General features: G+C 40.6%; 1 protein-coding gene, 1 long non-coding RNA gene and 1 other non-coding gene across 3 annotated transcripts; 1 reads left to right on the top strand and 2 right to left on the bottom strand.

Moving 5' to 3' along the window:
- Positions 1-21,337: 21,337 nt before the first annotated feature.
- Positions 21,338-21,410, bottom strand: Trnaf-gaa. The gene has a single exon. It is a non-coding gene; the product is annotated as a tRNA-Phe (tRNA).
- A 19,700-nt stretch (positions 21,411-41,110) lies between these two features.
- Positions 41,111-143,492, top strand: LOC124277431 (glypican-6-like). Its single transcript, XM_046713133.1, has 9 exons — positions 41,111-41,615; positions 62,854-63,012; positions 95,932-96,323; positions 108,918-109,083; positions 124,651-124,781; positions 131,761-132,035; positions 134,240-134,415; positions 138,098-140,602; positions 140,684-143,492. The coding sequence occupies exons 1-8, from the start codon at positions 41,444-41,446 to the stop codon at positions 138,418-138,420; spliced, it is 1,794 nt and encodes a 597-aa protein (XP_046569089.1). The 5' UTR covers positions 41,111-41,443; the 3' UTR covers positions 138,421-140,602; positions 140,684-143,492.
- On the bottom strand, positions 90,147-106,309 carry LOC124277442. The gene is made up of 3 exons (XR_006898823.1): positions 106,204-106,309; positions 99,025-99,042; positions 90,147-90,158 (listed from the first exon to the last, which is right to left on the bottom strand). It is a non-coding gene; the product is annotated as an uncharacterized LOC124277442 (long non-coding RNA).
- Positions 143,493-144,179: the final 687 nt, after the last annotated feature.

Below are 144,179 nucleotides of genomic sequence, written 5' to 3'. Positions count from 1 at the left end.
GTCCACAGTCACTGGCCCGACTGGTAGTGTGCGAAATACCCATTGGCCCACTAGTCCACAGTCACTGGCCCGACTGGTAGTGTGCGAAATACCCATTGGCCCACTAGTCCACAGTCACTGGCCTGACTGGTAGTGTGCGAAATACCCACTGGCCCGTAGTCCACAGTCACTAGCCCGACTGGTAGTGTGCGAAATACCCATTGGCCCGCTAGTCCACAGTCACTGGCCCGACTGGTAGTGTGCGAAATACCCATTGGCCCGTAGTCCACAGTCACTGGCCTGACTGGTAGTGTGCGAAATATCCACTGGCCCGCTAGTCCACAGTCACTGGCCTGACTAGTAGTGTGCGAAATACCCACTGGCCCATAGTCCACAGTCACTTGCCCGACTGGTAGTGTGCGAAATACCCACTGGCCCACTAGTCCACAGTCACTGGCCCGACTGGTAGTGTGCGAAATACCCATTGGCCCACTAGTCCACAGTCACTGGCCTGACTGGTAGTGTGCGAAATATCCACTGGCCCGTAGTCCACAGTCACTAGCCCGACTGGTAGTGTGCGAAATACCCATTGGCCCACTAGTCCACAGTCACTGGCCCGACTGGTAGTGTGCGAAATACCCATTGGCCCGTAGTCCACAGTCACTGGCCTGACTGGTAGTGTGCGAAATATCCACTGGCCCGCTAGTCCACAGTCACTGGCCTGACTGGTAGTGTGCGAAATACCCACTGGCCCACTAGTCCACAGTCACTGGCCTGACTGGTAGTGTGCGAAATACCCATTGGCCCACTAGTCCACAGCCACTGGCCTGACTGGTAGTGTGCGAAATATCCACTGGCCCACTAGTCCACAGTCACTGGCCCGACTGGTAGTGTGCGAAATACCCATTGGCCCATAGTCCACAGTCACTGGCCTGACTGGTAGTGTGCGAAATACCCATTGGCCCACTAGTCCACAGTCACTGGCCTGACTGGTAGTGTGCGAAATATCCACTGGCCCGTAGTCCACAGTCACTCGCCCGACTGGTAGTGTGCGAAATACCCATTGGCCCACTAGTCCACAGTCACTGGCCCGACTGGTAGTGTGCGAAATACCCATTGGCCCACTAGTCCACAGTCACTGGCCCGACTGGTAGTGTGCGAAATACCCATTGGCCCGCTAGTCCACAGTCACTGGCCCGACTGGTAGTGTGCGAAATACCCATTGGCCCGCTAGTCCACAGTCACTGGCCTGACTGGTAGTGTGCGAAATACCCATTGGCCCACTAGTCCACAGTCACTGGCCTGACTGGTAGTGTGCGAAATATCCACTGGCCCACTAGTCCACAGTCACTGCCCGACTGGTAGTGTGCGAAATACCCATTGGCCCGTAGTCCACAGTCACTCGCCCGACTGGTAGTGTGCGAAATACCCATTGGCCCGCTAGTCCACAGTCACTCGCCTGACTGGTAGTGTGCGAAATACCCATTGGCCCACTAGTCCACAGTCACTGGCCCGACTGGTAGTGTGCGAAATACCCATTGGCCCACTAGTCCACAGTCACTGGCCCGACTGGTAGTGTGCGAAATACCCATTGGCCCACTAGTCCACAGTCACTGGCCCGACTGGTAGTGTGCGAAATATCCACTGGCCCGTAGTCCACAGTCACTGGCCCGACTGGTAGTGTGCGAAATACCCATTGGCCCACTAGTCCACAGTCACTGGCCCGACTGGTAGTGTGCGAAATATCCCACTGGCCCGTAGTCCACAGTCACTGGCCCGACTGGTAGTGTGCGAAATACCCACTGGCCCGTAGTCCACAGTCACTCGCCCGACTGGTAGTGTGCGAAATACCCATTGGCCCACTAGTCCACAGTCACTGGCCCGACTGGTAGTGTGCGAAATACCCATTGGCCCACTAGTCCACAGTCACTGGCCCGACTGGTAGTGTGTGAAATACCCATTGGCCCACTAGTCCACAGTCACTGGCCCGACTGGTAGTGTGCGAAATACCCATTGGCCCGCTAGTCCACAGTCACTGGCCTGACTGGTAGTGTGCGAAATATCCACTGGCCCGCTAGTCCACAGTCACTGGCCTGACTGGTAGTGTGCGAAATACCCATTGGCCCACTAGTCCACAGTCACTGGCCTGACTGGTAGTGTGCGAAATATCCACTGGCCCGTAGTCCACAGTCACTGGCCTGACTGGTAGTGTGCGAAATACCCATTGGCCCGTAGTCCACAGTCACTGGCCTGACTGGTAGTGTGCGAAATACCCATTGGCCCGTAGTCCACAGTCACTGGCCTGACTGGTAGTGTGCGAAATACCCATTGGCCCACTAGTCCACAGTCACTGGCCCGACTGGTAGTGTGCGAAATACCCATTGGCCCACTAGTCCACAGTCACTGGCCCGACTGGTAGTGTGCGAAATACCCATTGGCCCACTAGTCCACAGCCACTGGCCTGACTGGTAGTGTGCGAAATATCCACTGGCCCGTAGTCCACAGTCACTCGCCCGACTGGTAGTGTGCGAAATACCCATTGGCCCACTAGTCCACAGTCACTGGCCCGACTGGTAGTGTGCGAAATACCCATTGGCCCGTAGTCCACAGTCACTGGCCTGACTGGTAGTGTGCGAAATATCCACTGGCCCACTAGTCCACAGTCACTGGCCCGACTGGTAGTGTGCGAAATACCCACTGGCCCACTAGTCCACAGTCACTGCCCGACTGGTAGTGTGCGAAATACCCATTGGCCCACTAGTCCACAGTCACTGGCCCGACTGGTAGTGTGCGAAATACCCATTGGCCCACTAGTCCACAGTCACTGGCCCGACTGGTAGTGTGCGAAATACCCATTGGCCCGTAGTCCACAGTCACTGGCCCGACTGGTAGTGTGCGAAATACCCATTCGCCCGCTAGTCCACAGTCACTCGCCCGACTGGTAGTGTGCGAAATACCCATTGGCCCACTAGTCCACAGTCACTGGCCTGACTGGTAGTGTGCGAAATACCCATTGGCCCGCTAGTCCACAGTCACTGGCCTGACTGGTAGTGTGCGAAATACCCATTGGCCCACTAGTCCACAGTCCACTGGCCTGACTGGTAGTGTGCGAAATATCCACTGGCCCACTAGTCCACAGTCACTGGCCCGACTGGTAGTGTGCGAAATACCCATTGGCCCACTAGTCCACAGTCACTGGCCCGACTGGTAGTGTGCGAAATACCCATTGGCCCACTAGTCCACAGCCACTGGCCTGACTGGTAGTGTGCGAAATATCCACTGGCCCACTAGTCCACAGTCACTCGCCCGACTGGTAGTGTGCGAAATACCCATTGGCCCACTAGTCCACAGTCACTGGCCCGACTGGTAGTGTGCGAAATACCCATTGGCCCGTAGTCCACAGTCACTGGCCCGACTGGTAGTGTGCGAAATACCCATTGGCCACTAGTCCACAGTCACTGGCCCGACTGGTAGTGTGCGAAATACCCATTGGCCACTAGTCCACAGTCACTGGCCTGACTGGTAGTGTGCGAAATACCCATTCGCCCGCTAGTCCACAGTCACTGGCCTGACTGGTAGTGTGCGAAATACCCATTGGCCCACTAGTCCACAGCCACTGGCCTGACTGGTAGTGTGCGAAATATCCACTGGCCCGTAGTCCACAGTCACTCGCCCGACTGGTAGTGTGCGAAATACCCATTGGCCCGTAGTCCACAGTCACTGGCCCGACTGGTAGTGTGCGAAATACCCATTGGCCCACTAGTCCACAGTCACTGGCCTGACTGGTAGTGTGCGAAATACCCATTGGCCCACTAGTCCACAGTCACTGGCCAGACTGGTAGTGTGCGAAATACCCACTGGCCCACTAGTCCACAGTCACTGGCCCGACTGGTAGTGTGCGAAATACCCATTGGCCCACTAGTCCACAGCCACTGGCCTGACTGGTAGTGTGCGAAATATCCACTGGCCCTAGTCCACAGTCACTCGCCCGACTGGTAGTGTGCGAAATACCCATTGGCCCACTAGTCCACAGTCACTGGCCCGACTGGTAGTGTGCGAAATATCCATTGGCCCACTAGTCCACAGTCACTGGCCCGACTGGTAGTGTGCGAAATACCCATTGGCCCACTAGTCCACAGTCACTGGCCCGACTGGTAGTGTGCGAAATACCCATTGGCCCACTAGTCCACAGTCACTGGCCCGACTGGTAGTGTGCGAAATACCCATTGGCCCACTAGTCCACAGTCACTGGCCTGACTGGTAGTGTGCGAAATACCCATTGGCCCACTAGTCCACAGTCACTGGCCCAACTGGTAGTGTGCGAAATACCCATTGGCCCGCTAGTCCACAGCCACTGGCCTGACTGGTAGTGTGCGAAATATCCACTGGCCCGCTAGTCCACAGTCACTGGCCTGACTGGTAGTGTGCGAAATATCCACTTGGCCCGTAGTCCACAGTCACTGGCCCGACTGGTAGTGTGCGAAATACCCATTGGCCCGTAGTCCACAGTCACTGGCCCGACTGGTAGTGTGCGAAATACCCATTGGCCCGTAGTCCACAGTCACTGGCCTGACTGGTAGTGTGCGAAATACCCATTGGCCCACTAGTCCACAGTCACTGGCCCGACTGGTAGTGTGCGAAATACCCATTGGCCCACTAGTCCACAGTCACTGGCCCGACTGGTAGTGTGCGAAATACCCATTGGCCCACTAGTCCACAGCCACTGGCCTGACTGGTAGTGTGCGAAATATCCACTGGCCCGTAGTCCACAGTCACTCGCCCGACTGGTAGTGTGCGAAATACCCATTGGCCCGCTAGTCCACAGTCACTGGCCCGACTGGTAGTGTGCGAAATACCCATTGGCCCACTAGTCCACAGTCACTGGCCTGACTGGTAGTGTGCGAAATATCCACTGGCCCGCTAGTCCACAGTCACTGGCCTGACTGGTAGTGTGCGAAATACCCACTGGCCCACTAGTCCACAGTCACTGGCCCGACTGGTAGTGTGCGAAATACCCACTGGCCCGTAGTCCACAGTCACTGGCCCGACTGGTAGTGTGCGAAATACCCATTGGCCCACTAGTCCACAGTCACTGGCCCGACTGGTAGTGTGCGAAATACCCATTGGCCCACTAGTCCACAGTCACTGCCCGACTGGTAGTGTGCGAAATACCCATTGGCCCGTAGTCCACAGTCACTGGCCCGACTGGTAGTGTGCGAAATACCCATTGGCCCGCTAGTCCACAGTCACTGGCCCGACTGGTAGTGTGCGAAATACCCATTGGCCCACTAGTCCACAGTCACTGGCCTGACTGGTAGTGTGCGAAATACCCATTGGCCCGCTAGTCCACAGTCACTGGCCTGACTGGTAGTGTGCGAAATACCCATTGGCCCACTAGTCCACAGCCACTGGCCTGACTGGTAGTGTGCGAAATATCCACTGGCCCACTAGTCCACAGTCACTCGCCCGACTGGTAGTGTGCGAAATACCCATTGGCCCACTAGTCCACAGTCACTGGCCCGACTGGTAGTGTGCGAAATACCCATTGGCCCGCTAGTCCACAGTCACTGGCCTGACTGGTAGTGTGCGAAATATCCACTGGCCCACTAGTCCACAGTCACTCGCCCGACTGGTAGTGTGCGAAATACCCATTGGCCCACTAGTCCACAGTCACTGGCCCGACTGGTATTGTGCGAAATGCCCATTGGCCCGTAGTCCACAGTCACTGGCCCGACTGGTAGTGTGCGAAATACCCATTGGCCCACTAGTCCACAGTCACTGGCCCGACTGGTAGTGTGCGAAATACCCATTGGCCCGTAGTCCACAGTCACTCGCCCGACTGGTAGTGTGCGAAATACCCATTGGCCCGCTAGTCCACAGTCACTGGCCTGACTGGTAGTGTGCGAAATACCCATTGGCCCACTAGTCCACAGTCACTGGCCTGACTGGTAGTGTGCGAAATACCCACTGGCCCGTAGTCCACAGTCACTCGCCCGACTGGTAGTGTGCGAAATACCCATTGGCCCGTAGTCCACAGTCACTGGCCCGACTGGTAGTGTGCGAAATACCCATTCGCCCGCTAGTCCACAGTCACTCGCCTGACTGGTAGTGTGCGAAATACCCATTGGCCCACTAGTCCACAGTCACTGGCCCGACTGGTAGTGTGCGAAATACCCATTGGCCCACTAGTCCACAGTCACTGGCCCGACTGGTAGTGTGCGAAATACCCATTGGCCCACTAGTCCACAGCCACTGGCCTGACTGGTAGTGTGCGAAATATCCACTGGCCCGTAGTCCACAGTCACTCGCCCGACTGGTAGTGTGCGAAATACCCATTGGCCCACTAATCCACAGTCACTGGCTTGACTGGTAGTGTGCGAAATATCGCCTGGCCCCCTAGTCCACAGTCACTCGCCCGACTGGTAGTGTGTGAAATACCCACTGGCCTGTAGTCCACAGTCACTGGCCCGACTGGTAGTGTGTGAAATACCCATTGGCCCACTAGTTCACAGTCACTAGCCCGACTGGTAGTGTGCGAAATACCCATTGGCACACTAGTCCACAGTCACTGGCTTGACTGGTAGTGTGTGAAATACCCATTGGCCCACTAGTTCACACTCACTGGCCCAACTGGTAGTGTGCGAAATACCCATTGGCCCGCTAGTCCACAGCCACTGGCCTGACTGGTAGTGTGCGAAATATCCACTGGCCCGCTACTCCACAGTCACTGGCCTGACTGGTAGTGTGCGAAATACCCATTGGCCCACTAGTCCACAGCCACTGGCCTGACCCGTAGTGTGCGAAATATCCACTGGCCCGTAGTCCACAGTCACTCGCCCGACTGGTAGTGTGCGAAATACCCATTGGCCCGTAGTCCACAGTCACTGGCCCAACTGGTAGTGTGCAAATACCCATTGGCCCGTAGTCCACAGCCACTGGCCTGACTGGTAGTGTGCGAAATACCCATTGGCCCACTAGTCCACAGTCACTGGCCCGACTGGTTGTGTGCGAAATACCCATTGGCCCACTAGTCCACAGTCACTGGCCCGACTGGTAGTGTGCGAAATACCCATTGGCCCACTAGTCCACAGCCACTGGCCTGACTGGTAGTGTGCGAAATATCCACTGGCCCGTAGTCCACAGTCACTAGCCCGACTGGTAGTGTGCGAAATACCCATTGGCCCGCTAGTCCACAGTCACTGGCCCGACTGGTAGTGTGCGAAATACCCATTGGTCCACTAGTCCACAGTCACTGGCCTGACTGGTAGTGTGCGAAATATCCACTGGCCCGCTAGTCCACAGTCACTGGCCTGACTGGTAGTGTGCGAAATACCCACTGGCCCATAGTCCACAGTCACTCGTCCGACTGGTAGTGTGCGAAATACCCACTGGCACGTAGTCCACAGTCACTCGCCCGACTGGTAGTGTGCGAAATACCCATTGGCCCACTAGTCCACAGTCACTGGCCCGACTGGTAGTGTGCGAAATACCCATTGGCCCACTAGTCCACAGTCACTCGCCCGACTGGTAGTGTGCGAAATACCCATTGGCCCGTAGTCCACAGTCACTGGCCCGACTGGTAGTGTGCGAAATACCCATTGGCCCACTAGTCCACAGTCACTCGCCTGACTGGTAGTGTGCGAAATACCCATTGGCACACTAGTCCACAGTCACTGGCCTGACTGGTAGTGTGCGAAATACCCATTGGCCCACTAGTCCACAGTCACTCGCCCGACTGGTAGTGTGCGAAATACCCATTGGCCCACTAGTCCACAGTCACTGGCCTGACTGGTAGTGTGCGAAATATCCACTGGCCCACTAGTCCACAGTCACTCGCCCGACTGGTAGTGTGCGAAATACCCATTGGCCCACTAGTCCACAGTCACTGGCCCGACTGGTAGTGTGCGAAATACCCATTGGCCCACTAGTCCACAGTCACTGGCCTGACTGGTAGTGTGCGAAATATCCACTGGCCCACTAGTCCACAGTCACTCGCCCGACTGGTAGTGTGCGAAATACCCATTGGCCCACTAGTCCACAGTCACTGGCCCGACTGGTATTGTGCGAAATGCCCATTGGCCCGTAGTCCACAGCCACTGGCCTGACTGGTAGTGTGCGAAATATCCACTGGCCCGCTAGTCCACAGTCACTCGCCTGACTGGTAGTGTGCGAAATACCCATTGGCACACTAGTCCACAGTCACTGGCCTGACTGGTAGTGTGCGAAATACCCATTCGCCCGCTAGTCCACAGTCACTCGCCTGACTGGTAGTGTGCGAAATACCCATTGGCCCACTAGTCCACAGCCACTGGCCTGACTGGTAGTGTGCGAAATATCCACTGGCCCACTAGTCCACAGTCACTCGCCCGACTGGTAGTGTGCGAAATACCCATTGGCCCACTAGTCCACAGTCACTGGCCCGACTGGTAGTGTGCGAAATACCCATTGGCCCACTAGTCCACAGCCACTGGCCTGACTGGTAGTGTGCGAAATATCCACTGGCCCACTAGTCCACAGTCACTGGCCCGACTGGTAGTGTGCGAAATACCCATTGGCCCACTAGTCCACAGTCACTGGCCCGACTGGTAGTGTGCGAAATACCCATTGGCCCGTAGTCCACAGTCACTGGCCTGACTGGTAGTGTGCGAAATATCCACTGGCCCGCTAGTCCACAGTCACTGGCCCGACTGGTAGTGTGCGAAATACCCATTGGCCCACTAATCCACAGTCACTGGCTTGACTGGTAGTGTGCGAAATACCGACTGGCCCGCTAGTCCACAGTCACTCGCCCGACTGGTAGTGTGCGAAATACCTATTGGCCCGTAGTCCACAGTCACTGGCCCAACTGGTAGTGTGCAAATACCCATTGGCGCGTAGTCAGCAGCCACTGGCCTGACTGGTAGTGTGCGAAATACCCATTGGCCCACTAGTCCACAGTCACTGGCCCGACTGGTTGTGTGCGAAATACCTATTGGCCCACTAGTCCACAGTCACTGGCCCGACTGGTAGTGTGCGAAATACTCATTGGCCCACTAGTCCACAGCCACTGACTTGACTGGTAGTGTGCGAAATACCGACTGGCCCGCTAGTCCACAGTCACTCGTCCGACTGGTAGTGTGTGAAATACCCACAGGCCTGTAGTCCACAGTCACTAGCCCGACTGATAATGTGTGAAATATCCACTGGCCCGCTAGTCCACAGTCACTGGCCCGACAGGTAGTGTGCGAAATACCCATTGGCCCACTAATCCACAGTCACTGGCTTGACTGGTAGTGTGCGAAATACCGACTGGCCCGCTAGTCCACAGTCACTCGTCCGACTGGTAGTGTGTGAAATACCCACAGGCCTGTAGTCCACAGTCACTAGCCCGACTGATAATGTGTGAAATACCCATTGGTCCACTAGTCCACAGTCACTGGCTTGACTGGTAGTGTGTGAAATACCCATTGGCCCACTAGTTCACACTCACTGGCCCAACTGGTAGTGTGCGAAATACCCATTGGCCCGCTAGTCCACAGCCACTGGCCTGACTGGTAGTGTGCGAAATATCCACTGGCCCGCTAGTCCACAGTCACTGGCCTGACTGGTAGTGTGCGAAATACCCATTGGCCCACTAGTCCACAGCCACTGGCCTGACCGGTAGTGTGCGAAATATCCACTGGCCCGTAGTCCACAGTCACTCGCCCGACTGGTAGTGTGCGAAATACCTATTGGCCCGTAGTCCACAGTCACTGGCCCAACTGGTAGTGTGCAAATACCCATTGGCCCGTAGTCCACAGCCACTGGCCTGACTGGTAGTGTGCGAAATACCCATTGGCCCACTAGTCCACAGTCACTGGCCCGACTGGTTGTGTGCGAAATACCTATTGGCCCACTAGTCCACAGTCACTGGCCCGACTGGTAGTGTGCGAAATACTCATTGGCCCACTAGTCCACAGCCACTGACTTGACTGGTAGTGTGCGAAATATCCACTGGTCCGTAGTCCACAGTCACTAGCCAGACTGGTAGTGTGCGAAATACCCATTGGCCCGCTAGTCCACAGTCACTGGTCTGACTGGTAGTGTGCGAAAATATCCACTGGCCCGCTAGTCCACAGTCACTGGCCTGACTCGTAGTGTGCGAAATACCCACTGGCCCACTAGTCCACAGTCACTCGTCCGACTGGTAGTGTGCGAAATACCCACTGGCCCACTAGTCCACAGTCACTGGCCCGACTGGTAGTGTGCGAAATACCCATTGGCCCACTAGTCCACAGCCACTGGCCTGACTGGTAGTGTGCGAAATATTCACTGGCCCACTAGTCCACAGTCACTCGCCCGACTGGTAGTGTGCGAAATACCCATTGGCCCACTAATCCACAGTCACTGGCTTGACTGGTAGTGTGCGAAATACCGACTGGCCCGCTAGTCCACACTCACTCGTCCGGCTGGTAGTGTGCGAAATACCCATTGGTCCACTAGTCCACAGTCACTGCCCCGACTGGTAGTGTGCGAAATACCCATTTGCCCACTAGTCCACAGTCACTGGCCCGACTGGTAGTGTGCGAAATACCCATTGGCACACTAGTCCACAGTCACTGGCCTGACTGGTAGTGTGCGAAATACCCATTGGCCTACTAGTCCACAGCCACTGGCCTGACTGGTAGTGTGCGAAATATCCACTGGCCCACTAGTCCACAGTCACTCGCCCGACTGGTAGTGTGCGAAATACCCATTGGCCCACTAGTCCACAGTCACTGGCCCGACTGGTATTGTGCGAAATGCCCATTGGCCCGTAGTCCACAGCCACTGGCCTGACTGGTAGTGTGCGAAATATCCACTGGCCCGCTAGTCCACAGTCACTGGCCCGACAGGTAGTGTGCGAAATACCCATTGGCCCACTAATCCACAGTCACTGGCTTGACTGGTAGTGTGCGAAATACCGACTGGCCCGCTAGTCCACAGTCACTCGCCCGACTGGTAGTGTGTGAAATACCCACTGGCCTGTAGTCCACAGTCACTAGCCCGACTGATAATGTGTGAAATACCCATTGGCCCACTAGTCCACAGTCACTGGCTTGACTGGTACTGTGTGAAATACCCATTGGCCCACTAGTTCACACTCACTGGCCCAACTGGTAGTGTGCGAAATACCTATTGGCCCGCTAGTCCACAGCCACTGGCCTGACTGGTAGTGTGCGAAATATCCACTGGCCCGCTAGTCCACAGTCACTGGCCTGACTGGTAGTGTGCGAAATACCCATTGGCCCACTAGTCCACAGCCACTGGCCTGACCGGTAGTGTGCGAAATATCCACTGGCCCGTAGTCCACAGTCACTCGCCCGACTGGTAGTGTGCGAAATACCTATTGGCCCGTAGTCCACAGTCACTGGCCCAACTGGTAGTGTGCAAATACCCATTGGCCCGTAGTCAGCAGCCACTGGCCTGACTGGTAGTGTGCGAAATACCCATTGGCCCACTAGTCCACAGTCACTGGCCCGACTGGTTGTGTGTGAAATACCTATTGGCCCACTAGTCCACAGTCACTGGCCCGACTGGTAGTGTGCGAAATACTCATTGGCCGACTAGTCCACAGCCACTGACTTGACTGGTAGTGTGCGAAATATCCACTGGTCCGTAGTCCACAGTCACTAGCCAGACTGGTAGTGTGCGAAATACCCATTGGCCCGCTAGTCCACAGTCACTGGCCCGACTGGTAGTGTGCGAAATACCCATTGGTCCGTAGTCCACAGTCACTGGTCTGACTGGTAGTGTGCGAAATATCCACTGGCCCGCTAGTCCACAGTCACTGGCCTCACTCGTAGTGTGCGAAATACCCACTGGCCCACTAGTCCACAGTCACTCGTCCGACTGGTAGTGTGCGAAATACCCACTGGCCCACTAGTCCACAGTCACTGGCCCGACTGGTAGTGTGCGAAATACCCATTGGCCCACTAGTCCACAGCCACTGGCCTGACTGGTATTGTGCGAAATATTCACTGGCCCGCTAGTCCACAGTCACTCGCCCGACTGGTAGTGTGCGAAATACCCATTGGCCCACTAATCCACAGTCACTGGCTTGACTGGTAGTGTGCGAAATACCGACTGGCCTGCTAGTCCACAGTCACTCGTCCGGCTGGTAGTGTGCGAAATACCCATTGGTCCACTAGTCCACAGTCACTGGCCCGACTGGTAGTGTGCGAAATACCCATTTGCCCACTAGTCAACAGTCACTGGCCCGACTGGTAGTGTGCGAAATACCCATTGGCACACTAGTCCACAGTCACTGGCCTGACTGGTAGTGTGCGAAATACCCATTGGCCCACTAGTCCACAGCCACTGGTCTGACTGGTAGTGTGCGAAATATCCACTGGTCCGCTAGTCCAGAGTCAATGGCCTGACTGGTAGTGTGCGAAATACTCATTGGCCCACTAATCCACAGTCACTGGTTTCACTGGTAGTGTGTGAAATATCCACTGTCCCGCTAGTCCACAGTCACTGGCCTGACTGGTAGTGTGCGAAATATCCACTGGCCCGCTAGTCCACAGTCACTGGCCTGACTGGTAGTGTGCGAAATACCCATTGGCCCGTAGTCCACAGTCACTCGCCCGACTGGTAGTGTGCGAAATACCCATTCGCCCGCTAGTCCACAGTCACTCGCCTGACTGGTAGTGTGCGAAATACCCATTGGCACACTAGTCCACAGTCACTGCCTTGACTGGTAGTGTGCGAAATACCCGTTTGCCCACTAGTCCACAGTCACTGGCCCGACTGGTAGTGTGCGAAATACTCATTGGCCCGTAGTCCACAGTCACTCGCCCGACTGGTAGTGTGCGAAATACCCATTGGCCCACTAGTCCACAGTCACTGGCCCGACTGGTATTGTGCGAAATGCCCATTGGCCCGTAGTCCACAGCCACTGGCCTGACTGGTAGTGTGCGAAATACTCACTGGCCCATAGTCCACAGTCACTTGTCCGACTGGTAGTGTGCGAAATACCGATTGACCCACTAGTTCACAGTCACTGGCCCGACTGGTAGTGTGTGAAATACCCATTGGCCCACTAGTCCACAGCCACTGGCCTGACTGGTAGTGTGCGAAATATCCACTGGCCCGCTAGTCCACAGTCACTCGCCCGACTGGTAGTGTGCGAAATACCCATTGGCCCACTAATCCACAGTCACTGGCTTGACTGGTAGTGTGCGAAATACCCACTGGCCCGTAGTCCACAGTCACTCGTCCGACTGGTAGTGTGCGAAATACCGACTGGCCTGTAGTCCACAGTCACTAGCCCGACTGGTAGTGTGCGAAATACCCATTGGCCCACTGGTCCACAGTCACTAGCCTGACTGGTAGTGTGCGAAATACCCATTGGCACACTAGTCCACAGTCACTGGCTTGACTGGTAGTGTGTGAAATACCCATTGGCCCACTAGTTCACACTCACTGGCCCAACTGGTATTGTGCGAAATACCGATTGGCCCGCTAGTCCACAGTCACTGGCCTGACTGGTAGTGTGCGAAATACCCATTGGCCCGCTAGTCCACAGTCACTGGCCCGACTGGTAGTGTGTGAAATACCCACTGGCCTGTAGTCCACAGTCACTAGCCCGACTGGTAGTGTGCGAAATACCCATTGGCCCGCTAGTCCACAGTCACTCGCCCGACTGGTAGTGTGTGAAATACCCACTGGCCTGTAGTCCACAGTCACTAGCCCGACTGGTAGTGTGCGAAATACCCATTGGCCCACTAGTCCACAGTCACTAGCCTGACTGGTAGTGTGCGAAATACCCATTGGCACACTAGTCCACAGTCACTGGCCTGACTGGTAGTGTGCGAAATATCCACTGGCCCGCTAGTCCACAGTCACTGGCCTGACTGGTAGTGTGCGAAATACCCATTGGACCACTAGTCCACAGCCACTGGCCTGACTGGTAGTGTGCGAAATATCCACTGGCCCGTAGTCCACAGTCACTCGCCCGACTGGTAGTGTGCGAAATACCCATTGGCCCGTAGTCCACAGTCACCGGCCTGACTGGTAGTGTGAAAATACCCATTGGCCCACTAGTCCACAGTCACTGGCCTGACTGGTAGTGTGCGAAATACCCATTGGCCCACTAGTCCACAGTCACTGGCCCGACTGGTAGTGTGCGAAATACCTATTGGCCCACTAGTCCACAGTCACTGGCCTGACTGGTAGTGTGCGAAATACCCATTGGCCCGCTAGTCCACAGCCACTGGCCTGACTGGTAGTGTGCGAAATATCCACTGGCCCGTAGTCCACAGTCACTCGCCCGACTGGTATTGTGTGAAATACCCATTGGCCCGCTAGTCCACAGTCACTCGCCCGACTGGTAGTGTGCGAAATACCCATTGGCCCGTAGTCCACAGCCACTGGCCTGACTGGTAGTGTGTGAAATATCCACTGGCCGCTGGTCCACAGTCCCTGGCCTGACTGGTAGTGTGCGAAATACCCACTGGCCCGTAGTCCACAGTCACTCGCCCGACTGGTTGTGTGCGAAATACCCATTGGCCCACTAGTCCACAGTCACTGGCCCGACTGGTAGTGTGCGAAATATCCACTGGCCCGCTAGTCCACAGTCACTCGCCCGACTGGTAGTGTGCGAAATACCCATTGGCCCACTAATCCACAGTCACTGGCTTGACTGGTAGTGTGCGAAATACCGACTGGCCCGCTAGTCCACAGTCACTCGTCCGGCTGGTAGTGTGCGAAATACCCATTGGTCCACTAGTCCACAGTCACTGGCCCAACTGGTAGTGTGCGAAATACCCATTTGCCCACTAGTCCACAGTCACTGGCCTGACTGGTAGTGTGCGAAATACCCATTGGCACACTAGTCCACAGTCACTGGCCTGACTGGTAGTGTGCGAAATACCCATTGGCCCACTAGTCCACAGCCACTGGTCTGACTGGTAGTGTGCGAAATATCCACTGGTCCGCTAGTCCACAGTCACTGGCCTGACTGGTAGTGTGCGAAATACTCATTGGCCCACTAATCCACAGTCACTGGTTTCACTGGTAGTGTGTGAAATATCCACTGTCCCGCTAGTCCACAGTTACTGGCCTGACTGGTAGTGTGCGAAATATCCACTGGCCCGCTAGTCCACAGTCACTGGCCTGACTGGTAGTGTGCGAAATACCCATTGGCCCGTAGTCCACAGTCACTCGCCCGACTGGTAGTGTGCGAAATACCCATTCGCCCGCTAGTCCACAGTCACTCGCCTGACTGGTAGTGTGCGAAATACCCATTGGCACACTAGTCCACAGTCACTGGCTTGACTGGCAGTGTGCGAAATACCTGTTTGCCCACTAGTCCACAGTCACTGGCCCGACTGGTAGTGTGCGAAATACTCATTGGCCCGTAGTCCACAGTCACTCGCCCGACTGGTAGTGTGCGAAATACCCATTGGCCCACTAGTCCACAGTCACTGGCCCGACTGGTAGTGTGCGAAATACCGACTGGCCTGTAGTCCACAGTCACTAGCCCGACTGGTAGTGTGCGAAATACCCATTGGCCCACTGGTCCACAGTCACTAGCCTGACTGGTAGTGTGCGAAATACCCATTGGCACACTAGTCCACAGTCACTGGCTTGACTGGTAGTGTGTGAAATACCCATTTGCCCACTAGTTCACACTCACTGGCCCAACTGGTAGTGTGCGAAATACCGATTGGCCCGCTAGTCCACAGTCACTGGCCTGACTGGTAGTGTGCGAAATACCCATTGGCCCGCTAGTCCACAGTCACTGGCCCGACTGGTAGTGTGTGAAATACCCACTGGCCTGTAGTCCACAGTCACTAGCCCGACTGGTAGTGTGCGAAATACCATTGGCCCACTAGTCCACAGTCACTAGCCTGACTGGTAGTGTGCGAAATACCCATTGGCACACTAGTCCACAGTCACTGGCCTGACTGGTAGTGTGCGAAATATCCACTGGCCTGTAGTCCACAGTCACTGGCTTGACTGGTAGTGTGTGAAATACCCATTGGCCCACTAGTTCACACTCACTGGCCCAACTGGTAGTGTGCGAAATACCGATTGGCCCGCTAGTCCACAGTCACTGGCCTGACTGGTAGTGTGCGAAATACCCATTGGCCCACTAGTTCACACTCACTGGCCCAACTGGTAGCGTGCGAAATACCGATTGGCCCGCTAGTCCACAGTCACTGGCCTGACTAGCTAGTGAATTTTCATGGAGTAATTTTGTAAATATATCACTCTCTCCGACTTGTTAAGTTTAAACACACTTTTAAATCATGCAAGATTATCGCCTGATAAAATGTTCATCATATTAGCAGCTTAATGATGAAATCCGTGTCTACATTCAAATTATGGGCTAGTAACATTCAGGCATAGCTATCCCGACTGGCTAACAAAATGTGTAAACTGTTTCGCGCACTGTGAACACGAGCACTCTTTTTTTACTTTTTGTCCTGGTCAAGTTCGTATAGCAACATCTTCTTTGCCTGTGAAGTCATCCATTATTTAGGACATAAACCTTTGTTTAGGCTCTCGGCTACTAATTGGCATAAGAGGAATCAACTCTACAAAGCAAATACAGATTTCAAAGCAACTCGATGTTGTGCCCGTTCTACCATGGTGACAAGAGTGCTCTGAAAAAGGTCTTCAATTGACGCTATCTTCGCACGTTTTCACTGCTTTCACAAAGCGCCTTTAGAGCCATTGTAAGGTATATTTACCTATACCCGTCCATAGAACTACGTTCGAACTATTTTTCAGAGGAGATACCCTATGGTTCCCTCAGAGTATTTTCCCTTGCCGCTTGGTGCACGTGCTCCCTCGGATAATCGTGCAGACGACAGAAGTGGTTATAAAATGGCTACGAGTAAGACCAAACGTGTAGGGAACAGTTTGAAGTAATGAATTAGTGTTCATTGCAGATAAAGTTCATCACAGTAAAGGTTTCTTTTCTCAGCTTTTTTCAAACACAGTGACGAACAACGACAAAAAGAGGTCGATGGCAACAATTGCTGAAAAGTAAGTAGAACTAAAGATTTTATCAACCTTGATACAAATTTTAGGGAGAAGCGAATGTAAAATCTTTGTCACCGAATATAACCTCGAGCTCCCACAGAAAACGTAAAGCCACAACAATTGGTAAAATAAGAACGATGCATTGAATAGACACCAAACCAAAACTGGAGATAATAATGGAGTATACGCAACATGCGCTAGTGCAATGACCACAGAAGAAGAGACAGGAGTCACAAGACTACAGGTATGATGTGCTTGACTTTACATTTCATTCAATAAATATAGTTGATTTATCATATCGGAATAATCTTCAATATAATAATTTGCATAAAGGTCAAATGGTGCGTTTAAGGCATTTTACGGCAACATGAACGTATGTAGATCTAGTCTAGTTAGTTTTTAAGATGAGGAATGTAGTCTGAAGATATTGAAAACGTATTGTTATTTTATCACAAAATAGATGAAAAGAATAGCAATTACATAAGGAGAGGACCGCCTCCGTGGTGTAGTGGTTAGAGCGTCCGCCCGAAGAGCGGAAGGTCGCGGGTTCGATCCCCGAACGCGTCATACCAAAAGACGTTAAAATATGGTACTTGTTGGTCCCTGCCTGGCGCTCGGCATTAATGGGTACAACAAGGACTGGTCGGCTCGGAGTCAGTATAATGTGTCTGACTGAGTGGGGTATTCATGCTTCACTGCGGCATGATATCTCAGTGGGCTAGCACTATAAAACCAGCTTAAGTCTTGGCTTAAGCCGCACATACACACGCATGCACGTCGTCATTTGAGCGAAATATTCTCAAGCACGACGTTAAACCCAATTTCACCTCACCTCACCTCACCTCACCTCACCTCACATAAGGAGAGAAGCCAGAAAAAAAGGAGACAGACCTGCCCCAGTGCCTCTGTCTAAACTTGAAAGAGAAGGTATTTTCCCGTATTTGTAAGTTAACATCATAGAAAACATGTAGCCGTAATTTTGTAAAATATACAGGACCTCGCTGGTAATTATGAAAACAAAACAAGAATTGCAATAATACACATATGCTGAATATACATATTGAATAAAATTAAAAGACAATACCACTAAAACCTCAAAATAGGTAAGATTGTCGTAGATTTGATCATATTGTTATTTCAAGGTGGTGTCAACAATACCAGACTGCCAAATTATTGGCATTGAGCAGGGCTTTCAGACCGGCCTTTATGGTGGTAAGAAAAGATATGGCCAATCAATTTTTTATCATAAAAAAGGGAATTAATGTAGATGTGCTACAAAATGGAGAATACACCTAACTATATTTTACTGATATCAGTTTGTAACTTTTTACTTGCATCTGTCCTAAGTAGAAAAAGAAATATTGGAAGGTGGGTTCAAGAAAGAAAGAAATTCTATTTGTTTACATGCAATTTTTACAGTCTCAATCCAATGTCCCTTTCAAAGAGGAGGTAACGTGGTGGGGAAACTGTTCTGTTAGAAGACAAGACATCCCCACCTGCACCATCCCAATGGCTCTTTCTCTCTCTTCAGCTGTTAATCGTGGCATATCTCTCGTACTTGTGTATCATATCATGCATTTTAGTCTCTCTTAATACCCTATAAAATCATTCTACACGCGAAATCGATGCAAATACTGCTTGAATATTGCTATGTGTAAACATAAAATGGAAAAATGTTACTTTAGAAACAAAAATGTTAACAACGATAATTTTAGATGTTCCTAAACACTTTTTCATAATATCAAAGACACGTTGTACTTGTTTTCACTAATGCAAATCAGCAGAAAATGTATTAACTATATATATATATATATATATATAGTTGGAATATTGCTAAACCAAGGTTGAACCAACCAACTGTTATTTGTCATAGAAGCGTACATAAAATACGCTTTCGTTGTTGATTCTGTCTACGCCGCCTGTTCTGTATACTTTTGTTTAAAAAATCGCAGTCGGTGAAATATTTGATTGAAATGTATATTTCAGATATATTGCATACATAGGCTATGACATTCGATACCAAATAGTGTCATTCCGGGACAAGACGAATGGCGACTCGTGCTTTTCTAGAAAGATTTCATCTTGGCGTCTAAACAGCAGCGCTACTTCAGACATGGACGATTTTGTGATTCTTATAATGATTGAATTTTAGTTTCTCAAAGCCGCACTAAACAATAGTCCAGGTATGCGAAGAGGATCTGTAAATAAACCACTCTGGACCAGACAATCCAGTGATTGACAACATGCGCATCGATCTACGCCAATGAAAGACGACGACATGTGTCACACATATAAGCGAGCCTGACCACCCGATAACGTCCTTCTCCTCTTCCGACAAGGATGGGTTGCGGAAGACCAATGCTAAACTCGAACTTTGAAGAAACACCGAGTGGTGTTGATCACTACCCGGTTACACGGCGAACGAAAAACATGCCCGAATTTCACAAAATATTGGAAACACGTAAGGCCGACCGTGATTTCCTTTGCGTTGTCCTTCTCCTGCCAGCTTTGAATCTTCATTCGGACGGTAAATAATCAAACATATACTTTTCCAAGTTTTCCCTCCCGCTGTGGAAATGTATACCCTTGTGTGATTTAAAAAGATCTACTAAAAGCCTTGAAAAAAACCCAGGTCTGACTTATTCATTATCCATCTACACTTTTTACACAACTGTGGAACTCTCTTCCAAAGGAAATCAGGAACACTCCATCGAAAGAAACTTTTAAATCTCTGCTAAAGACCCAACTGTTCACTGCTGCCTGTAATACCCATATATTTCCTTCCCAATATTATCACAGCGCCACTTAGCATCTCTACGGTGGATAAGGGATCGTTCATAATTTAGGGGTTGGGGGTGGGGTGGTGTGACGATCATTTTTATGCAGAAGCATGTACAATGTGAATGACCCCCCTAAAATTTACAAAGTAACTGAACCACACACACCCTTCCACCCGCCCCCTTGCATATCATGTACAAAATCAATGACACCCATCCCACCCCGCCCATGATATTTAACATAGTTGCTTAATACGTTCATGTACACACACACACACATCCCCAGACCAAAATGGGCGCCCCCCCCCCATTAAGTGATATTATATATATAACTAACACCACCCCTACCCCTAGCCATTAATTTTGTACATTATTATTAATTATTCACTAGTATGTATTTTGGGTTTAAATAGATGAGCAAGAGAACTTTTCATAGTTTCAGCAGAAAAATAGCTTAGTATGCCGCCAAAATCTGTACATTAGCGACTCAAATGCATATGAATAAATTCATTTAATTGCCAAATTGTAAATGGTGTAAGTCCTTCAAAACAATTTTAAGGATATACGAGTCCCCCCAAAATAGTCCCTGAAAACGAATTGTCTCTTTTTACTTCGATAAGTCTTGACTGAGATTGTCATTATCAAGATAACAGATCTATATGTTGTTATGAATTGTATTGTTATGAATATATCTTTTTATAATCATTCACATTTTTCATTGTAAAGAGGCTGATGTCGAATTTCAGTGTCTGTTTTCAACGAATCGTTTTATATGTATCCTTGACTATCTAAGCATACGGTATTTTAAAAACATTCGGGTCAGCAATCATTTCGCACACTGACTGAAAAGAACTCTGGGTAGGAACGTTGCCATTATTTATGACGTCATATCTGCGCGCTATTTTGCTCCATGGTTTGGTAGATCTAGCGTTCGGAGTTTTGTGTTTTGAGCAACACCACAAGTAAGACGAGCAAATATAGCAGTAAATACGAAAAATAAAAGACGACGAAATGGAACAGCATTTGTTATTTCAGAGAGCGAGTTTAGAGCCACATTGAACAGCTTCCAAATTATGTAGTGGTAGAATCTATGTCAGCTTTTTTTTTCAGTTGTAATCCGTTCAAAATGGGGGTCAGACCTGCCTTTCAGTGATTCCATAACGTGATTGAAAATGACGATAAAGGGTGTAAAGACTGAACGAAACTTATTACTTTTGATTATTTGGAGGTTAAGGCTGTTCATCTATTATTTACAAATGTATATTTCTTTATGTGATATCAATTAGTAAAAATTAGTTTACAGTGTAAAGGTTTCTAATGTTTTTTCAAGGTGGTTTTGTTTCCTACATGGGGCAGTTAGAATATTTGGCTGACATTTTACAAAAATACTATATATTTGGTGTTCGTCCCTGCTGTTGTAGATGGAGGTGCTGTTGAAATATTTTGCACAAATATTATAATTTACATTTTCTTTGTAAAAATATCGTCCAAATAATATTTCACATTGTTGTTCGTTCGACAGGGGGTGGTAAAAACAAAGCAAAAATTCGTAAAAATATGGTCAGCCGCCAGAGTCCTGCACTCTGTGCCGGAACCCGGGATTGAACCGGGGGCCTTTAGATCTTCAGTCTAACGCTCTCCCAACTGAGCTATTCCGGCCGACAAGTACAAGTGAGAAGGTTTGTGAAGTCATGGATGCAACAATAACTGTAGTATAGATGTACGGAGTACACGTCTGTTTGTTTGCATGTATATTTATATCATTAAATATTGCGATAAGTTTGGTGAAAAGAAAAACACAAAAGATTTACGGACGGTCTCCATCAACGATAGTCCATCGCTTCGTCAAACAAAATATTTTCGACTTGCGAAGACGGGATTTTCCCGCAGCTATGACAGTTTTACCTTTGTCAGAATATCGAAATGACGACAAAGACACGCGACAATTGGAAAGATACAAACGTGCGCGGCAATATTAACAAGGAAAATACACGTCTTCGCTCGTCACAGTGTTTTCATATAAAATGGCGGCCGATTTGGCGCTAAATTCAAAATCCTTACAGGACCCAATTCGCCCACGTGGTGTAGGGGAGTTTCTGCTCGCATATCTATGGGCTTTTTCGCCTCCGAATTTTAAGGCGAGAAAGCGATGGCACTTATCAGCCACCATACATATCCCCTTTACATCAGATGCGCGTTGCTTAATTTGCTATAACAAATTGACAATATATTGTCTGGACACATCGGATTTTTCTGAATAACAGGCACTATGTACCATGTAGAATTGCGATTAGGACAATGTTAATTAAATTCCTTCTTGCCAAAACTCCTTTATATCAGCACAAGATCGTTCAAAGGCTCTTCACGTGTACAATGAAAGCTTTAATGAAATACAATGAAAATACATATTTTTTCAAAATACCTTTATAACAGTGTATTTCATTTTTGTGTATTTTTTTCTCAGCAGTCTGAAGCGTTAATACAACATTTTCCGGGACAATATACAATTTCTAGTTTTCGATAAAAAAATACAGTAAAATATTATAAACGAAAACAAAGTTCTATGCATAGTCAGCTCTCTCTCTCTCTCTCTCTCTCACTCTCTGCACTGTGGGCAGTTTTTTTCGTTTTTCTTGTTATGTCAGCTGTGCATCTAACCATTGTCCAAATCTTTGGATCTGGGAAAGACACATTTATACGTACATAATGATATTAAAATTTCTGATTACGTCAAATGGTATTAATAACGACTTTACATCATACATAAAATAAATCAGGGGAAATAAACAAGAAATAAAACACTCTTTTAACCCGAACACGTGAAGGCTTGGTTAAACTAAATCTAATATAAACAAAATTTCAGACTTTAAATATTTTGCATTTAAAAAATCCAAATGGTTGAATATCATAAAGAATAAATGTAATCAAACAAACAAAGCGTCAGGCTCCTGGTATAAGACAATGCGTTGAGGGTGACAACCCCATTTTTGGGATACCGATATAAGACAATGCGTTGAGGGTGACAACCCCATTTTTGGGATACCGAACCCTGTAAAAGTGGATGCCAACATTGCCCTTTATCCCCCTGTCACAAGTCAATAAAGTATTTAAACTTAAGCTTATGAAACGCAGTCTAATTTGTCTAATCGGCTTTGTGGACTGATTTCACTCACGATTTCTACAGGAGTGTTGTCTAGCCTGAAACAGAATGACTAGAAGGCTGGAGTATTAATGCTGCTGAACCACAAAGTGACTATTTTTAATTTTTTTATAGTCGTATGCTTCATTGCTGTTCCGAACCTTATACAGCGTTTTTACCTGTTGTGGAAAAAGTATGACCCAGCGCTAAACGGCCATGTGACATGGAACCCAGCCGTCGTTCGCCAGTAGACAAATGGAGTCCGGCTGTATCGTCTTTGTGGCTGGAACCATGATCGAATCACTCGTAAAATCTGGCGTTTGGACTTGCCTCACGGCAGCATGAGGAACGACAAATTTACTTTCGTGACCTTTGTTAACTGGTATATCTTGGTGCGGAACATTTTATTCCCCCACGCGTGTTCGCTCCGGTTTTGATGTGAGAAAAAAATGAAAACGTCGTTTTTTCATTTAAATATTATTGAATAGAAGAACGCAGTTACATTTCCCGTTGGTCAGTTGTGCAGGGGACGTAACAAAATTTGTTTCGGCCAAGTTTAGTTGTCGCGCTCAGGTTTAGTCTAGTCTGTCTCACAGTCCCTGGACCATTTTATTTGCCGTTCAACCTAGCCTTACTGTAAATTTGTACTGTAATGCGGACGCCCAAAATAAAGCAAGTACAGTTTTTCTTCGCGTTCTGAATCTCCCATCTCACTAGGGCATCTGTTTAATTTAAATCGAAAGGAATTAAACGTGAATTAATGCGTTTTATGGTTTTACGCCGTTTTTAGCAATGTTCCAGCAAATTCAAAATCACAAAAATTCGGTTTACACATTGTACCTATTTGGTAAGCCGAACCCTTGTCTTCAGTGTGACCAGTGACCCACTAGGTTACCCCCACCGCCCCAAGTCGTCGCTCTGTTGATTAATTATATATAGATGGTTTATTTACATATATATTCATCTCCATTGAAAGCCCGGAGTGATGTGACTTCAGTGTTACACAATGATTAAACAAGTAGGTCGTTATCAAAGCTACCGCCAGCAGTTAAACTTCTCTGTAGCTTAACCCGTAGTGGTTCAAGGCATTGCCGCAAAGCCACCGGTACAAATCCGCCCACATCGACTAAAGTAAATATCTCGAGGCTAAACTCTTTTAACCTTTGAATTATCGACTGAATTAATTGTTATGAATACTGTGGAACAGTATAAGATGCCCGAGGCAATGCGTATGTTTCCAAAGTGACTTGATGTTGAAACAGATTTATAGGGACGAATACTGGGGACAAAATAGATAAAATACTTAATGGCGGATACAGGTTTGTGAGAAAAGAAGGCCGTGTTTTATCGAATTGAAATTTTTATCAACCCTGTATTGTTTATGGAAATAATTACCAAAAGTGTCAGTTCTAAATTAAAGCTACCATATATTTTGGATTACACTTTCTTAGTAAAGTACAAATTCTGGTACGTTTTTCGGTTCTTCTTAATGTGGGATTCGAACCCACACGCTTCGAGTGTTGCATCTAATCGCCAGCACACAAAGTCGACATTCTTAAGTAAACCTTCCCAATGCATAGTTATATATTTTAATGTTTATAAAACATGATGGGTGCCTCAATCGTGACTCAATCCTCACTCTCACCGAATTTTCTGGTCCAGATTCGAATATGCCCAGGCCGCTGTCATATAACTGGAATATTGCTGAGTGCAGCGTTAAACTGCCAACAACGTAGATTCAATAGTTGGTTAACGATTGAACAAACTAGGGACCTTCATGATCATCTTTGATGATCTTTCTGATTATTCTCAGAAACTGTTTTAATTGGATACAAAATGTTCCTCCAACCCGGGTGTATTTTGGGTGTAATTAGAAATGGAAATATCGAAATTATCATGTTTTATTTTACATCAACCGGAATATGACAACTACAATGCTTTATCTGTCTACAAAATAGCCAGATTCATATGTACAAAAGAAAGATCTGAGCCCCATTGTCTTTACAGTCATAATTATATGGTATGTCTATTTCTATATGCATGTAACGTACAGTCCGTTTGAGACAAAATGATACCGATGAATTGCAATCTAACACAAAAACAAATAGACATAAAAGAATCAAACCAACGCGGACTGCAATATAAAAACAACAGACCAACTCTAGAAAAAAATTGCATCATTTGTATCACAAAAATAAAAAAGTTGTTTAAGAAACTGTCATCATTTATTTGTGCGTTTTCCCAGTTTGTTACAAGGGCACATTGGCACCTAAAGGATTGCAATTCGTGTTAGACTGCAATTCATCGGTATCATTTTGTCTCAAACGGTCTGTAATGTGAACACTGTTATCTAGTGCAATTTGACAGCTTTATTTACATTTTAACCTATGAACTGTTTATTATATATACATGTGTCTCATAAGCCATTTATTGGCTGGACCCACACTCTTAATTGCATCATGTTTTAATATTGTATGTACTTGTAGAGTTGTTAGGTGTGACACAAAGGTAAACATTTCTCCTTCTTCATCTGTACAGTGTTCACACGGGCTTGAAACTCCTGAAATCTGGACATTTTACCCTAGTAAGCCCCTAAATTCGTTTTAGCCTTGAAAAGACCCTTATCGCCAGTGATTTGCCCTAAAAAGGCCCTATATTTTACAGGAAATTAATACACATTGATATGATACGAAAATACCTTGCAATGACTGTGGGTGTTAATTATTTGTCCATCTGATAGTCGGTCGCACAACCTTGTGTGTGTTCAACTACTTATGTATATAATATGTGTTTTTTAAAATTGTTGATTGGCCAAAAAAAGGGCCCTAAATGTGATGGCTGATAATCTTGTCGAACCCAGGTGAACTAGTATCTTGTACCCAAATTTTGCTCAGTTATCAAACACTGAACAAGCTACATTCCTCTTACAAACAGAAATTATTGTTAATCCACTGGCCGCTTTAGTTAGCCGTATATATCGGCGTAAGTTATCATCCCTATAAATTTCTTTCTTTTTCCTTAGGTCTTTCATATGAGTGATACTCCTTAATGTTTTAATCTTATATTTTATACATTTTATGCACATATTGTCTAGTGTGTCTCATTGGCCATCTGGCCTGGTGTCTGTATTTTACTATGTCTTTTTACCGTTGCCATTTTTGACATGTACATTCACGTGACACAAAAATAAACTATTTTGTCTGTCTGTCTGTCTGTCTGTACTACTCCGACTGACAGATTAACTACAGATAAAACATGGCATAGTCCCTAACATTTTTAGTGTTGTGCTTGCAATTATTAGAAATGGAAAATATGAACTTGGATAAAACTTTCAACGATTTGAGATTAAGCCGTTCACGTTTAACAATAAAGTATTTATGCAGTGCCACACATGTTTATAAAGACGAAGTGCTGTCTGAATGAACCGAAGCTAACTTGTTATCACTGGTCATTTGTGATGATTTCAGTGGACATTTAGTTAGTGAGTGAGTGGATAAGTGATCAAATTGTGCACTTTGTGTTACAAGCATGAAACTTGGCATGATTGTAGCTTATACCATTCTAACTGAATAAAGATCGAGAGGCCTCGCAGATTTTTTATATTTTCCATAATTTTGGGGGAAAAGTGAAAAAATATAATTTTTTATACTATTTTCGTTATAACCTTTTACAAAATTCTCCAATTCTCATAAGACATATATCAAATTGTAGGAAATCCATAGCTGGTCATTTTCCATCTATACATGTCTTTTTATCTTTAACGGTTAGGTCTACGGAAGTCAATTTATATCATGACTACCCGAAAATGCGAAAATTGGTGGCCATTTTGAAAAATGGCCGCCAATTTTCGCACACCATTTTGCAAAATGGCCGCCATATAGAGTACATCAGTAAAATAAGTATGAGATCATCCCATGATCTAAAATATTTTTATCATTTCTTTGCAAATTCAATACGAGAAGCCTCACAGATTGTTGTAATTTTATATATTTGGGGGGAAAAAGTGGGGAAAAAATTGAATTTTCCAAAAAATGTTCCTTTAACTCAATTTTAAATCCTCATAAATTATCTTACTAGAATATTGTGAGAACAGACCAAAGTTTATTTTAAGGAATATATCATTAGATTTACTTACATGTATAATGTATGAGCTTGATTGGCTATAGAACACCTATAAAAACATATCAAAATCAAGACAACATCAATGTCAAAGTAGCTATCTCATCACTCTATGGAATGTGTAATTGTATCTAGCTTGACTGAATGAGAAAAGTGCATAGCACTTGAGAGATGCTTTAACGCACTTGGACCGGTTTGAACATTTTATACACATGCATTTCAGCAATTCCCGGCAGCTCTTTCATGCCTTCGTGAGAGTTGTCCATAGTTACTAGTATGTTGGATCAAAGTTGATTCTGTTGGGGGAATGATTCTGTTGGGGGAATATTGTCCAGTGTTCTCCCCTTTGTGGCAAACAAATGTTTTCTTGCTCATTCACTTTCATGAGGTTGCTTGCACTGTCATACAGCAGTACAACAACTCTCTCATGCTGATTAATTTTGTGCATTAGGATTTCAAGTGGTGGACAAGCGAGGGAAATAAAGGTGCCTGTAAGTTCAGGAAAAGTATTCCATGTATTCCGCGAGGCCTTCTTTTCAATTCCACCTAAGGATGACATACTGTCATGGCCTGTGAAGCTGTGAAACACTGAGAATGCTTGATGCAGCAATGGCCAACACAACCACATCTGTGTCAACAATACGGATGTAGAACTTCTTCCATGAAGACAAGATATACACAGACGAGTCAAGGGATGGAAACCTGGATGAGTTTGTCAGACATAAAAATCAGTCTTGCTACCCAACTATATCTCATCAAGGTTCTCTACGTCCATGCGCAAAATCAGTTCTTCTCAATTGCTTTGAAGAAAATTTCACCACCAACTGACTCAACACCAAATGTTGACGTATCAATCCTTGATGGATCTGCAGTAATAAACATGCTAAAACCAGCAGCTCCAATAGCATTTGATGAATACTAGTATGCTGATAATGTGTTCTTGAAGTACTTGCAGTCTCTTCTGGACACTAATCAGAGAGTGGATATTGTCTGAGACGAATACAAAACGGACAGCGTAAAAATCCAGTGTAAGAACAAAAAGAGGAAGTGGAAAAAGACGACGAGTGGAAGCCAGTTCTGAGGAACTGGCAAGAATTCCCGAGGTGTGATACCAGCAAGAAATATCTTTTTTGCTTTCCTTGTACAGAAAATAGCCTTGATAGAATCAAACAAGTCATCAGCCCTATTGGCGAATATGTGGTGTCCAATCAACCAAAAGACCTTTTGGAATTGGCACCCTGTAACTATGAAGAGATAAAAGGATAAAAGAAAGTTGCTTCACTGATGCTTCACATAAAGGATGGAAGAAGTTTTACAGCCGTAATGTTGACACTGATGTGGTTGTGTTGGCCATAGCTGCAACAGGCATTCTCGATCTTGAAGAAGTATGGGTGGGGTTTGGTACCGGAAAACTCTTCCGCTATATTGTAATTCATGAACTTGCATCAGGTCTGGGTCCTGAGAAAAGTAGATCCCTTCCAATGTTTCACAGCTTCACATTCTGTGACATTGTGTCATCCTTTGATATGAAAAGACCTCGTGGAATGCATGGATTGCTTTTCCTGAACTTACAGGCACCTCTATTTCCCTCACCTGTCCACCACTTGAAATCACTAATCACTAATGCTGATTCATCAGCTTGAGAGATTTGTTGTACTGCTGTATGACAGAGCAAGCAACCTCATGAAAGTGAATGAAGCAAGAAAGCATTTGTTCACCACGATGGGGAGAACTTTGGACAATATTCCCCCAACAGAATCAGCTTTGATCCAACATATAAAGAGAGCTGTAAATCAGGGGAGTTATGTTTGAGAGCAATCCCTGATGAAATCACAGGAGTTACCAAGCCCTCTGCATAGGGTTGGCAATAACTCTAGGGAGAGCTTGGACCTGTATGGACAACTCTTCTATTGGCATGAAAGGGCTGCCAGGAATTGCTGAAATGCATGTGTATAAAATGTTCAAACTGGTCCAAGTGTTTAAAAGCAGCTCTTAAGTGCACTGCACTTTTCTGATCCAGTCAAGCTAGATACAATTACACATGATTGAGTAACCTTCCATAGATTAATGAGATAGCTACTTTGACATTGATGTTGAAATGAAATATGTTTGCGTTGATTTTGATAAGTTTTCATAGGTGATCTATAGCCAATCAAGCTCATATATTATAAATGTAAGTAAATCTAATGATATATTCCTTAAAATAAACTTTGGTCTGTTCTCACAATATTCTAGTTAGATAATTTATGAGGATTTAAAATTGAGTTAAAGGAACATTTTTTGGAAAATTCAATTTTTTCCCCACTTTTTCCCCCCAAATATATAAAATTACAACAATCTGTGAGGCTTCTCGTATTGAATTTGCAAAGAAATGATAAAAATATTTTAGATCATGGGATGATCTCATACTTATTTTACTTATTTTACTGAGATTCTAATTCAACTTAGTATGTAACACGATTGGTCAATGGCATTGTGTATTTCACGATTGGTCAATGCTATATATTTCCGACCATAATTACAATCAGCATATACGATCGCATTTTGAAAACCTATTCACCAAAACCTTTGGATGTATCCCTACACTATTGGGGTAACGCTGTTTTTCAGGGCATTGGCAATTGCAGAGGACCTAGGTCAGTTAACTCCCCTATTTAGCTAAAATGGATGGAATTTGTGTTAAAAAAAACAAAACAGTAACATAAATTTAATTGTAAGTTCAAACAACTTACTCGCAACGGGCTGTTGACCCTACACTGTTAGATCATGAAACAGGATTTATGACGTCATTATGGAGCGTGACCTCACCTGCTGTGACGTCATTTGACAACAGAACTTATCAGCGGGACATTAATATTTGCATCGGCCCGCTCAATTCTGATAACTAGAAGGCGGTTTCACGCTAATTCCATTCATTTTAGCTATAACACTATGATTTATTCATCAATCAGTGTCCGATTTAGTCTGTGTGCACATAATAAACGTGTTGAAATTTGAAACGGGAACTACTTTTTCTGTCGTTGGTGTATGTTCAAAGAGTGATATGATTGACCTTTGACCTAGAGGAACTTTGACCTGGTTTAAATAATGAATTTCTTCACGAAAATTCTCTCCTCAGGCGAGAAATATGTTTCAATACACCTTTAAAGGAACGCATTCTCTGCATGGAGCTGAGAATAAAAAGCTACTGGGACGCCCCAAATGTATAGAGGCAACAATCATAACCATTGTTGTTATAGTTGGCGATGTCGTCATCGTTGTGAGTGAGTGAGTGAGTATGCTTTTACGCCGTTTTAGCAATATTCCAGCAACATCACGGCGGGGGACACCAGAAATAGGCTTCACACATTGTACCCATGTGGGGAATCGAACCCGGGTCTTCGGCGTGACGAGCAAACGCTTTAACCACTAGGCTACCCCACCGCCCCGTCATCGTTGTTGTTAAACAAACAAGTAAATCTAACCAGAGCCCAAATCACATTAAACAGACAATTCATAACTCCTTCTATTCATGCATATTTGTGACGTTGACAACAAGGTGTTCACACAGGATAATACTTAAGAAAGGTACGATGTCAATCAAACAGAAGATAATACTTGGCTTAACAGGATCAGTATGTATTGACACAGCGTCTGTCCAGTAAATATATCGTAGAAACAACAACTCAGATTTATCACAATCAAAATCAGTGAAGTAAATGAAGGTTGTTTTAGCAATTAACAACAGTTGTGTTGTCACGATATGGCAGCCACGTGTCAATCACAATTATCTCAATCCGTGTCGTTAGCTATACCGTGCCTCAACACGCGTGAGTTGACGACAAACTGCTGTATAAACACCGTCTAGACATTGGATTTATTCCCCTGAAGATAGCACGTGTCACGTGATTTGTATGTCTATATGACTTGACATCGATACATCTAATTTGAAAAATAAAAATAAGTCGTTATCTTTGTTAGGATTAACAGAAAAAAAAATTGGATTTATTCCCCTGAAGATAGCACGTGTCACGTGATTTGTATGTCTATATGACTTGACATCGATACATCTAATTTGAAAAATAAAAATAAGTCGTTATCTTTGTTAGGATTAACAGAAAAAACGTTATCACGAATGTACAGCAGTCTGAGGTTACACGTATTCTGTCCTGTTTGTGTCGCTTTGCAATGCAAGGATCCGCTGATCATTGGCCATGATGGGGTTTCATGATCCAGTAGCAATAAGTTCGTGGTTTCCTCAAACGTGGTAATTACTGTTGGCGCTGTCCCAGACTTTGTGTGCACAAAGCTGACACGCTGTTACTGAAGTGAAATATAGCTGAATGTGGAGTTAAACCAAACTCACAGTGTCGCTCATCGTGTATTTCCATAGTTATTCTGCATTATGCAGAATAGAGTTCAACATTAATGGGAGATAACTCTTACGTCTCTATTGGTCACCGTTTGCCATTGCAACTCATTTCGGTATCAATGAATTTTCTTTGAATATTCGCGTGGTTATTCGACATTAACATCAGCAGAAATACACAAATGGATTTATTTTTTTTTAAAAGCGTGTTCGAGCATAATAACTTTTCCAGATCATTCGATTTTTTTTTTTAATTATTTGTTTTGTAATGGTTTGATCTTTGAGGGGCCAACTTTGAAAGATAAATGCATACAGTTAAAATGAACCGGATATATATCACAAATGTTATAATACAAAGAAACTATATAATGTTAAATGTGAACAATTATTAACGAACTGTCTGTAGTAACCTACCTTCGTGATTCAATTATTTATGAACAATATTTTTGTGACATACATATACATATATGAGAGAGAAAGAGAGCGGAGAGAGTTTATAAAAGTGTAACAAATATACACAATTGAGACACAGATTATGTGTTAAACGTTACAATTGCTATATGTATTCATAACTGGATTAAGATTTTAAAGAAACGGCCATCTCTAAGGCTTCAGAGACACTATAAGATATCAGTATTTTATATATTATACATGTATATACATAAGAATGCTACTCTTTGCACCCTGTGGAAAAAGTATTGTATTTTTTTTTAAATCAGTCAGAATTTAAAAGACTATAACACACGATAATCAATCATTTCATCCTAAATCTTCATAAAATGAACATCATATTGGAAAACATTAATTCATTCTAAATAATTCTGTTATACCACGGTTTTCAAGCATGGTATATCTGACTAGCTATAGCTTTTCAACACAGTCACCCATGCATAGTTCACCATAAACGTGCGATCAAGGTTTATTATAGTTTGATCATGTATGTTTTTCATAGAACAGATTTGCTTTCTTAACCGTCTGACCTCGAGAGCCGTGCCTCTGATAGTTATACCCTATAGAATATACGTGATACCTGAATCGGGGTCTGTTTGTGGACACTATGATCGATCCGAGAGCAGGACATTTTAATTAAACTCTGGAATGTCTTCAAAGAGTATGTTTTATTCACCACACGTTTTGCGTGTCTATATTGCTGGATCTCCATGCAGGGCACATTCCATAACAAATGTAGTGACGCGCGTCGTGAACGGAGATATCGCGGTGTGGTGAGCTTGACGATAACGCCATTCCGACTGCATTGCCGTTACATGACAGCAGTCGATGACTGTATATCCAGTGTCTATAAATATACATTTTGAAATGTTCGAACCATTTAATGCAGTCTCGGTTCTTCCTTGTACTCTTTCACTTAAAACACCATTGAGGTCCTTTGGTAAATTTGTTTTTTTACATTAATGGCAGTAATAGCAAATATATGATTTAATCGGTTCCGAAAATATATGAACAATCAACTTTAATGCATGAAAATTGAAGAAAAAGATAAAACTGGGGGAAAGCATAAAGTCACTTTTCGAAATATATACTGACGTACATAAAAGTACACACCGGGTGTTTTGGGACTATTCCCATTGAAACCATGAATATTTTGCTAGCAATGTTGTAATTGGGTACAATATCTGTGGTGTTTTGGAAACACTTGCACAATCAAAACACTTTTTAAATATTAATGCTGTTTTAAAGAAAATATTTTACCAAAGAATCAGGTGTGTACTTTCTTTTGAACGTCAGTATAGTAATCAATGCCCGTGCATATTCAAACATAAATTATTTGAAACTTTCCTGAAAGTAAGGCTTTTGTCAAGACGATAAAGGACACCCGTTGTGGTAGGTTTATGGTTAGCCTCCGCTAGTCTCCCCCGAAGACCAAGGTTGTTTCCCGAATGGGTGCAGGATGGGAATCACATTTCTCATGTCCCCGTCGTGATAGTGCTGGAATATTGATAAAAGCTGTGCAAAACCTCACAAGGCAAACATACTCACTCCATAATGGCAAATATAGAAAACCAGATAAATACATGCTAGAAGAATACTTTGTGAATACGTTGCTAGTTTAATGACAAAAAACAACATAACTTTTCATTATCCAAGAGCGCATTGTCACCCATCCATCAGACGGGTGTCGCATATTTCGAGGTCAGTTCGTTTAGCCCATTGTAGAAATAAAAGGATAAAGATATGCTCGAACAATCTTTTGTGAATGCCTTGATATACTGAAGAAGACAAAATTAGACAACAACTCTCATTATCTGCTAAAACCAATCTGTTCCCTGCTGCCATATGAACTATTTCCTTCCCCAATATTATCACAGCGCCACTGAGCATCTCTGCGGTGGATATTAGGCGCTTTATAAATAAATTATTATTATTGTCCAGAAAGAGCACATCGTCACCCATCCATCGTACAGGTGTCGCCTAATTTCGACGACAGTTCCTATAACCCACTGTGTTATCAAACAAAGCTATGGACCAGTGATCAGCCGATAGAACAGTCCGGTGAGATGAAATAACACAAGGTTAGGTATCTCGGTATCTCCTACCCCACCTAGAATATTGATCTCCAGATTCAGATTCTTTATTCTCCATAGGACCACCAAAGGTGGTATAAGAGTGAATTACAAGGTATAATAATACAGTATGATGTGCAAGATAGCAGTACATATAATGGGTACAACAAACATGATAGTGAGAGGTTATGACACTCGTGTTGCAATAATATTTATAAATGTTGCAAGGGATTTCAGTTCCTTTCTTTTACTGGATGAAAAGAGTAATTTGAAAGAATGGAGGCTGGCATTATTGGTATATTTAATTGGTATAAGATTTTTCAAGTGATGTACATCGAAAAATGTAATGAAATTCGTCTGCTATGGCTGATGAATTACAAAGGTTGCAGGTGCTATTTTCTTTTGGTGTAATGGTCCAGCAACCTTTTTCAATTGGTAGTTTATGATTTCAGTAACCCATGCTTGTCGTACGAGGCGACTAACGGGATCGGATGGTTAGGCTCGCTGACTTGATTGACACATGTCATCGGTTCCCAGTTGCGCAGATCGATGCTCATTGGGTTGTTTGGTCCAGACTCGATTAGTTACTGACCACATGGCTGGAATATTGCTGAGTGCGGCGTAAAACTCACTCACTCACTCACAACAATTTCTGTAGTCAAAGAAATTGTGGGCGAATAAGACCTACACGTAAATACGTTAACCATTTTGTGCAGAGAACAGAGCGGGGAAAATATTTATTTGACCAACACCAATATGACATGATTTTCAACCAGATATCCGTATATCAATGTTGTCATTTTTAAAGAAACACAAAAAGTGTTAATCATATTTGTACAACCAAGCTATTGTTTGCAAAGGGCTACTGAAGATCCATATATTTATCTGCATTGGTTTGAGAACAGTTGGTCTAAGCAACAATATTTCGTCATGTACGGTATATAGTCATTAACATATTTTGGTCATACAAGTACGATTTGATGCTCATCGTTTAATATATGACATTTTCTTACATTTAGCATTAATAGAAATTTCGCAATTCTAATTTTGTAATTGTAGTGCGTAGAAGCTGTTTGACTTCAATAATTAATTTCTAACCAAAAGACACCCTAAAACAATAGCTACATCTATACATATCTCAAAACAAAATATTAAACTATGTATTTTGCGTTAACATAAAATATGATATTAAATGAGAAGAAACATGTAATATAGGCGTGTTACGTGATGCATCATATAAAACACACAGTCAAAACAAGAACACACAACACCTGAAGAACCGTGAGTAATACATTTTGGCACTTTACCTTATACAAACACCGGGCCAGTTCTGGCCTAAATGACACCAGATAAATACATATTGTTTTCAGTAGAATTGAATAAAAAGTATTATAAAAAATATTCATATATATATATATATACATATACATTGATATACCCTGTGTATTTATCATTTTGCATATACATGTATGTCATTTAATCCTAATTAAAGCAGCTGTCCCAGCTGATATAAACGTGAGGACATAGGTGGCATGCGATTGTTCACTGTAATCGTCCCCAATGACAATCTTTGTAGGGCTAGCTAAAAAGATCGAAATCGGAAATGTCGATTGGGAACAACTACTAATTAGTATCGATAAAAAACTTATGTGGTCCAGAATGATCGTACATAAATTGCTATGATTAAATATAGTTTTCATTTACACAGACAACACATTAGGCTGGGTTTCTATTTATGGTCTGCTCCTGAATTATTTTCAACACGGCGTTTTGTTCGTAATCCAGGTGATGTGAAACATTGTGATTTTTTAACAATTTCTTTTCAGGCATTAAAGCTCAAATTTACCTCTCCAATATTTTATCATTAATCAATCGATATTGAGTTAACCAGTATCGATCTGTGTGATTGATATCGATAACCAGCCCTAAGGTGGAACAGGGAAACTTGGTGTTACCTTTAGTAAGTGAAGCACACAAAGTTTCAGCCATGTTTTGACCTCTGTCCGTACTTAATACTATCGTTAAAGTTAAACCAGGATATTGCACTGACAATGCATTATTATCCGAAAAGGGAATTCTTTGTACACGTGGAATTGGTAACAGATTAAGAACATATATTTAGCATACACTACATAAATACAAACATTTCAATAATCACAGAGAATCGGTGTTTAAATCAGATACCAAAATTTCACATAAGTATAAAAAAATCCAAGACGATTAAAAAAAGAAGTACGTTTTAATAGTCGTTTAAATGACGAGAGCTAGCCGGGGTAAAAGATTTATGAGAGTTAAATTTGTTATAAACTGTGGCTAAAGACAGCTCCTCCAGACAGTAGGAGCGTACATCCATTGCTTCAAACGTCGTCTGGGACAGTTCTATTTTAATGGGATACCTTCACGACAGGATTTTCATGTAACATAGTCCTTTGTTATACTCATGTACCACTGATGGTGGATTATTTTTAGTACTGACTGACTGACTGAGTTTGGTTTTACGCCGCTTTTAGCAATATTCCAGCAACATCACTGCGGGGGACACCAGAAATGGGCTTCACACATTGTACCCATGTGGGGATTCGAACCCGGGTCTTTGGCGTGACGAGCCAACGCTTTAACCACTAGGCTACCCCACCGCCCCTTATTTTTAGTAATAAACGTGTGATGATGATGATGATGATATCAAATGTTACATGTATAACGTATTCCGGACTATTCCCCTAAACCATACAACAAGTCCCAATAAATCTTACAGCTATTATTCAAATGAACATAGTGAATTTTCTGGGTTCATCTTCTTTTTATTCTACCTGATGATGAGGCCAGAACAAGCCCTGAAACGTTGTACCAAACAATAAAAAGATGAAACCCAGAAAATTCTCTATGTTTATCAAAAAGCATTATCAAACATCTATTATTCAAATATTTGATATTTATTAAATATATTACAAATATGACATAACATATTCATAACGCCAGAACATATTCAGGCAGTAATCAGTAATCGGCAAAATAGTGATGAACAATATGTGAATACATCTCTACGCACAATGCTTTTGTTTACTGTTTTTATACATAGAAAGACGTATGACCTTCAGATTAAAGCAATTTTCAAAATCATTAATGATGCAGACATCAGCGTGAATACGATAAATAGAGAAGGAAGGGGGCCTTTCGTAGTGTTGGTCGTTTTTACCCAATGATCGATGGATGTGAAGTTTATAATTTGAGGAAAGGCTTTCTAAAGAATCCCACACGGCTTGAGGACGTTACCAAAGCCTCGAAATATTTTTTGGAAAATATAGCTTCATTTCGTCCCGGGTTTGAAAATACCAAGTGCCACCATTTGTCAAGCAGGGCGTAGAATGATTTATGAGAAGGCGAGTGTTATTGTCATTAGCTCGACTGGATCTTGGGGCTGGAGTATGCTGGATTTCGTATACATGTCAGAGGTCAAATTTTACGCAGTATTGCCAGTGTTATACGTCAGAGATCACGTGATATTACAGCGCGAGGGGGAGATAAAGTTGGGCAAGAGACTGAAATCTTTGAGGGTGTGCAGAAGGAGATATTTTCGATGTATAGCTGAACTCAGGTGCTTAGTGATATAGTCAGTTGCCAAAAGCTCCCATTTTTCTTTGTGATGCGTGTCGACAAAACGGTTTATTTGTTGCTAATAATTTGAATGTGTTTAAACTTAGCATATACACTCAAAAAAATGGGTACAATACACGTTTTATTCCCCAGAACCGCTTTTACAATTTAGGAACATTGTGAAAGAGTGTTTCAGTATGAAATAAGCGCATAACATCCCACCTTCAGTATTGTACAATGTGTCACACATCCGCTTGTTATATTCAGTATATACTAAATATAACATAGTAGACCGTTTAGATGAGGTTGTGTGTATTCAAAGACAGGCACATCATAGCTGACGCCGTTGACAGACAGACAGACAGTTTATTCTCAAGAGAACCCACCAACGGTGGTACATGAGAAAAGTACAATATAAATTCGCATATGATAATATAATCAATCAAGATGACAGCAATATAAGGTAAATACATATATATAGTGAAATTTTCAATGAAATATGACAAAGTAAGTTAGCAATATTCACATGCAGCTGCAACTAGTCTGAAGATGATGTTGATGAATTTAGACAGGTCTTTCACATTTTTTACTCTGGTTAATGTAGACACGACAGCGATATCCGTGTAGATTCATTGAGTAGACCCCCAAATCTTGGGCCATGACAGTGGAATAGATGTACTTGTATGAAGACATAATCCAGCATGATCTATAAAAAAAACCAAAATGACAATAATATAAAAAACAAATAAAAAAAGAAAAATACTATTCCAGGTCACGCCAACATAAAAAGATTTACAGGTGGCGATTTTGCTGTATCGTATATATTTTCATGGACCGTGTGTTAGTAAAAAGATCAAATTCAATGACGACATACTAAAAAGAGTAAACTGAAGTTTGTGAACAGTGGCTGAATGTTGGTACTGGTCGCTTAGGCTATCCACCACATATGTCTTCGATTATTTATGCTGTAACTGGAATATTGCGGAGTGTCTATTCTATTCTATTCATTAATTCTAAATTGGAAAATACATGTACATACATTCCTGTTCGAAGATAAATGAAATACTCTCATTTAATCCTCTTGATTAAACATGAAATAAAACATAATTAACACATTTTCATTTGATTAAACAATATATGGATTAAACGCAGTATGTGTCCCTAATTAAGATACATGTCGTGTTCTGAGCACGACACATTGCTTCTGTTCCCTAATGAAGCCTTATTCATTGGTGCTATTAAACATCCCCACAATAGCACAGCTAATTTCTTACCCGTATATTGACAAATCCATACCGACGGGCTGGTATTCGCGAGCTGTCACCTGGCGACACGAACTCGTTGTTGGCACTGATAGCCATTAACAATGGTCACTAATTGCTAATGTTGCCGATATGCATTACACTGATGTCAAGTTTATTAGTCAGTAAGGGAGATGTCTCCTGATATTAGTTGACTGAATTAAGTCCAAATGTACCTTGATTTAAATGGAGCAAAGCATTTATTTATTTATTTATTTATTTATTTATTTATTTATTTATTTATTTATTTAATTTTGTTTTGTTTGTTTGTTTGTTTGTTTGTTTGTTTGTCGAAAAGGGATTGTGCAGGAAATGGGAACTAGGAGGAAACCTCTTCTTATGATTAATACAATCCTTGTCGATTTCATCGTGAGGTGGGCGTGGTGTGATGCAAGTGCAACTGAACCTTTATTTTCGTCACAGCGGAAAGAAACGTACGCTGTAAGAAATATACACGTCTCGTGTTTTATAATAAACAACGTCCCTCGTCGAGTTTTGATTTGAAGGCAAATGAACAGCTTATGTGACAGTCGTGCACAAGTTCTCTCACACATGCTCAGTTATAGCCGATTTTAGAGACATTCTATGATCAATGTAAATATTTCTTGTATTTGTGTTTCAAATATATTTAACTGACCATGTACATTTATATTTAGATAAACTGACCATTTTTCGAAAAATATACATATATTCATTACAACAATGTTTTTCATAGATAGATAGATAGATAGATAGATAGATAGATAGATAGATAGATAGATAGATAGATAGATAGATAGATAGATAGATAGATAGATAGATGTAACACAATAAGTCACCGATGGAGTGACGGGTATAATGTAAACGTAATTTTCTCTCGTCACGTTAATACTAACAATGCGACAATAAGTTTTAACTCACTAACTTAAGCTGTATAAGAACTGTATATTTAGCTAACACTCAGATTCATTAAATTGATAAAAGATCTTAGTGACGGATTATTGTAGTACCCGAGGTCAATACCCTGTTTCCGTCAAATTCTCTCAAAGCTTTACATAGAATTAAAACTAAATAAATGGATAATGTTTGTTCATGTATGTCTAGCTTTTCACGAGTAAAGCAGTGTACGTTGTTTATAATTGAAAAAATAGATATGTAGTATTGTGTCGATTAAGGTTGTATTATCTATATCCATCCATTTGTTCATTTACAATATGTTTTTAAAATTCAAAATTTTTAAAAGGCTTGTATAACACTCAGTGACTTCTACTATATTGGATATTATAGTTCATGTATATGTAAAATCGCTGTTACAATTTTCCACACCTAAAATTTTACAACCAAGCTTTTAGCACTCGGCAAGAATCGGGTAGTCATGGCTGCGGCTCGCGACTCGTGTTCGGGGCAGGGGGCGTGGCAGTGCTGAGTAATTTCCGCCCTGTGAGAAATGCTTCTCACACATGTGAGAAAACATCGTCAGTCGGAAATAGAATCTGACGTTCGTAACTTCAGGCTACGCGGGCAACAGTGACTATACTCCAAGAAAGGTTGCTGTATTCAATAACGAAATATATTGATATGACGCATGGGTGGATTGGGGATGGATTTCAATTCGCCGTTCTTTCTCAAATCACCATTATTGCTGTGTGTAAAAGTTAGTACTTAACGACTAGTTTCGAAAAAGGCCTCGGGGCTTAGACTCAGTACATATCGACGGACACGGATCGTCCGATTTTTGTTGTGCACATGCAGAGATTTCAAAATTATCCCGGTTGACAAGTCACCTAAAGACACGAATGGGTCCCACATGATATCAGCTTTGATTCCTGCATTGTATCTATACTGATACCAATATTAAGTGTTAACTGAAAGTAATTAAATTACTTGCGCATCAACCTGATATGGTAGCCTGAGGTTGTTGTTATCGGTTTAGATAGATACGAGGCACAATAGCTCTCCCTCGTTCTTAGAGATCTTAGACAGTCTAGCGATAAACTATCACTCTCCAAACAATAGATAAGATTATAAAATTATCGACCGTCCCAGTCTGATAGTGAGATTGTGAATGGGATGTGGAAACGGTATGTGTTTTGTCGCGGGCCTCAGCTTGAACAATGAACCTATTGGTCTGATTGTGTGAATGGCCGCATACCTCTATAAAAGTAATCCAATGGCTGAACGCTTTGCTTAACCACCGACCAATGAAAGGGGGTTTTGCATGACCGCTTGGCAAGGGTTGTTCGGCCGGTGCGTTTACCTCCCTGATTGTGCTTTCAGTGGCATTTTCTAACATTGTCACTTAGTGTAATTACAGTCGAAGCCTATGTAGGTACATGAAACATGAACAAGTATTCATGATGCATATACGGCCCTGTTCTATTGTAAAATAGACCAAGTACCTTTCATTGCATCTCTTTATTGCAATAGGTTATTGTCGTAGGAGGAAAAAGGAACAGCTGAACACAAACATTGTTACAAAGCTGGAGCTTTGTACGACAGGGAGATTGTGTACGAGTTTCTTGGATTTCGGAGAACCTGTGACAAGATCTTCTTGAATATGTCGTGTGTTTATACGGATTCTAGTGGGATGTGGTCATGATCAATACGATTTCGCTGATTAGGAGGTAGCAAAGTCGAAACATAAGATTCCACGGCCCTTCAATTCCCCGGCACACATTTGGAAGTAAAAAATGGCCGCCGAAGGACATCAGGCGTTGAGTGTTTCGTGGTGTATTCGTGCCATTGCACTATGGCTTCTACTCAGTTATGGACACTGCTTCGAAATGGCTTGTATAGAAGTAAAGAGAGCGTTTACGGAAAAGGGCTTGGATGGAGATCAAGTTCCCTTGCGTCCCGTTACAGGTAAGACAGTGGAGGTAGTGACTATAGTCGATATTATCTGACCGAGGCAGCAGCCAGTTTCGTCTGCTAGGCTGGTCTTGGAGCACGATAGCAGGAGGATTCCTGGCCGTGTCAAGTAAAAATTGAGAAAATCGACAAGTGTTTCCCCTCACTATGTTCTGCTGATGCCTCATACCAGATCCGTAATATATTTCTTTATACCTGTATATACTGAAATATAATCACAAGCCAAATTATTAAATTAGTAAAGTAAGTGTTTCCCTGTTATTAACGCCAACAGCGTAGTGAAAACATCGGATGTATGTCATTTTACTTTTCAAGAAGGGATCAGTCGTTTGGCCATAAGTCAACAAAGCCTAATATTAGAAACATTGCTTTTCAGATCCAGTAGTAGTGACAGGAAATGTATAATTGACATTCCACTTATTCCTGAAAGCGCATACTTTTAAGCCATGAGTTATATAAATAAATATTTTCTTACACGTGATCGTTGTTAAATGCGATATAAAGTACAATCCTCTTTAGTCCAAAAGGTGCTTGTAAAGGCGCTAAAGTAGACAATTATTAAAAAAACGTAATCCATAATGGCTCCCCCACCCACCATAATCTTTGTTCAGGGTGAATCACATCAGACCAACTCCATAACCTAGTTATTTTGTGAATAAAACACCTACAATATTCAGTGCAGGTTGAGATTGCCGTAGCATTTAAAGTTCCTTAAACCATTCTGATATCTGTTGTAGTTGTCTCAAGGGGTAATTGAGCTTGGATTTTATGAGAGTGTAAAGAATTTGGTTACAGCTTATGATCCTCTGCCACACATAAGCTCGGTCTTGCCCACCTTATCGGGTTCTCTCTCACTGACTCTCCCTGCCATCGTTGTTTCACATACAGGAACAAAGTGACTCAGTTTTGTGAAATATGGAAACATTCAACCCACAGATAACCTGAATTTGATCAAGTTAAGTTTGGTTGGAATTTTATCTGTTACCATCCTTCCTAAAAATCCACTTTTCTTCTTTGTTCAGCTCACCCAAACAGAGTCCTCCACTCAAGACTTGTGTTTTTGGAAGTCCAGCCCAGTTTGTCGTTAGGGACATATTTGGTTTCATTTGAAAATGTTTACTGTTTATGTAATTTCATGACACAGTTGTCAGATTCAAGTTACTCCATTTTGTCAGTCTTTTTTCTTCGTCTTTGGCTTGCATGAAGAGTTTCCAGTTCTCATCTAGATATACAAAGTGTATGACATTTAAATAAATACTTGAATCCATGTGCTACTCCTTGCATAAGAGCATTTTTAAGATGTTGATGGGCCCTGTTACTGATCTGATAAAGATAAAGGGAACCCAAGATTAAAATGTGCCAGGGAACTTTGACCACAAAATTCTCGTTAATTCCTAAGTTTGTTTTCCCGGTACTGATAATATTTTGTATTTTCATATTTCTGGGGTGACATTTTTATTTTCTGAACTAAACTATACTTTTTAAATAAAATTATATATATGAGCATTGTGAAGACAATATGTATTTTTATAAACAATATTAAAGAAAGAAAGCCATCTTCTGAAAGATGTGTTTTATGTCATCCATGTCTTATAACATTAGTAAATGTTGGTTTATGTTTTTTGTGCAGAATGCTTGGCTTTAGAAATGGCAGCTTGGTAAGGTGTTGACATTTGGTATTGAAAGAAGTGCTTGTCATTGAAAATGTTGTGGTCAAACAAGATATCCAAATTATTCTTGTCTTCCATGAAATCAGGGCGGTGGGGTAGCCTAATGGTTAAAGCACTGGCTCCTCACTCCGAAGACCCTGGTTCGAATCCCCACATGGGCACAATGTGTGAAGCCCATTTCTGGTGTTCCCCTGCCGTGATGTTGCTGGAATATTGCTAAAAGCGGCGTAAAACCAAACTCAGTCAGTCATTCCATGAAATCAGATTGTTCCAGCATTTATGCGTACAAGATGTCTAAAATGTATAAACTAGTACACAACAGTTAGACCCAAATGTATGTTTGGTTTGAGAATCGATTTGCCTGTTAGTGTTTGCAAATTGCCTGTTTTCTGCTGTATTCTGTTGCTGGGGATTAAGCCATGTTCGAAGTTGATCTATTACTGTCCCTTTTGAAAAGTGAAGTGCTCGGCTACTAGAAGGTAGATTGTTGGCCAGTACCAAGCCTTATCATCAATCTTCTTATTAGCTAACAGTTGTTAGCCCAACATTGTACTCCTTCCAGTTGATTGTTTTCTCCTTGTGGAACCCTTAGCTTCCCTGTGCACCGTTGTGCATGTTTTGTACGGTAATTTATTGCTTGGCGATTACAAAGAGTGAGCTTTGATTCCTTCTGTCACGTGCCAATGTTGCAGAATTTACGAGGGTGGACTATATATAAAGGGTTAATCGAGTGTGTGTTTTCTGCTGTAGAGAAGAATTACCTACAGTCTGTGTTGTCAGTTGTTACATCTCAGCTGTTGTATTGTTGCATGATTGAAAAATGAGAGTTTGATGAGGAGTTCTGTTGTTACAACGTATCAGTCAGGATGGGTAAGGCATTGCCTGCTTGCAGTGCCAATGTTCTCAAAGATGTCAGACTTTCTGTATTGTCCTCTGTGCAGATAGCGGCCTTCCGTCTATGGTGTTGTATGTCGTGGTGTAGACTAAGGCTTAGTCTCTTAATATATATAATTTTGATAGTAACAAACAAGCCCATTTAAATTGAAAAGGAGACCAGAGATCCTGAACCTGAGGAAATCTAGACTTACTTTATTTAGGGCTTTAGCACTGCAGATTGGCAGTAGGGACAATAATGTGGTTCAGGGAATGTGAGACAGACTGGTCGTGGTGTAGCTGACTCCATGGGTTTATCCTGGAAGCAAGACTAATGACCATTGACAGGAAAATTGGGATTATGAATTGTTTATTCTAAACTATTATTTTATACAAAACCCCAACTTTTTTCTTCTTAAATTCAGAGGTATCATAATGTATACGTGTTTCGGTAAAATTGAACCACTTCTTTATTGTTTGAAGTCAAGTGTATGTCACTTTGACCAAGACATTGCATATGTTATAAGTAGAAACTATAATCCAGAATTCTAATTCCCATTTGGGAATTTTCAGTCACATTTGCTACGGACTTAGGGCCATATATTGGCTCCTGAGCAGGTCGTGATAACACTTTGGCTAAAAAAAGGTACACTGTGTTAGGTATCATAAGTCCTTTGTTTTGGGAAAGTATCTTATTAGCAATTTTTTTAAAACATGATTGTGATGTAGTAATGTACAATTATGTTCAGATTAATCCAAATAGAGGATCATGTAAGTCCTACATTTTGATGGGACAGTATTTCCAGAGCATATGTGTGGGTGTTATGCAGCTAAATATGTCTGGCTATCCAAATTAAAAGATCCATGATTCCGATTGACAAAATAGTGTTAATTTCTTCAATCCAAATTCACAATGATGGTCATGTCTGATCAAAAAGACACAGCAATAAAAATACGAAACAGCTAATCTGTAATCTGACAGCTAATCTTTATACTGTGTCTCATTCTTATTACTGTAATCGTAGTTATTTTCGCGTGGGATCAATTTTTGCGTTTTTAGCGCAAAAAGATTGTGCGTCAATAATCACACCAAGTGAAATATTCATGGTCAATTTATGACAAAGTTCAGACAAATACACAAGTAGGAACAACATGCAATTTGTTTAATGCAGCCAAGCAGTGATTTGACCATGTGAACAACACGTGTTCATAAACAACAAACACTACTTTATTATTTCTATGTTTAATTATTGTAAGTACTGGTATACACTCTTCCTTACTTTGTTGTCAGTTAATCTCGCATATGGGACCGGTGTTGTCATGTTGACACAAGTATCATCCCACCTCTCTATCTGATTGTTTTAGTAAACACAATTCAATTATGGCGGCTAGCTTTGATCATTGCATATCTATTGGTTGTGAAAACTTTGTAATGGATACCATCACTCAGGTGTTTGAAATGCGTGAAAAAACAACTGCTCTAACATGGTTTTGGTGAACTTTCTAGAAAATTGCACCCCATGAAAATATATACGATTACGGTATATTAAATATGTGCTTTTGCTTATATGTATCTCCTATTTTCTCCTTGTTTGGGTTGCAACACCTAGGAAGATACTCTGTGTCTCCTTGAATCAGTGATGATATAATGTTTGTAAGTTGGAGTGAGCGAACAGGTGCTTGTCGGGATGGGCAGCCGGTGGGGAATTATGGGTTTGGGATGGGGCTGTAGTAGACTAACAACTAGTCTCTGAAATGAACATATTTACAAAAAAAAGCTCATAGTAGAAAAATATGAAATAAAATGAAAAGGAGCCCAGAGACCTTCTTAAATTTCAGAAGCTGTGGCAGTCTAGACTTGCTACATTTTCTAGACTTATGTGGGCTTTCTTTGATATATTTGCTTCAGGGTCTGTATGACAGACTAAGGCTGTAGTTGGAAAGTGAAAACTTTGGAATGGGATTGACAAGCATGTTTGGCAACATTACAAACTGCAGTAAGATATAGCTATTGTGTTATGAGTTATATCACATCCTTGGAAGTTGCATAATAACAGTCAAATCCCATTATTATCACAGTGGCTTCTAGACAATGACAGCTGGAATTGTCTCACATAGACGCTTCAGTCACAGGGAAACTACCTTCTGTTGGAAGAGAATACTACATTCAGGATAAACACAAACACACTACATACTGGATAGACATTATTTCATCATGTTCATATTGCTACAGTTTTTATTTTAATTGGCAGAGCTTCTATGGGAAAAGAAAAAAATCATTTTTAAATTGTCTTTCTTTGTGGTCCCCCTTGTATTCTTTGGAAACCATGTATACTTTTATTACCAAATCCAGCCTGCATGCTTGCCGTAGTGGAAGCTAGTTCCAATACAGTTGTATTTCTTGGCAGCGTAGTTCCAATACAGTTGTATTTCTTGGCAGGGTAGCTGCAATACAGTTGTATTTCTTAGAAGAGTAGCTCAAATATAGTTTTATTTCTTGGAAGTGTAGCACAAATACAGTTGTTTCATAGAAGACTAGCCAGTACATAGTTGTGTTTTTTGGAAGGTAGCTGCAATACAGTGTTTTTGGAAGGGTAGCCTCAAATACAGTTGTTTCATAGAAGACTAGCCAGTACATAGTTGTGTTTTTTGGAAGGCGTCTCAAATACAGTTGTTTCATAGAAGACTAGCTAGTACATAGTTGTGATTTTTGGAAGTGTAGCACAAATACAGTTGTTTCATAGAAGACTAGCCAGTACATAGTTGTGTTTTTTGGAAGGCGTCTCAAATACAGTTGTTTCATAGAAGACTAGCTAGTACATAGTTGTGATTTTGGAAGGTATCTCAAATACAGTTGTATTTCTTGGAAGGGTGGCTCATGTACAGTTGTGTTTCTTAGAAGAGTAATACAGTTATGTAACTTAGAGGGGTTCACTTTTCCCACAGTAGTTTTATTTTTGAAAGTGTTCACAAGTTGATCATTCAAGGATGTATCATATTTTGACATCATATGCTTTTTACCTCACCTCCATGGAAATGACGAAAAGTTGAAGTAAGCCGATAATGTCCCAGTTGGTGGACAGGATCATCATGGCAATCTAAACAAGTGTAAATATAAGCTGAAGGAATATTGGAATATTTCAGCAGAGCTAAATAGATGTTGTCAGTATTTGTGCATTTAGTAAAAACTTGTCAGTTTGTCACACTTTTGGGGAGTAATTGAACCTTGCATAATATTTACTGTTAATTTGAGTCTTTAATGCCACATTTTAGAATGCACAGTATTTTACTGTTACAGACAGTAACTTAAAGCAAGTAGGCTGTCATTCTCTACAAATAAGCTGTGTAATATGAATAAAATTTGAGCAAAAATCTCTTCTGATATACCGGTAACCATCACAAGTAGTTTGGCCATGGTACATTGGAAGCATTCAAGGTTTTCCTTTATATAAACATAAAATGTTTGAAGTTCTTTCTGAATGAAGTCATAAGTATTCCAAAGATCTGTTTTCCGTTTTAATTGCATATAAACATAGTAGGGGGCAGCACTTTTGTGAGTCACGGATGTTCTTTGCAGTGATACTTCAAAGCTTTGGGTATGGCTGGTCTCTTCCGATTCACTTGCTTCGTTCTTCGGAAAAAATATTCACTCCCGTGGTTGTGTGATTGCAAGGCCCAATGCCCACGTTTACTCTTCAAATATTGCTTCTTGGAAATTATAGAATGTTTATGATGTTGACTGTATATTTATGTAATCAATGACCCAACTAGCTACAAATTCCTTACAGAATCTCCCAGCGATAAAAAGCCAATCGTTTTCAAGTTTATGAAATGCTAATGGGATGATTAGGACATAAAATGGCAATGAAAATGTTACGAACATGTTTTGATTATGCTGTTTAGTGTGAATGCTTGACTAAGTCTGAGTGTATGCATCCCTTCATGCTGTAGAGAGTCTTACAAGGTGATTTGTTTTTACATTAACAGAAACATATAACTTGATACATCTTTGACTTTTGGGGAAAGTCCAGGGCATGGCCTGACATTGCTTCGTCAATTTGTTAAAAAAGATGGACTCATTTATGTTCAGACCCACGAAGGTCTGGGTTAGAATATTGATCTTCAGTAACCCATGCTTGTCGTAAGAGACGAACTAACGGGATTGGGTGGTCAAGCTTGCTGATTTGGCTGACACATGTTATCGGTTCCCAATTGCGCAGATCGATGCTTATGATGTTGATCACTGGATTGTCTGGTCCAGACTCGATTATTTGCAGACCGCCGCCATATACCTGGAATACTGCTGAGTGTGGCGTTTAACTAAACTCACTAACTTACTCATTTATGTTCACATTTTTGTCAGTCCTGAATTTCGGGTGAGTACAGTGATGACCTGAAAACATTGGTTTGTTGTTAAGTTTATCATAACACACAGCAATATTTCAGCTACCTGAAGGTGGCATGTTAATATTTGACCCTGGATCAGACAAACCAGTGATTGATATAATCCGCAACATCCCAAAGACACAGCAACCAAATTACAAAGTTTGATCATATGATCAAACATCATAGCGCTGCTCAGGTCACAATCAGTTGAAGTTAAGCAACGTATGGCTCGGACAGTCCTTGGATGGGTGACCGTGTTTGGAAGCTTAACTCCTGAGAGTTTCTAGGACTTCAGTCCTGCCGCACAAAGAAGTACATGTGATACATGTGGTCTCACCTTTGGCAAGTGAGTTTGTTCAAAATTGCCTCTGTTCACCCAGCAGAAAATGGGTACCCAGTGAAATATGTCGTGAGACTATTAAACTTCTAGCACCTAACAGGCAGCTTGGGTTATCTGGGGTAATAATGATCAGATTGTGCACTTTGAGCAGGATATCTAGCCTGGAAAAGGCGCGTTATAAATATTCTCATTATTATTATTAAATCATCACTTGTACAGAAACAAGTGCTGGGAGAGGGAAAGCCTGACAGGTAGTGAAACTGTAGTTGAGTTAGTGGAGAAAGTTTGTTAGAGGATCCACTAGTGTGGATGACATTCATTCCCGAAGTATACAAGTGTATTGGAGAAGAAGGGCCTGATTTTTATTTTCTGAAGATTAAGGAATTGGGAAATGCAGTATACTTCAACAAATGACAACTAACTGCCCATGACAGGTAAACTAGGAAATAATTATTTTGTACAAAATTCACATTATTTAAAGTTACTTTTTTTCTAAATTCAAATGTGTTTTAACTTTTTGACATTGCATTCACATCGGTTAACTTTGAGTAAACCATAAAGCCACTTACTCTATAATTTTCGCTGAAGGGGTCGTTGTTGGCACAGGTACAGATACTAGATATGTACCCCAGGTATGTTTCTGTATACAGACATGTACCCTAAACAAAGACAAACTACAGAAACGTACCCTGTACCCTAAACGACGGACAAGTCAATATTCCGCAACCCAAAACCGAAACCGTATGTAGTTGTTCCCGTTCAGCTGTTTGCGAGTGGTGTACGTTGTGCACAGTGAAATATTCGTTACTGTGTATGCTCTTATATAACGATATCAAATGCATCTTATGCAACAGTATGACAGTTCCATCAAGAAAACTCCACAATGCAGAATGGAATCGTCTAAGGGTACGTTTCTGTATTCTGATTTTGGCTAGGGTACATTTCGTTATACAGAAACATACCTTGGGTACACATCTGTAGTACCCATGCCGACAACGACCCATTCAGCGTAATTTTCCTTCTATTGTTTCACTAGAAAGCCTTAGCAACATGAGTCAGAAAATGTTGAGTTCCTATTGGGGAATTTGTACTGACAAGACATTTGCTGCTGGAAATAGGCAGGTTAGATAAAGTTAACGGTATGGGTGAGCTTTTCACTTGTATTATAGAACACCTGGATTTTATTCTTCATATTAACCCATTTATTTCAAAATATATGTTAAAGATTAAAATCAACCATTAGTTAAGATTGATATCAGCAATAAGGCTTATCCAGTACAAGACTGTTTTTCCTTTTGTGAAGAGGAAAGAAAAGCTTCACTCTGATGGAAATGAAAGATGTTGTTGTACAACCAAGAACCACAAGTTAAGGTAGAGGAATCCAGATAAAGGTCACCGGAAACCTGTATGTTAATGTTTGGACCTGAGAAGTTGAATGAACATGTGTTGTGATGTCTCTTAAACCTGGCAAGTGATAATTAATGTATGCGACTGTGACAATTGTTACCTTATCAAAGTCCAGAACACTGTTCCTACTGATAAACATTTTTCAAAGTCAAAGATGCGTGTCTCCAAGCTTCATCCCTTTGACCGTTTCCCCAACCAGCAATTATTTCAATAAGATTATCTAGGAGCACAACCATGTATCCGGGGCCAGACCAGCAGGTGTCATGATGGACAGGCATGTCACACATGACCGGGTGTGTGGGAGGGAGCCAGGGACATCTTACCCACCAAAACAAAGACAGATCACTCTCGGCATGTCTCCTGGGTCTGACCCTTCACTGGCAGCCAGGGTCAAGTCTGTGCATGTCACTGGCACACTGAGGTATTGTCTTGGGTTACAGACCCCAGAACATGCAGTCAATAAAACAATTACCCCAATTTGTCCATCATGAACTTCACAGCGTAATCTTAGATTAACAACTAGTCTCTGAAATGAACATATTTTACTGAGAGACAAAAAGGTCATAGTAAAAAATATATATATATAATGAAAAGGAGCCCTGAGTCGTGCCACATTTTCTAGACTTGCGTGGGCTTTCTTGGATATATTTGCTTCAGGGTCTGTACCAGAGACTAAGCGTAATCTGTGCTCATCCGCTTTTCAGGTGTCCTGAAATCTAATACTTATTGTCTCTGAGACTAGAAAACTTTGTTACCTACCTATACAAATTATGACATTTCATTTTTCAAATGATGTATACACAGTTTGGAATCGTGAATGGTTGGTTTGTGTGTTTTCTCTCTTTTCTTCCACTTCCATGTGATTAAAGGGATGTGGGCTGTGTGACTGTCTGAAGTCCCAAAGTTGAACAGATTTACATGTGTTTGAGGTTATGGTCTGTGACAAATCCAGGACCCTGGTTCAATGGGGTTGAGACCTTGAGTATTTTCAAAATAACATGGACGCCAAAATACTACTGTAGAAATTAATGAAATGCACTTGTACATATTTGTCCCCCTCTCACTCTCTCTCAATATACAATTGCTAGTTTTCGATAAAAAAAATACAGTAAGATATTATAAACGAAAACAAAGATCTATGCATAGTCAACTCTATCTGTCTCTGTCTCTCTCTCTCTGTCTCTCTTTCTGTCTCTCTCTTTCTGTCTGTCTCTCTCTCTCTGGTGCCTTTGCTATAGATATTGAGAAGATTGTTTGTTGAACTTACCCAATAAATCAGATTTTGGCTGAGCTTACCATTGCTTTAACCTTGCACAGTGACAACATAGAAACAAACTTTCAGCTGTCTGCATAAACTCCACATGCATAACCAACCTACTGAATTTTCCTGGATGGAATTAGCACTGAATGTAAATGTTTGTAAATGATAACAGTCCCGGAGCTGCCAATGTATATACATCATCTTCACCATTACAGATCGTGACTTATCTAAAGATTAATTTCAAAACGAATCCTTAGTATTTGGTTGGAAACATTACTGTTACTGTATTTGAATCTTTGTGAGAATGAATAGATTAAATTATTATCATTTTCTGCTACGAGGGTCAGGAAAAATCAGTTAATATATATTTAAAAAATAACTGATATTTTTACAATGTTGTCAAGGTTCGTTTCAGGTAAGAAGGCAGAATCTAAATTAAATATTCCAGGGGAATAAATCTGCCATTGAAATATGAAATGGTTATTTACTTGGCAGAAATGTGATACTACTCAGAAAAAGTTAAGGACAACACATTTCTTTAATATTACCATAGTTAATCTGTCATGGGATAGTCATGAAGATCCCAGGTTAGAATTGGTCTTCAGTACCCCATGCTTATCATAAGAGGCAACTAACGGGATCGAGTGGTCAGGCTTGCTGACTTGAATGACACATGTCATCGGTTCCCAATTGCGTAGATCGATGCTCATGCTGTTGATCACTGGATTGTTTGGTCCAGACTCGATTATTTACAGACCACCGCCATATAGCTGGAATATTACTGAGTGTGGCGTAAAACTAAACTCACTCACTGTCATGGTATAACATGAATTACCTAGCGTAATATGTAAGAATAAGATTTCCTTAACTTCTTTTGAGTTTTATAAATTAACTTCTGACACGGAATGCTATTTCAATTACTGCGGATGTTCCATACAGCTCTATAATGACCAAATGTCATTTTGAAATATGATCAACAAATTTAATAACACATTGACAAATGTCAGAGGAAGCTGATGTATTGGTCACATGATAAGTGGCCAAAGCGCCACCTAGTTGAGGAGGTCACAGTCAGGTGTGATTCGGGGAGGGTCGACATGTCCGGTGTGTTTGTGGAGTGGTTAAACATTCAAATACTCTCCTTGATTAATGGTGTGGTCGGTGTGTAGTTTGACAGAGTTAAGGTACTTGAAACATCAATTATACATCAAAGCTATCGGCTTGGATTATGTCTTGTCAGCATTTTCTATCAGATCTAAAATTGTCTGCATGATGTACATTTTTAGTACTTACTGATCTTGAGAGTAAGTTTCCCGAATTTTCAAAATGTGGAATATGAAAATTCAGAGTTCAGATCATTTTAGTTTCTAGGACGCTGACTGAAAATCATCCAAAATTTCCTAAATGTTTCTTTGAGAGGCATTTTAGAAGTTGTATAGGTGAAGGAAAACCAAGTTCTATGGATAGTCAACTTGCTTGATAACAGTGTTAGTACCTACACCAGAAACGTCACACTCATTGCAATAAAGAAGTTGACTATCCATAGAACTGGGTTTCTTTCCTAAATGTTATTCACAAATATGGTACTGACATGGAAGAATGTCCTGTCATATGTTCCTGAAGCTGTGAAAATGTCCCAGTGTCATTGTCCATTGCTGCCCAATCACTTCAATTCCAAACCAATGTTTTACATGATAATGACTGGATTCTCAGCATTGGTTAAAAATAAATTTGGATGCCAAATCCAACTGGTCAGCAGCTCATTTGGTCTTACGGGTCAAAAATTTAAATTGCTAAATCTGGGTTAAAAATAAATGGATTTTCACTAGTCTTGGACTAACAGTCCAGTCACTCTACTTGTTGGCGGTACACCTTGCTATAAAACAGTAATATAATTCTCTTGGACACATAGGGGGCGGTGGGGTAGCCTAGTGGTTAAAGCCTTGGCTTGTCACGCCGAAGACCCCGGTTCGAATCCCCACATGGGTACAATGTGTGAAGCCCATTTCTGGTGTCCCCCCACCGTGATGTTGCTGGAATATTGCTAAAAGCGGAGTAAAACCAAACTCAGTCAGTCAGTCTTGGACACATATCTTGCCTAAAAGGCCGGGACAAAGGTCGCGTGAGCAAGATCTAATCATTGTATTTCTTGCCTTTGTCGCCAGCTGTTTCCCAAGGCCTCTGTAATCCTAATCCTTAGAAGACTAATGATCCCGATTAAAATTTTCAACCTAAACCTACCCCATACACTGATAGATCTCTGGGAGTCCAAGCTGGTGCTCAGGTAATGTTAACACGCCATCAGTGCTCAAATTTGCAATTAACACACCTCTCCCATCCCCTGTTCTCGTTTTGGTGGATTTTGCGGGGAAACCCAAGGAGGGCCTTTGTTGCTATTTCACACCTGATTGGACAGGGTGAACAAACACAATGACATGTATGTATCAATTAGCCCGAGAAGAATGAACGTTAGCGTGAGCGTCACACACTCAGGGTTGTAATGTGTAAATTATGACTTGTTTAGTGTGATCTTAAAATAACCCTTTAGTTTTATGCCCTCGACGACCTTATGTCAGTACATGTACCCCATCTTGGGCCCTGCAGGGTGTCATGGAATCCTGCCTTCTTGGCAGTGATGTGTTCAAGACATGGTGGAATAATAAAGACCGAGATTTTTGGTGGAAGTTAAGCCTTCTCTTTACTGCTTGCTTGCTTGTTGTACACAATGATGTATAAAGCACATTTTGTTTTTGAATGGGTTGTGAGGAAATTATCACCTTTTTGTGCTGCATTCATGGATACAACAGCGCATTAGCAAAGAAATATCTGAGGGAGTTCGGACGAAAATGTCACATTTTAAGGAGACAGTGGCTATCAAAGAACAAGAAATTGTCTTTTAATTTGAGTTTGAAGCAAGACATAATATAATGACTTGGTTTAGTCATAATATGTTATCAGGGAAATATGATCTTGCCTTTGACAACTTTAATTACTGTTCATTGTAATCTTGTGGATGGCAACAGTTAATTAGCTTGCATTGTACTGGCATTAGAGAGTATTTGTGTGTCGTATATTTGCTACACTTCTTTGCAGTCAAACTGGTCCTGTATTAGAAACTGTTAATGCATTTAACCATTTGGATATATGATATGTTAGTTATAAGTTGTTTTATGTAAGTTATAAGTTGATTTATGGTTTAGTTGATGTGTTTACTGTCAGACATGAATATGAATAATAGATCATGAGCTATATCAAAATACCGCAGCTGTTTCCATTGTCTGACTTTCTACAAACAGTTTCCAACACACAACTCCATTAGGCAATATCTATTCAGATATAGGTAAAATTAAGCCCAAATGACTGTCAAAAATTTGATACGGTCAGCTTGAATTTCATCTGCCTGTGGGGGGCTTAGAATGTGTAGTTTCAGTTCTGGCCACCAGATGGCAGCTAACCTATCACTAGGGGGGAACCTCCAGGTCAGCCGCCATCTTGTAAGAAACAAATGAATTGGTCTGGGGCAAGGCTGTGCCTTATCAAGAGTTCTCCATTCCTATCTGCCTGGTAGCTTCCAAATTGGGCATCAGACATCATTCTCCATGTTCTAGAGTTGCTTGTTTCATTAACAGGCCTGGCTTTGGAGAGTTGCAGCTGAAATAGAAATCCCCAAACTGATGGCCCAATAGTACTGGATTTGTGATGTTGTGTGTTTGGTTTGATTCTGCGTATGGTTACAGCATCACAATTGTAATGCTTTCATCTCTGTTTCCAGCTGTGTTCTGTGTTTTTGCTTTATGGGCGTCAACCCTACTCGTCTTCTTATATTCAAACAGTCTTCTTATATTCAAACTTGATCCGCCATTGGTGGATCGAGAGTAATAAATACTTAAAATTCTCTCTATGAAGCATATATCAATGGAAAGCAATTCCTCGTGTGTTTTATAAATCTATGAAATATGAGGAGATACTTTTTTGAGAATGACAAAAATCATCAAATTTCCTCTGTGGTAACTTTCAAATTATTTATTTTAGGTTATGTAAATGTTCAATTTAAACTCAAAACCAGACCTGTTTACAAGAAATACGAGATTCAAAATGAAAACAGTTGCTCAACATGCACTCCATGCTTGTCGTCCATGATGGAGCTTTTGGATGGCCAGAAGGAACAGGAACATTTTAGCCTAGTTCCCATGCTTCCCCCATAAAAAGACAATGTGGATGTGCTGGAACTTACAATGCCTTGTTTCAATGACTTCCAGCCAAGTTTCAGTTCCACATTGCAGGGTGTACGATAGTTTTCACCTTGTGACACATGTCCATGTTCAGGGTCCCTGGTGGCTGGGATTATCATTGCCATTACAAAAGTTTTGGGGGAATATGTTGGGTTCGTTTAGTGGAGGCCATTGGGAGTTTTTGTGATAGGAGTGTTAATGTTAATCAGGGTTCTTTTGTTGAATCCTTGCAGGCAACACAGGGGTTAAAAAATCCCATTGCCTGATGGCCGGGACAAGTCAGTTTTCATTTCGGGCAATCAAATAATGGTATCTTACTTGTCCGTGGGCTATTAGATAATCTCTGCTTATGGTTTCAAACTGCAAATAAACTTGGATTTCATTTCATATCTGCTCAAAATGTAGCAAATGTAGTTCACCATGATAATTAAGTACAGTTATCCTTCTTTGCCATTCATGACTTCTCGATAAATAGTCCAGTGAACATTAACATCAAATACCATGTTGATTTATTCTTTCATAATTACATCGTCATGATTATGTCATAAAAATCAGGGCAAGTGAAAAATTAACCAGGACAAGTTACTTTCTTAAAGTCACTTGCCCTGTGGCACGGTGGCAAGTGGCTTTAAAAAAAAATAATTAGGAACCCCTGCAACAAATTATTATGTAACAAAATATAAAAAAATTCAAATATTGCAAGATCACACATTATGTGTTATTGTCATTCAGAGCTCAGAAAATTATGTTTTGCATTACCTCTAGATTATCTTATGGCTACGTAGGTACATGACATATTTATCCTTTTAGCAAACACCTGGTGTCATGTCTCATTTTCTTACATTTCTTATAGTATTGCTGTTTTGGCTTTTACACTCAACAGAATTTGTTTTGACTGATAAATTCACTGGTGATTTTTATGTTTAACATATATATCAATCCTTCTCTGGAATGTGTTTCCAGTTTTCACTTATATGACTATTTGGTAGCGAAAGAGGAATTTACATTTTCAAATCCAAAATGTTCAGCACTAAGGAATCATTAAGATTCAAATTTACCATAAATGACACACCACCTAAAAGTCAATCGAGAACCTGACTGGTCACTTAAAACCTCAAAATTCGTCCACTGAGATTAGTATTTGACAGGCGGGAAGTGGCCGAATATTGAAATCATGAAATTGTCAGACTCAGAACTAGTCCACATAATTACTGCACATGACTCATCTCCATTCATCAATAGGGGGTGCTAAATCAACGTTGGTCGTACAGTAGAGACTGTGTGTTAAACGGTTCGCATTGGAACTCTTTGTTGGCTGAAGGGCGAGATTCTCGTCTTTGTTGGATAGAGTGACGGAGCCTCAGGATTAATTTGGACTCCACTGAAAAAGTTTGAAATGCGATTTATGGTTGACGTTTTAGGAGCGAATAAATACGTTCTACGGGGAAAGCGATGTGGCGATTTCAAAATGACACATAAACATGTTGCATTGACATCTAATTGTAATTTTAGTGGAATCACATATCATATTTGGGAACTATATTTCCCCTGTCAAGAACCATGCTATCATACAGTTTGATTTATGTGAGACACTTTTACAACCAAAATGTCATTAACATCATATTACCCAGAAAAAACCATTTTGAAACTTTCATTAATATGAATATTGCCGATTGGAAATGAATCACAGTTGAAAGAATCGTCCTCCTATTACAAAACCTGCAGACAGTAGCTGTCTGTCTTTTCCTCAAGAACCAGACCTTGTGACCAGTCAGTGGCAAGGGTGACACTTTCTTCATTTGTTGAGAGAAGAAAACACTGATATTTGTAATCTCCATCTGTGAAAGCTGACAAAGATGAAGGACACTGGAGCACATGAATCTAGCACCCATTACTGGGTGGCAACATTGGAAATTTAATCCAGCATCTGCGTACCTCAGAGGAGTTATTTGACAGCCTGAATGGGGCCACAACAGATAGATGTGTACATGGTATATGTGGGCCAGACAACCTGCCATGCTTGTCTCCTGCTTAATTTAACAGCATTCTCAAATTCCTGTCAAAAGTGCCACCTATACTTCATCGAAAAGTGAGGTTTCAGATGACTAGTGGACAGGCAGAGTAAATACCTAGTCTATTTTGTCCGCAGTTCATTTTTGAATTTTTGTGCACTAAGACTGAAGTTATGGAAAGTTCCGCATTTGAGCTTAACTTTCAGCAATATCTTCAAATTCCTGACTGCCAAAGTGCCATGTTTGAACTAAAACATGTGTTTTGAATCAGTAGTGGTCAGGCAGTTTGCGAAATTGTTTCAAAATTTTGCCAGCCAGTCGGGCTCTCTATGCTTGAAAGTTACAAGCTCACAAAATAATTCACTAACCCGAAATTCGAATGTAGACATTCATCATTTTATTGCTAATATGATGAACCTTTTTATCAGACCATAATCTTGCATGATTTAAAAGTGTATTATAAGTTAACAAGTTGGGGAGATTGATATATTTAGAAAATGACCCCATGAAAATTCACTGACCAGTCAGGTGACTGTGGAGATTGACTGGCCCGACTGGATTTTCACTCATCACAGGCTAGAAGGCCAATGGCTATTTCGCACACCGTGGTCATGCATGGTGAATACCATTGGCTGACTGTCTAGTCTGCATTTTAGAAGGTGGTCAAATATATATGGGATTACACTTTCTTATACTTACGGGGCGGTGGGGTAGCCTAATGGTTAAAGCGTTGGCTCGTCACGCCGAAGACCCGGGTTCGAATCTCCACATGGGTACAATGTGTGAAGCCCATTTCTGGTGTCCCCCGCCATATTGTTGCTGGAATATTGCTAAAAGCGGCGTAAAACCAAACTCAGTCAGTCAGTCTTATACTTACAGATTCTAGTACTGTTTGTTTGTTCGAGTCCCACCTTGGAAATCGTCGGTTCAAATCCTGATTGGGACTCAACCCAAGATTCAGTACTAGAACCTCACCTTACTGAGAAACTGTAGTCCGAAATGTAACAGTTGTTGTATCTCGTCTGCAGTACGTTTTGGATGTGTTATGACAGCATTAAGATGAAGCCTCACTGGTTTTATTCTGGGTCAGGAATTCACTAGTCATTCTGAATTTCCATTGTGACAAGTTAGCCTGATGTACCTATTGGTCATCATGCAAAATATACAGCAAATATGTATCAACCTAAACATGGTTATTGTTGAGACTTTCTGTTTTTGGAATCAACAGTTTCTCATGATTTATCATTCTGCAGCTATAAAATGAGTAAAACATGAGAGAAAATGAGTATTTGTTAACTGGTGCCAAGTGTTCCAGGGTTGGGGTAGTCTAGTGGTTAAAGCGTTGGCTCGTCACGCCGAAGACCCAGGTTCGAATCCCCACATGGGTACAATGAGTGAAGCCATTTCTGATGTCTGAAGCCATTATTGCTGGAATATTGCTAAAAACGGCGTAAAACCAAACTCAGTCAGTCCATTATCCAGGACTGAACGACACTGTAATGACTGGAAATTAATAAATAATCAAAACGACTATAAGTTTGAAAATGACATTCCGATTGTTTATTTTATTTAAGTGCTTGTTTCCATCTCATTTATGTATGGGTATTTTGAAATGTTCATGATTATTCATGAGTGAACTGTGGAAGATTTGGAATTGACTTGTGTCTGCCATGCCTGAAATGTGTGAAAGGTTAATAGATTTGTGTTAGATTTATGGCTTTCTTTGTTCATAAATATTGATTGCTTGTAAGTATTAATGGTAGTGTTCAAGTTTCATTCGACAAAACACACTTCAGTTGGCATGCAGAACCTACTAAAATGCTGAATATTAAGAAATTCTATTTATCATGTTTGCAATGGTTCTGTGAAGGTTTCTTATGTATCAAAATATAATATGAATAGTGTATAAGATAGTAATTAACACGTTATACATTTCATGACAACTTGACATGTTTGGGAGATATAGCCATTATTTTATTCCTTTTATTATTCCATGTATGTTAACAAGGTGATAAAAGAAAAATTAAATTGCTTTCAACGACTATAACATGCACAGCCAACTTGTCACCTTGTTATGTCATTATCAAAGTGGCAGATGTGAGAGAGGTGCAAGGTGATTGGCTGACAACAATATGGATGGTACTGACGGGGCAAAATTATTATGTCACATTGACAGATACAGCTAAAACATGCCAACTATTGCTGTATTTTATAATGATGTAAAATATATGTATTAGTATATTAAACACAGCAGTGTGCAAAAATAGAGCTGTAGTTTTGAAAATGACTATAGGAAGTTTTGCATTCTATGTATAAGAAATAGTAAGCAAAAAAATTGCTTCGATTTAAAATTTTAGAGTGATGGAATGACGATATGGGTATGTAAGACTTAACAGTGTGCAAATATATTGCTTTTCTTTTATAATGACTTATTTGAAAGCTTAGGGAGGGTTAAATAGTGATAGCAGTGCATTGGGGCTTGTTTTCACACGCTCGTACCATATTTATTGTGAGATTACTGAAGGACTTGCTAAGTGGTGATAAACTGGAAACATATTTAGCCAGGTCATGCTTCCTGTGACCTGGTCAAGCCTGCTGTATAGGTAGATATTACACCGTATAGCATGGCCATACATGCTAATACTTCTAACAATGAATCACAGTAGGATATAAATGAGATACAGTTCTGATATATGGGAAGATCTGGGTGGGGGGCGTTATTCATCATATTCACCTGCCTCTTTGTTAATCTCATGATGACCAACCTGTGACAGGCTGCCCCTAGGCCCCATGGGACACACAGGACAGCGACAGATGACCAGTAGGAATTTGTTAACGTTTTGACGTTCATGGTACAGATATTGCCAACTGGCCGTGCACCCAGTCTGTGATAGGGGACCACTCACTATCGCATGAGTAGTGATTTGATATGATCTGTTGAATTGTTGGACATTCCATGCTGTCAATCACTTTGACAGATAATATCAATCTTAATTAAAGCCTTTGTCAGCATAGGAAAAATTTGAAATGAGAAAATTGTTATGGCTGCTTTATGAGGTAGAGAATGTTTCTCAAATGGACATTGTTAAGTGACGGACATACTAGACACTGGGCATTTAGATGGACTTGATATTTTAATGGTCAGTTAATTATTGGAGACTGTTTGTCTTGGAATGAGAGTGGATGTTTGTGAAGATGGTATGCCTTGTATCTACACTGTCTGGATCTCGTGATTGTGGCTTCAGCTACATCTTTTTCTGGTCTTTCGTATCTGATGCTGTTTTTATATGCCCAGAGGAAATCTTATCTGAGCTCGAATGATCTTGAAACAGTTACCAAATACAGCAGAATAGTGAGTTACTCAGCTCACCGTTCATTTTAGCTGTTTGCCCAGATTTGATAATTTAATGTTCAGTGAATGCTCCCGAAACTATTTCTCTTACCACACAAATCTTCAGGGACCTTTCATTGCTCTGAGTGGATTACATGTTGGGAAGATCAGCTGTCATCATTTCTGATGTGTCTGGCGGAAATATTGATCTGAATTCAGAGCTGTGTAACAAAAACAGATCATCAAATATTTCAACACACTCTCATTTGTTTTTCCATATTTTGTTTTCTTATGGAGTGTTGTTAGTTTGATATTAATTTTCATAGGGTGATGTTTTAATCGGAGTCCTAATGATATACCGCTGTCTGTAGTGATGCAATTGCTTTCCAAGCTCCCGTGGCTTAGGATCGCTTTTTATGTCTGTAGATGATAGACGATTCCATAAAATGTGCTCTGTGGTTAAAGAAAATCTCACCTATACTGACTCTATTAATATTTTAATTGCTTAGTTATTGAGTGGGGCTCTGAACGACCGAGAATGTTTTTGTCACCAGGGGGAGTCTTTGTGCCGCCAGGCAGGCAGCCGTGGTCGGATTGCTTGAAGAATACACTCTAATCTTTCCTCCAGTGCATTTTCAGAAAATAAATTTTGGCTCAGGTATGGTACGATGGGACAGATGCAGTGAATGTTGAGGGTTCATTCATTCCTAGTTGGGCTTTATGGCTGTTTTATTGATGTTCATGGAGAATTTGTCTGCATGGCTGAAGACAGATAAGGGGAGATAGTCCCTTTGAGTCGGGCCGTGACGTATTGAGCTTCGGAGGTGATACGAGAAGACGACACTTTACATAGTTGATTACAGGTGGAGCGGGATAAGTTGAAATAAAATGTTTCACTGTAAGCAGCGTTTCCAGGGCTGTAGTGTGTGGTCTCAGGGATGTTTCTTGGAGAACTAACAAAGTGTCCTGGACAGTTACATTTGGAAAAAGAATTCTCTAATACTGTGGCTTTCTTATATGTCCTTAGTCTCTTGAAGTTCAAGGTGTTTTAATGTATTCAGTGCAAAGAAGGCAGGGCTGAACATTAAAGCCCCTTCATGTTTATAAGTCCTGTTGTCAAGAAAATGCCAGCTCCCGTGGAAAAACACTAGAAGTATGAATTAATTTTGTATATTTTCAATACACACACCATAATTTGGCCATTTTGGTTCTACTTCAGGCATTTTTACCAACAGTTGCTTCAGGTATGGGGACAAATAATGTCTTCTGAACATATTTTGATAAATACTGGGGTCTTGTTATGTTAGTAATGAAGTGAGTTTAAATGGAGTTGTTCATGGATAAGCCTTCCTCTCTTGTGGCGGATGCTCTGTCCAATGTGTGGATCTTTGCTTATGCTGTTAGCCACTAGAATGGTGGTCTGGAATTGGCTATTTACAGATCACCTTGCTATTGCAGAATGATTGGTAATTGTGGCATAAAATAACATACATTCACTCACACAAGCAATGATACATAATCCTGAAGTAGCATTTCAGGATCTAGAATGTGATTTTGATTTGTGCTTTGAATATAGCGTACTGTTTTATAATGTAACAATTTCATCATTGAAGCTGTGAATTTGTTTTTAATGACCTTGTTAGTTCCCATCTGCTACATTGATGATTTATGTGGATGTGATATATGGGTTTGAGATACTGATGGTGCTGTTTTGTTGCAGGAGCCTCCTTGGACATCTGCCCGAAGCAGCAGACATGTTGTACGAAGGAAATGGAGGAGAAGCTCCAGAGTCTCAGCAAGAAGGATCACACCAGGCAGCTGGAGGAGGCGTACAAGATCATCAGGCTCACCTTCTCCTCACGTACACGCAAGTTTGATGGTAAGTCATGAGTGTGTGTAGGGTGGAGACAGGGTGTTGCTGGGTGTGTCACTGGTTGTGTGGGGCTGTACCAGGGTGTGATGGGTGTGTCATTGGTTGTGTTGGGCTGTACCAGGGTATGATGGTTGTGTCACTGGTTGTGTAGGGTGGACACAGGGTGTTGCTGGATGTGTCACTGGTTCTGTGGGGGCTGTACCAGGGTGTGATGGTTGTGTTGTGGTTCAAGAAGTGGTACACAATGCCATTTAGAAAGTGGTCAAATGTGAGTTTCGATTCCCGGATGGGGCTCAAATAAAAAAATGAAAAAAGTACTAAAATTTATAATTTACTAAGAAAGTGTAATCCCAAATATAACCTATGTTACATTTGATCACTTTCTAAATGGCATTGTGTAATCATCCTGTAATATGACATAAGGTTATACCTAACAATATACACTGAATTACACAACCTATTGAAGTGTAAAGGTGCATAGCATTCTTTCACAGATTTCACCATCCTTGTTTGACTGCCTGCGTTTGGAAACCCAGTGTCTGTGGTACACGTGTGGCTGTTGGTATTAGGTTGCTGCTCCCAGTTGATATTATCACTAATGAGTTACAGCATCACATATCCTAAACTGTGGAACCCAGAGAAGCTTCGGTTCCATGCAATGCTGTAAATGTTAAGTCCCAATTGGACATGGGAGATGTACTGTAGAGATACCCAATCCATCAAACTTTTGAATCTGAAATGTATCCAGTGAATCCTATTCAAGTGGTATTTATGAAACTGTCAAATAAATTCTGTTCAATATTTCCCAGAGGGACCATCTGTGTGAAAGAATTATATGGTGTCAGAACTTTGAATTAACCTTTCCCAAATATCATATCATCTGAGCAGGGGATACAAGAAAATGGTGGATTTTGATACATGTTCCCCAAAACAGCTAATAGTATTTTGAGCAAGCGGATGCATCAGCCTTTATGTAACCTTGACAGCAAGTCCAACAAAAGAATCCAATTCTTGTCCTTAGGCTTCAGGGGGGTGTTGAGTGGTATGGCAGATGCAAACACCCAAAGTGATTTTCTTGGCCCTTATCAGCAAACATTGTTGGAAGTGTGATTGAACCCTCATTTTCTAGTCCCAGGCAAGCTGCAGGGAGTGGAACACAGGGCTTGGAGCTTCTTTCAAAGGAATTCTTATCCTTCGTCTGAGATGTGCCAAAGCATATCCCATCTGAACATATTGTAGGTCCTGATCTGGTACATGTGGTATTTATGGTAGACTGGGGCGGCTGCAGCGATACAGAATGTCATTGCAGGATATGTATCTCAATATCTAACCTTTGGAGCCGCTCGGGAATAGTGCTAAAAGATGCATAAAACTGTATTAACATACTTCCTGGTCACTTCATGGTAGGGAAATATTCATCTGCAGGGTTTTATCGTGACCCCAGCTGGGGCTCCAGGGACCCTAGTGTGAAATATGAGGGTCAGGGCCCCGTTTCACAAAGCTCTCGTAAGCCTAAGATCTCGTAACTTTTCTCGTAGCATTCGTACTTCCTATACTGTTACATAGGAAGTATGAATGCTACGAGAAAAGTTACGAGATATTAGGCCTACGAGAGCTTTGTGAAACGGGGCCCAGGTGGACAAATAAAATGGGGAACATAGAGTACTGTAAAATGTGATTGTTTAATTTCCGGACTAATGGCATCGGGTGGTCAGGCTCGACGACTTGGTTGATGCATGTCGACAGTTCCCAATTGTGCAGATCGATTCTCATGCTGTTTTCACTGGATTGTCTGGTCCAGATTCGATTATTTACAGACAACCGCCATATAGCTGGAATATTGCTGAGTGCGGCGTAAAACTAAACTCACTCACTCACTCATTCTTGGTTATATGAGTCATCCACGGCATTATTTCAGGTGTATGTATGATAGCCTAGTGGTTAAAGCATTGCTTGTCACGCCAAATGCCAAAGTTCGATTGCCCACATTTGTACAATGTGTTTCTGGTGTTCCCCACTGTGATGTTGCTGCAAATGCAGTGTACACCCACACGTACTCAGTCCTGAATGACATCAGTCTGGAACAGGAAACAAGCCAGGCAAGTTGATATCATGAGCAACTACTGACGGTGTTGATTCAGCTGGCTGCTGGACAAACATACGCCCAGAACTAGGCCAGAATACCTATGGCAGATCATAATGGTTTGGACAGGAATATGTCTACATTAGGATTAGGATTGAAGCTATAACCTTGGTCTGGTCGTCCCTTATTTTCTTTCCTTTGTAACTTCAGTCCTCCCTTACTCTTTCATGCACCCTCACTTCAATCAATCAATCACCCACCCACCCACTCACTCACTCACTCATGTTGTACACCAAGGTAACCCCTCATTAATTACTTTGACATGACATGACATTGATGCATGCTTCTGTATTTCACAATTCTTTTGTTTTGTGTTTGGTTGACATTTTGTTTTGATGTTTTAGCAGTGTTCCAACTCTACATGAATTGACAGTCATAATGCATCAAGGGGCGGTGGGGTAGCCTAGTGGTTAAAGCTTTGGCTCGTCACGCCGAAGACCCGGTTTCGAATCCCCACATGGGTACAATGTGTGAAGCCCATCTCTGGTGTCCCCTGCCGTGATGTTGCTGGAATATTGCTAAAAGCGGCGTAAAACCAAACTCAGTCAGTCAGTCATAATGCATCAATGCATTGTTGAAAATTAGAGCCCTTGTTCTTGATCAAAACATTTGGGAAGGGTCTAAGGATTTCGGATGTCAGTTTTGATCATCAGAGGCTTATGTGCATATCTGATATCTTGGGTCACAAATCATTTATGAAATCATTCATGAATTGTGTGCTTGTGTCAGAATGTCAGATTAATGTTGCCAGAAATGGACAGACTCCATCTTATCTTGATGTGAAGGCTGGTAGATGTGATAAGCCCTGTACTGTCCAGATATCTCCCATCTGGCCATTGACAGGTGGTCCGTCCCCGTGGTAACCAGTCTGCTGTGTTATAATAGGGATAACAGTACATCTCTGCCATAGCATAACAGGCTTATCCAGTGCCCTGGTTGGTGTAGAACACATTGTATGTGTCAACACTCAGTGATGTAACATCTCCCAGTAGACTCTCTGATTGATATGATGTTATATCACATCCTCTGGCAAAGTTTCTGACACTCCTGACATCAGTTCATGTAAACCACCTTGTGCCATACTACCAGGCCCTCCCACTAGCTGTGTCCAGTATGCAAAACATTCTATAATGAAAATGTCAGCAGTAATTTGTTGTTTGTGTTCTTCGTGATAGGTGTTTCAGGGTGTTCATAATTTTCAAAATAGAACCACAATGTTAATGACTGCCAGAATCAACTGATACAGTGCACCAGTTAGTCTGTCTCACAGTCCCTGAACCACATTATTTTCCCTACAGCCTAGCCTTCCCTGTAGTGCTAAAGCCCAAACGAAGCAAGTCTAGATTTCCCCAGGTTCAGAATCTCTGGTCTCCCTAGGGTCCTTTTCAATATAAATGGGCTTGTTTGTTACTCTCAAAATTACATATATTCAGAGACTAAGCCTAAGTCTATGCACCAGTCAAACTGGAGAAGTCCATCTAGCTCCACTGATGAAGTCATCTTGCCTCTGCTCACAAAGCCTGCCAAGGATGTACAGATCAATTGAGTTCAGTTGCTGTAGGGCCGTGTTGACAAGTGTCAGATAGTTAGACCCTGTAATTACCTATATTTGGTAGACATGATTGGCAGAACCTTGTTAGTGAGTCCAAGGATTGACTGGACATGGCTGGTTTTCGATAATACCCATAATTCACTGTAATAATGGCTGTATGATGTGCCTTCATTTAGCTGGGATCCTTCGTATGTCTGTTGTAAGCAGCATTGTCAGTGTATTATCCTGTCCCTTGTCCTATTGTATTGAGACTGGATGGCTGCTTAAATCCAATGTGCTTTCAATATTATAAGGTGAATTTAGTGTAAGCATAGAAACCCATGGAAACAAAGGTCTAAAAATATATTTTAATCATTTCAATTTGTCCTTCATAGGATTATTTTGTAGACGGACATTATCTGAGAAAGATGTTCATGTATTTATTTTCTGCCTTTGAGATGTGAAGTATATTTTCATGCGGTACTGTGGCTGAAATATATGCTGATTGTCTACTGACTGCCATGATATAGTTTGAAATGTGCTGACTGCCATGATATAGTTTGAAATGTGCTGACTGCCATGATATAGTTTGAAATGTGCTGACTGCCATGATATAGTTTGAAGTGTGCTGACTGCCATGATATAGTTTGAAATGTGCTGACTGCCATGATATAGTTTGAAATGTGCTGACTGCCATTAAACTAATGAAAACACAAGAAAAATACTTACATTTTCCCCATCAACAACACAAGATATGCATTCTGCTGAGACTAGTTTCAAGAACAGAATCAATTCACAGACATACAAAAGATCATTCTCATATAATTCCTGGTAAGGATATTTACACCAGAATAAAAATAAGCTAATGTATTCCAACAGAGACTTGAAGCAAGTCTGTCTCTCTTCCATGAAGTTTCCTAATGGCTGTTAGGGGCTGTTTGGGTCGTGACCTTTGTCATTGTTGTAGTTATTGTTCCCTGGTTGTATTCAGCAACCAGACACTAACAACCTACCAAAATGAAATTCCTAAGATTTCAGTCGTTGATCTGCTGATTAACCTGTTGACACTGCCGCCACATAAGTTATCATCGCAGCTTGCAAGTCCTGCTTCACCTCATTGTTGTTGTACCGACACTGATGACAGAAAACATCCAAAATCGGGAACATTATTTATGGAAAAAGGCAACATTTAAAGAAATTCCTTTTCATGAATCGGGAGGAATTTTTGTTTCCCTCGACCTGGACATGCGTGACGCTGGAAAAGAGTACTTGTTTTATTCAGAGTGGTTTGAAATGAGCAGGGTACTGCATGGATGTTAGTCATTGCATTTCTTAGGAAAGAAATGAAAAGTGGATAGTTTTTGAATTCCTCAATTAGAAGCTTTGTTCCCAATGGGCATTGATGAACAGCATTCAATGAAAAAAACATATCCCAAAATCTTTTCTTGCCTTTGTCTTGACATTGCAATATATCAGAAAGTTTAATTTGGATGTGTGGTTTTTTTTAATTTATTTATAATTTTTTTGGTTATTTTTTGGTTGTTTTTTTGGGGTGGATATTCTTTTAACCAGTTGATTTAGATGTTTTAAGAGATTTTTCACTCCAACAAAATCAAGGGTGCACCTACATAATCAAGTTTAGGCCAGATAATCCAGTAACTGTAGCCTGATATAAGTGTATGACTTGATTGAAATAGCCTATTATTATTTTTTTGCCTCAAGCAAATGTCGAGTCAGGTTGATTCAAACCTGAGGCTTATGTATTTAGTCTGACCCTGGTACAGATCGTGCCCTGGGCACTAAATACTTTCTTACTTACACGATCAACTATGCTGGACGATAATTTGTGTGAACCTACAAATAAGCTGGTAAACAAGACCAGACCTATCATCAAAGGAAATTATTGTCAATTTCATGTCTGCGATTGGTCAAGACGGCCACAAAGCCCATTAGCCCAGTTGTTTCATTGAAGCAAATTAACACGGACCCATCAAAGAGATCACATATAAGCTATCTCGGTATATCGTCAAGATCACAATCTTAGATGAAATAGAGGGAATAAGATAGTGGGTTCAATGTACGTTCAGATGTAATTAGACCTCTGGGTCAGTTACTCTTAGGCCTTATTAGGTTTAAATATTGAAGTATTCTGTTATTTCAGTTACTTTGGATAAATATGATATGACTCCACAGATGCCTGACATTCCTTCCATCCGTGCGTATTTTGTTAAACAAGTTTTCACTGCAGAAATAATAACACATTTTGTGAAATTTGACGCCGTGGACCCATTCAAAATGAGCATCAAAATTCTCTTTTATGGGAACTGCATTTAATATCTCGCATCAATATTGCTACTAAAAACCATGGAAATTTGTAAAATGAATCATACTGTTTGGTTAGGCCATAAAATTTCCATTAGATGTTATTGTAAGATCTAAATTGCTCGACTCTTCCATATTAATTGGTAGTATTTACGGACACACAATAAATCGAATCCCGGGACTATGATCCGTTGTGGGCATTGTCTGCTTAATGGCTGCGATGACAAAACCGTGTCCACCCGTTACTCCGCTCAACCTCAAGTCCCAGGTCACAGAAATAATTATCAATACCAGATACCTCTCCCAGTTGAAGTAGTTGTCACCCCTCTTAGCTCGTCTCCCCCTCCCCGTTGGTCAGCGGAATTATCCTGACTAGATCACGTGACCTCCTGAATCTCCTGCAGAATGTAATTAGGATCGGTCAGAGATTCAGCCCCAGCTGTCGTGGCTAACCCATGTGGGGTTAATTTGGACTCCAAACTGGCTGACTTAGTATTAACCATGGCCATAGTCAAAGCATAACAAAAGGAGGTGGATACCGGCTAGACATTTTGCTGATTGTGGTATTACTTGTTTTCTGAAAATTCACCAAGTAAATGGAGAAGTAAATTGGTTGCCAAGGGTGATTATTGTTTTGCTGTGAAAGCGAAAACTACATTTTTGTAAGGACTTGATTCTCTGTCGTCTCAAATTTTGAGCTGGATTTTTTTGTGCTAATGGCATTACTGCATTCAGATTGGTGTGTTAAAGAATATGTAAATTTCACTAAAAACCGAGTGAAACACTTTTTCTGTTATTTCTTGTCTGAGTTTGGTTTCTTTTTTGTTGAATAGTGTTGAAGCAGTCTTGCTGATCTGTATTTCATTCGTAAGTGTTCCTTCAGAAGGATTCAAAGTAGGGAGATTTGTAGTAATTGAAGCATTTCTTTCCAACAAAAGCACATGTCTTGTTTCAGCTCTGTATGACAGGGCAGGACTTGTTCATGTTTATGCATGACTGGTGATTAATAATCACCCAAACAACTTTTCCTTGACTTGGCCCAAATTCCAGTCTCACAGTAGCGCCTCTCTTCAATTTACATCGTAAGGAAAAACTATTGAAATTTTCTTTGATGAAATGAGAAGTTCACCAGTCAATCTCTGTTTTGTACTTTGCATATGAAGCAGAAACGACCTTGGTGTGGCCTTTCAGATTTATTTGCATAGAAACTCATTCTATTTATTTTCGAAACTTTTCTGTGTTTATTTATCAAGCGTGAAATTCAGATTAGAAAGCTTCTTGGGAAAAACGCAGAAGTTTGTTCAATCTAGTAATATGTAGGACTTTGATAAGACAGGCAATTTGAGAAACAGACATGGGCTTGGGGTTGTAGAAAGCCCCCGACCTGTCACAAGGGCCATCTTTGTCATTGCAAGGAAATATGCAGGCAATGTTAAAGCCTTTTAGAAAGGTTACATTTAACAGGGAAAAGTCATTTTGAAAATGATATTGATGGTATAATAACTTACAGAAGCATCTGTCACAGTCTATTTGGTGATGGGAATTATTTCTGCATTTGTTAGCATGCTTTTTCACAGCTTACATATTTACTAACTCTTTATAAAATTTATTGTCTTTTGAAGTATGTATGAATTTCTGAAATATGTTATTTGACTTCAGGAAAACATTACAATTTTGCACCACAGCTTTGTCATTATTAGTTGAAAGGAAAATAGTTTTCTTAACTTTATGCATACAGCGTTTGTTTTATCTGAAAATCTGGATGCAATTTCTACATGTGACTTACAGTGTTTAAGCCCCTCTCCCCAGTAAATAAACATTCTTGTTGGGCCATAAACCATGCCACCTCCTCATGCGAGTGAGTTCTCACACTGTGCTTTACTTGCCTTGACAAATGGACCAGGAAAGATTCGCCCATAAAACAGGGCTCCTGTGTAATGCTTAAGTCTGGGCTCAAGCCCAGGTGATAAGTTCATTTATGATGGAGAAAAAATGGTAGTATTTGACACAGAGACCTTCCACTTCACGTGTTTATATTGCGTGGTTTATTGGGCTTTGATACTTAATGCTGTATACTTTTGAATCTGCTCGTAGTTGTGATGTGGTGGATGGTTTTAGCGATATTGTAAGAAAATAGAACCGAAGTATTCAGTGAAGAGATGTTATCTGTTGTATTGCTCCGTGAAGAGATTATATAAACGATATCAGTGTGATTAAATTTCTTGTTTGAATTGGGACTGAACTGAAAACACTTACAGTTTGAATCGAATTTTTTTTAAATGTTATTTTATGTATTTATTATTACTATTGCTGACTATTTCATCATTTTCATCTTTCCCAACTCTCAGATTTTATGGATTGAGAAGAATCAATAATTATGAGATATCTCTAAAGACATCTAAAAAATATGTTCTTAATCAAAGATACATTTGCTTTTCTAACCTTTTAAAACACAGGCTTTTATGTCCCCCAATAATTTCAAATCAGTGTTATTGCCTTGAGAAAAGAATTCAACGAACATGGAATTATTTTTATTTTTCTGGTATGGTTTCAAACCCATAATATATGTCATTTGGATTTGAATATTTATGTCATCTAAAATCAATGCACATGTCTTCAATAAGGAGCTGTTAATTGAAAACAGTTGTATGGGAATTATGTTCCATTTATGTTTGGACTGCGTCTTTCTTCATGAGTCTTTCCCCATGATGTGCCTGATGCTAACCATGTGGTAGTTATGAAACGGACATGACCAGCCCCTTAGAAGTTACAGTAACCACGCCACTCAAGGACCCTACAGGCGATCAGTGAGCCATTTGTGTCCCCAGTAGATACATATGTGTGTAGTTACGCTGTTTTTAATAACAATAAAAGACGGAAAAAGGCACACCAACTTTCAGGAAAAAAATGACACTTTTATGCAGTTCTTAAAGCATAGTTCATAGTGATAATTATTCGTATGTAATTTTTTTAAAAAGTTTTGAGATAATAAATTTTGCGAAGATTATTTCATCAATTTAAATTAATATTCTTTATTATTGTATATATTTTTTTATATTTTATTGTAATGAATAATTGTTGCAGTACAGTCAATATTCATGGTGTCTGAATTTTACAATAATATTCTTAAATTGAGTTAAAGAAGTATCTTTAGTTTCCTAGGCAATTTGCACCTAGGAGACATCCAAGATCTTACATCTGCCAGTGTGTAACGGACATTTCAGTATGAAATATATATATATTTCCCCTATTTTCTTTCTTTCTCTTCCCTTATATCACCATTCAAACCTCACAAACTTAAATAAATGTCCATGGTGGGATTTGAATATATTTTGGAAAATTCCACAGTTGTAGTTTATTATGAGTAATAAACTGCAACCAGACTGCTACCACCATCATGTCCAGGTTCCCCTGTCTGGAGATGCTACTTTCTCCTGCAAGCTGCATTAAATATGAATGATCGTGAAATGATGATATAAATATAGAAGTATATATCCGCCTTTTGGCGTTCTCATTTACGTGATATCTGCAGTAAAAATGCCAGCAAGCAGCACAGGAAGTGGTTCCTAATGTCATGGGTTAATACAACAGTAGTGTTTGTCTGCCCTTTGTAGTGTGCACTCTCGCAGACATGGCCTATCCCTTACCACAGTGCGCTCAACCTACCAGCACCACAACATGGAGGCAGGTGATGGCAGCTGATTTACAATTACATGCAAACAGGAATGATCGCTTCCACAAAACCTTCGACCTATCAGTTTGACGGAATCTGTTCAGTGATGCTTGTCAGTTGTTCGAAAATCAAATGATGCAAATTGAGCCAGAAATGTTTTCTTGATGAATATGGATCAAGTTCAGATCGATTGTCAAAATGCCTGTTATTACCTTACAGAGAAAGTTAGGAACATTTAATGAAATAATGGATTTTTGTGAAGAATGAAAATAAAGAATATGGTTTTAATTAAAAGTTTTTCTTTTGAGTGTAGTATGCAGTATGCATTACTTCATACCCCAATCAACCATGCCATGACATAACTGAATTATTATTAGTGATCATAAACTCAACTCACTCACTCACTCACTTTCAGAGATGTAAAGTTTTGAAAATTCATGAGACATTGATGTTGAAAATTTTAGTGTGAAAATTAATTGAAATATCTGAAATATATTTTTGGAAATTTTGTTTGGTTATACCTTGTAAAGATGATGTATGAACTAATTGTTGGTGTATAATATACTTATAGTGTATAACAGTGTTATATCCAATGAAACATCATAAGGGAATCCTCTTGAACATAGTTCAGTCATAGTGCCCATCAACTTCAGCCAGTGTTGATGAGGTAAGGGGCTTGTCCCTCAAAATACGAGCACACACAAATAACCTAAAAGAACTGAACGTAGTTAAAAATGAAATTCATGATGTCACAATTTTTGCATTTGCTCTCTATCTGTGTGTCTTTGTACCAAGACTCTATTTCCCCGACGACTTGATTTCCAGGCAACAGCTGCGAGTGGCTGAAAATGTGATAGAAAACCTTCCACTAGCAAGAATTAGCATGTCGGTCACAGATTGGCCACTATTGATGAGAGCTTTATGCAATCACTGAATCGTGAACAATCCACACTTTACATCGCACACAAGTCGCCAACCCAAATATTGATCACTACATTATCATGCCATAAATTTGAGATTGACATTATTAATTTTTCAAAAAACTACCCAATACGGTTATGGTTACACAAGAGCTACATGTATTTTAGACAGGTGTGCTCCAGTGAGATGCTGGACGGTTATAGGGATGATTCACCACATCTTGTGTCGCGTATCGATTGGATTATAACCTACAGAGTGTGATAACAGCAAATATTGGGCATTGCAGTTCATTGTGAAAGGTTTCACAAAAACTAATGAGTTAGTGCACATTATTTTTCTCAAGGTGTAAATTAGGTAGGGTTGGCTGAAAGATCTATAATCAGAAATATCCTTGATAAGAAGGATTATTAAAGATTATTGATAACATTGTACATAAACTTTTGTGATAGTTTTAATTTACTCACACAATACACAGAGATGCCAACCTTTACGATTTTATCGTAGTCACTACAAATTTTAGTCTCAAACTACGCCAATACAACTGCACTAGAAATTCTATGAAAATTTACAAAACTTCATTAAAACTCAGATATATAGACAAAAACATATATTTTCTTCGATTAAATACATTTTTGGAGTTCACTTTCATTCAGCAAATTTATTGACATATTTTCACTGGAATCATTACAAGTAACAAATGTAATTTTAGCGAAATTGCCTATCAGAAATCTGAAGCTGATTTCAGTACCTTTGCGATTTGGCCCACATATTGTATACCGGCGGAAAATTACGATCCTATCAGAATGATTTAACCACGTAACCTTTCCTTCCGTTTGATTATATGAAACCGGTGAAATTAAGGCTACTCTTGATTAGGGTCATATTATCTTTCTCAGAATCCATCATGATGTTAAGTATTTACTAATTTTATGGTCAAACTACTAATTTTGATCCTTGAAACTACTATTTGCAACACATTGGGGTTGGCATCTCTCTATACATAAAGAAAGGCCTTCATTCACGGGGTACTTCTGAAGTATGTTCAGGACGCTGTTTTGTGCATAAAAATGTCACCACTCACCGGTGATGTGAAATATATTCATTTCTTTCAGACATTTTTGGCATTTTGCTCAAAGTTACTTCTCGGATATTTATTGATTGTCAATGTGTATTTAGTTAACAATTATCAATCTCTGTGATCTATGTCTATAGCCAGTGCTAAAATTAGGGAGAACTTGAATTGAAAAGTGAAAGTGATGAGATTATTTATAACCAAGTATATTCAAACTCTGGATACTAAGAATCTATGAAATATTTACATTCGTTCACAATGTTTAAATGTGTACATATATACAAACATTATCGTAACACTAACTGAGTGTAAATACCAATCTTAAAGTTCAAGAAACAGTTTGATAATGCCAAAGCAATGTCAGTGTGATATTTATATAAACAGTCACACGTGTGCATATGTAGAAATAACCTCTTTAGAATAGCGGTTCCTTATCACATGTTTGGTAAGATTTTATACAGCTCTCAGTAAAGGAAAACCAAGTTCTATGGATAGTCAACTTCTTTATTGCAATGGGTGCAACGTTTTGGTGTAGGTACTAACACCGTTATCAAGCAAGTGATACAAAGAGTTGTAACATGGAGAATCTATACATAGCTGCATGGTGTGTATATACAATTGACAAGGTTGATATACATTGGATTGCTAATTAGTGATTTGAGCAGAGTAGGTTGATGTACAGAGTGATAGTGAGTTTATACAATAGATGAGTTGATGTACACTGAGATGGTAATGTGAGTAGGTTGAGTATGTCCATAGAACTTGGTTTTCCTTCATCTATCCAACTTCCAAAATGCCTCTCAAAGAAGCTCTGAGTAAACTGTGGTTTTAATTAACTCAAAGGGACAAATACTTTTGTTTGTTATAACAGTAGTTTGTTATCCACATCTCAACTAAAATATACAGCAAATGGCTTGGACAAACTGTAATGGTATATTGTATTGCATTTTCTGTCTTGGAGGAATTTCTGATTGGCTAACACAGAAGCTGTTTGACAACGCTGGTTTATAACGAGTAGCTGTGAGCATATGCCAGGCTGTAGTAATCAACAGAGATGGAATGGTGTACAGTAGCTTATACAATGAGAAATATGAATACCGATTTGTGAGGAATGAGTGCAGGGTTGTTTGTCAAACACTTCCAGAGTTCATCCCTGAGGTTAATGCTGGGAGTGTTACACTGGGGATGGTCTCAGGTATGGCTTTTAACACCCAGAATTACTCATGGCACATGTGACACTTTTGAAACAGTTACATTTCTGAAGTTGAAAAATGGGTTTATAACAAAATTATACACACCAGATAGGAAATGAATATATAGTAGAAATAAAAATATATTAAATTTCCAGGAGCTTTGTTCAAGGGTCTTAAAATATAACAATATTGGTATATTTGTGGATTCTCGGCAAGATACCCGTGAATGTCTGGGTTAGAATATTGGCCATCAGTAACCCATGCTTGTCATAAGAGGCGACTAACTAGATCTGGTGGTGAGGCTCGCTGGCTTGGTTGACACATGTCATCGGTTCCCAATTGCGCAGATCAATGCTCATGCTGTTGATCACTGGATTGTCTGGTCCAGACTCGATTATTTACAGACCGCCGCCATATAGCTGGAATATTGCTGAGTGCGGCGTAAAACTAAACTCACTCACTCACTCACTCTCAGCAAGAATATAACTAAACAAACAACTAAAGAGACAAATATGTCATATGTACATGCTCTGTCAAGGGAAGACAGAACAGTGTCATTTCAACAACCTGATGCTGTAATAAACAACCACAATATTCATAAAGATTTTATCACCAAGTCTTTATAACATTATATTTGACAGTGATTATAACAGGTTAAGTCCTATGTAAACATGGATACAGAAACATAGTTATATTGGACTCCCAGTATAGGAAACATTGTTGACACAGTATGGTACATCACAAGGCTGGGAAAAAGTTGGGGTTGAGAAAACTTGTGATAAAATGTGGCAAGTTAAATACTACCCATGTTGGACATAGTAGGGTGGTTCAGTCTAACTACCAACCAAACAATGTTATCTGGCAGAGGTGCAAACATCTCACAAGCCTGCCACCCTGAACTAACACCACCCTGACCTGGATTAGTGGAACCCTCGCTATAACAGGGAAACAATCTTCAAGTATTCATTATCACACTATAAAGCTGCACAATCTTCAACCCCCTCCCTGTTACAGTTACAGTATAGAACCCTCGCTATAACAGGGAAACAATCTTCAAGTATTCATTATTATCACAACCCTCCCTGTTACAGTGGCAATAAGCACGGAAACAATCAATCTTCAATAGTATTCATTATTACACCATAAAGCTGCACAACTGTTACAGTATAGAACCCTCGCTATAACAGGGAAACAATCTTCAAGTATTCATTATCACAACCCTCCCTGTTACAGTTACAGTATAGAACCCTCGCTATAACAGGGAAACAATCTTCAAGTATTCATTATTACACCATAAAGCTGCACAACCCTCCCTGTTACAGTTACAGTATAGAACCCTCGCTATAACAGGGAAACGATCTTCAAGTATTCATTATTACACCATCAAGCTGCACAACCCTCCCTGTAACAGTTACAGAATATAGACCTTATATATTACTTGTATAAAATTGAGAGGAAATATTCAAACAATTATTTAACAACTTGAGCTTTAACACTATAACAATTTGGATCGGATAATTTTCAAAGGTTCATTGCTGCACCCCACAACCCCAAAACACTTATAATTACAAATATTGGACAAGATAATTTTTAAATATTAAAATTCAGGTTTGGGTTTAAGATGATGGTATTTGTGATGAAATAATTCCTGGATGACAATTAGATACAGACAAAACCCTAAAATGCCACTTGTGTGAGGCCTAAACTAGTTAGTGTAGTATCTGTGCTCAAATAATATTGAATTATAATTACCCACTCCAACTGTTCAAAAAGAACTCCACCCCTTTTTAGGATTGGCTAACTGTTGCCATGAATAGCTCAAAAATATTTAATGAGAGTTCAATAAGCTCCTTGCAATTTTATTGGCTGGGCTTACATTTGCTATAGGCAGCTCAGCCAATGAGAGTTCCAGCAGAACACCATTCTTGCTTTTGATTGGCTAAAGAGTTTTTCCACTGCAACAACCTAGCTTTTGACTGGCTAAAAGCTGTTTTTACTTCTATGTCCATTTAGAAGTCTTCATGGGGTCTTATTTCTTTCCCTAAGATGTGTTCATAAATGAATTGAAACAACTCATACATGTCTGTGTGTGAGACAGTCAATAAAAGATGGATATTCTTATATAATTAGATATATCTTTTTGAAATCAATCATATTAATTATTTATATATAATCATTTGAATTTGTACTTCAGATGTAGGTTATCATAAACATTGTAAGATACTTAAATAATGCATTATATCTGAAGCAGAATAGTTAGTTTTAGTTACTATTTTGAATGAATTAAACCAGATCGTGTACAAGTATTTTGATACATTATAATACTGTACAATATTGATCAGTGTTTAGGTAAGTAATATTTCTAAACAACCATTTATAACAATATGAACTCTGTTTGAAAAATAAAATATGTTTTATTTGAAGAGATGCTATTAATTTATTTTCAGTATTAAATTAATCAAACTAATCTGAGCTAGTGTATAAATACAATATCTAATTATGATGCTGTATAATATTGATCCATTGTTAGGAAGTATGTCTTCTTGACAACTATTTATCAGAATAAGATAATTCTATGAAAGAAAAATATGAATAGATATAAAACATTTCTGTCACAGAGAAAAATATTATTATTATGACTTGATGCTTTTTTGTGTAAAATTACTAAGGCTTTGTACTGAGTATGCATGTAGCACACTGGCAGACATCCAATCAATACTGCTGTATAGATCTGTTCAGTGTTGAGCTATGTTCAATTCCATCCAAACGAGTGACCGAGAAGCTGAAACATGGCAGTTTAATTTGACGGAATTGATTATTCTACCACATGCATCTTCACAATATTCTGAACAGTTTTGGCACTTTTAAAAGATGAGGCTTTAAAAATCTTTCAGTGATGTGAAAAAATAAAAAAAATTGTTTCGGAATATCCAGAACATATAACTGTGCCATGAAATTCAGAATTTGTTTTTTCTCTGTTTGTTAAATAAATAAACATGAAACTCTAATAAATATGTTAGATATTAATCATTAAATTATTATTTATTCATAATCAATTAAGTAAGCTTGTGTAATTTATTTATATTTGTTAAAGTTTACTGTGAAAAATGCATATACCCTAGAAGTAATAAATGTTTTGTGTTAACAGTAAAATAAGCACAAAGCATCTGTCCTCCCCTTAGGGGAGGACAAAGGATTTCAAAAACATCTCAGGGATTAATCGGACTGAATCACTTGAGAAAATTACCAAAGCAGGGCAATGGCGCCACCCATCACACAGATGTGGAGGAGGGGACAGTCTCGAAAGCGATTGCAATATTCATGTCAACATTTTTTTTATTGATGTTAAAAATCCTTCCAATGTTCTGTTTCATTGAATCTGTCAAGATAATCTGAAATGTTTACATAAGTTACCAGTTTTACTAAATATACCTTTAAAACAGTTTAGTTTTAGAAACAAATCATCTTCACCTTTGAGATGTCCCCTCAGGCTTGGGAAGAATCTCTGATAAAGCTTTAATGTAAGATTTTGTTTTGTTTTTGACCTAGAATTGGCCTTACATCTGTAGGTCTAAATATAGCTGTCTTGGAGAAGCACAGACAGCCGGGTGAGGAGGGATTCCTTCCATCTTGTTATCAGGCTTTTCAAAATATTCAGCCATACTATCTGTGAAAGTGAAGGAAAGTGTAAAATTTGGGAGGATCTTCTGCATGTTGGTATTTGACGTCTGCTGATGTCTGCTGGTGGTTCTCCAGTTCTGTACGGCTCATGGCTGCCCCTGGTTGTCACTTCTCCATTCTGGCTGATGGAGGTGCAGGACAGGAAGGGCACGTTTGGTTATTGGCACCGACATTCATGGCATTGCCAGACATCCATTGGTGTATATCAGTTGTTATTCAATGTTAGGAGTGGAGGCATTTGTCCATATGTACAGCCTGTGGTGTAAATGTGTTATACATTGTTTCACACGTGTTGTATAAGTTTAGGAGGGGAGGGAGGCATTTCTGTATATGTACTGACAGTGGTATAAATATGGTAGTTCCATCTGTGGTGGTATGAATATGCATTATGACGCTTTCGTTCACCCATGACATTCACTGCCAAGGGTGGATAACAGAAATATTTGGCAGTGGTAAGGGACAAGATGAACATTTGATATTCCACAATTACAGTGCCATCAGAAGACGTAAAAACATATAATTACTTGGGGAGAAAAATGAAACAAATCTTAGTTATAACAACTCATTTAATTTGTTTTTATTCCATATCCATAGGCTTCAGATAGATTGTACTTGATGCTCCTGTACATAGTGTAAGAGTTCCTGATTATCACCTGGGTTTATCTGAAATAGACTATAATTCCTTCCCCCAGCCTGTAAGACATCCTGGAAAGTTTTCTAGCCTGTGACCTCAGTTTTACCCACATCAACTTGATCCATCTTCTTCTGAACATTAGACAGGTGAAGAGAAATGGCTGTGTGATAGAAGAGGCTGGAGGCATGTCTGGGGAGGGTGGAAGTGTATGGTTGGGGAAGGTTGTGTCTGTGGGGGAGAGGGTGGCAATTATGTCTGGGGTAGGGGGTGGTGGTGTGTCTGGGAGGGGTGGAAGCGTGTCTCTGTAGGGGAGGGTATGGTCATGGCTGTGGTGGAAGTGTGTGAGTAGGGAGGGGGTGGCAGTGTGTCTATGGCAGTGATGTCTGTCTGAAGGGGTAGTCGTGTACGCAAGGGTGGTATAACTGTTCATGTAACCCCTAAGGGTGGTATAACTGTTCATGTGCATAGGGGTGGTATAACTGTTCATGTGTATACGGGTAGTATAACTGTTCATGTATATAGGGGGTGGTATAATTGGTCATGTACATAGGGGTGGTATAATTGTTCATGTACTTAGGGGTAAGTATGTATCCATAATTGAATGTTTTAAGGGTCGTGTGGGAAGGCAGCAATGGTATTGTTTTGGAGTAAGGATGCAGATTGATGTTGACAGATGCGATAACAATTGATGAATATGTTAGAACCACTTCTCACGGCCAGTTTACCTGCACCACTGTAGTGAGATCAACATGCAGCAGATTGTAGCAACTTCTCACAATGTCCAACGAGGGTAGAGGCCGAGGGTAGAGGCCGTTTGTGGGTCAGACTGAAATATCTTGAGTGTGGTACAGCAAGTTTCTGAGTTTGGGCAAACTTGTGGACAGGGGTGGAAATAACCCATTGCCTGACGTCCGAGTCCAGTGTTTATTTCTTTCGGGCAAGCAAATATGTATATCAGACTGTACCGGTGTCCAGTTGACTTTCCAATGTTAATTATGCTGTTTATTTTAAAAAATCGAGTCTGGACCAGACAATCCAGTGATCAACAGCATGAGCATCGATCTACTCAATGGGGAACCGATGACATGTGTCAACCAAGTCAGCGAGCCTGACCACCCGATCCCATTAGTCACCTCTTACGATAAGCACGGGTTACTGAAGATCAATATTCTAACCTGGATCTTCACGGGTAGAATCATTTGGAAGTAAAGATGATTTTTTGGACAAGTGTACTGCATATTTTCAGTCCCACAGTTGACAGTAAGGGAAGGTTAAAAGTAAAATTCTATTCTTTGTGACAGCTGCTAGTCTTCTGTCCTTCCTATGCAACTACAATTGTCAGGATACAGAAAAATATATTTAGGGTATGTCTGTGATATAATGAAATGATACAGAACAAGGGGTTTTATATTTGAAATTTAGGTATAATGGAAAAGAATTATTACTCATCAAAATTCCTTTGGTCCATTTCTTATGAAGAAGTTCTCTTCACAAACGTGTGTCTACATTACCGATTTCAGTTTTAAACAGATCCTTTTGCAGTAATTTCATATACTCCAGTAACCTTGGATGAATATGCCATTATTTGTTTCCTTTATGTATTCCGCCTCTTGTTATTCAACCTGTATATTGTACCCCAGGCTTGTGTCAGTAAAACCGTCGTCTCGTTTCGGTTGTTGTGTTTATGAATGTAGGATTTTACACTGGTGGAGTTTTATTTGGCCATCACAGACACCGGGCTTTGTGGTGGCGAGGTTAGACAGAATGTTATTGCGAGACGCGTCCATAACAGTCCGACCCATGCATTCACACAACATAAAGAATCTGATACAATATCACTCAGTATTCACCATGTTGAAAAACTTAAAGATTAGCTGCTATGAAATAGCATCTAGATCAGAGATCACTATTTTTATCTCTTCTCAATGTACTAGGCTGGTCGTCCAACCCAGCTTTCAATTAAATACCATTGAATGCATCTTCTGTAAGGCTTTCTGATACAAGATGGAAAGATGGCTGAAGAATAGAAAGAAGCTTGCAATACCCAGAATGCATCAGAGTTATGAGAGGGAGGACCACCCACAAGTCTGTGAATACTAATGATATGACAGCTTACTGTAAATATGTATAACTGGGGCTTTATCAGCCCGTAATCACCGTGTAGAATGTACTGTGGCAAAGTGGCCCGTTTAGAATAAGTGATCGTCGCGTAGTAGGAAAACAGACAATGTTAAGCACTTGAGCAGGGAACCAGAAAGTTAATTTTCTGCAGGTTTTTATTTATAGATAGTCTTTTAGTCATTGACATTACCATGTAACTTTTGATATTTTTGTCTATAATAATATATTGTGGTAACATAGGAACTACATTATACATGTTCAGGGCCTCTTATGAAATATTTTGGTGAAGCAGTAATTAGACATTTAGTTGAGCATTCCTTTCATAATGTCTGTCAATAATAGATATGTTGGTTAGGTACTGCTACCTCAGACATATTTGCGAAATGTTATCTCGTAAAGACATATCATTATCAGATTAGAGAAGTTTCTCCAAGTCCAGGTATAGGGATTTAAAAAGGCTCAATATTTCAGAACAAAACACCATCAGTAATAATATTTTGCAATATTTCAGTTTTCTGTTGAGGACGGAACATAGTAGTGTTACACTGCAGTGATATGAGTTGATGTTCATTGTCATGATATATAAAAGTTGCCAATTTTGTGGATAGTGAAATGTATATGGTGTCACTTATTATTGTATCACACCTGTTGTCTTAATGATATGTTTGTTACTGCCCCCTTGCTACCCCGATATATATTGTATCACACCCCTTGCCTTAATGATATACATACATATCTGCCCCCCCCCCCCAATATTATGATATATATTGTATCGCACCCCTCGTCTTAATGATATACATACATATCATTCCGCCCCTTGTCTTAGTGATATACATACATATTTGCACCCACCACCCCCCCATATTATGATATATATTGTATCACCCCCGCTTTGCACCCACCACCCACCCCCACCACCCACCCCTGTAGTATTGTGATAAATGTGGCACCCTCCCTTGCTCCTGGTTGAGGACACACATGGACACTTGACCCTGGTGCTCTCTACAGGTCGTGATGTGTACACAGACCTCAAGTGTTTGCTAACACTGCTCAGATAGTAGCAGGCCAGGTACCTCTGACCACGCAAACATACACCAACTGTACTATACAATTTGCTTCATGCAAAAACCATTATCAAAATAAGATCAATCACGGAGACCATAGATGTGCCCTGTCCTTTCACAAGAACATGGCTGTTGCTGGAAAACTGGCAAATTTTCAAGTCAAGGTTCTTTTGTTGAAGGTGCCATCATATATATCAATTAATCATCTTTGTCAGTGATCATTGTACAATATAGCACTCACTCAATCTCTCTCTCACTCATTGTGGAACAGAGCAGGCTTGTGGTATTTTGTAAAACTGTTCTTTTTTGTAGTTTCACCATATTTTGATGTTTTATTACTGGTTGTAATTTTTCCATATTGCGAATTTTTTAAAAACATTTTTGTACTACACAAATTGAAAACAGAGTCTGAAGTTCACTGCAGCAAGTTCCCTACTACTCAACAACCCTGTTGAAAAAACCCCACTATTTCTTTGAAGTCAGGGTTCTGAAAAAGTATTTTTTCACTCTCATGAAACCTTTTCTGTTGGTCATAAAAGTGCCTTTGATATGACGGTTATCATAGGTAAAAAGTATATGCTATCCTAAATATATTCACATCAGAGATTTGTTTTCTTTCACTAATGATTGATAAGAAGCTATAAACTACGCAGGTGTTTGCGAGCTTCCCCAGCTTATCTGGGTGTACCTAACGCATCACGCGGAGAAGAACTCTTCTTTCTTAGAGGAACGGAAATCCGATAACGGGGCGAATGTGATTAGGACCCTTACGCCCTTTATCAAATCATTAATCATTTTAATCATCCAAGAATTAATATCTGGATATTTTACGCAAAATCTGTGCCTTTGCCCCGCTTCTTGTCCACAAATTATCGTTTAGTTTCCGTGTTAGAGTTGTAAATAATTTTGATGCATGAGACTGCTCCCAGCGCTGGCTATGATCATTTGTACCTGACCGTGTCATATTCTAACGGAGTAGGAGATTACCATGGGAGTGTTGGTGGTAGTCTAGATGGATGTAATGTGTGATGAAATGCAAGATATGGATCGTGGCCATGTCCAACAACATCCAGCGCGGATCAACTCGGGAAAATTCCAGAATATTTCTTAAAAAGGAATATCACTGATGTTGAGCAGTGTGTGTAGGGAACACGTCTGTTTGGACATGATACGTCTCAAAACTATTTTAAGTGAGAAATGAGTTCATTAATACCACTGTAATGTCGTTATTCAGGGAACACAAACACTTAGGTATTCCACGTGAGCCCCTAATTTGTCAAAATGCAGCAGTGACTACTTGCTTGAAAAATCATAATTGTGGATTAATTGGCGGGGAGTATAATTGGTGGAATAAAAATGTAAATGTTATTTTCATTTAAAAGATTCGTTATGATGGAACCTCATTAACTCACTCACTTGACTTGCTGGAGAGGGTGGACATGCATGCTGAGCTGGTTGGCATATTGCAGTTGTGTTGATCACTGCTTTGTGTGGTCAACCATTGGTCCACCGTGTGGTCAACCACTGATCATATGTAGGGCAGATTACTGAGTGTGGCATGGAACAACCCAAACTCAATCGAGGGATTGGGTAAGCCAGGGGCCATTTTACACATTAGAATAAAAAATGGCCCCTTTGAAGTTTACTATTGATACAAGGGTAGTGGCCCATCCTAAATTCAGAAAATGGCTAATAATCTTGAAAATGGCCCATTGTCAAAGTTCTCTATCCCAATCCCTGTCCATCCATCCTTCCTTCCTCCACTATCACTCACTAACTCACTCACGCACTCACTCACTCACTCACTGAAACTGACAGTGTTTTTGTCTTGTGCACTGCAGACCCTGTGTGTTACCTCCTTCAAGGTATGCTGGAAGATGGTAGGATACTGTCCCAGATCCACTTCCAATCAGATACCCAGACAAATGTAATGTTTTACTGATACAGTGTCGAGGTTTTACAAATAGTACTTGGATACCCACGGCTTGGAAACCCATTTGGCCCTGTCTCCCTCCATCTTACCCATTTACCAGGTAATGGGATTGTGCAGATTCCACGAATTGTTCCCCCTCATAATACAAGGGCCTCTGCCTTCACCAACTGATACATCCCACCTCAACTTCCAGGCACAGCAGTCCAAGTTACCTCCCTTAGCTACCAGGATCTGCAGGTTGCTGTTTTTAAGACTCAGACTTCAAGACGGTTCATTCATGTCTCTATATCCCAGTTTAATAGATCAGTTCACATTGTCTTGTCCAGATTAGATATTTTGGTTTTAGGCCATCTTCATTTAGCTGAAAATGGGGGTCCATAATTGTATCTCAATTGTACAGATCTGTTCTCATGATATCAGTCAGTTGGTGCCAACTTGATTATTTACAGACTGTCATCATATGCCTGGAATAATGCAGCATCCAGTATTAAACAATAAACACAGTTGGAAATAAGTTTCCCTTGTGCCCTGATAGTTTCAACCAACCCATACGATTTTATTGTATTCGTTACGAAAAAATAATGATAGCTGTGAAAATATACGAATTTTGTAAAAAAAATACATTAAATTAAATTATAAAATGGCATTCATTAAATTTCAACCACTTTTTATTCAGTATCAAGCTATATGTGGCTACTTACTTCTGATTTAGGTGAGGACAATGTTAGTAACAAGTTCTTAGGATATCTATATATTTTTTATATTAAATATAAAATCCTTTGGAAAAGTTAATGCTAAGTTTGGCCAAGAAATACTAATTTGTGCATCAGTTTTTTGTCCAAAATGCTAACTTGGCTAAATTAGGGTTGACATCTCTGCATACCTCAAGTTCGGACCCTACCTTGTCTGCACCAAGACAGCCCAGCCAGCTTTATCTACTAATTAGCGTCCATTCCCCCTTGCTATCTCCACATAACGAGGGATGTTCCTGAAAAGTCTATCTTGATATTTGGTATCTGTGATGCCATGATCGTGGGATTGTTAACCTTGGAATGTTTGGCAAAGAAAAGATTATCCACGTCATCAAGATCAAGCTGTACCTCGTATAGCATTTTAGGCCACCTGTCAGGTATTCATAAGTTGTCCAGCATGTACTATGTGAAGGAATCACAATATGGCAGAAGTATCAGTTGTTTAAATCTGCACTACCACCACTACTGCCATTTGGATGTACCCTCTACATGGTCTCTTGTTGATGGGGCGGTGGAGTAGCCTAGTGGTTAAAGCGTTCGCTCGTCACACCGAAGACCCGGGTTCTATTTCCCACATGTGTACAATGTGTGAAGCCCATTTCTGGTGTCCCCCGCCATGAATTTGCTGGAATATTCCTAAAAGCGGAGTAAAACTAAACTCACTCACTCACTCACTCACTTATGTTGATCCCCAATGTCTCTACAGCCTGATAGCAGTTCCTGGTGTGACACTGTATCAAGTCGACCGCCTCCATAGTGTAGTGGTTAGAGCGTCCACCCGGAGGAGAGCGGAAGGTCGCGGGATCGATCCCTGACCGCGTCGTAACAAAGGCGGTTAAAATATGGTACTTGTTGGTCCCTGCCTGACGCTCCGCATTAATGGGTACAACAAGGACTGGTCGGCTCGGAGTCAGTATAATGTGTTTGAGTGGGGTATTCATGCTTCACTGCGGCATGGGTTCTCAGTGGGCTAGCACTATAAAACCAGCTTCAGTCTTGGCTAGTACAAGCAGCCGCACATACACATACACACGCATGCACGTCGTCATATGAGCGAAATATTCTCAAGCACGACGTAAAACCCAATTTCAACTCACCTCACCTCACCTCACCTCACCTCACCTCACCTCACCTCACCTTTGTAATGGAGGCCATTCAGTGTGTCATACTTCCCATATGCACACACACACGTCACTACAAAAGTGCAGTAATCTTGAATATGACGTTAAGCCCTACATTTCTGTGTAGAACATGAAACAGGGTTCTGATAATCACTCAAGACTGTCATTATACCGCCGACATATGGCTCATGCAGCAGACATCTGACCAGAATTAGGAGTTACACAATGAGGGGGGCTCAATCTAGGGGGAGTACTGTAAGTCGGTATATGTAGTTGTCTGGAACACAGGCGGCAGCTTTGGATTAGCCACAAAACCTGCTCATCCCTCACTGTGACTGTTGACCCAGGTTGAAATATGCCTGTATTAGACCGAAGAATTCCCCACCTGTGAATATCACTCTCTTCCTCCCTTAATGACGCTCTAACTATGTCTCTTTGATGTGCCCACAACTCGGACAGACTCAGCAGCTATTGCTGGCTTGACTGATAGCTGCTGATGATGGTCAGTGATAAGGGAAATGGTACCTTTTAATCTCCCAACCTGGGAATTATTGCTTTGGTATTGTTACGCAGTTTGCAGACGCCATGGCTAATGGCCGACAGATCTGAGGGAAGTCGCATGCTTGAGATTGTGGTAATGTGATGTTTGATGATGGGTTCTCAGAGCTTTCTGAAGTCATTCGCTGTACTTCAGGTACTATGGTAGCATGATGCTGGATATTGGAAAATATTTTGAATTAATCTGAAGTAATTTCAAATATCGGTAACTTTAATTGTAGTTATGTTTTGAGCATGATGAAAAGGTTTGAACATCCCGAGAAGAAGATGCATCGTGGCAATGGTGCTGAACCAAATGCCAGGTGTCAGTGGTGGCCTGTCTTAGTAGGTGTCCAATAGTCCCTGATATCACAGACCTGTCTTAGTAGGTGTACAATAGTCCCTGATATCACAGACCTGTCTTAGTAGGTGTCCAATAGTCCCTGATAAATAGCTGACCTGTCTTAGAAGGTGTCCAGTTGTACCGGATGTCGCTGACCTGTCTTAGTAGGTGTGCAATAGTACCCGATGTCTTAGTAGGTGTGCAATAGTACCCGATATCGTTGACCTGTTATAGTAGGTGTGCAATGGTACCAGATATCGTTGACCTGTCTTAGTAGGTGTGCAATAGTACCAGATATCGCTGACCTGTCTTAGTAGGTGTGCAATAGTACCAGATATCGCTGACCTGTCTTAGTAGGTGTGCAATAGTACCAGATATCGCTGACCTGTCTTAGTAGGTGTGCAATAGTACCAGATATTGCAGACCTGTCTTATAAGGTGTCCAGTAGTCCCAGATATCACAGACCTGTTTTGAATGGTCTCAAGATCATCAGCTTGAGCTACACTGTGTTCATGTCAGTGTTGCTGGTGGCCTCGTGTCGGTGAGTGAAGGGATGAATGTGGAGCTTCTCATCCACCATTGTCAGTCAGGGTAATTGCAGCAGTCCTGTCTGCTGTTCCTACCTCTGGGAGACTGACAAGGCCAGCTGACTCCAGCCATCTCCCTGGTAGCACCGGCTGCTGGGTACAGCGCCTGCTGTACCATTATACCTACAAATCATAAATCAGGAATGGTGAGACTGGAATGAACTTCCTGTGAGTTTGGGAAGGTCCTGGAAGTCATAGTGTGTTGCGCATAACCCTTGATGACAAATGTGCCTGTAGGTAGCCAAACTAGGGGATGGTAAAATTGTCTGGAACACTCTTTGATGATCCAGATTCTGGTTTTGCTGATTGTATTGCAGATGGAACATCAATTGTACTTACTCAGTATTTCATGACAGCACATAGAAATCCTGCTTCAACAGTAAACTGTCAAGTGTCAAGCCTACGTCTGTCCAAGGTGACTGGCTAAGCAGCACCAGTGGATATTAACTTATTTGGACAGTGATACATATGTAACTCAGGGCTGGATTTAAGAGGTGTTAACCCACTTGCACCAGGTGCAACCTAAAATACAAAACGAAGTTGCACCAGTCAAATTCCAGTTCCACTGTTTCTATTGCAATATATAATGACAGCAATATGCTATTGAATTATTTAGATGTTTTTTTCAGAAGTTTACCCAATCGAAAATTGACTTGCACCTAGTGCAAGTGAGACTCATAAATTGGTTGCACTTTGTAATATTGGGTTGCACCAATGCAAGTAACAGGCACTAAATCGAGCCCTGTAACTGTACTAGTAACACACGTTTACAACGGTCAGTGTCTCTTGCAGTTGTCTTTCCTTCTCCCCTTTCATCTCCCTCAGTGGCCTTGCACCCATTCTAGGAGTCTACCTCTCTTCCATTGGTGAGTCTACTATCTCCCCCAAGAGACCCACTCTTACCCATCTCATCCCTCACTACCCTCCTCCACTGCTTCCATGAGCCAGGTTCATCATCTGCCTGCCTTCAGATCTGACAGATAAGACAGTTTGGTAAAAGCTCTGTCAGCACCAATGTTTTAAGGCTGATAGATTTGACCATGCTGTCTTTTATACAAATGAATTACTGGATATTTTTCTTGTCACGAGTCCATATTGGAGTAATGCTAGTAGCTGAGTAATTGCATTTCTAGTCTGTACATTAATAGGACCACTTGAATTAAGCGTTGCTCCAAATCCACGTTGCAATTTTCAATGTCCCCACTTTTGATCATTTGGACTTGCTCTCTTACACTCACTCACTCACTCACTCACTCACTCACTCACTCACTCACTCACTCACTCACTCACTCACTCAGGTGAAATAAGAACTCTTCAGCAGCCATGGTAGTTACCTGTGTCAGCTTGATGAATTGGATAGCAATGTTCTCACGGCTGCAGTGATCAACTTCACAGTACACCTGTCAGTTCAAATAAAGCTCAATGTTCTCACGGCTGCAGTGATCAACTTCACAGTACACCTGTCAGTTCAAATAAAGCTCCTTCAACGTTCCGATACGTGTACTTTCGTGCACGTTCTCTCACCTCAAAACTACCCCAACATACAGATACTCGACTTAACCAATGAAACATGACCCAAGTCAGGAGACTGTTGAGGATCAATCTTTGATTCATCTGAAACATTATAATTCCTTGTTAGAAGATCTTTTACATAAGTCCACACTTAACATTTAGAAGTGGAATCTGAAAAATTATTTAAACCCAGTTAACATGAAATTTGAAATTTGAAACGACTGGCTTCAGCTTCCCCAAGCCAACATGTGTACCGATCATGATCATCAGCACAGGAGACAAGCTTTGTTGGCGTGACATCTTGTGTACTTTGTCATCTTTCCTGTAACCCACACAGTCCTATTGAACAACACTGAATACAAACACAACTCATTCACAGCCACGTCTGTCCCGACATGACCCGCGAAGCTACTGCTCCAACAACTAATCTTCAATATGTGATGGCTGACAGTCTGAAGAAAGTCTTCTTTGTCAACAGGGAAATTCTTAATCTTTGTTTTATCATGCATAGTTTGTGGAAATCTGATACAAAATTGTCAAGATCCTATTAAAATACCAGACTCGCCCCAGCTCTGTCCTCCTGATGCCTAATCCATCGAAGCAGAGCACCCTCGGCAATTACTGTCCTCATTGTGGTAGATAATACTGGTCCAGTGTCTGGATCTAAGGCATTATGAAGATGCTGAAAATGTTTTATCCTTGTGCTATGATGCAAAGTTTCATCTTGAGGGTATTCAAAGCAAATTGAAGCATTTTCACTGGCCTGCCATTGTAGAGGGGGCTGTGATTCTGTATTGGGTGTATGGAGACCACACAGAGCTTTAATATCACCTTCGACCACGTAGCCCATCAGGTGGGATATACGATGTATATACCATACTGCTTTGTTTGACCAGGCTGTGTGTGAAACAGTTTCAGCATCTTTGACCAGCACCTGGGAAGACTAATGAAAGACAAGCTAGAGGTTAAGGCAATGCAACTTATATTCCACACCCAAAAGTCAACATGTGCAAGGTTACTGCGTCGTCCTGCCTGATGCTTTCACTCCAGCTTTGATACCGACATGAAATGTCACCCTTGATTCATATTTTTCAAGGGGATAATTACACCCCTGTAAAACTGCTGTGTCGCACAGCAGAGGCCCAAAACAGTTCACCAGTCATTGTGTCAGTTCAAGACACCCTTTGTTTGAGTGGGGCTTGGCTTTTGAATGAGACTTTGGATTGCATGGTTCAGGGGTCAATGTTTGACGTTCTGTTTTGTCCTCAAGGAGATTTTTCTTACAAATGGTGGGTGTTTAAAGGAAATAAATAGAGAGAAATTTGTTTGAACTTTGTAAATGAAGTGTTCCCCCAAGCGGAAATTTTATATGATAAGTATACCTTGTGAGTCGGCTTTGTCGATTTAGGAAGTAAGTTAATTAGAGAGATTATGTAACAATGTGGCTATACAAAGTTTTACTGAAATCTGAGTGGTGGATTAGAGACAGAAGCATGCAGACGAAATGTTTTTTGAAAGTCAGTTTTGATATCAACAGTGTTCACAAATGGAAGGATTGATTGAATGATAAGCATTGAGCAGCGTTTTAAAAATGAAAGACAGCAATAAAAGAATGCAAGAGCATAAACGCCTCCTCAGTGGCAGGGTGAATACTTCAAGATCTTCAGGAATTTTATACGTAAACATGCAGTATATATACTCTGCTACGTCATTTATCTCCAAGTGATAATAAACAGATATCTTCACTTGGCCAAACTTCAGTCAGTAATATCATTAATCAACAGCATCATTGTTGCTAGGAGCGACAAGCTGTTGGTTCCTTTAGAGAATAATCTGTAAAATCATCAATTTGACTATCACATGTTACAGAAATATTCTTATATTGAATAGTGGGAAGATAGAATATTTCCATAAATGTGTACATCTTGTAAGTAGAGGATTTGATGAAATAATAGTATATGAATGTGTATATCATACGACTAACATATACGATAATGTTACATTAGTGTGTATATCATGTTAGTACTGGATGTGATAAAAAATATATGTGTATATCGAGTAATAGATGAATATAAATGTTACAAAAGTGGGTACATCACATAAGTAGAGGATTTGATGAAATAACATATAAACATGTATATCTATTATCATACGATTCACACTCGTAACAGATATGATAATGTTACGGGTGTATAGCACATAGATGTGTATGTGATGAAAATCATGTACCTAATGGATAAGAGAAATGGAACATTCACACCGTCTTGCCAAATGCTATGAGTATCTCATCGCTTCAATGATAAAAGTTGGACATAATCTTATTCACTCCATCAGGTAAACACGGTGATGGGCAAGTTGGTAGGAGTAAGTGCTATAGTGTCGGTTTTAATGTGTAATAATCTCCACTTATGAATGCCACAAGGTAGATGTGAGGATTTGAGGGAACAGAGTGACAGCTTTGCAGTGCCGATATCCCCAGTGTGAACTATCCTCCCATTGAGAACAGTGGGACTTCCTGTGCCCCGTAGCACAGGAACAATGGGACGGCATGTGTTTTATGACAGGGATAGGACATCATAAATTGCCTCAATCATGATCTGCCTTTGAAGCAACAGTTAAACTGTGGCTCTGTAATGCCGCAATCTCTCCTGCTGGCTACAAGATGGTGGGGCATAGGATGACCAGATTAGCATGCTGTAACAGAGGTTAGCTGCCACAATTATGTACATGCAAACAGTTGGTAGGAAAGTGTACACTGCTACCATAATCATGCTTGTGCAAGAGGTTTCTAGGAAAGCAGTACCTAGCTACCACAAATCGTGTAGTTGCAAGCACTCTGTAGGGAAGCAGTACATCAGTGTCACAATGATGAATATGCAAGCAGTTTCTGGGGAAGCATTTTGTTGTAACAATAAGCATACCAGGCCCTCCCTTGCATGACTATTAATGATGGGACTTCATGATGTAAATTGTCCAGACTGTGTGACAGATCTGCCCTAGTGTTGGTTCCTCGTGATTGTTTTATGAGGGATTTTCTCCACTTTTGAAAGAAGAAATTAGATGCTACTTATCATGTTAATGTAAAAAAAATTGTGAGATGGTTTTGGCAATCCTGAAATATTCCCCATGAAAAGACAAAATTCTTAGACAAATGGAGATTTGTGGTACAGTGTGACCAGGGGTTTCAAAAGTCCCATCGCCCGACGCCTGGGACAAGTCAGTTTTCATTTCGGGCAATCAAATAATGGTATCCTACTTGTCCGTGGGCTACTAGATAATTTCACTTATGGTTTCAAACTGCAAATAAACTTGGATTTCATTTCATATCTGCTCAAAATGTAGCTATTAAATTTCCCAATGATAATAAAATAGAGTTATCTTTCTCCTGTAAACATAAACATCAAATACCTTGTCGAGTTATTCTTTCATAATTACATCATCATGATTATTTCATAAAATCAGGGCAAGTGGAAAATTAGTCAGGGCAAGTTACTTTCTTAAAGTCAATTGCCATAGTTTCTTAAAGTCACTTGCCCTGTGGCAATTGACTTTTTAAAGAAAAAATTGAACCCCTGGTAACAAGACTGACCATATAAACTGTAAACAATCTTATATCGTTTCTCTGAAATTGTAGGTTAATTAAATTTCAGATTTCCTGCAGATTCAGAAATAGCATCTCTCAATGAGCCAATGGACTTTTAGCCACTCCACCCTAATTCAGCTGCTGTTGAAATCCGAAATGTAAGAAGACACTGATTAACTGCCACATTCTGGTCGTGTCTGTCTTGACTTCTCATATGGTGAGACATGCACAGACAATGGCCATGTGATCCATTGTCCAGTCATGTGACCTGGGTGTCAGTCATGTGACCTGCATGTTCAGATGCCACGGTGATAAGCAGTTGACACCACCCACAGTCCACACCACCCACACTCTGGAGTGGCTATTCTGGAGCCGCTGTAAACCAAAGTCAACAAACAGCAACAGACCAGAAATGTCAATACTTCCAAAGTATTTCGGTCATTTAGGCCAAAACAAGTTTATTCCTTGATTTACAAATGGTCTTGGCACGTACAGGGCTGCAGGAGTTGACTGGTTGATCAACATGATTATCAAACAAAACAGTTCATGTGTAGTGATTGCCTTGGAACTATTGACCGTGTTTCATTGTTTATTTTTCTGAAAAAATATCAGAATGTTGAAACAAAAGAAATCAATGGAAAGTTTGAACCATACACCTAAATATTTAGCCTAGAGAGAACATGTCACACTGGAGACCAGGTTTCATTCCAAAAATGTGTTCAATGTGTGTTGCTTAATTGTGATGTTCCTGATCAGAATTTGAGAAGTTAACAAAGTACACATACATCATAAATTGTATAAATGGAGGTATTTAAATACCTTATTATTTGTATGAATACTATTGCGTGTAAAACTATGTAAGCATATACGAAAAATAAAGAAATTTAGAAAAGTTAATAAAACCCTGAAAATCAGACAGCCGTAAATCTCAGCTTGTCTCTCACTCCCTCACCTGTAGGATAAAACAAAGCAAGGAAATCAACAGCTTTCACTAAAACATCCCATGAAGTTTGACCCTACATTACATCGGGCAAGTAGATCTTTGGTCAGTTTACTATAAAGTTAATTATAGGTCTACAATATGAGAGGGGTATGACATGAAGTGAAATTCTGTTTGTTCGTGATCTGGATTTGAACAAGTTTTATTGGCATCTCTGAACGCTGAACGTGTACATATTTGTTGAATTAAGAAGGTAGTGTTATCTTTTACGACTCTGCGCCAGATAAGGGAGCTGGTTTTGTGGGAATCCGGTGCTCTAAGATTTATTGACAACAATAAAATGCCTGGAAACCTTCCTGCAATGGGGTGGAGAGTTTGATCAAGTGTTGTAAAAAGATCTGGAGAGATACTTTGCTGCCTCTTTCATATACCATCTGACTTAAACCTCTCTGCTCTGCCTGCAAAAAAGAACTGTACGGATTATTGCACAAGGCATATATGTGTATATATTTACTCCACTTTTATGCTATGATCTGGGTAATTCGAGGGATCTTTTCCTCATTACGTACAGTTTATTGCGCTGAACGTGCTTGATGTTAAGTCTGGATCAGCGGGATGGTATTATATACAAATTGGCTTATGATTTATGGATGTAATAACACACATGTAGGCGATATACCTCAGACATGCTATATTTATTATGAGGCTATCACAAATTGATTCCACCTTCAGACTCTGATGTGAGAGTGGCATTTCACCATTATAACGTACGGTTAATAATTCAATATCCGCTATTTCAGACAGGCGATGAATGTATAAATGGTAAATTTGAATCCTCTTACAAATGCTTCTTATAAATGTCACCTGTCTCAAGTATCTCGTCTAATTTTGTTTTAGTGACATTCTAGAAGTTGGTGGTTTAGCTGTGACAAAACTAAGGATGATCAACTTCTATATTTTAACTATGGCGACGTTTCGGTATAGATTCTTATACCGTTTTCCAGCAGGGCGACGTTTCGGTATAGATCCTTAAACCGTTTTCAACCATGGCGACATTTTGGTATAGATGCTTATACCATTTTCTAGTATGAAAACGGTATAAACATCTATACTGAAACATCGCCATTGTTAAAATATCAAGTTGATCATCCATGAAGTTTTGTCATCTCTATCTCGTCTAAGTGATGAAGTAGAGGTACAGAATCTTTGCTTACTGTCACAGACATCATGTCTAACAATATTTTTCTTATCTGTGTTTTCAGAATTTTTCACAGAATTGTTGGATAATGCCAGAAGAGATCTACATGAAATGTTTGTTAAAACATACGGACTGCTATACCAACAAAATGCACACATATTCACAGATCTATTCGACGATCTGAGAGGATACTACAAGGGCAAGGACAAAAACTTAAAGGATGTTATGGATAACTTTTTCAGCAGACTTTTACAGAAAATGTTTGAACTTATAAATACTCAATACGCCTTTGACGAAGAATACATGGCATGTGTCACGGATCGCATGGACGAGTTAAAACCTTTTGGGGATGTACCTGTGAAGCTGTCCATCCAAGTGAGGAGAGCATTCATTGCAGCTCGGACATTTGTACAGGGACTTGCCATTGGACGGGACGTCATTATGAACGTTATGGAGGTAAGTGGTCATTCCTTTAAGTAGGTGTAGGTATATTTGTGTTGTTCGTAGACCTTAAGATATGTGGTTGTGGAGAATGTTGTATATGCATTATGTCATATAGGGGTTGTGTATGTAGTATGTGCATTATCCCATGCAAACTGGAGTATGTAGTATATGCATTATAGTATATATACATTATCCCATATAAGCCCTGTGTATGTAGTATATGCATTATCTCATGCAGGAGTTAGTTGTGTATGTAGTATATACATTATCCCATATCAGCCCTGTGTATGTAGTATATGCATTAGCCCTTATAAGGCTTGTGTATGTAGTATAAACATTATCCCATATAAGCCCTGTGTATGTAGTATATGCATTATCCCATATAAGGCTTGTGTATGTAGTATATACATTATCCCATATAAGGCTTGTGTATGTAGTATATGCATTATCCCATATAAGGCTTGTGTATGTAGTATATGCATTATCCCATATAAGGCTTGTGTATGTAGTATATACATTATCCCATATAAGGCTTGTGTATGTAGTATATGCATTATCCCATATAAGGCCTGTGTATGTAGTATATCCATTATCTCATACAGGAGTTGTGTATGTAGTATATACATTATCTCATATAAGCCCTGTGTATGTAGTATATACATTATCTCATATAAGCCCTGTGTATGTAGTATATACATTATCCCATATAAGGCTTGTGTATGTAGTATATGCATTATCCCATATAAGGCTTGTGTATGTAGTATATGCATTATCTCGTACAGGAGTTGTGTATGTAGTATATACATTATCTCATATAAGCCCTGTGTATGTAGTATATACATTATCCCATATAAGGCTTGTGTATGTAGTATATGCATTATCCCATATAAGGCTTGTGTATGTAGTATATGCATTATCCCATATAAGCCCTGTGTATGTAGTATATATACATTATCTCATATAGCCCTGTGTATGTAGTATATACATTATCCCATATAAGCCCTGTGTATGTAGTATATACATTATCCTTATAAGCCCTGTGTATGTAGTAGTATACATTTATCCCATATAAGGCTTGTGTATGTAGTATATGCATTATCCAATATAAGGCTTGTGTATGTAGTATATGCATTATCCCATATAAGCCCTGTGTATGTAGTATATATACATTATCCCATATATCTGTGTATAGTATATGCATTATCCTATAAGGCTTGTGTATGTAGTATATACATTATCCCATATAAGGCTTGTGTATGTAGTATGTGCATTATCCCATATATGGCCTGTGTATGTAGTATATCCGTTATCTCGTACAGGAGTTGTGTATGTAGTATATACATTATCTCATATAATGCCTGTGTATGTAGTATATACATTATCTCATATAAGCCCTGTGTATGTAGTATATACATTATCCCATATAAGCCCTGTGTATGTAGTATATGCATTATCTCATACAGGAGTTGTGTATGTAGTATATACATTATCCCATATAAGACCTGTGTATGTAGTATATACATTATCTCTTATAAGAGGTCTGTGTGTGTAGTATATCCATTACCCATATAAGGCTTGTGTGTGTAGTATATATTATAATACCCAACCCGAGGCTGAGTGTATGTAGTATATACATTATCCCATATAAGGCCTGTGTAGTGGTATATAGTATATATAAGCATTACCCATTATCCCATATAAGCCCTGTGCATGTAGTATATGAGTGTATTAGTATCTCATTATCCCATAAGCCCTGTGTATGTAGTATATACATTATCCCATATAAGGCTTGTGTATGTAGTATATGCATTATCTGCATTACAGGAGTTGTGTATGTAGTATATACATTATCCCATATAATCCTGTGTATGTAGTATATACATTATCCCTGTGTATATAAGACCTGTGTATGTAGTATATACATTATCCCTATAAGGCTTGTGTATGTAGTATATACATTATTATCCCATATAAGGCCTGTGTATGTAGGCATTATCTCTTATAAGTGTATGTAGTATATATACATTATCCAACCCTGTGTAAGGCTGAGTGTATGTAGTATATACATTACCCAACCCGAGGCTGAGTGGATGTAGTATATACATTACCCAACCCGAGGCTGAGTGGATGTAGTATATACATTACCCAACCCGAGGCTGAGTGTATGTAGTATATACATTACCCAACCCGAGGCTGAGTGGTATATATACAATACCCAACCCGTGAGTGGATGTACTATATACATTACCCAACCCAGAGGCTGAGTATATAATGGAGGCTGTATGTAGTATATACCCAACCCAAGGCTGAGTGGATGTATGGTCATTATAGAGAGTGCTATGTAGTCATGTTGTACCCCATTGATTGCACTGATTGGACACAGTGGCAATTATTGAACATGATTGTTGTAGGAGGCTGGTACATGAAATAATGTTCCCCCTAAAGCTACTATCAAACCCAAACCTGATTAGGTTATAGCATAGATGAGGTGATGGAGAAGAGGCGTAGTAATGATTTTATATCCCTGCTCCAAGATTAGGCAGATAAGGGATAATGATGATTGATGAGAGAGTAGCAGGGAATTGAAAGGCAGGGAGGGGAGTGAGTACTGTTTGACAAGTTGGTTTTGTTACATCTACGACCCTGAACTTCTTTACCCGGACATGGCTTACCAGTGGTTGATAGCATGAGCAGCTGTAGAACTCGTATTCACTGACTGGTTCACATTTGTCTTGAAACTGTCGTATTCCATGTTGATATTGGACCAAGGAACACTCTCCCTGCCTGCTGCATTCATTGATGACTTTACCACAGGTTATATATATATGACTTTACCAACGGCTTACATGACTTTACTACAGAAGTCTATATATTTGACTTTACTACAGATGTGTATATATGACTTTACCACAGATGTGTATATGACTTTACTACATATGTATATACATGACTTTACCACAGATGTATATATATGACTTTACTACAGACGTATATACATGACTTTACTACAGATGTATATATATGACTTTACCACAGATGTGTATACATGACTTTACTTTACAGATGTGTATATATGACTTTACTACAGATGTGTATGACTTTACTACAGATGTATATATATGACTTTACTACAGATGTATATACATGACTTTACCACAGATGTATATATATGACTTTACTACAGATGTATATATATGACTTTACCACAGATGTATATATATGACTTTACCACAGATGTATATATATGACTTTACCACAGATGTATATATATGACTTTACTACATATGTATATACATGACTTTACCACAGATGTATATATATGACTTTACTACAGATGTATATATATGACTTTACCACAGATGTATATATATGACTTTACTACAGATGTATATATATGACTTTACCACAGATGTATATATATGACTTTACTACAGATGTGTATATATGACTTTACTACAGATGTGTATATATGACTTTACCACAGATGTGTATACATGACTTTACTACAGATGTGTATATATGACTTTACTACAGATGTATATATATGACTTTACCACAGATGTGTATACATGACTTTACTACAGATGTGTATATATGACTTTACTACAGATGTATATACATGACTTTACCACAGATGTATATATATGACTTTACTACAGATATACATGACTTTACTACAGATGTATATACATGACTTTACTACAGATGTGTATATATGACTTTACCACAGATGTGTATATATGACTTTACTACAGATGTGTATATATGACTTTACTACAGATGTATATACATGACTTTACCACAGATGTATATATCTGGAGTGACTTTACTTCAGATATACATGACTTTACTACAAATGTATATACATGACTTTACCACAGATGTATATACATGACTTTTACTACAGATATACATGACTTTACTACAGTGATGTATATACATGACTTTACCACAGATGTATATATTTATGACTTTACTACAGATATATATGACTTTTACTACAGATGTATATACATGACTTTACCACAGATGTATATACATGACTTTACTACAGATATACATGACTTTACTACAGATATACATGACTTTACTACAGATGTATATACATGACTCTTACCTTTACAGATGATGTACATATATACTTTTACCACAGATGTGTATATATGACTTTACCATAGATGTATATATAAGAGTTTACCACAGGGAAAGTAGGGGAACTCGACCCCGTAATCATCAATAATTTGAATACTTATGTCCCAACTGACAAGTGAAATTTGTAGGAGAATGTTTTTTCTGAAACGTAATCTGTGTTGTTATGGATATTGAGCAGCCTTTTGACATTCAAAGTTGGAGGTAGTGGAAGTCATCGTGATGTGGGCACAGAAGTCAAAGCTTACAAAGTGCAGCTACATTTATCATTGAAGCACATCAGATGTGATATTCCAGCAACATGTCAAGGGATTAACCAATCACAATACTTTGTTACATGTTACCTTCCAATCAGAATTGTTTGCCTTGGGGGATTAACCAATCAGAATACTGTCTTTACGATATCAATCTCTGTGGCTGCAGGGAATAGTAGTAAATTGAATGAACTTGTTAATAATTTACATCCCTCATGTCAATGTGTTATTGTTTAGACTTCAAACACACTCACAAATGTAAGTGTAACTGATGCACTTTGTTCTATGGATTTATAAACATAGTATCAATCACCATGGTAACGGTATTGTGATAGGTCAAATGAAATCACCTCGATTACAACAGATAAATGAGGTGTGTTCCCCAGTATGATGTTTGTTTTGTTTGCTGTGGTCAGCACTTGCGACTGCAATTAGTTTCAGGGAAATAGCTTGTTTATTATGAAGGCAGCAGTTGAGGCCAGGCAGATAAGGACTTTCCAGGAGCTGTGTGTATTTTCTCCTCCAGAGATAATAGGGCCCTTATATCAGATCTTCCTGATAACTGCCTCTCAGGTTACATATGGACCTGAAATGTATCTGCATAATTAGCTGCAACTTGCAGCCGATGCTGATGGCCATGTAATTAGTTGTGTGGATGCACTGACACTATCCGCATTAAACATTTACTCATGTCACTTCAGAGTATACTTGTGTAAACTTTCGTGGGAGGGTCCATGATATTATTGGTTGTGAGGGTAACAGTATCAGAAATGCAATTAAGGAAAGATTGTGTCATACTGATAGTGTTGAATAAATCTCATTGCAGAATTTGATACTATGGTTAAGTTAGATTTATTAATAAATATTTTTGGCTGACGGAGCTGGTTAAAGACTCATCTGCAGGTGTAGTGAGGTGTAGGATGGGGAGGGAATGTCTGCAGGCTGGGGTGGGTGGGGAGGGGCTGCAGGGGGGTGGGGAGAGACACTGCAGGCTGGGGTGGGGTGGGGAGAGACAATGAATGTCAGGCAGAGAGGGTTAAAGACTCTTCTGCAGGTGTAGGGTGGGGAGGGGCTGCAGGCAGAGGTGGGGAGAGACAACTGAATGTCAGGCAGATGGGGTTAGAGACTTTTCTGCAGGTGTAGGGTGGGGAGGGGCTGCAGGCTGGGGTGGGGAGAGACAACGAATGTCAGGCAGAGGGGTTAAAGACTTTTCTGCAGGTGTAGGGAGGGGAGGGGCTGCAGGCTGGGGTTGGGAGAGACAACGAATGTCAGGCAGAGGGGGTTAAAGACTCTTCTGCAGGTGTAGGGTGGGGAGGGGCTGCAGGCTGGGGTGGGGAGAGACAACAAATGTCAGGCAGAGGGGTTAAAGACTCTTCTGCAGGTGTAGTGAGGTGTAGGGGCCCTGCATGTCGGCGGTTAAACAGAGATTGCGTTCATTTCTATGTGTGGAGAGTTCAGTTCCTGAACGTTCACCTTTTTGTCTTACTGTCAGACAAGGTAGGAGAACACAGACATCCTGACCTGATCCACACACACGCTCAGCAGAACTTGGTTCAGACATTTCCAGTTGGAGCTGGACAGTTGTGTTAAATAAGCATGAGGTGAATGGCAAACAGTATTTGTTGGAATGATGCTTCCATATAGAGTCATGAAATATGTAACATTAGCTACTCAGTTTCATGTGCCGTGTCATGGATCATGGATCATGTAGTGAGTGAGGGAGTTTTACGCCGCACTCAGCAATAATCCCGCTACATGGCTTCGGTCTGTAAATAATCGAATCTGGACCAGACAATCCAGTGATCAACAGCGTGAGCATCGATCTGCGCAATTGGGAACCGATGACATTTGTCAACCAAATCATGGAGCCTGACCACCCGATCCCGTTAGTCGCCTCTTACGACAATCATGGGTTACTGAAGATCAATATTTTAACCCGGACCTTCACGGGTCCATGGATCATGTATCAGTGTGTGATAAGTAACACAGGCCGAGGTCAGAGACCAGCTTTCCATGGGAATCTGCAAAAGTCGGCTGTTGAGTGAGTCAGGAATGTTGCTTGGTTCTATATATTGGTCATGTTCATGTTATGTGAACAGTTGGATAACAGATTTATGAGTTCTGTAATGTCAGCAGTGCCAGGGATCATACGACAGTGAGGTTACATTTGGATCCAATTTCCACTTGCGCTCAGCTTTCTTTCTGTTATCTTTGTTATAATATCAACAAATGTTTTGTCTATATGTCCCTGTCTGGTAGAGGTTGAATGGTATTTTGAGGTTCAGTTTTGTGTGACTTTCATTACGAAGTTGGTGTACTTCGTTAACAGAAGGATTTTACAGTGGTAGCAGCAGATAGCCAGGAAGTGGGGGCCTAATGGTTGAGGTGCTTGCTGATTGTTCTGTTTTATAGAGTTTGAATATATATAACGGACTCTTCACATATGAGTTTGTGTTCACAATTTGAGTCCCTGCGTTTCTTCTTGGTGCCCCGCCGTGATATTGCTGGAATATTGCTAAAAGCGGCGTAAAACTAAACTCACTCACTCATTCTACTTGGTGCATCTGTACTGAGTAGAATGTCCAGCAACACGAACTCCAGGAACATGATTCCAAGCAATGCAGACTTGGAAGGTACAGGGACTTTGCCAACATGAAGGATACACTCCATGTGTGGCTGGAATCCGGTTCTCTTATGCACAGCAACACCTGTTTACAAGACCTTTCTCTGCAAATCCCACACCTATGGTTTGTGTGATCCTGGCTGATCGTGAGAGTTGTGTTTTCCTTGTGTTTGTTTCCAGGTTCCAGGGATCACAAGTTCTTTGTCAGCACTATATTCGTGCTTGTGGGTTTCGCTAGAGCGGTTAATATTTGTGTCGGCAAGCCAACATTCTGTGATATGAGTGAGTGAGTTTAGTTTTACGCGGCACTCAGCAATATTGCAGCTATATGGCTTCGGTCTGTAAATAATTGAGTCTGGACCAGACAATCCAGTGATCAACAGCATGAGCATCGATCTGCGCAATGGGGAACCGATGACATTTGTCAACCAAGTCAGCGAGCCTGACCATCCGATCCCGTTAGTCACCTCTTACGACAAGCATGGGTTACTGAAGATCAATATTCTAACCCGGACCTTCACAGGTCCTGTGATATGATATATAATACTGATCAGTGAAGCATTGAATGCAGATCTTGTGATATTTATATATATTACTGATATACACGATTTGCTCACTCATCTCAGCCAAATGATTAAGTTGGACGTATATTGTACATCATTTTATACATTAAGAGCCTTAATGCCTTCATCTCAGACAACTGTTTTACTGCTTGTTATAGGTGCACAACAAAAATATTTCAAGACCCAGATGTTCAAATAACTGTTTTCACTTATTAATCCGTTGACACATATTAAACACTTAAAAAACATTTAATGCAGTAATCCAGGTGTTGAATTATTGAAAATAAACTGTCCCTGGAATCATCAAAGGCACACTGATTGTTTTGGAGCAAGTGAAAAAGAGATATTCAGGAAGTGGCGGCCATGTTTGTTATCTCTGTAAGGAGTTTAGCTTTGATGTGTGTGACTGTGAGCTTGTAAGAGATACACGTATGATTCGTTCATCCCAGAGGGAATGTCTTCAAAGATTATGGCGAACTTTCTTATCATCCTTGAAATATTTGTGAGAGAAGGTATTGATGTATATCCACCTGCTCTGTTAGAATGGTAGCCAATTAAACACGGATATTTCTGGATTGAAAACAGTGTAATAACATAATGAGGTGGAAGCACTGAAGATTTGATGTATGATGTCAAGAATATACCTTAAAGTGTTGGTGTACATTCCTGAGGTGGAAAGTTATCTTATATGGTGTGTAATATCAAGAATATACTTAAGGCCTAAAAATACAATGTTGTGATTCCGATTACCCGACCAACCCTTGAATTCTGTTGCCGACCCTATTTTTTTCAAGCAGTATGAATAAAATAAGCTTTCAGATACCATTGTTTTTTCCTGACATCGGTCATTCTGATAGAGAAAGTCAACATCATGGCCGCAAGCATGACTGAATAAACAATTACACATTGATAATGTGTTTTTAGTTTGTACTTCTAAAAGAAAATGTATAAAAAAAAATCCTACCTACCCTAAATTTTAAAGAGGTGTAATCGGAACCACAACATTTCTTTTATTTGGCCTAAAAGTGTTGTGTGTACGTCTGAGGTGGAAAGTTGGCTACTATGATAAGTAATATTACTGGTTGGTGGTGATCTCGGCTGTTGGTCAATTTTAGCCAATGGCTGTCTTGACCAAGGATATGCTCAAATATTGCATGCTGTCAACGTTTATTTAAACCAATGTAAATGTATGTGTGGTGTGTTAGATATCAGTGAGAATGGTCAGATATAGACTAACAACTAGTCTCTGCAATGAACATATTTTGCAGAAAAAAATAAAATATAGGGAAAAGGAGCCCCGAGTCTTTCTTCAAGCTGTGGAAATCCAGACTTGCCACTTTTCCTAGACTTGCGTGGGCTTTCTTGGATATATTTGCTTCAGGGTCTGTATGACAGACTAGGTCAGATATTGCCAGACTTTTGTAATTTCATTTAGTTTCATTTACATGAAAGAACGCTCTTGAATCATTATTTTTCTTCGTTCAAGACTTCCTTCATCCATCATTAATGCGTCACTGCAAAGGTTTTCAAACCGCTGAAGATAATTCCCAACGTTACGTACCAATATCGGTAATTATGAGTCTGCGTGACCGAGTTCCAAATTTTCAGTGCATGATTGTCTCAAGGCTGAGTTGAAGAGCTGACGTTTTCTTTTCCAAGTGGGAAAAGAGAACCGACAATTTGTTCTTGGTGAACTATTAGCCTACAGATTGATGTATTTGTGTTCATTCGTTTGTTTTCCCCCATTTAAGGTCATGTTTGCTCAGTGAATTGAATTTCTCGTCTGCAGACAAGGCAGTCATAGCTTAACACACAACGAGCTGGCTAAAATGGGGAACTCGTTCAAGAAAAAAAATGCTAGTTAAGACGCAAGAAAACAGTTCTAATTAGGGATTACTTAACTGTAAAAAGTGTGGGAAATTTTACAGATTTCAAGGTTAAAAAGACCTTGAAGGGAATGAAAACGTAAGACGTGTAATTTTGTTAAATTGTTATTTTGTTGTTGAAATTGAAGATTACTTTGAATTTGTTGAATTTGTTTCGTGTGATATTGTTTCGTGTGATATTGTTTCGGATGTTTCTGAGTATGCAGACAAACAATCCAGGGCTCAATTTAAAGAAATGAAACCTACTTGCACCCAGTGCAACCTTAGGTAGAAACCTTGTTACATCAGATAAAAACAGGTTGCACCTGCTGCTCAATATAAAATCTTGTATAAAATATGATGCTTGAGTTTTTTGTATTGATAGTTTAGAACATTATAACAAAAGAAACCTGGGACTGATAAGATTAGTTATCTTACTTCCTAAAATGTCATGAACAGTAAGTCCTTCAGTCACTGCTCATACAGTCATCAGAGTCACTCTTCCAAGTCAGTTTCTCATCATTCTGTTTTCCAGCTGAAGTCTAAAAAATTGACAAATAACTAGGTTGCACTTTGTAATATTGGGTTGCACCATTGCAAGTAACAAAGCACTAAATCGAGCCTGCAATCTGTAGTAATAAGTACCAAGTTTTGAGAGAGGAGTGTCTGTCAGTGTTCTGTAGGCAATGGTGCAATTATTTTCTGATAAAGTGCAAAGTTTTATATACAATTAAGGCTCCAAGATCAAAGAAAATTTGTAAAAGTAATGTCACAAGAGTTAATATAATGACAGCAAATCAGTTTTGACGTCATTTGGCCTCAGTTCTAAATATTTCAGAGTGGAAAATAGAAAACTAACAACATTCCTGTATAAGAAACCTTCATACGTGACAACTCCTGGTTGCTTGCAGTTTCGCAACTCTTCAACTGATATATTACACCGTAATCAAACCTCAGTCCTTTCTGTAGGAACTGTGAATTCTGATACTTGTTTCATAAAAATAAGTACATCTGTAATTGCCTACAGAATCAAACATCTATTTTCATCTTCATTACATGTCCTGTATTGTACGCCTCCATTATTGAGCTTAGGCACAAAGCCAACATGAGCGATGTTTGATTGAGCCATAAGCATCACATTCCATTCTGAAAACGCAAAAGGCAAAAGCAGTGGCAAGTAAACATATCTCCCTTTGGAAGTTATTGTTATTTATACCACGGTTTCTTTCTGACACCTTCAACATTGTAGCCGTTGTTTCCAACAACAAGGGAAATATGGAGCAGAATGTAGGACATGACACAGTCGCCATTGCTCACGTGCCAGATGGTTGGCTGGTCCAGGGAGGGACGCAAGGGCTTGAGGACAAACAGGGCCATTACACTTTCATACGTTCCAGCTGAAATTCGATTTCCCTCATTTTCTCTCGATGAATTCTTGTAATTTATTTGAATTTGATACGGTTAGAAGTGATGCAATTATTTTCATGGTTAGGGGCTTGACTGCATTTGAAACGCTGGTGTACGACTTTAATTTGTAAAATGATATTATGTTTTTCAGTTTTGAAATATTTCGAAATGCTTTTGACGTTAAGATGCATGGATAAAACATCACATTTTAAACATTTTGGAAAGAGTATCAAGTTTTCCTGAAGTATCAAGTAATAAATCACATTTTGAAATATTGAACTCGGCTGAATTTGCAGTTTTCATGCATTGGATTCCCTGGGACCTCTCTTCAGGAGTGTTCTACAAAGTCGAGGATGATTATAGATGCTGTTTGGGGCGGTGGGGTAGCCTAGTGGTGAAAGCATTGGCTCGTCACGCCTAAGACCCGGGTTCGATTCCCCAGATGGGCACAATGTTTTAAGCCCATTTCTGGTGTCCCCCGCCGTGATATTGCTGGAATATTGCTAAAAGCGGCGTAAAACTAAACTCAGTCAGTCAGTCAGTCAGTCAGTCATAGATGCTGGTCAATCAGCTGACCGCCTGCATCCATTTTAACCCACACTGGTGCAGCCACGAATAACAAAGGTTTATTATGTATACGAAGGGGCACATTTTAGTCAAATACGGTACTAGAAAAGCAGGATATTTCTGTCAACGTGGTTCAGGAGATGAAAATGATTAATTTGACCCGAGTTGTTCGAGTCCTGAAGCCACAACCTGCTTCACAAGTGTTACAGCGTGGTTACTACTAGTCAGAAGGCGAGAGCAATCCTGAATGCCACAAACAGGAAGGGCAGGATTAGACCTGATAATAGCACCAACCTTTGCTGTGCCATTTTCAGCAGGGTTCCATACATAGCCAAAATATTTATGGATGATATTTGATTGTGAATGTTTGGGGTTATGTTGGCTTAGATGTCTGCTGCCATCAGGGGACATGTTTGACCGATGTTGAAAGGTGGTTGTCCAGGGGTTAGGATCTTGGCGGATTGATAAACAGTACCATGCCGCAGACAGTTTGCGTATTTCAGAGCATTAACTTTGATGTTTTCACAAGACATTGACGTAAATTGCTTGCATTTTATTACAGATAGCGACATGTTTCGACATGCAGAATGTTTCCAAATTTTTCTGCTTGTTGATACAATAGCTCATATCAGCTAGAAATAGTCCCAATTAAAATGTTGTTTGTGCAGGAAGTTACGCTGTTGATAAATTGATTCATCTTGGTTATCATATCGGAGGGTGATGATGAACAGATACCAATCTTGGGGTGCAGAGGCTAGACTTGCTCAAGTGTTCTTGAAAATTATCATTCAAAAATTGTATTATTCAATTTCTTTAATGATGACCTTAATTTTTTCTGATGAAAGATTGGAAGATTTGTTAAATACCGATATAACCCAAATTAAAATTTACATATTACATTTTTGGGTATGGTCTTGGACCATTGCTATGATGAACCGTATCTTGAAGTTTGGCCAGGATGAGGCCTAGTTGCAGCATAACCATGGAGCTATGCTATGAAGCATACCGTAAATCCTTGAATAAATGCCAGTATGTAAGCATCATTTTACCAGGTGACCTTCCAAAACATATAAGCACTGGGTGTTTTATTCAAGTATTTATTGCATACTCTAGGTTAGCCTGATATATGCAGACATGTCTCATAGACATCATACACCAACAACAATGTCCTGTTGCAGGTACCCGCCACGGAGCAGTGTACACGAGGGCTGATGAAGATGATGTACTGCCCCCACTGCCAGGGGCTGGTTAGCACCAAGCCCTGCAACAACTTCTGCCTCAACACCATGAAGGGCTGCCTTGCCTACCAGGCAGACATCAACAGCGTGTGGAACGAATATATCGGTAAGTAGCAATGCTTACTCAAGTGGTCTGGGGTGGCTCAGTGGTCTGTGCGGTTAGCCAGGTGTTTGATTCCACACAGCAACTCTGTGGTGCCTCTTCACCGCCTGTCTTCAACACATGGCTGCTTGTTGTGAAAAGTGACGAAATGGATCAGGGCCTAGATTTTCGAAGCTCTCTTAGCGCTAAGATAGTCGTAAGTTAATGTTAATGTGTGGCACTTATGCCTATCTTACTGCTAAGAGAGCTTCGAAAATCTAGGCCCTGGTTGTTAGACTTGGTTTGACCAACTACCACCATATCCCGACTGTAGATCTTCTTCCTGTCCCGCCGTCACCATATGGCTGAGATATTGCCGATGTGACGTTAAATCTTAACTCACTCACTCTTCCTGTCCCGCACCAGATTTTGATGGCAGACTGGTGGAAGACAACAAACAAGCAACAAATTTGTCCTGGTTTTTACCTGCCCACAAAATTGATTTTGGTACTCATGGTAAGGAGTGTCCCAGGCAGCATTGGTGCCACCGTGTTTTACTGAGCTACGTGTACGGAAAGCGTTATCTGGAAGGCCCCAAATATTTTGCTGCTGTTGCAAATGCACATTCTTCAGGCATGGGGAGATAAGAAGTTGAAGCAGATGAAGATGAATGCTAATCTAAAATGTCTCGAGTGTCAGATGTAGGTTAATGCAATACTAAGTGTCCATTGTCTGCGCATCCCATATATTAGGTAAGCGGCTTTGTAGGTGTGGATAAATATATGGACTGCTCAAGGTTCGTGAAACGTGTTTACATCACAGTCACGTCGAAACCTATGGAGATTTCGGTGCTAGTTTACTGAGGTTGGTTTGCCTTTGATCGCCATTTTGTTAAATAACACCGGTTCAGTATCTGAATGTTCTGCTTGCAAGAAACATTTGGCAGGTCCATACAAATTCAGCTGACATTTAACTGGTTTGTGAAAGTGTTCTATCAAATTGAAATTTAAACAAGCAAAGCAAAGCCTTGATATTTGAAATATTTTGTGTGGTATAAGTTCCGAGTGTTCATATATTCCTCTCACAAATTACAATTGTGGATTACAAACATATCTTAATTTCAATTCCATTTCAACATCAAGATCACTGATAATGTTTGTCAACAAAATATTTCAAAGGACTGGACAAAATTCTGACTATCTTAAGTTTGGAGAACTTGATTCCAGGAAAATATGACTTCACTGCTAACGAAATAGATTTATCATACATTCTTATGTAAGCTCCCGACACCCCTTGACCTTGCAAGGAGTATCAGAATCTGCACACCTCACAGATAGTGGACTGCAGATAGAAATAGACTGGTTTCAGATAAACACTGTTTATCGTTCCCCGACTTTCACATATAACATTTCTGTGTTCGTTATATTCTATCAGCCAAGTGGAATCTGTTGGTACATGTTTCTATCAGCCAAGTGGAATCTGTTGGTACATGTTTGCTGTTGCCAAATGAATCACCAGATGTCACAGGCGACACATCAGTTAATATTTGGTAAAGGTCTTCCAGCTATTCACATCTGTTTCCAACATGTACTACTCCCCTGTCAGCAAGTCCCATTGTATCCTAGTCAGGTCGACCCGTGAAGGTCCGGGTTAGAATGAACCTTCAGTAACCCATGCTTGTCGTAAGAGGCGACTAATGGGATCGGGTGGTCAGGTTTGCTGACTTGGTTGACACATGTCATCGGTTCCCAATTGCGCAGATCGATGCTCTTGCTGTTGATCACTGGATTGTCTGGTCCAGACTCGATTATTTACAGACTGCCGCCATATAGCTGGAATATTGCTGAGTCCGGTGTAAAACTACACTCACTCACTCACTCACTCACTCTATTTGGAGCAATAGAAGGCCCTGTGAATCTAATGAGTGAGTGAGTATGGGTTTACACCGCTTTTAGCAATATTCCAGCAATATTATGGCGGGGAACACCAGAAATGGGCTTCACATATTGTACCCATGTGGGGACTCGAACCCAGGTCTTCAGTGTGACAAGCAGGAATTTTAACTATAGGCTGCCCACTATCCCTGTGAATCTAAAAGTGAGACATTTCACTCTTCACAGGTGAGATATTTTATTTCATACACATGATATTTCACTCAGTAGAGAGATATTTCACTATATACAGGTGAGATATTTCATTTTATACAGGTGAGATATTTCACTATATACAGGTGAGATATTTCATTTTATACAGGTGAGATATTTCACTATATACAGGTGAGATATTTCATTTTATACAGGTGAGATATTTCACTATATACAGGTGAGATGTTTCATTTCGTACAGGTTAGGGGCGGTGGGGTAGTCTTCACTCACTCACTCACTCACTCATACTGGTGAGATTTAACACCAGATACAGGTGAGATATGTCACTTCATACAAGTAAGAAATTTCACTACACAGTTGAGATATTTGGCTGTCTGCAGGTGAGATATTCCGGTACATTGAGGTGAAACTGAAGATTTATATAAATTGTTACAGTTTTGAACCCTTAATCTAATTAGATTCTTAGTTCTTACATGTGGGAAATGTACAGACCTATTGAGTATGTAAACACTATCATCTTTAATGCGATAATGACTCTAAATAGTTGAAAACTCCTCTGTTCTATTTCCAACACATTGTTGTAATATTTGTAAATACATCTTAGGACAGTTGGGATAGGTTGTAGGAAACAATGCAGCCGATTTCTACAAGTAATTAATATTATCAGCACACGTTATCACTCAAAGGCCAAGCTGAAGGTTAGGAAGCCAATGACACCACCAAATACTGTTTCACTAATCCAAACACATTTGCTTTATATCTTCTTGCCGTCTACCGGCATTGTTTATGGGGAAAGTAATCTTTCACCTATGTACATTAAGGAATTTGGCTGCTTGGGTGAAGTATGAATCGGAACAAGTATTCCGACCCCCCTCCACGTGGGCCCCACCTGTACGAGTGTTCCCCTACCTGGCTTGGCAGGCCCTCGTCTGTCCGGGAATTAAACCACAGAAAAAAAGAGTCAGGAGGCCATGTGAACCCAATTATCCAGGAACTACGGCTCTTCTTTGAAGAGCAACAAAACCTGGCCACAGTCAGGAAACATGGTAGTTTCTAGCACTGGTGTTATTAACCTCCAACGAGACATCGGAAAATTGAGGCAAGGAAAACGTTTTTGTTTTGATCGATCGAGGTGTGTGTAGAAGAAACAGGTGTTAACAGTGGGCCGGCCAGCAAGGTGTTACTAACGGCCTTTGAACACTCACAGAACAGCTCTGTGGTTCCGGTTTGCCAGAACAATTCCATTATGTGTACCAGGCCTCCATATCAGGTTGTTGTAGGGATTCAAATGTTTTGTTTTCTGGGATATCTTGATGTTACAGTTCAAACATTTGGTTATATATTTCTCCTCCTAAGTTAGAAGAGTATGGACGACTTTGATATCTTTGTGGGTTGATGTTTTCGACAAATGACGTTGCAAATAAAATTGAAACTATTTTACGTTTGTCCTATTTTTGTATGGGTTGGAAGTGGGGATAAAAAACAAGATATTTACACACTTTGCAGTGAAAAATATAGAAGCTGAGATGATCCCTGTCCAGAGCGTTCATCTGTGAGAAAAGTTTACAGTTTCAAACTTGAGGCCTGGAGGCACACAGTGTGTGCAAGGAAAAACTGACATTTTGAAAGAGTTACAACTGTGACCACTGTAAGTGAACTTTGTATGCGTACACATGATTCAAGAACAAACTTTGTGTACAGCGCTTGTCAAGAATGTGCTCTACATAAACTTTCACATCCGAAAACCGAACAGAAATCTTAATGGGCACCAGTCCTGGTATTCTATCCCACAAGACTTTCTAAAGTTTTGATTCTAGTTCCTGTCAGTATTACGGGGAACGCTACCAGATGTAGACACCGAAAAGTCGAAACCAGATGATCCCAATTCTGCAAAAAGGCTCCGCCCAGACCTTGAGAAAACAAATAATCGCATGTAAAAACAATTATTCAGTCCCCCTTGAAACAAGTGATTGCCATAACAGTTAGCTCTTGAAATCCCGATCGTTTGATTGGTGGAGACTCGGTAGTAGAGACCAGTTCCTACTCAGGCATTGAAACAACAGTTGATATTTGAACTTATAGCAAAAATATTTTGCAGTGTGATTTCATTTCAAACTGACAGATGCTAAATCAGTGTTTTGGATTTTTTTATTTTTTTTATTTTTTTTATTTTTATTTTTTTTTGTGAAGTACATTAATAAAGAGTACTGAAATGACTTGAAAAACAGAGCTGTCCTCTTGGTAATTGTTCCTCATTGTTGATATGTGGCTACTTTGTACATTACTATTTCTTCAAAGTGACATGGACTCAGAAGAGTGCATAGAAACATCATTGGTAGTTTCAGACAAGGCCATGGTTGGGGTGAGGCAGGCATCATGTAGGTGGGTGAGGATGAGGTTTCTTTGGTTGTCACAGAAAACGTATTAGGATTTTATAAAGGTGCTTTTATTCTTGGATATACTAAGACGTAATGTCTCTTTAGAATTCATTAAAAAGTGAAATCTTTGAGATATACTGAAAGAAACAAATAAAGGATCGCAGGAAGGGGTGGAAATAACTTTAAAATTGCTAGTGTACACCAGTACAGTGGCACATGTAAAATCACTTGCCCTGATAATTTTTCCACCATACTGGCCGTTTTCTTGTTGATTTTTTAAATAAACAATATAATAAACATTGGAAAGTCAACTGGACACCGGTACAGTGTGATAGACAAATTTGCTTGCCCGACAGAAAAAAACACTGGACTCGGACGTCGGGCAATGGGTTATTTTTCATCCCTGACAGGAAAATTCAAGCGTTCCTTCATTATTTTCCGGTTTTCATCACCACAGCGCTATTCAAAGCTGGTGATGAAAACTGGAAATTGATAAAGGAACACTTGAATTTAAATGTGATCCTTTATTTGTTTCTCTCAGTATATATCTCAGCATGGAAACGTTCTTGGCAACATTCAAAAAGAGCCTGCTGTAATGAAGATTGATCTCCCCTTGGGGTAACTGGAAGAAAGATTCAGTATGTATCAGAGTTAACTCCTGGGCTGTGTACACTGATATTTTCAAAGGAAGTATTAATGATCGACATCTCCTGTTCATACAAGCACTGTCCTACATGGAGTGAGAGGGAACTATATTTCAGGTTGGATGGATTCAAGGCCATCTTGTTTCAGCATTTCGAATTTCAATTGAACATCGTTCAAACTTAGATAACCAATAACAAGGATGATGATAGGGTACTTTGAATAAGCTGCAATATCCCCTAGCAGTGAATACATCATATGAGATAACATATGTATCCCGCAGAGGGGATTACAGGATTATGGGAAGCACTTTCAGGAGGTGAAATATCAGACACGATATCCACATCTGAAAACATGGTATTAAGCTCCCAATGTAATGGCGAGATTTATAGCAAGGGCTCATGCTGTCTTGTAATGGTTCACCCAGCTCCTTCCCCCTGTCGTAATCCTGCAGGGGTGGCTGTCGACACTCGCAGGTCATTCAAGGATATAGGACCTCTTATATCATTTCCAGTTCAAGTTAATGAGCTCATTAATATACAAGTGGAAGTCAGTATATCGATATATCATTACAGATTGGGAAATATTAATAGTTATTTTGTTAATTAATGTTTGTTACAGTTTCTTTGATTTCAATCCCTTTGTTGACCGTAGGATTGTTTTTGGATTTTTGGATGAATTGTTAGCTCAACTGGATCAAGTGATCTGCTGTTACAGTTTTTGTATGCCCATGAAATGTTTGCTTGATTTTGTCAAGTTTCTCCCTGTCATCAGATTAAAACACTGTAACGCCTGTCTCTGATCTGACTAGTCAATTTTCACATGGAAGACTTTCCTTCTGGGGAATATGTACAGCTTTGGGGCTAATAATGTGCTAGTCAACATAAAAATAATAATAATAAAATTAAAATTTCCAATTTTACTTCCCCGACCGCATCATACCAAAAGACGTTAAAATATGGTACTTGTTGGTCCCTGCCTGGCATTCGGCATTAATGGGTACAACAAGGACTGGTCGGCTCGGAGTCAGTATAATGTGTCTGAGTGGGATATTCATGCTTCACTGCGGCATGGTATCTCAGTGGGCTAGCACTATAAAACCAGCTTAAGTCTGGGCTAGTACAAGCAGCCGCACATACACATACACACGCATGCACGTCGTCGCATGAGCGAAATATTCTCAAGCACGACGTTAAACCCAATTTCACCTCACCTCACCTCCAATTTTTATTTATATTTCTTCAAAATACTAAGAAACATCTCAGGAGAAGAGAGTTTTAATGAGGTGTGTAAGGTAAAGGCTGTGGAGTATATAGGCAGGTATGTAGGGTAAAGGCTGTGACAGTATATAGAGAGGTGTGTAAGGTAAAGGCTGTGGAGTATATAGAGAGGTATGTAGGGTAAAGGCTGTGGAGTATATAGGCAGGTATGTAGGGTAAAGGCTGTGACAGTATATAGAGAGGTGTGTAAGGTAAAGGCTGTGGAGTATATAGAGAGGTGTGTAGGTAAAGGCTGTGGAGTATATAGGCTGTGTAAGAGGCTATATATATAGAGGGTGTGTAAGGTAAAGGCTGTGGAGTATATAGAGAGGTGTGTAAGGTAAAGGCTGTGACAGTATATAGGGAGGTGTGTAAGGGCTGTGTATATAGGTAAAGGCTGTGGAGTATATAGAGAGGTGTGTAGGGTAAAGGCTGTGGAGTATATAGGGAGGTGTGTAGGGTAAAGGCTGTGGAGTAAATAGGGAGGAGTCGTAAGAGAGAAGTAAAGGCTGTGGAGTATATAGAGAGGTGTGTAAGGTAAAGGCTGTGACAGTATATAGGGAGGTGTGTAAAGGCTGTGTAAAGGCTGTGAGGCTGTGACAGTATATAGAGAAGGTGTGTATATAGGCAGGTGTGTGTAAGGTAAAAGGCTGTGGAGTATAGAGAGGTGTGTAAGGTAAAGGATGTGGAGTATATAGAGAGGTGTGTAAGGTAAAGGCTGTGGAGTATATAGAGAGGTGTGTAAGGTAAAGGCTGTGGAGTATATAGAGAGGTGTGTAGGGTAAAGGCTGTGGAGTATATAGGGAGGTGTGTAGGGTAAAGGCTGTGGAGAATATAGGGAGGTGTGTAAGGTAAAGGCTGTGGAGTATATAGAGAGGTGTGTAAGGTAAAGGATGTGGAGTATATAGAGAGGTGTGTAAGGTAAAGGCTGTGACAGTATATAGGGAGGTGTGTAAGGTAAAAGGCTGTGACAGTATATAGAGAGAGTGTATAGAAAGGCTGTGACAGTATATAGAGAGGTGGTAGAGGTAAAGGCTGTGACAGTATAGGGAGGTGTGTAAGGGTAAAGGCTGTGGAGTATATAGAGAGGTGTGTAAAGGTAAAGGCTGTGGAGTATATAGGGAGGTGTGTATATAAAGGTGTAGGAGTGTGGAGTATATAGGAGGTGTGTAGGGTAAAGGCTGTGGAGTATATAGAGAGGTGTGTAGGGTAAAGGCTGTGACAGTATATAGGGAGGTGTGTAAGGTAAAGGCTGTGACAGTATATAGGGAGGTGTGTAAGGTAAAGGCTGTGACTATATAGGGAGGTGTGTAAGGTAAAGGCTGTGACAGTATATAGGGAGGTGTATAAAGGTAAAGGCTGTGACAGTATATAGAGGTGTGTAAGGTAAGGCTGTGTGTATAAGGCTGAGGGTATATTGTGTAAGGTAAAGGCTGTGACAGGGCAGGTGTATAGGTAGAGAGTAGTGTAAGGTAAAGGCTGTGGAGTATATGGTTAGGTGTGTAAGGAGAGCTCTATAGTCTCAGCCTATTGACGCCTGAAGTTATGTTGTGTCGAAGCACTGCTGTGTGTTTATGTTATGTCAGTAGACTATTAAACGTACAAGGGTCATCAAGATTATGATGTGTTCTTTTCGGTGCCTTTTTAACAAATTATGAGTTTGATTTGTAATTGTCTTTTTACGATTCCCTCGAGATCAATTCCGGCCATAAAATTATGGCCTCTTTTCGTCATGGCCACTGAAGCGAGTCAATCACCACTATGAATACTCTTCAAAGAGAGAATCCTTTGAATCCTACCTCTTTTGAATAGACCTATCAAATACTGGGCTGTAGGCAGTGTAACAAAACGACAGCGAGAGGCTTCTGGTTCACTAAGAATTTGAATTTTGCTGCTACGAAATGGTTCCAACATTGAGTAGATGAAAGAGGTATGATTATCCGAGGTATGGCAACTCTCCCCCTACCCACAATGCCCTGTTGCCTCACATTGGAGCTAAACCCTTTCATCTTGACCCACCGGCCATCCATCAAATCTGCGTGACAGCCAGACACAGAGGGGACTTCAGGGTGGGTGATGTACCTGAGAGGATTGGGTTTAATCCTGGAAGCGGGTACGCGTCCAGTTACTCCCAGCTTTCTGAAGTACTGGAGGACATTTGTCTAAATTGAAACATTTGAAACATTCGAGATCCATGTGATACTGAAATATGTCTTGAGTTGCAATGGATAGGAACAAGTTTTAAGTTAGGTAAGCTTTTGGGGTTGAAATTGAATTGTTGGTGAAAAGCTAAACAGAGGTTCTGTATGACTAATGGGACTAACCCATTTGATACTGAAAAATGTCTGGATATGAATAGGACCTGTAAATTCTGTTTTAAATTGCATGAGCTGTTGTCGTTGAAATCGAACTGTAAATCTAAACAAAGGTTCCCCTGACCAGTGTTGATGCAAACAGACAACATCGAGTTACAGCCTTTTGAGATTAATGTTCTTTTGTCTGGTTTGTGAACAGTCGTATAGCAGGAACTTTTCTGTGCGATGTCAATAAACAAACGCTTACTTTTTTGAGTGAGTGGTGGTGTCACCAGCAAGGCAGGACACCCGTACCCGTATCATTTCCTTTCACATGTTAAAGACCGAGCACAGCCACGGCCATATTCTCAGCAAGGACATTTTGTTTTCCTTCAGTTGGGATCATGTATAATGTTGAATTTTTTTTCAAAGTCATGAAAAACTCATGAAAAAGTGGGCAAAAGTATTTGATTTCATTTTATAAAAAGTTGATACTGTCGTGAAAATGCTCTGCCTTCATGAGAGTGCTTCTCAATGTGTAATACTATACATTTTGTTAGAAAGGCGAGATCAGATTAGAAATGCCGCCATATTTAAGGGGGATGTTATTTGTCTTCTATTAGATGAATCATCACGATTTTCTTCAAGCCCTCTGCCTCTGCTCTTTCAACCATTCTTGATAAATTGAGGGGCGCGCGTTAAATGCAAATTTTGGACAGCGATTTCATGCAGAGAATCTCAAATGGAAATGAAATATTTGTTTTTGAACAATTTTAGTGGATTTGTTTTTTGTCAGCCTGCGTGTCATCTAATCATGTGACAGCGGGTGTCTTCGAAGGGCGAGACATGAATTATGATGATTGGTTGACAAGAAATAGTCGATAATGAAGTGATACTGTCAGAAAAGATATATCATATTCCCGCACTTGCAGAAAACTCAATTTGAGTTAACGGCAGAGTATTTGGGCAGAGACCTGACTTGATATGAAATATTTTCATTGTTTCCCGCTGGTATACTAATGAAGCAGAATGGCAGGGCTAGACAACCAAGAAGGCCTCCCCTGTTTTTGGTTTATAATTACAAAACAAACGGACGATTTTTTAAGTTGCGATGACATAATACATTTATCACATGCGTTGAATGAGCATTTACTGTGGCGTGACAGATGATCGATATTGGTAAGTTGAAGCACATCAGAAATTAGATGTGTAACTTTGAATCTATGTATGGATGATAGACGGCTAAATGTGATTGCCAAAGTTGGACTGTGAATGCTGAGAAAGTTTGACCTTGCAATCGTGTTTCGCTGTACAGCAGAGTGGGCAGATGTTTTGGTACATTACTTTACATACAAGCAATAAGTTCCAGCTGTTTGTGTGATTGTACGAAATACATCATGCCAACATCCTGTCACTACGAGTCCAAAATAACTTCTATAATTATTGAAAACTAAGAGGACTAATCACAGTACACAAATTGGATTGATTAGTTTTATCCTGACTGCTTTTCTCAAAGTACATCATCTTGGTCAATATCGGGAAAACAGTTTGACAATATTTGCCTGTAATCTTACAAGGTTTTATTTAAATATGTCTGGGAATCGGTTCAACTGTGGTCAAGACTTGATGACGTATCAGCGATGTCGACAGACATGTCTCTTGGATGTGTTACACCCCAGTTGTAGCACCAGCCCCAGTGATTATCTGCGCCAGGCGTTATTGTTCCGACAGCCCATGTGACAATGTATGGAAGACTGTTGTGCATCTAGCAGTATGTAAACATGCACTTGTTTCAATGTTTTGCAGGATTGGCTGATATAGCCGGCATGTGTGAGAAGTTGTTTGAAAGAAAGAACGAATTCTTGTTGGCTAGTTTTGTTTCCCTTCTCCTGCACACCCTTATCCTATTGTTGGACGAATTACTGTAACCGAACACACCTATGGATGAATAGCTTACACCCAGTGTATTGATAACAGCCATATAGCACGTAGTAAACAATTGTTGTACATCGTGACTGTAGCTAGTGCAAATATTGCTGTACCGTCCCCTCCAAGCCTTTGTTGCCCAGACACTGTGGCAAAGGTATTGTTGTTATTAGTGTATAGTGGAGTAGTATGATATGGAGTATATGGGGGTAGGTATGTTATTAGTGTATATTGGAGTAGTATGATATGGAGTATATGGGGGTAGGTATGTTATTAGTGTATATTGGGATAGGTATGATATGGAGTATATGGGGGTAGGTATGTTATTAGTGTATATTGGGATAGGCATGATATGGAGTATATGGGGGTAGGTATGTTATTATTGTATATTGGGATAGGTATGATATTGAGTATATGGGGGTAGGTATGTTATTAGTGTATAATTGAGTATATATGATATGAGTATATGGGGGTAGGTCTGTCATTAGTGTATATGGGGGTAGGTGTTTTATTAGTGTATGTTGGAGTATGTATGAAATTGAGTATATGGGGTAGGTTTGTTATTAGTGTATATTGGGTAGGTATGATATGGAGTATATGGGGATAGGTATGATATGGAGTATATGGGGGTAGGTATGTTATTAGTGTATATTGGGATAGGTATGATATGGAGTATATGGGGGTAGGTTTGTTATTAGTGTATATTGGGATAGGTATGATATTGAATATATGGGGGAAGGTATGTTATTAGTGTATATTGGGATAGGTATGATATTGAATATATGGGGGTAGGTATGTTATTAGTGTATATTAAAGTAGTTATGTTATTAGTGTATAGGGGCGGTAGGGTAGCCTAGTGGTTAAAGTGTTTATCATGCCGAAGACCCGGGTTCGATCCCCACATGGGTACAATGTGTGAAGCCCATTTCTGGTGTCCCCCGCCGTGATATTGCTGGAATATTGTTAATAGCGGCATAAAACTAAACTCACTCACTAACTATTAGTCTATATGTTTTTTATGCCATCATAGGGTCATTTTAAGAGTAGAAAATATCTGTGTATAGTTTTTCATTCTAGAAATACTAGTATAAGCTATACATGGAAATGCCCCATAAGTCCTTTCAAATTGAAGATGATTCTTGTTGAATGCAGAAGGGATTTGCTTAAAAGTGGATACTTCATTTTCAAAACAATTTTAGAGTGTTGACCATGACAAAAATCAGCAGTGACCATTCACACCTTCTTGTAATGACCGCAAAGTTTAAAGAATGTTCCACAGTGTCCTCTCCATGCTTTGTTAGACCACTGACAGGCAGGGAGAGGGAAGCCCCAGTTAACATGGCCGCAAATCTAGTTAGACCGTGAGTCATCCACAGACTTATTAACTCGCACCTCAGCCCAAAATCATTTCCTGAACTCGAAACACTGATTGGAACAGTTTTTTCTTGGTGAAAGAAGGTTAATTTAACCCTCTCCAGACGGTGTCCTTTGTTTTAACCCCGAAGCTGTTTCAGATTAGCAAGTCTTAATTTGGATTATTTGTTGAAATATTTTGATTATTATAAAATAATGGATCTTGTTTCTTTGTCCTTCAACATCTTTGGTTTTCTTGCTAGGAATTGGTGTGTTGTCAAGATAGTGCAGCAATTAATATGGTCAATATAACATGGCAACGGAATATTTCAGATTTGGACTCATTTTGTCTTGATTGTTTGCGTGCAAACAAGATTAGTGTCAGCAAGTTTTTGTGAAATGTATATTAATGGTAGTGATGTCTTTTATCAATTGTGACTTGGAAGTGAGTTTAATGTAAAAAAATCTAAATAAAGATGAAAATGATGTAACTTGATGATGGGCAAACAGGATAATTTAACGCATTGCTCTGTATATTAGAGTAGAGTTATTAGCTACGCTTCCTGGACTAAACACAATGTTACTAGACTCTGTCTGAGGACCAGTGGCTGCAGATTAACACTGTATATATATGATGACAAGAAACAATGTAGCCATAGATTTAGTTAACTCTTCGTTAAACAACCACGATGTGTGTTGATGCATGAACAGAACCTCTCAATATTACTGGACACTCTCAGGAGATATATCCTGAATCCCAACTCCGTCCCATCGAATGACATATGGTAAATGCCAGGCCTCCCTTCCCTCTCCTACAACAACCTATTGTTATTCAGGTCAACTACAACCTTTATTATGTCCGGCAACCCATCCTCTTGAGCTAGCCCTGGCGACAGTGGGTATTGTTTTAGTCTGTGGCGAGACCCCTCTGCAGCTCCGATGCACACGAGGACCCACATGCAGGGGCTGACAAGTAGGAGATTGTGTTAGTACTCGACTAGTCATTATTGGATTTCTTGCCTTGACTCATCGATAGAAATGAACTGGGTAAATTCATTTGGGAATTTTGACCATTAGGAAAGATAGCCAGTGGTAATCTTCTTAGAGAAGCTGGTGGGTGCTGTGGAGTTTACTGCTGTGCCTCGCAGCTTGGGGGACTCGTACGAACGTATCTCTAAAATTGATAGACATTTTCGACAGAAGAGAAAAAATTATTAGATTAAAGAAGTATTAATCAGGTTGCCTTACTGCGGGGATGAAGTGTTTAGGAGATGTTGAAGTTTAGCTTTTTTCCTGGTGTTGTGCTTCGGGGAAGAATAGGGTGATTTAGTGATCTACTTCAGAATGAGTTACTCAGAATTTCAAGTATCTTGAAAAAGATGTGGTAGCCGTGAAAATGCTAAACACAATACAGTTCCATTAGAAGATGCCACTGTGATGGGGTGTGACGTACATGTCTGTCAGTGGGGACACTGTGACTTGTTCATAGGGTTGTGTCGGGGGTCTGTGACTTGGTCATAGGGATGTGTCGGGGGGTCTGTGATTTGTTCATAGGGATGTGTCAGGGGTCTGTGACGTGTTCATAGGAACATGTCAGGGGTCTGTGACTTGTTCATAGGGACGTGTCAGGGGTCTGTGACTTGTTCATAGGGACGCATCAGGGGTCTGTGACTTGTTCATAGGGACGCGTCAGGGGTCTGTGACTTGTTCATAGGGACGTGTCAGGGGTCTGGGACTTGTTCATAGGGACGTGTCAGGGGTCTGTGACGTGTTCATAGGGACGTGTCAGGGGTCTGGGACTTGTTCATAGGGACGTGTCAGGGGTCTGGGACTTGTTCATAGGGACGTGTCAGGGGTCTGTGACTTGTTCATAGGGACGTGTCAGGGGTCTGTGACTTGTTCATAGGGACGCCTCAGGGATCTGTGACTTGTTCATAGCGCTGTCAGGGTCTGTGACTTGTTCATAGCGACGCGTCAGGGGTCTGTGATTGTGACGTGAGAGTCCATTAGTAGGGTCTGTGACTTAAGGGGGCTTTTAAGGATTCGTCTGGTGGGACTTTTCCCTCAGTGAGACTTTAACTGACCTCTCTGGGAGGACGTTGAAGGTCATAGAGTCATATATGAAATGACAGAACCCAGGAGATATATGTGAAATAATCTGCTGCAAACTGACCTTGGTGCCAGTCACACACTGCGCACATCCACTCAAAGCTGATGGTTTCTCCTACACTGGTGCGGGCTGTGGGGTAGCCTAATGGTTAAAGCGTTGGCTCGTCACCCCGGAGACCCGGGTTCGAATCCCCACATGGGCACAATGTGTGAAGCCCATTTCTGGTGTCCCCCGCCGTGATGTTGCTGGAATATTGCTAAAAGCAGCGTAAAACCAAACTCAGTCAGTCAGTCCTACACTGGTGCCAAGGTATGTTTTCTTGACCATTCTGCAGTGTTTGTACATAAGTCTGGGCTCATTCCTCATTATATGTGGGGGAGCTAGACCAAACCCACACATCAGAAGTGTCTCCCACATGCTTCCATTATGTCATTGACAACAAAGATAGCTCACACCCCATCCTGGAAGTTACTCAACAACAAAAAGGACTTGCTTGTAATCTTGTCCAGCTTGTTGAGTTGATTCACACTTGCTGTGTTATGTAAGGCATTGTTTGGGCTGGAAGGTGTGAAGTGCTTACACTGCAGGTTCCATGTGCTGCTGGTGTGGGTCAATCAGGGGTTACCCACTGTCAATGGAGTCACTATGGACTTGTGGATAAAACCGTTATGTCATCGTGAATGGAGGTTACTTACTGTGGAGATCAGAGTTCTGGTAAAATGTTTGATGTCCTGATTGTTTACAAGCTGTTAATGTGGTAGAGACCTTTTGATGAACAAGCAGCACCTCTGCCGAAACACTGAACCACCCAACAAGACACTTAACCAAAAAATTACCAATAACCACCCAACAACCTACTCACCCAGCAGAACACCCACCGACAGGAGAGCTGCCAGCCCAGAAACAACTGATACACCAACAACACAACCACCCATTCATTATCCAATCCATTGACCCTCCAGTCCATTCATTATCCAATCCATCCACCCTCCAGTCCATTCATTATCCAATCCATCCACCCTCCAGTCCATTCATTATCCAATCCATCCACCCTCCAGCCTCCAGTTCATTATCCAATCCACCCTCCCTCCAGTCCATCCATCCAGGGCGGTGGGGTAGTCTAGTGGTTAAAACGTTGGCTCGTCACGCCGAAGACCCGGGTTCGAATCCCCACATGGGTACAATGAGTGAAGCCCATTTCTGGTGTCCCCCGCCGTGATATTGCTGGAATATTGCTAAAAGCGGCGTAAAACCAAACTCAGTCAGTCAGTCAGTCCATCCATCCACCCTCCAGTTCATCCACCATCTTTCCAGTCCATCCATCCACCCTCCAGTCCATTCATTATCCAATCCATCCACCCTCCCTCCAGTCCATCCACCCTCCCATCCACCCACCCTTCCACCCACCCATCCACCCACACTCCTGTCCATCCATCCTCCCTCCAGTCCATCCAACAACAGTAAAAGCCATCTTCCATAAGAATCCCTGTGTTGTGTAACATATTTCATTTGTTGTTGTTTCAGATGCCATGAAGATGCTGGCCGGGCGTCTTGAAGGGCCGTTCAACATTGAGTCTGTGGTGGATCCTATCGATGTCAAAATATCCGACGCCATCATGAACCTGCAAGAGAACGGCCAACAAGTTTCTGCCAAGGTACGTAGAAAGAATCTTTGTTTGCTGATAACATGCTCCCGCTGTAATGGGCATTCAGAGCCACAGTGGCTCTGAGAAGGAATGAACAGCCTCCAGAATCCACCAGGACAACCAAGTTGTGCTGAGGACAAATATATATCTCATGATGGTCTTCCTCATAGACTATAGTCCGTTTGACTTCATTTGAGACCGATGAATTCCTCACTAACACAAAATCTGTCCATTATACCAAAGACGTTAACAGATGGTGCTTCTTGTCACCCTGCAGATACTTGGACCATACTCCTACAGATATTTGGGCACGCTTGGTCAGAATCATAATCCCCACGATGTAATACAGGGGTTGAAATAACTTTAAAATTGATAGTGTACTCCGGTACAGTGGCACATGTGAAATCACTTGCCCTGATAATTTTTCAAATATACCGACCGTTTTCTTGTTGGATATTTTAAATAAACAACATAATTAACATTGGAAAGTCAAGTGGACGCCGGTACAGTGTGATATACGAATTTGCAATGGGTTATTTCCATCCCTGTATATTCACTTTGTATGAAACTCACTGCAGCAAGAGACTCCAAAGTACAAGATATATTGTGCATCTCTCAATATATTTCACTGGTAATACAATATTCATTATATACTACTCACACTTTGATAAGGGTCACAAAATTTCACAACTTTACTTAAACGTAGATTTATAATTTGAAATTGTATCCATTTAAAACTGGATAAATAATGATATGGTAACCCCTGTTTAGACAAACAGCCACTTTAATCTAACCTGATGCACTTGATACATGAGTAACCATTAGAATGGTTTTCATGGCACCAATCAACCATTTTGCAAATCATGGAACGAGTCATTGACAAATAAACAACACCTGTCAATAGCAGGTATGGGATCCACAACATGCAATGACATACTGAAGCCTAGGATCCATGCTAACAATAAGCTTAGATATTTAAACCAAATTTGACCCCACATCATAGTTTTCTGTTGAATCCATAATTTGATCCTTAGCAAAGTGTGAATAGTATATAAAAGCCACCTCAGTAATGCTGTGTGAGTATCGGTGAGTAATGTGATGAAGACCCTTGACCTGTCGCAGCCTCCCCTGCTTGGGTAGTAGAATTGTAACTGTAACATTTGCCAGTTGGAGTTTTCACTAAAAACAAAGTTACAACCAATCAATAGTGATCATTGTGCAGTCACTACAACCTGGGTCCCGTTCCTCAAAACGATCATAGCGCTACGATGATCGTAACTCCCATACTTTAACATAGACTTACGACTGTCGTAGCGCTACGATCGCTTTGAGGAACGAGGCCCTAGACCCATGAGGATGTTTCATAACAGAAGAAATAACAAATTCCCACAATGCAGTTTTCCAAACCGTATTCCAGCCAAATTCTTCAGTTGTTTTCACTGTTACTGTGTGGAGGACTTGGTCCCAAGTTGATGATGCTGGCCAGGAAGGGGATTGTGATGTGGTGCGTAGGAAACTGGGTTAAAGCTGCTGGTGGCATCCCCCCTAGTCAAGGGCCATGACTGATGAATATCGGAATTAAATTCAAACCAAATCATACTGTTATATTTCACATGAGACTTACAATTAAATAAAAACAAAGAGATATATTTGTTGTAAGATATTTCATAGGGTATGAAAAAACAGTCACTATAGGACACCTAAGTTCTTGCTCACTGCCAGAATGGTGGGACCAGGTCTTGTATTACAAATTCAGGGGTGGAAATAACTTTAAAATTGCTAGTGTACTCTGGTACAGTGGCACATGTAAAATCACTTGCCCTCATAATTTGTCCACTACACCTGCCGTTTTCTGGTTGATTTTTTAAATAAACAACATAATTAATCTTGGAAAGTCAACTGGACACCAGTACAGTGTGATATACAAATTTGCTTGCCCGAAAGAAAAAAACACTTGACTCTGACGTCGGGCAATGGGTTATTTCCACCCCTGAAAGTTGCTGTCACTAAGTACCCAAAGGATGTGTGGCAATACATTTTGAACAGAAAGCACTACTGAATTCTGTAATTTCAGTACAGTATGAGTGCTGGTTCAGACAAAGAAGAAATCCATTGAACGATAATGAAACCTTGAAGTATGGTGGAACAGTAAGCCTGTCTTCACCTCTTTGTTTGAGGATGATAGCGACAGTCACAACATCATCATCTTCTAAATCCCTCCGAGAAAAAAGGAGCAAAACAGAACAAGGAGAAAAGGGGGATCCAGCGATGGCAAACACAGGGTGGGCGCTGGTGTCAGGCTGTGGGAGCCCTATTGTGCTAGGGGGCTTTGTGGAGGTTGCAAGGGGCTCAGATTTAGTGGCCACTCGTAACATGGCAAACACGGGATTTGACTTGGCTTGTCTTGTATAAAGATGTAATCAGAAATCACCGACTCAACTTGCTCCGACATGGCCCGATTTGTGTCAGAGCTTACCTCATGAAAATGGTGGCCAGATTTAAAAGAAATCTGTTTGTTTAGACTGGTGGTCATCAACGCAGATTGTGCCTGGAATATGTCATCGGGGAGTTCAGTATCATAATTACACATTATATGTTGTCAAGTTTATTTCTTCCTATACTTGGATATCTCAAGAGAACATCCACTTTAAAATGTCTGACTTATTTCTTCAGTTGAATATAGTGTGAAAAAAATATATACACATCATACTCAAGCAAAATTTGTCTCATGATCCATTTAATTTTACATCCCCGTCCACACAGCACTAGCTTAATCTATTGAATACTTTACTGTGACACATATTAGCAGATTAATAAATTATGTCACCATATATTGCCATACAATTGTATTGTCATGTGCTAACTGCTGTCCTGACTGCTAATCCAGCTGGGTAAGAGAAGAGTTCCCACCAGAATTAATTCTTTCAGCTTACCCAGATTAATGTTTTTTGGTGAAAAAGTTGCATAAAAACTGACTGCTGATATTTAACACGTAATTTTCCATGCAGGTGATAGAATGCGGTACTTCCTGCAGGCTGATAAAAATGGCAGTCTACATTCCAACTGAAGGGTGTTACTTCTACACAAATGTCAGAAACAGTTGTCTGCAACTAGTACACTTTGATATATGGGAAGTGATAATTGTAGTAATTGCTTCCAGCAGAGATAATTAGAGTTTTTGTCACAAATTTCATGTTGTTATGTGAAGATTAATGTAAAAACAGTCCCTAACTGGTTGTATTTAAAGGGTAAACAAATGAAATATTTGTGGAATACATAGCATAAGAGGAGTCACTGTGACCTAGTGACCTTCTAAAGATTGTGCCAAGTCACACATTCATTGCAGCGTGTATAATCAGCCGTTAGTTTGCATTAACAAATCTCTTATTTCCATTTTTAAACACCATCTTTGTATATACAAGCGAGCTTATGTCCTTGACTAAAGAAAAATACCAGTTTATGCACTTTTAAAAAAGTTATAATTTTTTAAAATTTTATTTAGCGTTTATGTGTATGCATATATCTGAATACAGCATTTTAGCTTTCGTTCTCATAGATTGATTTAAGTGTAATTACCCCACAGGTATAGAAAAAACAAACTGTTTGATTTGTAGGTTTGTTTTTAACACTGCTTGATTTGAAGGCAGTCTGTTTATAATCTGGTTTGGACCAGACAGTCCATTGATTGATAACATGAGTGAGTAAGTTGAATTTAAATGCTGCTTTGGACAGAATTTCAGTTTTATGAGAGCAGATCAGCTTAGGATGAAAGCCTGCTCTCTCGACGACATGAGCATGGATCTGTGTATTTGGGACACTCACTCACTCACCAATCTAGTCACCAAGTCTGACCCCCTGACCTCTGGCTACTTACCTGTATTGACAAGTATGGACTACCCATAAACAATTCTAACTCAGATCTTCCCTGGGGATGAGAAATCTGGTTTGGGTTTCAAGGGTCTATCCTCCATTAAAGTTCCATGCTAAGACACTATATGTTGGTTGCAACAAACTTGTTAGAGCAGCTAGTTGGGGTAGCCTAGTGGTTAAAGCGTTTGCTCATCACAGAGTGGGTCAGGTTCGGGTCCAATGTCTGTACTATCAGTGGTCCTCAACCATGATAGGGCTGGAATAATGCTAAAAGTCAGCATAAAACACAACTCACTCACTCACTAGTGCATGCTCAAGGTGCTGGTATTTTTCCCTCGATCATTGGATGTCAATCTCAACGGCACATCGTATTATCAATCACAACTCCCTAGGGAGTATACACTTACTTGTGCAATCATGAAGTGCTGGTTTGGCATGTAAACAAAGAGATGATAAGTTTCTTAAAATCAAACTTGGTGGATTGTCAATTATTCTTCAGCCAATACTTCATAAGGAAGATAATATTTTATGTTGACGAAGTTAGATGGGATGTTGTAAAAGATTGGGTGACTATTGAAGAACGTTTTAGTTTCATCAAAATCTGTACATGTATGTATGTTCAAGTCCTGTGGTAATCTCAGATATCATAAAATGAATTTTATTCCTCCAAGGTTTCTAAGATGACCAAGTCTAATTTGTGTGAAAACCTCATGGAAATGTTCAGTCTTTACAAGTATTGATAATCAGTAAAACTGCCAGAAGTTGTTTTTCTGTGTCAGGCAGGTTTCACAGTTGCTCGGCATGCACTACGCTAACGTACAATCCTCGGTTCAATTCCCCAGTGCTTGTTCTCTCTGTGCCTCGTATTAACTTGTGAAAAAATTCAGACCTCTCTTTAAAGAATAAGGTCAAGTAAACAACAAATGTACATACATTCTTCAGCCCAGCAAGCACTCCCAAAAAACACAACATTTCTGTTGTGAATGCATGGTCTTGTAGACCTTCGAATCATTCATTAAGTGCAAATTGTATATAAGAGTGAGAGAGTAAGATAGACAACTTCTAAGTTTGACTTTTTTAGTGTATTAACACTGGTTAAACTAGAGGAAGTCGAGATGGGTCGGCCACCTTTCCTACCTCCAGCGTGAAGAGTTGGACAAACATGCTGGGTTTGTTTGTTCGGTAAACCTCCTGTCCCCAAGTGTTTCTGTTGCTATGCTTGACAGTCAATCGACATGGTGTAATAGTGAGGGGATGTTTTGAATCCACCTCATTATAAGGCAAATAGAAACTGTTTAATCAGCCTAACATATGACACATCTTTACTTAAGGATGACTCAGTAATGTTTCAAAGAAACGACGCCTTTTTACATCCCGTTAACTAGTCCGTCAATATTAACACATACCTGTCAACCAGAATCAATCTGTCAGTATGTGCAAATCAAAACACATATTCTGTACTTCATATTATTTGACGAGGAAATTTCAATACTCTGATAAATGGAGACATTTGTGATTTTCTTCATTTGTATGAACTGAATTTAACAGAAGAAACTGTTTATATGTCGGCCTTAGGAAAGATGTCTGAGGGGAGATTGAGGTCGGACCAGTCACAAGTCACACGATAGTTTCCACGATGTCGAGAATGTGTCTTCCGTAGTCACAACAAAGCAGTCAAGAATCTGAAAAATCTTCCCTGGTTCAAGGCTAGCTTGTTTGACAAACTAAACCTTACAGCTTTTTAGGGACTTTCTATTCCCTCTTGTTTTAATCAGGGGGCGGTGGGGTAGCCTAGTGGTTAAAGCGTTCGCTCGTCACGCCGAAGACCAGGGTTCAAATCCACACATGGGTACAATGTGTGAAGCCCATTTCTGGTGTCCTCCACCGTGATGTTGCTGGAATATTGCTAAAAGCGACGTAAAACCAAACTCAGTCAGTCAGTGTTTTAATCAGGTTCACAATAGATTCCTGATAGAATAATATGAAAAGTACACAACGGCATGAAACCTCTGAAGCACATGATACAGGATACATGTCCATATGCCTGGGTGTTAAACAAGCAGAATATGGTATATGCTAGTTATCTTACTGGATATTGGAACATTGAGGAAGAACATAAAGGTATAAATTGATGACAGATTTATTTCTTGTATTAAAGATTGATTCTATACCATAATGATGTTTGGTGGCTGTGCGTGTAATGATCAATTGAACATGCATGTTGAGTGTCCTCTCTTACGTTATATATATTTTGTAAAGGTGGCTAATGTTTATATCAACCTGGTGTGGTATAAAACTTGTATTACCCATTGGGGCAGTGGGGTAGCCTAGTGGTTAAAGCGTTAGCTCGTCATGCCGAAGACCCCGGGTTCGATTCCCCACATGGGCACATTGTGTTAAGCCCATTTCTGGTGTCCCCCGCCGTGATATTGCTGGAATATTGCTAAAAGCGGCGTCAAACTAAACTCAGTCAGTCAGTCAGTGTATTACCCATTAATCTGTTGTGTTGGTTGCAAGGGGCAAAATGTTAATTCGGTAACAGTAGGTCACTTGGGCTGGAGCCCGAATTTGTAACAGGGGTTTCTGAAATTAAAACATAATTAAAAAATATATATATTATATATACTCAGAAAAAAAATCCCCAAAAAACAGTAGGTCAATTATCACTGTACTGTGTCCGTTACCCTGTCATGTCGATGTGGTAGACTTGTGACACGTTGAGTAGTAGCTCACTGTCTAGACCAGGCCCTCTACTGCAGGTGAATGGTGAAACATTCCTAGTGGAACTATAGTAAACCTATACAAGCAATATGTTTTGTGTTGCAATTCCTTGTGATTATGTTTGTAAATATGTCGCGCCGGTGGGGTAGTCTAGTGGTTAAGGCATTCACTCATCACTCCGAAGACCCGGGTTTGATTCCCCACATGGGCACAATGTGTGAAGCCCATTTCTGGTGTCCCCCACGTATATTGCTAAAAGTGTGTAAAACTAAACCAACTCACTCACTGTATACATGTATTTGCATGGCTACACACTTGCTTAAAATGCATTCAAGATTAACTTTTAGCTCTAGCTTCAAATTAACACCTGTTTAATTTAGTTGTTTTCCATTTCCAGATATTTGCTGGTTGTGGTACCCCAAGACTTGGTCGCAGGAAACGTGAGGCACAGAACTACGAGTACACTTTTACCTTCAAACCCAATCGAGCAGCTGCACGGTCAACAACTGCAGCTGGCACCAGCCTTGATCGACTTGTACGAGATATTAAAGAACGTGTCAAAATGGCAAAGGATTTCTGGGTACAGCTTCCCTACACCGTCTGTAATGATGAAAACATCGCAGCTTCACCGATGAATGACAACGACTGCTGGAATGGACAAGACCGAGCAAAGTAAAACCCATATTTGAATTCTGAAAGCGTGCATAGGTAGTTTAGAAAAGGAAGAAAATAGAGTATTTTTTGTTAATCCCATGTTCACAAAGAATCATTAACATAAGAAATTTGGAAGTTATTCAACAGTGAACTGCAACATGTGGAAAAAAACAAAGAACAGTTTTAACCCCATAGTTCCCTTTTAAGATATTTCATAAAGAGACCCTGCTTTATGTGTGGCATTCCACCAGCCTGGCCATAGCACGGATGTTAGATAAACGTATTACTTCAGAAATGATGCTGGCAAAAAAAAGACATGCTATGTACATTTATACATCAGCAGCACCGAGTCTGTTATGGAGAGAAGCGTCCCAGCAGGCATGTGTTATGCTGTAGATATACCCCACATTGACGTGATATACAACGTGTATATCACATTTGTTGCTGTCACTCAACCTGTCATAAGTGGGAAGTACATGGTCTGATCTGTTGTCCAGGAGGCAGATAGCAGATTGATTCCTTCACAGATGGTGGCCGACCATGAAGAAGGGTGAAGCCCACTGTGGCAGTGTCAAGGTCATGTCCTACTGGTTGAGCTGGGCGTATTTTGCAGTCACTCTTTTGTTTATTAGACTTAGTCAGCTGCTAGAGACGATGTACATCAAAGTGTTTGAATCAAGGCCTTGTTATTGATTTATACTGAAGGAAATAAGTTAGGTATCAAGAATTTGGAGTGGGGGGAGATATTGTTCGTAGTGATGTCTGAACACAAAATTTGTTAAAAGATACCCTGAATAGTCAAGGGTCCCCAAGCTCTTTTGTTCAGTATTTGGGGACGTGGGGTAGTCTAGTGCTTAAAGTGTTTGCTCGTCACGCCGAAGACCAGGGTTTGATTCACAACATAGGTACAATGTGTGAAGCCCATTACTGGTGTCCCCTTCATGATATTTCTGGAATAAAAACTACACTCACTCACTCGTTCAGTATATATTGCAGCATTCCAATCCTCGTAGAATTTATTTGTGACTGCCGAGATTTACCTTCAACCGATTACTTCTGTTTAATTCTATTGTTGTTTGCATTGTTGTCGTTCTGAATACCATCGTGTAAAAAGACTGCAAGTAAGACTGGAGAGATTTTTTCAAAGAGTAACAAATGAGCCGATTTAAAAACAGAATCCCAAGGTTTCCCGTTTTGGAAAGTTTGCACAAGTGATGTCACCATCTTATGTCTCAAAAACAACAATTACAAACGTGGGCAGCTTCCGGAGGCTAGTTAAGCAAGAACACCAATGACAAATAGCTGTGTTGCACTCCAGTTTACTTTGAGTTAGCTGATTGGCATTTGTGCTGTAATCGACAGCCTGACAGCTGCTGGATTGCCTGTGTATCAACACACTCCAGGGTCAGTCTTGCCTCTTTCTTCAAGCAATGATTTTCTTTCCTTCAGTTTTGCCATGACTGTCAAATGTATGTGTAAGTCTGGTAGAGTTTGTACAAGACTAGTGTAACAGTCACTATAGGACACCTAAGTTCTTGCTATGTGCCAGAAAGGTTGGACCAGGTCTTGTATTACAAATCAGGGGTGGAAATAACTTTAAAATTGCTAGTGTACTCCGGTACAGTGGCACATGTAAAATCACTTGCCCTCATAATTTGTCCACTATACCGTCCGTTTTCTTGTTGAGTTTTTAAATAAACAACAAATTGGAAAGTCAACTGGACACTGGTACAGTGTGATATACAAATTTGCTTGCCCGACAGAAAAAAACACTAGACTCGGACGTCAGGCAATGGGTTATTTCCACCCCTGAAATTCAGTTTAAAAGTGTTGCCGATTGCTACGAGAAAAACTGTTCTGATTATGATTTCATGTATCCTGGACTGGCATCCGGCTGATACTGTTTAAAATCTGAAGTTACAGGACCCAGGAAGCTGTCGGAAATGAGAGGGGGATTAATTAGATTTCTGTGACCTGCTATCTTCCACAAAATAGCTTTAGTGAAAATATTACTATGAGCTGAATGCAGAAAGAATTAGTTACAAAACTTGTTAAACCAGTTATATTTTGAGACTACAAACATCCATGAATGTATGCCCCTTGGAAGGTCGTGTTTCAGTCCTCCGCGCACACAGCTAAATAAGTGCAAAAATGTTATGAAAACCATTACAAAAGTCTCACATGTGGATACTGGTATGTAACAGTGTTGCTTCGTTCTTCAGGTACATACCTAACGTCCAGAAGGATGGAGTGACCAATCAAATCAACAACCCAGAAGTGGAAGTGGACGTTACCAAGGCCAACACAGTTGTAACCAATCAAATCATTCAGCTCCAGATTATAACCAATCGTCTCAGAAGTGCATTCAATGGACTTGATGTTGATTGGATTGATACAGGTAACTTCATGACCGATATTGATACTGCTTTTCCATCATAGTGATATAGATTATATCACACAAGTGATATTGTGTGTATATCATGAGCCATGGGATCTTGGGTTACAACTGGTCCAACCTATGGTGGTTGGAAGAGATGACACAATGGGGCAGGTAGTGATTGGTCAGGCTTGTATGTTTCCATGACAGTGGACCCGTGAAGGTCCGGGTTAGAATATTGGCCGGGTGAGAATAGTAACCCATGCTTGTTGTAAGAGGAGACTAAAATGGGATCGGGTGATCAGGCTCGCTGACTTGGTTGACACATGTCAACGGTTCCCAATTGCGCAGATTGATGCTCATGCTGTTGATCACTGGATTGTCTGGTCCAGACTCGATTATTTACAGAATGCTGCCATATAGCTGGAATATTGCTGAGTGTGGCGTAAAACTAAACTCACTCACTCACTGCATGACAGTGTGTAATCTTATCACGGATTATGTTTACAATGTCAATCACAGGTTTGTCTGGTCCAGACTCAATGGTTTACGGACTGTCTTCATGCAGCTGGAATATTGCTGATTGAGGCATGAGACTAATCAGTGATCAACAGAATAAATCGAGACTGGAGAAATATCTGATTAAGAACTAGACAAGATTAATTGAAACAGTTCATTGTGAAAGAAATAAGAATGATGGTGTGTGTAGAATTGTTTGGTTTGGAAGCAATGGGACAGCAGTGTGTCAGTTTTTTTGGGTCGTGATTAAAGATGTCGAGAAGCACTGAAGCTACAGGGAGCAGATTTATCAAGTGAAATTCAAAAACATGTGTACATTGACTGACGCGAAACACAAAGTAGGACTAAGAACTAGCATGTGGGAAACATTGTACAAGACAGGATTATCCTCAGGCGGACCGGAAACATTGTACAAGACAGGATTATCCTCAGGCGGACCAGGAACAGTTTTAAAAAATAGGGACAAGAATGGGGAGAAATTTGGTTTCCATGGTAACACACATGATGCAAGCCTGAAAGACCGGTGGCACTTTCTGTACAGAATGAGAAAAAAATTGCTCTCCATCGATGCTGATTGATAAGGCTGTGGAAAGGGAGTGAATTCTTTTGACATTTTCAGCCACTGACATCGTGTTAGATGATGAGGAGGCAAATTACCTCTTTATGTCCGAGTTTTGCTCGATACGAGGCCGAACTTTATGACATTCCTGTGCCATCCATGCATCATTTATGACAAAAAGTGTTTATCACATACAGTATGCCATTTGTTTTATGGAAATAGGAAGCCGTAATTGAGAAATAAGATGCTGATTTACTGTATTTACTGGTAAACGGTAAATGATTTCACGTCATATTCCACCTCGGATTGCCAGGGACTGTTCAGGGACTACATCACTGTCTGCTGAAAAAATACCCTGACCGATAGCTCAGTCACCGGAAATAACTCTGTCTGACATTGTTTTATCAAACACCTGGTCAATATGTTTCCGACACCTGCACAGGTAATGCATCGCTTGACACAAGAATATTTGCAACAATGAATGTAATAAGCTGTATTCTTAGGCACAACAGGATAAACAATATTTTAAGGGCGTTAACAAGATTAAGATAAGCTGTAACTTAAACAGCAAGGGAGTTTTGGTCTTCAAATTGCTTTCTCTAAATATGTTTCAAAAAAACACTTCTAATGTTCATATTGCATTTGCAAGCACCCATCCATAGTCAAGGTAGATGAGTTGTACACTGCTTGAGTTGCTATGGTCTCTCAGTGGAGTCAGCTTGACCGAGATGCTCGCTGCTACGACAGAAAATCAGTGACATCACCTTCCTAGCATCCAATCTTTGTTATTGATTATTGAGGATGTGTTATAGAGGGACGTTAAATCCAATATCGCACATGATGCTATGAAATATATCACATGTATTATTTCATAGAAAGTAGAGGGATGAAAGTTTTTGTGGTGTGAGTGATTATCGATCAATTCTTAGGCGATATTGAATGTGTGACGGGCATGTGATAAATCCAATATCGCCTGGTGACTGCGTGTGTTATAGAGGGGGATGCTTCAGCAGGGATATTGATTGGTGAGCTGGGACAGGAAGACGAGGTGTCACGGAGGTGCTGCCACCTAGGGAACAAATTAAGTGACAGGAGTTTTATAGAACAAACATTTTCCATGAAGACAGGCTGCAGTACATGCTTCCAACATACATAGCAAAGAGAAAAGTCATTTTTGTAAAATAACCAAGCATATAGTGATAGAGGAAAATTTCAGTGTCTTGGATGACAACATTGAAAATAAGATACTTCACATCTAGGAAGTTTGAAAAGCTTGAACCCGACGCCCAATGACAAAAGTGCTTGGAAAGATAAACAACCTTAACTTGGGTTCAATCATTGTTTGTCAATCACTCAGTGTCTCTACGCAACACCAGCATGGACGTTATTAAATCTGAATTTCATGACCTCAAGTTTGTCCTTAATAATGTACTTGTTACAAACTGGATCTGTCTCCCAGAGCGGAGGCCTATTGTGCCGTGGTCCCACGTAAGCCTTACAGCTTCCTTGTTTCTTAGTGAGGGAATCACTGAAATGTTCTCTGCGCTAGGCACCAGTCAGTTGAGATATCAAATAATTTCCTCAGCTCAACAATCTCTATGATTAATTGCATCCTCTGAACTACTGATATCTTCAATTACAAATCAATGGTTTATCATGTGCTGTGTGGAAATGCCACTTTGAGTACGACAAGCACCTGCCATGCCTTCACAACCTGTTACCCCTCCGGGGATTACCATTACGCAGAGTTGCAATGAACAAAGATGAGTCCATTTGAGGTACAAGGGCAGCTACTCTGCCTGTGACACTGTACATTATCTCCATTGACAGCATTGATGAAATTAATTAAGGGAGAGGTCCCACCTCGTCCCTGGGTGAAGGTATTGATTCAGAAACCTGACAGTCGGACATTAGACGAATGTACACGGAAACTCGAGAGAAGATGGGGCCTCTTATGAGTAATAATTCCTCACCTATATTGAAATTAGGTTATTTGTGGAAATGTCAAGGTTTGACATCAGTACTTACGCCTTGAAGGGTGAAATAGTGAGAGGAAGACGTGACTATCGCACTTGTGAATTCTTGGATGGGTTTAGGAGATTGAAGTAACAAGCCATGTAATGTCCTCCATTACCCCCAATGATGTTCCAGGTCCGACAGTTATCGACATAATACTAGACTAGGGATAACAGACATAAATTGACTCTTACAGTGATGACACATATGCTAGATTCAAGTGTGTTTCAAGACTGTTAATCAGGTCTGGGAAAATGTGAGCAGGGCAGATGCTGTATCTCTGAATCATGCTGAATGCATCATTTAAAATAGTCTACATAATCTGATGTGGTGTAATAATGTAAGGCAGTGTCACACACATATTGAAAATAATCTGAAGTGACATCAATCAGAAAACTGCAACACAAACACATTCTTTTATCAGCCAATCAGGAAACAGATGTTTATGGGCATACCTTATTTTATTTCAGTAATGGAAACATAAATGGAAAATTAAGTGCTAATTTTGACCAATCATATGCCACAGAAACACTTGCAATTTGTTTATCGGCAAAAACATAGAGTATGACTAGAGCTTTCTGTACTCATTCCCACCTTTTTTTTCGGTAGATATCGACGGCATGAGCGGCAGTGGCAGCGGTGCTGGAGTTGACGATGAAGACACCAACGGCAGTGGTTCAGGAAACGGTTATATGCCACCTTCAATCGGAGACGACATTGACATCGATAGTATTCCAAAAACGAACGGTGGCAGGAGGAAAACAACGAAGAAACCGCCACCAAGTGGTAGCGGAGGGAAAACCAGGAAACCACAGAAGCCCCGCGACCCCACGACGAGGGACGAATCAGGCTCCGTGGTGCACGCCGCGTCAGTGTTTATGTTAGTCATGGCGGTGGGAGGACAGGCAGTGCTTCAATACTTGCGGTGCTGAGGAGGACTCTTTTGCAAATCCTGACAGAATTTTCGATTATTTTGGTTGTCAAAGAATCCACAACAAACGAAAGCAATACTGTCAACATTGTGCCTAAACTATTGTGTCTGGTGCTCTGTACGGGCGGGTGTGACGTACGGACATTTGTACGGATATCGGGCGTCAATCTGGACATTCTATGCTGGGTTGGAGGACGTGATAGCGAGGACCCCTTCTCATTCAAGTGCTAAGTGATTGAGTTGACTATAAGGGCTGAATTGCAAAGATCAAAAGGTGCGCCAAAAATGTACAAAATCTGGATAAATTTTAAACAACATTGTGCTGTGAATATTTTTCCAATTTTTTTCGAGTCCTAGATTGTCCATGTGTTATTATTCTAGATGACAGTGTATATGTGACGTTATAGGACTAGCCATTTATTATGCAAATGAGGCACAAACCAATAATGTGAGTGATGTTTGGGATTGCAACGAAGATGTTGTCGATTACGAGGAACGTGGTTGACCCAAGTCCACCACCGCAGCTGTCCATGATGGCATAGCCCTAGCGCGGAGGAAGACAGAGAATCGTGTACACACGATTCTGCCGTTTTCCTAACGACTTACTAAGACAATCATCTTCCTGGTTGTAACGTGTGTTAGTTTCCAACTGGTGTAATTACAAGGCAAGCTCTTCCAAGCAATCTGCTGACAAACAGCTTCAAGTGGAAATACCTTTCAAAAGGGAGGACAACGGAACAGCAAACTACCTCTGACTATTCTCAACTCATTAGTCCAGCTGAATTTTCTCAGTCAATGAAGATCAAAACGAAACCCATCTGAGCTTGCCTGGCGCACAGAACCAGTTAGACTTTGCCACAAGACCTCATGTTTTGAAAAGGGCATCTATGTTTCCATGGCAACCCGTATCCATGGTAAATGGGGATGGAGTTGCCGTATACCCCACCACACTTCTACTACAATGATGACTTACCTCAAAGGGGGTGGGGAGCATTTATGTAATGCCAAGACCATACTTTTATTTCATATATGTTTATTAGTTTTTTTAAATGGCTTTACATGTATGTTTTGTACGTCGAAGAAGATCACAAGGAATTCGGGTCAATTGCATTTTTATCCCTTTTAATTTTACAACCTGTTATGATAGTTCAAATCCTGAGGAATTAAACAGCATTAAATTGTCAATAGAATTAATTTTTTAATGCTAAGGTATATTTACCTTTTTATTGTTCAGTGTGTATAGCATGTGGACTACCTATGGTATTGAAGATCATGTGAGGGTGTCCGTGTGTAAGGGGGTGGGTGTATGGTAATAGACCCACGTGGCGTGTCACAATATATGTAACTCACAACAATCCATATTAACAAATGTCGCGGTGAAATGTATCTAAATATTCAAAGTCCATGCCAAAGAAAAGCCAGACTTGATTTTCACCTAAAACAGATTCCATTGGAAATAGAAGGCAAACTGGATGTAAAAGACCTTGATCACTGTGATTCAGTTATGAAACCTGGTGTTCATGGATACAGTAAGCATGTGCTCCCCATTGGTAGCACTAGCCATTCTCACAATTAGCATGAACAGATTTGTTTGGTACCTGATGAAATTTCTAAAGTCGGTTCCACAAGTGGTGGCACTCCAAGTCAGAAAATGGGATCAAAAGGATCTCCAAAACAAAGTTTAAAATGTGGTAATTTAGATTATAAACTTCTGCTTTCATAGTTTTGATTGGTAAAGGAAAGAAAAGACTTTTTGAATGGAGTTGAAAGTATTATGAATCGTGGCACCCCTGCAACCAACATATCTGTAGCATGGCGCCTTCACTGCAGGGTATTATGGTAATGGACGTATAAGGTGATTCTGTTTTAATTGGTCTATGGGTCTGCAAACCCCCAGGAAAAGATACTAATATGTAATCAGGAAATACTCTGAAATCCCGAGAGGTATATGTTTTATTTTTCTACTTTTGTGTTCACATTATGGACCTAAAAGTTATGCGAATCAAACACTGAACATATTTCTGAATTTGTTCTATGAGGAACATGAAATGAAATGGATTTTGCACGAAAACATCTTAATCCAATTTATAAAAACACATTAGGCTAACGTAAGGATAGAAGGTTTAAGAAAATTAAAAACTTGTGATTCAGGTAGCATGTCCCTGATGGTAAATTGCAGATAGGTTACAGACAGTTGTGTACAACTTCAGGTTAACGACAGTTTTGTACAACTTCAGGTTAACGACAGTTTTGTACAACTTCAGGTTAACGACAGTATTGTACAACTTCAGGTTAATGTTACAGGTGTAATACAACACTTCAGATTACAGGTGTAATTTCAAGCTGCAGGTGTAATCAGGCTGCAGGTGTAATACAGTGCTGCAGGTGTAATACAGCACTCCAGGCTGCAGGTGCTCTGACTGGAGGGTTGTGGTACCTGAACCACTAGTGTTCATGTTTGGCCTTCGATGACGAACTCCTAACCAGACCTTCATTGTGACTAGTTGGAAAGTATAAGTTGTTTGTTTGTAACATGTGATCATTAGCTACTTGATTGTGTATACAGATTGTCCGTAAAGCATGGTTTTGTAACGTGTAACACTATGCTAGAATGAAGTCGATAGATAGGCAAGACTTGCAACATGTTGATTAAAATTAGGCATGGGAACATGTCAAAAGTTCTTTTGTCATAAAATTGAACTAGGAACTGTGTCAAAGATGTATTTGTCATGAAATTATACAGCAAACGTTTTGTCATTTGCACACTTAAAAGGGCATTTTATGAGCCCTCAAAAACACATAATATGCGTACAGGACGATAAGTGCCTTCATCATTAACTAAGTCGGACAAGTTGAAGCGAATGTTGATAAATAGAAACAGGACATAAAGGTCAATAGCACTGTGAGCTTTGATAGCCAGTCTTGTTTTCGTTTGCGAAAAATACGATATGAACTTTTGATAGAGTCCCTGTGCAGTTTTACTCAACAGAATGATATGTTCGGCTTGGAAGAATCAACTCAGAGGTGGCCGCCCGCCCACTACTGGGAGTTGTTTCCTTACTGTATACTTACTATGAGACTATTTTGTACAAAGTCATTGTGTTGAGGAGATGCAGATCTAATCACTAGGTAATGTCCCCTTGTTTATGTATTCTGTGTCATGTTTATTTAAGTATTCTGATAGACAATGTTTCCACTGCTCTGAATGAAAGCACTGTACCTACGATAAATAGTAACCCTGTTTCAGAATGACAATTTCCAGAAATACACTTTAGTGGGAATTTTCCACTTTATGTAGTGATTGTTTGACATGTTGAAATATATTCTTTCAATGTTAAAAGTGTTTTGGAAAATGATATACAACATCAAAGGTTTTTGATAATGTTTATTTTTAGTCAAAAGTCTCTTAAGACAAATTTTATGCTGATTGATTTGTAGATGCCCAAAATCATCAAAATAATTTAATTGTATTATTTATATACTGTTTACAATATACAGGACTTATAAGGGGCGTTTAAAAGAATGTCCCCTCTCTAAGCAAGGGAGGTGAAAGGAATGGCTTGTTAGTCTGAATGTCATTGGCTGGTTTTATGGAAGGAAACCAGTCAGTTGTTGTTTATGAGTGACGCTTGTTTGTACAGTGGCTTTGTATATGGATATATCTACCAATAATGACAGTGTGCTACCAAACATAGACAATAGACCTTGTAGACAATCTAGATATTGTCTCAAGTTGATGTAAACTTGCAAAGAATTATTTCAAACATTGAAAGGGGTGTCTCTTAGTTTTACAAATGTCACTTTAATTTCTAATATTTAGCATATGTCATTGTAAGGCCCAGGTGAAGAGCTTGAGATAGATTTTTAATGTTATATTCCACCCCTTTTTGTTGTTCTGTATGTAAGTGACAGACATGAAACGTGTCCGTCATGTTTAGAACATGTGTATATTTCACACCACTGTAATGTTACTCTTTGTACACCAGAATTGCCAGATCATAAATCAAATAAAATTGTTCAGGGTAAATTTGCTATACGTGATGGCAACAAGTGTACAGAGGTGAAATGTTGGTCAGATTGTCATGATGTTACTTAGATCCTACTCCAAGTATTACTCTCACCATCTCTTGTCTCAGTCTAGATTGTCCTCGTTGTCTCTACCTTAAACTGCAGGGCTCCAGATAATTTTTCAACATCAGGAGTACGTACTCCTTATTTTTTTTAAAATAGGAGTACTGGAAAAACTTACGAGTACATTTTGAGTACTGAATGGAAGTAAATGGAGTATCGGTAATCTTGTGTTTTGTTGAACATATATGCACGACAATATTGCTACTCTTCTGTAAACAGGTACAAAAACAATAAAACAAAACTTTTTCAGATACATATGTCTGTAAATGATTCTTAGACCGTACACCATTGCTGTGGTGCGTATCTGCTATAAATTATTTCCTACCGTGCATATTTTTTATCCGTATATATGCCGATACGCCCTTATCTTGAGCCCTGTAACTGCCTTCTTGTATTCAACCATTTTGAAAATATGTTTGGATATATCTTTCATCAATGGATAACAAATTCTTTGTGTTTACTTTTGATGTTTTAAGCAGTGTTTATTTACTCTCATTTAACAAAAGATGTATGTCACTAAATAGGACCAGAAACTCAGAGTAGTGTCCCCTTTTTTCGAAACAATTTTGAATTTCAGTTTGATATTAACCCTTTTTTGTCTCCAGAAAGAAGAGATCTGTTAGTTTCTCCTGTTATCAAAAGCCTGCATAGGACAGCCACCTTATAACTTTACGGCTGTTTGCGAAGTTAAACGTGGATCCTGTTTCATTAAGGCTCTGGCTATCATCCTGACAACTTGCTATAGCATTAACCCTTTTTGTATTAAGACTATTGCTGTCCAAAGGGGCAGGTCTCCACATTGTCTTTATGCCATACTGTTGTTAGGAGACATGCTTTAGTCAGTCTAATTTTCTATCATAACAGCAGGACACCAATAGCCCACCATTCAAGTGCAGTCATGTATATGAACCATTTGGAATAAACAAATTATTTATGATTATACTTAAGTGTTTTGTACCTTCCGACTTGTTGGTGATCATAATGTCAATGTTTGTTTTTCACTTCTCCGTCTCAGTACACCAGGACCTCAACCTTGATGGGCAGAGAGCCATGTGTCAGCTTTGTCATTGTAACGTATTACTTGGCAATGTTCTGACAGACAGTATATGATACAGTCTGGATCACACAATCCAGTGATTGTCATCATCAACATCCATCTTCAAAACTGGATCCGCCCGGAGAGCGGAAGGTCGCGGGTTCGATCCCCGGCCGCGTCATACCAACAGACATTAAAATATGGTACTTGTTGGTCCCTGCCTGGCTCTCGGCATTAATGGGTACAACAAGGACTGGTTGGCTCGGAGTCAGTATAATGTGTCTGAGTGGGGTATTCATGCTTCACTGCGGCATGGTATCTCAGTGGGCTAACACTATAAAACCAGCTTCAGTCTCGGCTAGTACAAGCAGCCGCACATACACATACTCACGCATGCACCTGGTCATATGAGTGAAATATTCTCAAGCACCCAATATCTCCTCCCGTCACAATTGGAACATACATGATCAACCAAATCAGCACATCTGTTCTATTAATGACTACTAGTCACACACATGTTGGGGTACCTTAGCCCTTAAAGTGTTTGCTCACCACACAGAAGATCTGGGTTCAATTCCCAATCTGTGTGCGCT

This window comes from Haliotis rubra, unplaced genomic scaffold (assembly GCF_003918875.1).
Source record: "Haliotis rubra isolate DU_JTF1 unplaced genomic scaffold, ASM391887v1 Scf106, whole genome shotgun sequence".
Taxonomy (NCBI): domain Eukaryota; kingdom Metazoa; phylum Mollusca; class Gastropoda; order Lepetellida; family Haliotidae; genus Haliotis; species Haliotis rubra.
This window is presented reverse-complemented; position numbering and strand designations above follow the sequence as displayed.

What these genes read in the sequence shown, in the direction of transcription:
- LOC124277431 (XM_046713133.1), top strand. Translation starts at nt 41,444, where the DNA reads ATGGCCGCCGAAGGACATCAGGCGTTGAGTGTTTCGTGGTGTATTCGT. An exon ending in GCCAACAAGTTTCTGCCAAG is followed by an intron (nt 124,782 to 131,760) that starts GTACGTAGAAAG and finishes TTCCATTTCCAG; the next exon opens with ATATTTGCTGGTTGTGGTAC. An exon ending in TGTTGATTGGATTGATACAG is followed by an intron (nt 134,416 to 138,097) that starts GTAACTTCATGA and finishes TTTTTTCGGTAG; the next exon opens with ATATCGACGGCATGAGCGGC.